The 144,179-nt window shown below is 38.7% G+C and overlaps 5 protein-coding genes and 1 long non-coding RNA gene across 6 annotated transcripts in view; all 6 read right to left on the reverse strand.

Annotated features, from left to right (window-relative positions):
- LOC128375668 (uncharacterized) overlaps window positions 1–3,171 on the reverse strand; it is a 10,601-nt gene extending 7,430 nt beyond the window's left edge. Inside the window, exon 1 of the long non-coding RNA XR_008323098.1 lies at window positions 3,135–3,171. This is a non-coding gene — a long non-coding RNA (uncharacterized LOC128375668). The remainder of the gene's footprint in view (window positions 1–3,134) is intronic.
- Window positions 3,172–15,102: 11,931 nt separating this feature from the next.
- LOC128381074 (B-cell receptor CD22-like) lies at window positions 15,103–24,749 on the reverse strand. The gene is made up of 7 exons (XM_053341028.1): window positions 24,731–24,749; window positions 22,058–22,111; window positions 18,313–18,582; window positions 17,818–18,078; window positions 17,058–17,327; window positions 15,826–16,079; window positions 15,103–15,198 (listed from the first exon to the last, which is right to left on the reverse strand). The coding sequence occupies exons 1-7, from the start codon at window positions 24,747–24,749 to the stop codon at window positions 15,103–15,105; spliced, it is 1,224 nt and encodes a 407-aa protein (XP_053197003.1).
- A 1,143-nt stretch (window positions 24,750–25,892) lies between these two features.
- LOC128381085 (B-cell receptor CD22-like) lies at window positions 25,893–45,411 on the reverse strand. Its single transcript, XM_053341040.1, has 7 exons — window positions 45,279–45,411; window positions 41,461–41,514; window positions 34,571–34,840; window positions 34,078–34,338; window positions 32,449–32,718; window positions 26,260–26,510; window positions 25,893–25,922 (listed from the first exon to the last, which is right to left on the reverse strand). Exons 1-7 carry the CDS (start codon window positions 45,409–45,411, stop codon window positions 25,893–25,895), a joined length of 1,269 nt encoding a protein of 422 aa, XP_053197015.1.
- Window positions 45,412–49,986: 4,575 nt separating this feature from the next.
- LOC128381096 (B-cell receptor CD22-like) lies at window positions 49,987–78,584 on the reverse strand. Its single transcript, XM_053341051.1, has 10 exons — window positions 78,555–78,584; window positions 78,114–78,456; window positions 58,764–58,985; window positions 54,038–54,307; window positions 53,133–53,393; window positions 51,556–51,825; window positions 50,721–50,981; window positions 50,519–50,606; window positions 50,353–50,410; window positions 49,987–50,082 (listed from the first exon to the last, which is right to left on the reverse strand). Exons 1-10 carry the CDS (start codon window positions 78,582–78,584, stop codon window positions 49,987–49,989), a joined length of 1,899 nt encoding a protein of 632 aa, XP_053197026.1.
- Window positions 78,585–81,618: 3,034 nt separating this feature from the next.
- On the reverse strand, window positions 81,619–95,189 carry LOC128381107 (carcinoembryonic antigen-related cell adhesion molecule 5-like). Its single transcript, XM_053341062.1, has 10 exons — window positions 95,154–95,189; window positions 93,481–93,823; window positions 93,137–93,358; window positions 87,423–87,692; window positions 84,355–84,615; window positions 83,597–83,866; window positions 82,443–82,703; window positions 82,134–82,212; window positions 81,950–82,007; window positions 81,619–81,714 (listed from the first exon to the last, which is right to left on the reverse strand). Exons 1-10 carry the CDS (start codon window positions 95,187–95,189, stop codon window positions 81,619–81,621), a joined length of 1,896 nt encoding a protein of 631 aa, XP_053197037.1.
- Window positions 95,190–97,134: 1,945 nt separating this feature from the next.
- LOC128381118 (B-cell receptor CD22-like) lies at window positions 97,135–113,012 on the reverse strand. Its single transcript, XM_053341073.1, has 12 exons — window positions 112,935–113,012; window positions 110,460–110,469; window positions 109,625–109,678; window positions 108,805–109,074; window positions 108,314–108,574; window positions 107,555–107,824; window positions 107,145–107,405; window positions 106,948–107,035; window positions 106,773–106,830; window positions 106,406–106,497; window positions 97,506–97,563; window positions 97,135–97,230 (listed from the first exon to the last, which is right to left on the reverse strand). Exons 1-12 carry the CDS (start codon window positions 113,010–113,012, stop codon window positions 97,135–97,137), a joined length of 1,596 nt encoding a protein of 531 aa, XP_053197048.1.
- Between the last annotated feature and the right edge of the window lie 31,167 nt (window positions 113,013–144,179).

A 144,179-nucleotide genomic window follows, 5' to 3' on the forward strand; every position in this document is an offset into this window, starting at 1 on the left:
ATCTAAAGAGAGAAGAGAAATAATGACACATTTTTATCATCTTCATCTTGTACATAAGGTTTTACATCTACAGTTGTAATAATAATAGTAATACATTTTATTTAAAAGGCGCCTTTCTTGGCACTCAGGGCACTGTACCGAGTTACAGAAATTAAAAACACATTAAAAAGGAGCAACAATACAAATAAAATATAGAAATAAAAACAATATAAAAGTGACAGAGCAATTGGCATCAGATATAATGGGCAGTTTTAAACAGATGTGTTTTGAGTTGTGATTTAAATGGGGTAATGAATCGATGTAAACTCACTCATTCACAATCACTCTGACTGTAACACAGAGCTCATCGGAAATCAGCTCTGCTTTGTAAATATGCAATGATGCCCTCTACAGTTCATCTCTTCGACCTGTGAACCATGATACAGTTTAAATTAATGGTGGGGGGGGGGGGGGGGGTGTACTGAGATGTCCTATATTCAAATAGGGGGGAAACATTAAAAATGACGTACCAACCATTTGAAATAAAAACCCAAATCTAACAACGTGACAGCAAAATAAATCCAAAACTACATACAGTGCTAGACACTGAAGGAAAGTGAGAAAAAACCTGAGACAGAGTAGGCTGCAGGATAAAGCTACTGTGTGACGTTACTCCTCCCGTATATCTGCTCTTTTCTTTTCTTACACAATAACAGGATGAAACTAACTGATATTAATAATATAAATAATGTCAGAGTAGGCTGCTGTATGAAGCTTTCTTCCTAGATCTTTTAATACTCTCAATAAACCGCATCGCTAACCTGACATGTATCACTGATGGTAGAGTAGAGGTTAGTTACTCAGATAACATCATTTATACATAGACTAAGTTACTCCTCCGCTTTGGCTTTGGCTTATTTGGTCTCAACACCTTTTTAAATACTGTCAGACTTATTATCAAACTTGCTACTAAAACACATGCTACCTGTACTATCAGCTTCCCAAACTGAAGCTAACTTACAGGACGGGAGCAGACGCTTCAGACTGCCGTTGCCATGACGATGCGCGTCCATGAATTTAGGAATTAGAGCACGGAGGAGCATGAAGGGAGCGGTAGGTTTTGTTTTGGTTTTCACTCAAATATCAACAACTTTTTCTCCTCCTTTTCTCCCACATCATCGCTTACTATACCTTTAAAGCAGACAGTGGAGGGAGACCTCAGTGATGAAGCCTGAATCTGCAACACTGAAGCTTCACCACTAGATGGCAGTGAAACATCAGCGATACTGAATCACAACCCTGAGACAACATTTTACCATCCATCGCTGATTGTTCACACACATTTAAAGTTACTTTCAGTACTTTTCACTTTTTATGATTGAGTTGCATCTTAATATGTTTACATTCGACATTAAATTCATTAATCATTACAGTTAGAGGTTCAGTTTCAGAAGCATTGATTGTTCACATTGGTGACCTTGTTGTACAGTAGTTGAACAAACTCTCACAGTCGAGGTGTCTAAGTATGAAAATGATTCAGTCAGTGATCTACAGCTGTCACTAACAAATATGAACTGTTTTACTGAAAAGGCTTCATACTCAGTAAACGGCCACATCTTCTGCTTCACTGAGTGACCCCAAAGAGTTTAAATGGACTTACAGACTTACAAACTGTGTCTGTGCATCTTCATTTTAGCAACATCCCAAAATCATAATGAAGTATGTTACTGTGACAAGTTTCCTCCTTAACTCGAGGAAAAGTAAGAAATAAATCAGCACAAAACAACAGATTTAAAGAAAATATTTAAATTGTATTAAAGCTCAAACTTTCTGCACACTGTCGCCCCCTGCAGCAGTGAGAGGGAACTGCAATCATGTTTCCAATTACAGAGATGTTGTGGAAGCTGGCTGTTTATTGTATATCAGCCACTGCAATACCTGGATAATGTGACATTCAGCAAAGTGTGATAGACCTGAGATTATGTTTGATGTGTGAAAATATACAGTAAACTGTACAAGAAGCCAATCAGGATTCCTCAAAAGTGATTAATTACAGTATATACACATGTAAAATAACAGTTTGCATTGCAGCTCTCTTCCTAAATATCTGTAATATAACTAAAAATAAGCTTGCATTAGTTCAGACAGAACACTCAGTAAATTATAAATCAGTTGAGTCACACACACCACCTGATATTCAACTGATCTAAACAATCAATCATGTTTGACACGTGGACATGATTCAGTTCAAGCTGCCATCAGCACATTCTTCTCAAAGCTTCTGCTACATGCTGTTACTGACTGTCTGTGCTGCTCACTTCTACCTGCTGCTGCTGCTGCTGAAAACTGAACATGAAAACGTCCACATGGTCCTCTGCAGCCTCTCTCTCTCTCCACTCTCATATTTCACTGTTGTAATACTTTCTGTTTCCATCAGGTGAGTCCAGCCTCTGGTTCAACTGCATCAGAACAAAATCACATGACATTTAGATGAGGTACATCTCATAACTGTAACTATGAATCTGATGTCAGCCTGCTTTTTACCTTTCAGGAGGCTCCAACCTGACTGGATTTTACTTCAGGTGTCTTAGATGCAGCAACTGATGGGAAGAGATGACAATGGGTCTCACTCATGAAATGTGCATATTGTTAGATTTTTGTTTTATATATTTGAATATGTGCTTACTTTAAGGTTTACTAGTTTCTACTTGGAAGGTTGTTCTTTAAAATTAAATAATCTTTACAATTTCATTTCAAGTTCTGTCAATAAGGTCTCTCTCTCACCTCTATAGTCTCTACAGGTTCATTCACTTCAGTGGTGGAGCTCAGAGTTTTCTTTTTCCTGGATTGAATCCAACAAAATCAAGAAATGTTTAATTTAATTAAATTAATGATGAATAAGAAAATTAATGACTTAACCTTGAAAATTCTGTAAGGAAATAAATGAAGGGATGTTTTCTTAATTGTTTTACCTCGTCCATAGAATCAAGAGAAGCAGAGGAATCAGCATCAGGACCGCCAGAATCAACCTGATGATGTTTAATATAAATAAAGATTTCCCTAAAAATTGAGACAGAGCAGATAAACATTTGACCTCTTATGCCTTGTGTGTGTATGTGTGTGTGTATGTGTGATTTTCAATGAGTAAAACTTACCTTTCACAACAGTCAGATGTAAGGTGGAGTTATGACGTCCTCTTCTGTTCTGGGCTTCACAGGAATAATTCCCACTGTGTTCAGGTCTGACATCAGTGATGGTGAAGATCTGTCCTGATGCTATTGGTGAGTCTTCATTCTCCTTGTACCAGGTGTAATTAGCTGGTGGGTTAGCATCACTGCTACAGTTTAGAGTCACTGAACTGCCCTCCACTATCTCAGCAGAGGGAATCACTGACACAGAGGGAAGCTTTGGAGCATCTGGAGGAGATATCTCAGTATGAATTAACAATAAAATGAGGACGGGTTGCATTAGTTCAACATCTTCAGCTCAGTGAACTACAGCAGAAAACTGAATGTGAAGCAGGCAGAGCTGAAGAAAGAAGACATGATCAGACAAATCTCTACCAGTTTTTGAAACAAGGCTGACAAGTCTAACAGCTGTATATTGCCTTTTAAATACACAGTTTCACTCACATTTCACATCAATAAAGATGTATTCAGATGTTCTTTTCCACAGCTGGTTCTCAGCTGTACAGTAATACTCTCCACAGTCAGAGGACTGGATGGAGCTGAAGACAAGCTGTGGTTCTTTGCTGAGAGGTTGAAGGTCTGGATTTACATTCTTCTTGTACCAGGTGTAATTAGCTGCTATGTTAGCATAACTGCTACAGGTCAGAGTCACTGAACTGCCCTCAGTGATTTCACCAGAGGGACTCACTGACACAGAGGGAAGCTTTGGAGCATCTGGAGGAGAAAACATAGTTGGTCAACAGTGGAATAACTGTAAGAACACATGTTTGACACAAAGTGAGGAGTGAAAATTGTTTCCTTTGTTGCTGCTCATATTAAAATCAACTGTCTGTTACCTTGGAAACAGTTTGACACTGTTTTAGTAACATAGTTAGGTAAACTCACACACTGAAGGAGAGCGGTAATCCTCATGTCCTTTCAAAGAACAGGAGATGTTGTCACCAGGATTAAACTGCCCTGAATAAAGAGTTTCCTCCTTCATCATTTTCTGTCCGTTCTTGAACCAGATGTAAGAAATACGACCTGCTGGACTGCAGCTGCTGAGACATTTCAGCTCTGCCTCCATATGAGACTGATGGACTGTTATTGTGTTCACCTGCACCTGGAGAGCTGCATATGTGAGGAAAGACCCAAAATGTCATTTGTTACCAGTAAAATACACAAACATACAGTCAAAATAACCTTTGTAGTTCTGCTGGGTGAAATAATTTGTGATCATCAATCAAAAGTGTAAATGGAGGAAAGTACTCAATATAATCAAATCAGTTTTATGTAAAACTCTTCAACAATAACTGTTCACCACTTTCACTCATCATCAGTTTGTGTTCATCAGTACCTGTTACAGTCAGAGTTGTTCCAGGTAAACTACTCCTCCATTCAAAGCTTCTTGTTTTGAATGTGAAGTGATACTGGGCTGAATCGCTCTCTCTCAGGTCAGAGATTCTCAGAGTGGAGCATCCTCTCTCTGTTTTAAGGAGCTGAACACGACCTGCATACTGGGAGTCTTTACTAAGGTCCTCAGGCTGTGAGGGATTCTGCCACTGATGACTACGATCAGGACTGAACCAGAATGATGATGTTATAGATTCATAGAATATTGTGTATGTGCAGGAAATGTCCACTGATGAGCCTCTGGAGGCACAGGTGCTTCTGTCAGTGTAAATCACTCTGTTGCAGGATTGACCACGGACACCTGAAAGATAAAATTAATTTAAACAGTACAATAATAATTGTTAAGTCACAGATGTGTTTGGGGAGAGAGTTCAGAGGGATGGGGCAGCTATGAAGAAAGATCTGTCACCACAGGTCTGATACTTGACTTGAATCTTTAATTAATTGAGAGAAGAAATACAGTATCTCAGTAACATAAATATTATAACTACCAACACATTAAATGTAGCATCAACATATTTTCCATACTGCAATATTTCAGAATGACAAAATTTTTACCTAATATTAAAGAATTTCAGGATGTTATATAACAACATACAATTGCTTTCCTTGAGGAAGTTTTGTGATCGTAAACATTTGCAACACATACAACAGATTCTCACATGCTTTCACATATTTTCTCTCCTATTTGTTTTAGTTTTACAGCAGCATGACAGACCATGTAGGTGAACAAAATGTAGTTTTTTGCTAAAAAAATAGTTTTGGTACAATTTGCATTGGAAAAACTAATTTAAGCAGTATCAACAATATTCCATTCACTTTCATTGTAGTAGTATAAAACTACATTAAACTGTCTGTTACTAATTGCATGTTTAGAAATGTAATGTTTTTTGTATTTTGAATGAACTGACTCTTTAAATGCACAGTAAGCTCTTTTTCACATTTATTTTGCAGTCAGCACAGTCAGTTATATATAAAAATGCAATATGTGTAAAATCTCATGGGGCTGTGGTTTGATTCTGATCATCTTTTACGCAAAAGTGCTTTTACACTACAAGTAAATATTACATTCACACATTTATCACTTCACGTCACTTCCAGCTGCTGACATCACCGGAGCTTCAAAAAGAGACGCATGAGGCTTATTTGCTCGCTTTGCTCTTCTGAACAGGATATACTCAGTCAGGGCACAGTTCACTTTTGAACCGCCAATGGCAGAGGGAAGAAGACGACGCGCGTGTGCTTTTCATATTCCCCTTTTTTTTTAGCTTCTTCCAGCTCGCCGGCCGAGAGGGAAAATTCTGCGTTGCCCCTGAACACATAATTTAAACGGATCCGAGAGATTGAGATCACAGACACATATCTAAAATTGCCTGCAGAATGGAGAGATACGTTACAAAACCAAGTAACAAGATCTCTCCATGTCGTGGACCGCGGGATAACTTCTGAGCCCCAGCCATTCATCTTTTCATCGACGGCTGATCTTTCAGCATCGCTTCAGTCAAGAACCAGGACAGTGCTCACTTGAGGACTGCATCGGACCTTTTCCATAACAGCTTTGACCACCACACAGCTCGCATATCAACACCGGTAGATCAAGGAATGGTAAAAGGGTTGTTCGTCTGGGCAGAGCTAAATAGTGTGTTATAATGCTCGTTAGCATTTTATGTCTTTGCTGCATAAGCTTGTGTTTTCGGGACCGTCATGTCCCCGTTTGATGACTCCAAAGAGTCTTATGGCACTTTTCCACTATACAGTTCTAGCACTTGGCTTGGTTCCAGGACAGACCTTTTCCATTACAAAAAAGTACCTACTCAACGTGGGCGGGGTCATCATAGCACGGCTGCGCAAAACTGCCTTAACTTCGTTTATAATGCGACACAAATACATAAACAACGGAGGACATGGAGGCGGCTGATGTTACAACTGGTGGACATTGGACAAACGCTCCTGAGTCACAGATGCCCCATGTATAGTGTAGTTTAGTACAATAGTTTAAAGGCTCCACTAGATGTGGTTATGTTAGTGGGAGACTGTGAATTGTACTCACACACTGAAGGAGCAGGATGATGCTCAAATCCTTGTACAGCACAGGAATAGCTGTCTGCATGATAAAAGTATCCTCCATAAATAGAAGATGTTTCGTGACTAATTTTCTGTCCATTCTTGTACCAGATGAAGGAAGAACGATCAGGTAGACGACAGCTGCTGTGACACTTCACCTCTGCCCAGGTAGAATACTGAGAGACTCTGCTCACCAACACTTGTAGATTTGGCTCTGCAAGGAAAAAAAGGACACACATCATTTGTACATCACAAATAGTGAAAACAGAGGCAGACAGTTAAAATGACAATTTATATATCTAGATCTATATAACTAAACTAGTGGATAACTTAAAAAAAAGATGGAATCATTCAGTGACAATTGATGATAAATCAAATTCATCAGCTTGTTTATATGTACTGTGTCAGTGTTTGTGTTCATCAGTACCTGTGACAGTCAGAGTTGTTCCAGGTAAACTACTCCTCCATTCAAAGCTTTGTGTTTTGAATTTGAAGTGATACTGGGCTGAGTCTCTCTCTCTCAGGTCAGAGATTCTCAGAGTGCAGTCGTTCTTATCACAGTGATACTGCACACGACCTGCGTACTCTGAATCTGTTCTCAGATCCACAGGTTCATTATTACTCAGTTTACTAAACCAGAATGTTTCCTTAACAGTGGTATAAGTGCTCTTTATCCTGGATGGGTATCTGTAGGTGCAGCGTATGTCCACTGTTGATCCTTTTAAGGCACAGATGTGAGTAGAAGTGTAAGTCACTCCCCAGCCATTCTGACCCTGTACCACTGTAACACAGAGCACATCAGAAACCACAATCAGATTTATAAGTTAGGAATCAGTTCATAAGACAAAGTGGATTATGGCAACAATATGATCTTCAGTTGTTGTCATTCAAAGCTCCTCATTGTGCATCAATTTAACTAGAACTGATTCTGCAAGATGTAAAATCTTGTTGTCCTTGTTTGTTGTAGTTTGGAAAAAGCTAAACTGAACACCTGAGGTGTGTTTTATATTCACTATTCATATCATTTTCCCTCATGTTAATTTTCAACACTTAAAGGTGTAGTAAGTGATAATAACCCAATACACTTTTGGTCAAAATCACTGTATCTCTCCTCACTACCCGCGTGCGCGCTGAAAAAAGTCCGGTCTCAATACACAGCCTGGCTCTGAGATTCAGCAGACAAATATGTGGCTCAGACCGAGCCACTACAACAATGCTCAAGCCAATCAGAGACAGGGAGCGTTCATGCGCATTCACGGTCCGACAGACAGATGGGGAGGTTACGTAGTGTATGCAGTCGGAGAGAGAAACGTCTGGTACAAACGTTGTGGATGCAGAGAGAGAGGTGACCAAGAAACATCCAGAGAGGTGAAAGTTAGAAGAACAAAACATATAAAAGAAGAACTTTGACCAGACAAGGACCCGCGGACACATCAGTGTGGTTTTCAAATGGCGGAGGGACCGACGGAGGACTGGAGATTGACGGCGGACGCTGATCTGCCTGACAGGTGAGTAACATCAGCTCTGCTTCACATATACTGTAACGTTACCAGCTGACATTCAGCCCACTGTCTAGTTAGTCAGGATATGTTGTTGTTGTGATGTTAGCTGTAAAGTAGCAGAGTTGTTACTACAGCTGTTTGACGCTCTGCACGTTAGCTTTGCAGCTAACGTTAGCAGCGTGCTTACATTACCAACAACGTAGCTGCTGTGTATCTGGTGTTTGTTCACTGCTTTCAAACTGTTTACAGTCATGGAGACATATAACCACAGGTTTGCTATCACAATAAGATTATTTGGAGTGATACGCAGGCCAACATGCTATGTTATTATTAGTTTCAACTCTTGTCACTGTAGTTGTGTAAAATCAACCTGAACAGCTAACTCCTGCTAGTTTTACTCCGTTGTGTTTTATTACATAAACAGATTGATACAGAGAAACAGATTTACTTTATTGATCAAATATTTGGAAAATCTTGATTAAAAGCAGCAGGTTATTCAGGCATTGCAGAAGAAAAGAAAACACAGTAAAATCAACACTAGACAATATGTCTGTAACAAAAGCAACAAACAATAGCTCAATACAAAAATACAATTTTGAAAAACTGCATGTTGTTATTTAGATGATGTTTAATATGATGTTTGTTTGATTCAGCTGAAAAAATCAAGGCCTGGTGATTTTCCAAAACCCATATTTGCTCCACACAGGTATTGCAATCAACTGTATATGAATGTTTTACGTTGCACATTACTGTAGTCATCACATCAGTCTTCTCAGTTATCCAGTAACAATGGCATCAGACTAATAATAGGTCTGTATTTATTCTTTTTAAAGACATCCCAGATACAGACATGATGTCAGCTCCAGAAACCTCCCAGCCTCTCATCCTGTAGCCCTGCTCCTCAGACCTGGACCCTGTTCTGCACTCCCCTGGATTCTTCTCTAGACCTGCTCGGCTCCAGCTCTGCTCCCACCAGCAGTTCCCTGGCACCAGCTCGTCTTCAGCCATTTACCCAGTTCAACATCCCATTTTTATTCCCCATAATAAATGTCTTTTTCTTCAGTCGTGCCTCCTCTCCTCTCTGTGTCACACTTACAGTAACTAGCTTCAACTAACAACTTAGTATTGAATTATGTAAGACTTTATTGGTGCTGCTCCTGGATTGGCAGACTGGGGTGGTGGTCCCTCTTTTTAAGAAGGGGGACGGGAGGGTGTGTTCCAACTACAGGGGATCACACTCCTCAGCCTCCCTGGTAAGGTCTATTCGGGGGTGCTGGAGAGGAGGGTCCGTCGGATAGTCGAACCTCGGATTCAGGAGGAGCAATGTGGTTTTCGTTCAGGCCGTGGAACTGTGGACCAGCTCTACACCCTCCACAGGATCCTTGAGGGTGCATGGGAGTTTGCCCAACCAGTCCATATGTGTGTTGTGGATTTGGAGAAGGCATTCGACCGTGTCCCTCAAGGAGTCCTGTGAGGGATTCTCCGGGAATACGGGGTACCGGACCCCCTGATACGGGCCGTCCGTTCCCTGTATGACCGGTGTCAGAGCTTGGTCCGCATTGCCGGTAATAAGTCGGACTTGTTTCTGGTGAGGGTTGGACTCCCCGAGGGTGCAGCCAGGGCGTTGAGAGGGTCCGGTTTGGTGACCTCAGGATTGGGTCACTACTTTTTGCGGATGATGTGGTCCTGTTGGCTTCATCAGAACGTGACCTCCAACTCTCACTGGAGCAGTTCGCAGCCGAGTGTGAAGCGGCCGGGATGAGAATCAGCACCTCCAAATCCGAGGCCATGGTCCTCAACCGGAAAAGGGTGGAGTGCACTCTCCGAGTCGGGGATGAGATCTTGCCCCAAGTGGAGGAGTTCAAGTACCTCGGGGTCTTCTTCACGAGTGAGGGAAGGATGGAGCGTGAGATCGACAGGCGAATCGGTGCGGCTTCCGCACAGATCTGTTGTGGTGAAGAGAGAGCTGAGCCGAAAGGCGAAGCTCTTGATTTACCAGTCGATCTTGGTTCCTACCCTCACCTATGGTCATGAGCTTTGGGTAGTGACCGAAAGAACAAGATTGCGGGTACAAGCGGCCGAAATGAGCTTCCTCCGTAGGGTGGCTGGACTCTCCCTTAGAGATAGGGTGAGAAGCTCAGTTATCTGGAGGGAGCTCGGAGTAGACCACGCTGGAGAGAGTATGTGGTGTTCTCCATATTTATTTTAAAAAATAAGTTGAAACCTACAATGTGAATAAGAAAAACGTATAAAATTAGGGAAATACAGTAAAATTGTCTGGGTGACAGATCGACACACACAGCAGCTTGGAATCACTACTCTTCTGTCTCAAAGTGCTTCATGTTGGAGGGAATCTAGCAGACCCTGGAGAGGGTGAGGTGTGGCTTCAGGGGATCTACAGGTGATGAAGACAATAGGCTGAACATCATGCTTGGGTCTCTCATCACAGTGCTGCAGCTGATGAGGCTGCTCAAGGTCCAGGTCCTGAAATGAGAAAATTTCAATAGTGTTCATAAGTAAGATTGTATTATGATCAGATGCAATTTTCATATTATATGTAGAGCCAGTGTCAATCCAGAGGTTGCTGTATGAAGCTTTCTTCCTAGATCTTTTAAAATAATCAATAAACCGCATCACTAATTATTAGTAATATGACATGCATCACTTCACGGTAGAATAGGGGTTAGTCACTGTGAAGCTATTAACATTAGCAACGATGCTAACGTTCATACATAGACTAAGTTACTTCTCTGCTTTGACTTTGGCTTTAATCATATTTGGTGTCAACACCTTGGTAAATACTGCCAGGCTTATTATCATACTAAACTACTAAAACACATGCTACTGTACTATCAGAGATATAAATGGTGCTATCAAACTGAAGCTCACTTACCGACGGAGTCTGAAGCAGACGCTTCAGACTCCGCCATGTTGGTCAGCTTGCGCAGTGGTTACGTCCGTTACCATGACAATGCGCGTCCATGAAATTCGGGGGTGGAGCCCAAGAAGGAGCGCGAAGGGTGGGGGGGTTACTTTTCACTCAAATATCAATAACTTTTCTCCTCGTTTTCTCCCACATCGATTACTTTTAATAATCCCCGTTTTGAATGAAGCCTGGGTGAACACAGGGATATGAAAGTCCAAACACAAACTGTATATTAGACTGTACTTTCGTTTTAGATGTTGTTTACAGTATGAATATTTGTGAATTTTATCTCAATTAGTTGTTTTATTTTATTGTTATTTTTATTTGCGTTTCCTGAGGAAACTACCTTTTTGGCTGTGATCACTTTCTGTACCTCCCGAGTTTCCGTAGGTCATCGCGTCAGCTCCTCACAGTGCTGTGTTGCATTGATGAGGTTAAGTTGTGTTAGGAGATGCTGCTGTGATTTTTAACTGTTTTCTTTAAAAAACGATCTATTTATGTTGATATTTTTGGCGCATATTATTTAATGTAAGCACCGCTAACATTACGTAGCTGTTTTACATAGTTTTAACCATTAATATACGTTTTATGGATGTTATTGTTTTCGCGCCTATTGTACTACGGCAGGCTGCTGCGTAATGTAAACCAGACAGCGCTTCAGAGCATTTTAGCACACATTTTCTCATTGTTATTTTACTTATTCAGGAGCAGAAAGTACAGAAAGAGTCCAGAAGACTGGTACATGTGTTTTTATGTCTTCTGCAAGTATATTTCCTTTGTTAAATGTAATTATTTTCGCAGTTTACCCCACATATACAGTGTTTTGTTTTGTCTACTAGGTGTTACTCTCATATTGGTTATTATGGTTTGAGATTTATTAGTTAAAAACAAAGTATTTTCCTGTCTGTTTTAATAGCTTTTATTTAGTAAAGTGTACGAGTACATTTCTATGCATTGTAAAAGAAAATCAATTAAATCAGACAGTGCTCTGTTGCATTGATGAGGGAGCAGAAAGTACAGAAAGAGTCCAGAAGACTGCTACATGTGTTTATGTCTTCTGCAGGAGCAAATAAATGCAGGCAAACAACCCCTGACTCATCATTATCCACACCTGATCCAAACCTGTTACACTGAGACAGAGTATGGTAAAGTCTAGGTGCAGTGAAGGAACAAGAATATATTGAAGCTGTGAACATGAATGTGGTTTTACTGAACAGGATGAGAAGAAGAAACTGAATCAGTAGAGAGCCTGTGCTTGTGGTTAGTTTCCTCTCTGTTAGTTATTTGGTCAAGTTTCTGCTCAGCTAAATGTGAAAACCACAAAGACATGCAGAGCATGACGTCATGGAAAGTTTTTGAAAGTGGCTAAACTAAAATAGGTGACAGTAAGTTTGCAGAGTGCAGAAATCGCCAAACATTAAAAACATCTTGATAAGATTAAATTCTCAGTGCATTGCTGTACCATCATAGAACTATGAATACATTCATATGCATGAATAAAAATATATGATTCTTTCAATCTATGGAGGGAGGGAGGACAAACCATATCAGCCAGGCCCCACCCCCACCACTCATGACGCAGACACAGCTCAACATCTTATTACACTGTTTTTACCATTTTGCCTTCATTCAAACCTAGAAAAGTGTTTATCTGGGATACTTTAAACTTTCTTAAAATGAATTCATGCTGCTCTGAGTAAGTGTGTTAAATGTCCTACAATGTAAATGTAGATATACAGTACCTGACACAGAGAGAAGGAAGACAACAAATCCACTCGCTGCTGCTGTTAAACTCATAGCTGCTCCTCTCATCTCTCTGTGAGGCTTCAGAGACAATAAAATACATCAAATAATGTAAACAACATGTAATAGTCATATCAGTAAACTGTTCTACTTACAGCAGAGAAGGACGTCTGTTAAGATGCTCGTCTTCTGTGATCTGTGAGCAGAAGTCAGATATCAGGATGTTAAATGGAGGTGCTATTCTTCCTGTTTGTTAGTGTTATGAATATGCATGAGGGGCCAAATGACAATATAGGCGTATGTGACAAGCAAGTTTCCTGTTTTCAGCGTCTATAGAAATACGTGACAGATGTGTGACATTTGGTTTGATGCAGCTCCTCACACGTCTAGTGCATGTTGAGACACTGAATACACCACAATGAGTTCAACATATGTAGTGCATCAGTATGAGAAGTAAGAAGTCACATGCTGAGCAGAATGATTATTGTAAGTAATAAGAAACAAATAAAAATTAAAGTATATCAGGAAATGATTCAGAGATGTGTGTTTAAATCAGATCACAAAATGTTTTATATCTACAGGTGTAAAGTCACTCATTCACAATCACTCTGACTGTAACACAGAGCTCATCAGAGATCAGTTCTTCTGCTGTGTAAAGATATACTGATGCTCTCTACAGTTCATCTCTTTGACCTTACCCTTATCAAGAAAAAAGGCTGAATATTGAAGACACAAACAAACATAAACATTAAAAATGATGTACCTACTTTTTGAAATAAACACCCAAATCTCACAATGTGACAGCAAAATGAATCCAAAACTATCTGTAGTGTTAGACACTGAAGGAACCTGCAAAAAACATTTTTTCCCCATTTAGGAGAACTGAGCCTTTAAAGCAGACAGTGGAGGGAGACCTCAGTGATGAAGCCTGAATCTGCAACACCAAAGCTTCACCACTAGATGGCAGTGAAACATCAGAGATACTGAATCACAACCCTGAGACAACATTTTACCATCCATCACTGATTGTTTACACACATTTAAAGTTACTTTCAGTACTTTTCACTTTTTATGATTGAGTTGCATCTTAATACGTTTACACTTGACATTAAATTAATTAATCATTACAGTTAGAGGTTCAGATTCAGAAGCATTGATTGTTCACATTGGTGACCTTGTTGTACAGTAGTTGAACAAACTCTCACAGTCGAGGTGTCTAAGTATGAAAATGATTCAGTCAGTGATCTACAGCTGTCACTAACAAATATGGACTGTTATACCGAAAAGGCTTCATACTCAGTAAACTGCCACATATTCTGCTTCACTGAGTGACGCCCTTCTTCAATACAAACTGTATGTGCATCTTCATTTTAGCAACATCCCAAAATCATAATAAAGTATGTTACTGTGACAAGTTTCCTCCTAAACTCGAGGAAATGTAAGAAATAAATCAGCACAAAAGAACAGATTCAAAGAAAATATTTAAATTTTATTTGTCTTCATATCTGGTAAATACATTCAGATCCTGAAAAGTAAACATAAAAACTATTTAAAGCTGAAACTTTCTGCACACTGTCGCCCTCTGCAGCAGTGAGAAGGAACTGCAATCATGTTTCCAACTACAGATATGTTGTGGAAGCTGGCTGTTTATTGTATATCAGCCACTGCAATACCTGGATAATGTGACATTCAGCAAAGTGTGATAGAACTGAGATTATGTTTGATGTGTGAAAATATACAGTAAACTGCACAAGAAGCCAATCAGGATTCCTCAAAAGTGATTAATTACAGTATGTACACACTTAAAATAACAGTTTGCATTGCAGCTCTAATCCTAAATATCTGTAATATAACTAAAAATAAGCTTGCATTAGTTCAGACAGAACACTCAGTAAATTATAAATCAGTTGAGTCACACACACCACCTGATACTCAACTGATCTAAACAATCAATCATGTTTGACACGTGGACATGATTCAGTTCAAGCTGCCATCAGCACATTCTTCTCAAAGCTTCTGCTACATGCTGTTACTGACTGTCTGTGCTGCTCACTTCTACCTGCTGCTGCTGCTGCTGAAAACTGAACATGAAAACATCCACATGGTCCTCTACAGCCTCTCTCTCTCTCCACTCTCATATTTCACTGTTGTACTACTTTCTGTTTCCATCAGGTGAGTCCAGCCTCTGGTTCAACTGCATCACAACAAAATCACATGACATTTAGATGAGGTACATCTAATAACTGTAACTATGAATCTGATGTCAGTCTGTTTTGTACCTTTCAGGAAGCTCCAACCTGACTGGATTTTACTTCAGGTTTTCGTAGATCTCTTCGTCATCTGTCTCTGCTCCAGTGTTGACCTTCAAGTCTGAGACGTTCTCATACACGGGACAAGAGTCCAGCTGATGGAGAGAGATGATAATATGAGACTCAACAAGCATCATTTGTGTAATCTGCATAATAAGAGATTTAAAAAAAAATGTTTTAATAATAATGCTTCAGACTTAATTCTGTGCTGAAATATTTACTGGTTTCTAACCAGAAAGCTATTTTTATAATTTAAATTAATGATTTCATGTTGATAACAAAATGTGTTCTAGTACGTTTACAAATCAAATAATTATAACTGTACTTTAGGGCAAGTTGTGTCAATAAGGTTTCTCTCTCTCACCTCTATAGTCTCTACAGGTTCATTCATTTCAGTGGTGGAGCTCAGAGTTTTCTTCTTCCTGCATTGAATCCAACAAAAATAATAAATCTTTAACTAAATTAAAATTATAAACTTAAAACTTTGAAAATGTTTGCATAAGAAGATAAATGAAAGGATGTTGTCTTTATTATTTTACCTCATCCACAGAATCAAGAGAAGCAGAGGAATCAGTATCAGGACCGCCAGAGTCAACCTGATGATGTTCATCATAAATACTGATTTCCCTAAAAAATGGGACAACAGAAAGAAGATAAACCTCTTCAATAAGATAGTGTGTGTGTGTGTGTGTAAAGATCAATGAGTATAACTTACTTTTCACAACAGTCAGATGCAAGGTGGAGTTATGGCGTCCTCTTCTGTTCTGGGCTTCACAGGAGTAATTCCCACTGTGTTCAGGTCTGACATCAGTGATGGTGAAGATCTGTCCTGATGCTTTTGGTGAGTCTTCATTCTCCTTGTACCAGGTGTAATTAGCTGCTGGGTTAGCATCACTGCTACAGGTCAGATTCACTGAACTGCCCTCAATGATTTCACCAGAGGGACTCATTGACACAGAGGGAAGCTTTGGAGCATCTAGAGGAAAAACATTTATGGAGATGCATCTCAATATTATATGTAATTTTAAAGTATTATTTCTATTCTGTGTATGTCTAGATTCCTTTAATGCCATTAAGCATCTTCCAAATGACTATGGTTTTGCATGTTTTATTTGAATATTCTGACAAATTGATGTCTGTCATTCTTTTGAACCGCCACCAGGAGGTGTCAAAGTTTTATATAACAAACTAATTTAGTCATTCCCTCTGGGATAATAATGATGCCAGTCTACTGCATGTTAAACCTGTAGCTTTCTCAAGGTTAAATGTTCTTGCCATCACACCATTAGTTAACCTGACTGTTGTTGCTGTGTATGGTCACATGACCAGCCTTGTCTTTGCTTTCCTAGCAAAAAATCGAGCAGTTGGTTGAATGTCCTCTTTGCTTCAAATTATGAAACTCGAAACAATTTGTGAATCCACCCTTGACCTAAAATATCTGTAGATATTTTGTACTTACAGTGGACATCAATGAATAGAAATGAAGAGTTGACCAGTCCATATTTGTTCTCAGACTTGCAGTAGTAGATCCCTGTGTCCTCAGAGCTGATGGAGGTAAAATGAAAATGTCCTTCTGACCTTTGAAGTAGTGTTTGGTTGTCCTTGTACCAGGTGTAATTAGCTGCTGGGTTAGCATCACTGCTACAAGTCAGAGTCACTGAACCGCCCTCCACTATCTCAGCAGATGGACTCACTGACACAGAGGGAAGTTTTGGAGCATCTGGAGGAGATATATCAGTATGAATTAACAATATAATTAGGAATAGTTGCATTAGTACAACATGATGAACTGAAGCTGCTCAGTGAACTACTGCAGCAGACTGAATGTGAAGCAGGCAGAGCTGAAGAAAGCAGACATGATCAAACTAATCAAATCAAATATGTTCCAGTTTTTAACAAGGTTGAGGAGATTAAACAGTTGTATGTTGCTTTCTAAATAGACTGTTTTACTCACATTTCACATCAATAAAGATGTATTCAGATGTCTTCTTCCCCAGCTGGTTCTCAGCTATACAGTAATACTCTCCAGAGTCAGAGGACTGGATGGAGCTGAAGATAAACTGTGGTTCTTTACTGAGAGGTTGAAGGTCTGGATTTACATTCTTCTTGTACCAGGTGTATTTAGCTGCTGGGTTAGCATCACTGCTACAGGTCAGAGTCACTGAACTGCCCTCCACTATCTCAGCAGAGGGACTCACTGACACAGAGGGAAGCTTTGGAGCATCTGGAAGAAAACATTTATGGAGATGCTTCTCATTAATATTATTATGTATAATATTAAAGAATTATTTCTGTTGTGTACATGTGTATATCCCTTTAATGTAATTACAGAATCTTCTAAATGATTATGGTTTTGAATGTTTTAGTTGAAATTTCTGACAAATTGAAGTCTGCAATTATTTGAACTGCCAGCAGGAGGTGTCAAAGTTTTATATAAAAAACTAATTTTAGTCATTCCCTCTGGGATAATAATGATGTCAGTCTACTGTATGTTGAACCTGTAGCTTTCTAAAGCTAAAATGTTCTTGCCATCACGCTGTTAATTAACCTGACTGTTTTTGCTGTGTATGGTCACATGACCAGCCTTGTCTTTGCTTTCCTAGAAAAAAAATCGAGCAGTTGGTTGAATGTCCTCTTTGCTTCAAATCATGAAACTCGAAACAATTTGTGAATCCACTCTTGAACTAAAATATCTGTAGATATTTTGTACTTACACTGGACATCAATGAATAGAAATGAAGAGTTGACCAGTCCATATTTATTTTCAGACTTGCAGTAGTAGATCCCTCTGTCCTCAGAGCTGATGGAGGTAAAATGAAAATGTCCTTCTGACCTTTGAAGCAGTGTTTGGTTCTCCTTGTACCAGGTGTAATTAGCTGCTGGGTTAGCATCACTGCTACAGGTCAGAGTCACTGAACCGCCCTCCACTATCTCAGCAGATGGACTCACTGACACAGAGGGAAGTTTTGGAGCATCTGGAGGAGATATATCAGTATGAATTAACAATATAATTAGGAATAGTTGCATTAGTACAACATGATGAACTGAAGCTGCTCAGTGAACTACTGCAGCAGACTGAATGTGAAGCAGGCAGAGCTGAAGAAAGCAGACATGATCAAACTAATCAAATCAAATATGTTCCAGTTTTTAACAAGGTTCAGGAGATTAAACAGTTGTATGTTGCTTTCTAAATAGACTGTTTTACTCACATTTCACATCAATAAAGATGTATTCAGATGTCTTCTTCCCCAGCTGGTTCTCAGCTATACAGTAATACTCTCCAGAGTCAGAGGACTGGATGGAGCTGAAGATAAACTGTGGTTCTTTACTGAGAGGTTGAAGGTCTGGATTTACATTCTTCTTGTACCAGGTGTATTTAGCTGCTGGGTTAGCATCACTGCTACAGGTCAGAGTCACTGAACTGCCCTCCACTATCTCAGCAGAGGGACTCACTGACACAGAGGGAAGCTTTGGAGCATCTGGAAGAAAACATTTATGGAGATGCTTCTCATTAATATTATTATGTATAATATTAAAGAATTATTTCTGTTGTGTACATGTGTATATCCCTTTAATGTAATTACAGAATCTTCTAAATGATTATGGTTTTGAATGTTTTAGTTGAAATTTCTGACAAATTGAAGTCTGCAATTATTTGAACTGCCAGCAGGAGGTGTCAAAGTTTTATATAAAAAACTAATTTTAGTCATTCCCTCTGGGATAATAATGATGTCAGTCTACTGTATGTTGAATCTGTAGCTTTCTAAAGCTAAAATGTTCTTGCCATCACGCTGTTAATTAACCTGACTGTTTTTGCTGTGTATGGTCACATGACCAGCTTTGTCTTTGCTTTCCTAGAAAAAAAATCGAGCAGTTGGTTGAATGTCCTCTTTGCTTCAAATCATGAAACTCGAAACAATTTGTGAATCCACCCTTGACCTAAAATATCTGTAGATATTTTGTACTTACACTGGACATCAATGAATAGAAATGAAGAGTTGACCAGTCCATATTTATTTTCAGACTTGCAGTAGTAGATCCCTCTGTCCTCAGAGCTGATGGAGGTAAAATGAAAATGTCCTTCTGACCTTTGAAGCAGTGTTTGGTTCTCCTTGTACCAGGTGTAATTAGCTGCTGGGTTAGCATCACTGCTACAAGTCAGAGTCACTGAACCGCCCTCCACTATCTCAGCAGATGGACTCACTGACACAGAAGGAAGTTTTGGAGCATCTGGAGGAGATATATCAGTATGAATTAACAATATAATTAGGAATAGTTGCATTAGTACAACATGATGAGCTGAAGCTGCTCAGTGAACTACTGCAGCAGACTGAATGTGAAGCAGGCAGAGCTGAAGAAAGCAGACATGATCAAACTAATCAAATCAAATATGTTCCAGTTTTTAACAAGGTTCAGGAGATTAAACAGTTGTATGTTGCTTTCTAAATAGACTGTTTTACTCACATTTCACATCAATAAAGATGTATTCAGATGTCTTCTTCCCCAGCTGGTTCTCAGCTATACAGTAATACTCTCCAGAGTCAGAGGACTGGATGGAGCTGAAGATAAACTGTGGTTCTTTACTGAGAGGTTGAAGGTCTGGATTTACATTCTTCTTGTACCAGGTGTATTTAGCTGCTGGGTTAGCATCACTGCTACAGGTTAGAGTCACTGAACTGCCCTCAATGATTTCACCAGAGGGACTCACTGACACAGAGGGAAGCTTTGGACCATCTGGAGGAGAAAACATAGTTGGTCAACAGTGGAATAACTGACACAATGTAAGAAGCAAATGTTTGACACAAAGTGAGGAGTGAAGGTTGATTCCCTCGTTGCTGCTCATATTAAAATCAACTGTCTATTACCTTGGAAACATTTTGACATTGTGTTAGTAACATAGTTAGGTAAACTCACACACAGAGTTAACAGAGTGTGAAATGTGTGATAAAGACAGCAGGGATCCCCCCATTTTTTAATTGTCACAGTGAGACTGAATGTATAATAGACTCTTGGTAAAAGACTATCTGTAACAGGAAGGATGAAACATTTCTAAACTGTTGAAACAACATATTTATTTGCACTAACACAGAGCAGGTTGTATTGTATTGATACTGACAACAGTAGAGCTCAATGAGAAAAACATGGTATCAATAACAAGTGAGGCAGTGGGGTCACTCATACTATAAATACATGAAGTCATTGTACAGTACTTTAGATAAAATGCTTCACAAGATGCTGTTATGTTAGTGGAAGACTGTGAAGAAAACTCACAAACTGAAGGAGAGGGGAAATCCTCATATCCTGTAACAGCACAGGAATAGCTGTCTGCATCATTGAAGTTGGTTGAATAAGAAGAAGATGTTTCTACACTAATTTTCTGTCCATTTTTGTACCAGATGAAGGAAGGATTGTCAGGTAGACGACAGCTGCTGTGACACTTCAGCTCTGCTGAGGAAGGATTGATTGTTGATGGGATCACCTCAACCTTGAGATCTGGAACTGTGTAAAAAGAACAGAAATGTCATTTATGTTCATACACAAACACACATTCACAGTGATATTTCCAAGATATAAACCATTTCAAATTCAAGTAAGATTTTCCATGAAAATATTACCTGTGACAGTCAAAGTGACTCCAGGGTAACCAGAATATTTCTCTCCTGGTTGGTTTGTTATGAACCTGAACTTGTACTCAGCTGAGTCTCTCTCGCTCAGGTCTGTGATTCTCAGAGTGCAGTCGTTCTTATCACAGTGATACTGCACACGACCTGCGTACTCTGAGTCTGTTTTCAGATCCACAGGTTCATTATTCCTCTCTTTAGTAAACCACAGTGTTTTATCAACTGCAGTATCACGGTCATTTATCCTGGATGGGTATCTGTAGGTGCAGTGTATGTCCACTGATGATCCTTTTAAGGCACAGATGTGAGTAGAAGTGAAAGTCACTCCCCAGCCATTCTGATCCTGTACCACTGTAACACAGAGCACATCAGAAACCATAATCAGATTTATAACAAGTTAAGAATCAGTGAATAAGACAAAATGGATCATGCCACCAATATGATTTTATCTTGAGTTGTTGTCATTCAAAGCTCCTCATCGTGCATCAATCTAACGAGAAATGAACTGGGTGAACACAGGCATAGAAAAAAACATCCAAATAAATGTATGAATAACATTAATTTAAAGTACAAAAACTATTTTAGATGCTGTTTACAGTTAATCTCTCTGCACTGAGACAGAGCATTGTACAATCTGAAGGTGCAGTGAAGGAACAAGAATATATTGAAGCTGTGAACATTGATGTGGTTTTACTGAACAGGATGAGAAGAAGAAACTGAATCATTAGAGAGTATGTGCTTGTCTTGTTTAGTTTCCTGTCTGTTTGTTCTTTGGTCAAGTTGCTGCTCAGCTAAATGTGACAATGAGAAAGAAATGTGGAACATGAAGTGTGGGAAACTACTGAGGGCAACTAAAATGAAATAGGTGTCAATGAATTTTCACAGAAAAGGGAAATTGTTATAGTTGTAACAGCTCTACAGTACAAAGTGCAGAAACCACCAAACTGATTAAAGCCACCGTGTGGAGATGACATTCTCAGTGCATTGCTGTACCATCATATAACTATGAATAGATGCATATGCATGTACGTGTGTGCGTATATGTGTGTGTGTATGTGTGTGCGTGTGTGTATTCCCCAAGAGTTTATCTATTAGGAAGGTTAAAATGAAGCTAAACTGCTAAAACAACATATTTTTCTGCAGTAACACAAAGCAGGTTGTATTGTATTGATACTGACAACAGTAGAGCTCAATGAGAAAAACTTGGTGCCAATAACAAGTGAGGCAGTGGGGCCACTCATACTAGAAATACATGAAGTCATTGTACAGTACTTTAGATAAAAGGCTTCACAAGATGCTGTTATGTTAGTGGAAGACTGTGAAGAAAACTCACAAACTGAACGAGAAGGGAAATCCTCATATCCTGTAACAGCACAGGAATAGTTGTCTGCATGATTGAAGTTGGTTGAATAAGAAGAAGATGTTTCTCCACTAATTTTCCGTCCATTCTTGTACCAGATGAAGGAAGAACGATAAGGTAGACGACAGCTGCTGTGACACTTCAGCTCTGCTGAGGAAGGATTGATTGTTGATGGGATCACCTTCACCTGGAGATCTGGAACTGTGAAGAAAGAACAGAAATGTCATTTATATTCATACACACACAAACATTCAAGACATTAACAGTTTCAAATTCAATTAAGATTTTCCATGAAAATGTTACCTGTGACAGTCAAAGTGACTCCAGGTGAACCAGTATATTTCCCTCCTGGTTGGTTTGTTATGAACCTGAACTTGTACTCAGCTGAATCTCTCTCTCTCAGGTCTGTGATTCTCATAATGCAGTAATTTTTATCACAGTGATACTGCACATGACCTGCGTACTCTGAGTCTGTTCTCAGATCCACAAAGTTTTTAGTAAACCAGAGTGTTTCATCAACTGTAGTATTAACATTATTTATCCTGGATGGGTATCTGTAGGTGCAGTGTATGTCCACTGTTGATCCTTTTAAGGCACAGATGTGAGTAGAAGTGTAAGTCACTCCCCAGTCATTCTGACCCTGTACCACTGTAACACAGAGCACATCAGAAACCACAATCAGATTTATAACAAGTTAAGAATCAGTGAATAAGACAAAGTGGATCATGGCACCAATATGATTTTATCTTCAGTGGTTGTCATTCAAAGCTCCTCATTGTGTATCAATCTAACGAGAAATGAACTGGGTGAACACAGGCATAGAAAAGTCCAAAGATATTTAAACATACTTTGAAATTGCAGTACAAAAAACTATTTTAAATGCAGTGTATAGTTAATCTCTCTGCAATGAGACAGAGCATGGTACAGTCTGAAGGTGCAGTGAAGGAACAAGAATATATTGAAGCTGTGAACATTAATGTGGTTTTACTGAACAGGATTAGAAGAAGAAACTGAATCATTAGAGAGTCTGTACTTGTCTTTAGTTTCCTCTCTGTTAGTTCTGTGGTCAAGTTGCTGCTCAGCTAAGTGTGAAAACCACATATAATGCAGAACATGACATGTGAGAAACTTCTGAGAAGCGCCAAAATAAAATAGGTGTCAAGAAGTTTTCACAGGGAGGGGCAACTGTCATAGTTGTAACAGCTAAAACAGTTGTCCAGCTCTACAGTACAGAGTGCAGAAATCACCAAACTGATTAAAAACATCATGGTCAAGATGATATTCTCAGTGCATTGCTGTACCATCATATAACTATGAATATATTCATATGCATGAATAAAAATATATGATTCTTACAATCTATGGAGGGAGGGAGGACAAACCATATCAGCCAGGTCCCACCCCCACCACTCATGACGCAGACACAGCTCAACATCTTAATATAACATTATTAGTGTTCAGCAATTAATACTAATACTACCTATAATGGTAAATTTATTCACCATTTTGTCTTAATTCAACACGCTACTCTGAATAAGTGTGCTAAATGTCCTACAATGTAAATGTAGATATACAGTACCTGACACAGAGAGAAGGAAGACAACAAATCCACTCGCTGCTGCTGTTAAACTCATAGCTGCTCCTCTCATCTCTCTGTGAGGCTTCAGAGACAATAAAATATATCAAATAATGTAAACAACATGTAATAGTCATATCAGTAAACTGTTCTACTTACAGCAGAGAAGGGCGTTGTCTGTTAAGATACTCGTCGTCTGTGATCTGTGAACAGAAGTCAAATATCAGGCTTAAGGTAAATGGGTACATTTCCTTCCTCTTTCTTATCACTATGAATATGCGTGAGGGGCCAAGTGACAGTATAGGCGTATGTGACACCCAAGTTTCCTGTTCTATAGACACTTGTCTTGTCTTTGTTATAGCGAGTAAGAGACCAGTCTTCTGGCCTGTTAGTAATGTAAGGAGAAAAGAGTAATAATGAGACATTTTTATTATCTTAATCTTTCAGTTTGTGCACAGTCTAAAGAAATCATGTGACAAAACTATCTGCAGGGCTAGACACCACAGAAGGAAAATGAGAAAATATGTTTTTTGTTATTTAGGTGAACTGAGCCTTTAAAGCAGACAGTGGAGGGAGACCTCAGTGATGAAGCCTGAATCTGCAACACTGAAGCGTCACCACTAGATGGCAGTGAAACATCAGAGATACTGAATCACAACCATGAGACAACATTTTACCATCCATCACTGATTGTTCACACACATTTAAATTTACTTTCAGTACTTTTCACTTTTTATGATTGAGTTGCATCTTAATATGTTTAAACTTGTAATTTAATTAATTAATCATTACAGTTAGAGGTTCAGTTTCAGAAGCATTGATTGTTCACATTGGTGACCTTGTTGTACAGTAGTTGAACAAACTCTCACAGTCGAGGTGTCTAAGTATGAAAATGATTCAGTCAGTGATCTACAGCTGTCACTAACAAATATGGACTGTTATACCGAAAAGGCTTCATACTCAGTAAACTGCCACATATTCTGCTTCACTGAGTGACCCCAAAGAGTTTAAATGCACTGAAAAGAAGATAAACAGCTAACATGACAATTAAGATCTTCTTCAATACAAACAGTGTCTGTAGATCTTCATTTTAGCAACATCCCAAAATCATAATAATGTATGTTACTGTGACAAGTTTCCTCAAAAACTTGAGGGAAAGTAAGAAATAAATCAGCACAAAAGAACAGATTTAAAGAAAATATTTAAATTTTATTTGTCTTCATATCTGGTAAATACATTCAGATCCTGAAAAATAAACATAAAAACTATTCAAAGCTGAAACTTTCTGCACACTGTCGCCCCCTGCAGCAGTGAGAGGGAACTGCAATCATGTTTCCAACTACAGAGATGTTGTGGAAGCTGGCTGTTTATTGTATATCAGCCACTGCAATACCTGGATAATGTGACATTCAGCAAAGTGTGATAGAACTGAGATTATGTTTGATGTGTGAAAATATAAAGAAAACTCCACAAGAAGCCAATCAGGATTCCTCAAAAGTGATTAATTACAGTATGTACACATTTAAAATAACAGTTTGCATTGCAGCTCTAATCCTAAATATCTGTAATATAACTAAAAATAAGCTTGCATTAGTTCAGACAGAACACTCAGTAAATTATAAATCAGTTGAGTCACACACACCACCTGATATTCAACTGATCTAAACAATCAATCATGTTTGACACGTGGACATGATTCAGTTCAAGCTGCCATCAGCACATTCTTCTCAAAGCTTCTGCTACATGCTGTTACTGACTGTCTGTGCTGCTCACTTCTACCTGCTGCTGCTGCTGCTGAAAACTGAACATGAAAACGTCCACATGGTCCTCTACAGCCTCTCTCTCTCTCCACTCTCATATTTCACTGTTGTAGTACTTTCTGTTTCCATCAGGTGAGTCCAGCCTCTGGTTCAACTGCATCAGAACAAAATCAAATGACATTTAGATGAGGTACATCTCATACACAGGACAAGAGACCAACTGATATGAGACTCAACAAGCATAATTTGTGTAATCTGCATAATAATAGAATTAAAAAATATATTTTAATAATAATGCTTCAGACTTAATTCTGTACTGAAATATTTACTTCAGTCTACTCAGAAAGCTGCTTTTCAAATATAAATCCACTTAATGATTTCATGTTGATAATATAATGTGTTGTAGTACATTTTTGTTCTGTCAATAAGGTCTCTCCTTTTCACCTTTATAGTCTCTATAGGTTGATTCAGATCAGTCGTGGAGCTCAGAGCTTTGTTCTTCCTGGATTGAATCCAACAAAAATCAGAAAAATAGAAATGAAAATTGATTTAAAAAATGTTTTAAGAAGATAAATGAAAAGGATGTTTGGATGTTGTTTTTATTATTTTACCTCATCCACAGAATCAAGAGAAGCAGAGGAATCAGTATCAGGACCGCCAGAGTCAACCCAATGATGATCATCATTAATACTGATTTCCCTAAAAAATGGGACAACAGAAAGAAGATAAACCTCTTCAACAAGATAGAGTGTCTGTGTGTGTGTGTGTGTGTGTGTGTGTGTGTGTGTGTGTGGTGTGTGGTGTGTGTGTGTGTGTGTGTGTAACTTACCTTTCACAACAGTCAGATGTAAGGTGGAGTTATGACGTCCTCTTCTGTTCTGGGCTTCACAGTAATAATTCCCACTGTGTTCAGGTCTGACATCAGTGATGGTGAAGATCTGTCCTGATGCTTTTGGTGAGTCTTCATTCTCCTTGTACCAGGTGTAATTAGCTGCTGGGTTAGCATCACTGCTACAGGTCAGATTCACTGAACTGCCCTCCACTATCTCAGCAGAGGGACTCACTGATACAGAGGGAAGCTTTGGAGCATCTGGAGGAGATATATTAATATGAATTGCTGCTCAGTGAACTACAGCAGCAGACTGAATGTGAAACAAGCAGAGCTGAAGAAAGCAGACATGATCAAACCAATCATCACCTTTTAACAAGGGTATTAATAGTGGTTAAACAAACTGTTTCACTCACATTTCACACCAATAAAGATATATTCAGATGTCCTCTTCCCCAGCTGGTTCTCAATTGTACAGTAATACTCTCCAAAGTCAACGGACTGGATGGAGCTGAAGACAAGCTGTGGTTCTTTATTGAGAGGTTGAAGGTCTGGATTTACATTCTTCTTGTACCAGGTGTATTTAGCTGCTGGGTTAGCGTCACTGCTACAGGTCAGAGTCACTGAACTGCCCTCAATGATTTCACCAGAGGGACTCACTGACACAGAGGGAAACTTTGGAGCATCTGGAGGAGAAAACATTTATGGAGATTTATCTCATTAATATTATTATGTATAATGTTAGAGGATTCTTTATGCTGTGTACATGTGTAGATGCCTTTCATGTGATTACAGTATCTACCAAATAGTTATAGTTTTGCATGTTTTTTTTGAAAACTCTGACAAATTGATGTCTGTCATTCTTTTGAACTGCCAGCAGGAAGTGTCAAAGTTTTATATAACAAACTAATTTTAGTCATTCCCTCTGGGATAATAAACAGTCTACTGCATGTTGAACCTGTAGCTTTCTAAGTCTAAAATGTTCTTGCCATCACGCCATTAGTAAACCTGACTATTGTTGCTGTGCATGGTCACATGACCAGCCTTGTCTTTGCTTTCCTAGAATCTGGCTATCATGAAACTCAAAACAACTTGTGAAATCACTCTTGGCCTAAAAGATGTGTAGATATTTTGTACTTACACTGGACATCAATGAATAGAAATGAAGAGTTAATCTGTCCATATTCATTCTCAGACTTGCAGTAGTAGATCCCTGTGTCCTCAGAGCTGATGAAGGTAAAATGAAAATGTCCCTCTGACATTTGAAGCAGTGTTTGGTTCTCCTTGTACCAGGTGTAATTAGCTGCTGGGTTAGCATCACTGCTACAGGTCAGATTCACTGAACTGCCCTCCACTATCTCAGCAGAGGGACTCACTGACACAGAGGGAAGCTTTGGAGCATCTGGAGGAGATATATTAATATGAATTAACAATAAAATGAGGAATGGTTGCATTAGTACAACATGAACTGAAGCTGCTCAGTGAACTACAGCAGCAGACTGAATGTGATGCAGGCAGAGCTGAAGAAAGAAAACCTGATCAAACCAATCAAATCAAATATTTACCAGTTTTTTAACAAGGTTGAGGAGATTAACAGCTGTATGTTGCTTTCTAAGTAGACTGTTTTACTCACATTTGACATCAATAAAGATGTATTCAGATGTCCTCTTCCCCAGCTGGTTCTCAGCTGTACAGTAATACTCTCCAGAGTCAGAGGACTGGATGGAGCTGAAGACAAGCTGTGGTTCTTTACTGAGAGGTTGATGGTCTGGATTTACATTCTTCTTGTACCAGGTGTAATTAGCTGCTCGGTTAGCATCACTGCTACAGGTCAGAGTCACTGAACTGCCCACCACTATCTCAGTAGAGGGACTCAGTGACACAGAGGGAAGCTTTGGACCATCTAGAGGAGAGATATTATGTATTAACAATAAAATGAGGAAGGGTTACATCAGTAAGTAAGCAGAAACGATCAGACAAATTTCTCCCAGTTTCTTTTAACAAGGTTCTGGATATTAACAGTTGTATGTTGATTTCTAAATAGTCTGTTTCACTCACATTTCACATCAATAAAAATGTATTCAGATGTCTTCTTCCCCAGCTGGTTCTCAGCTGTACAGTAATACTCTCCAGAGTCAGAGGGCTGGATGGAGCTGAAGATAAGCTGTGGTTCTTTATTGAGAGGTTGAAGGTCTGGATTTACATTCTTCTTGTACCAGGTGTATTTAGCTGCTGGGTTAGCATCACTGCTACAGGTCAGAGTCACTGAACTGGCCTCAATGATTTCACCAGAAGGACTCACTGACACAGAGGAAAACTTTGGAGCATCTGGAGGAGAAAACATTTATGAAGATTTATCTCATTAATTTTATTATGTATAATGTTAGAGGATTCTTTCTGTTGTGTACATGTGTAGATTCCTTTAATGTTATTAAGCATCTCCCAAATGATTATGGTTTTGCATGTTTTATTTGAATATTCTGACAAACTGATGTCTGTCATTCTTTTGAACGGCCAGCGGAAAGTGTCAAAATTTTATATAACACACTCATTTTAGTCATTCCCTCTGGGATAATAATGATGTCAGTCTACTGTATGTTAAACCTGTAGCTTTCTACAGCTTAAATGTTCTTGCCATCACACCGTTAGTAAACCTGACTGTTGTTTTGTACTTTGAAAAAAATTAGTCCACCCACTTGTTACTTGTAGACTTCATTATTGTAATTCATTATTATCAGGCTGCCCTAACAAGTCTCGAAAGACTCTCCAGCTGGACCAGCATACATCTTCACACGTACTGACAAATACTAGAAAGAGAGATCATATAACTCCCATTTTAGCTTCACTATGTTGGCTTCCTGTAAAATCCAGAACAGAATTTAAAATCCTTCTCCTCACTTTCAAAGCTCTTAATGGTCAGGCTCCATCATATCTTAAAGAGCTCATAGTACCTTATGAACCTACCAGAACACTTCGCTCCCAGTTCACAGCCTTACTTGTGGTTCCTAGTATCTCTAAAAGTAGAATGGGAGGCAGAGCCTTCAGTTGTCAGGCTCCTCTCCTGTGGAACCATCTTCCAGATTCGGTCTGGGGGACAGACACCCTCCCTACATTTAAGAGTAGGCTTAAAACTCTCCTTTTTGATAAAGCTTATAGTTAGGGCTAGTCAGGCTTGTCCTGGACCAACTCCTAGTTTATGCTGCTATAGGCTTAGACTGCCAGGGGACTCCCATTATGCACTCCTTTCTCCTCCTCCCTCTCTCTCTCTATCCATCCATGTATACCCATTTAGATTCAAGTACTAAAAATGCATTCACTTACACTTCTTCCCGGGAGTTCTCTTGGCTTTCTCATCTCACAGTTAGATTTTCAATGTGCTTCTCTCTCCTATCCTTTCTCTACCTTCTACCCCAACCAGTAAAGGCAGATGGCCGCCCACTTTGAGCCTGGTTCTGCCTGAGGTTTCTTCCTGGTAAAAGGGAGTTTTTCCTTGCCACTGTCGCCAAGTGCTTGCTGATGTGGGACTGTTGGGTCTCTTTAAATTAAACTTAAAGAGTGCGGATTAGACCTGCTCTATGTGTTAAGTGCCTTGAGATTACTTTTGTTGTGATTTGGTGCTATATATATATAAAGATTGATTGATTGATACTTACACTGGACATCAATGAATAGAAATGAAGATTTGATCAGTCCATATTCATTCTCAGACTTGCAGCAGTAGATCCCTCTGTCCTCAGAAGTGATGGAGGTGAAATGAAAATGTCCCTCTGACATTTGAAGCAGTGTTTGGTTCTCCTTGTACCAGGTGTAATTAGCTGCTGGGTTAGCATCACTGCTACAGGTCAGATTCACTGAACTGCCCTCGACTATCTCAGCAGAGGGACTAACTGACACAGAGGGAAGCTTTGGAGCATCTGGAGGAGATATATTAATATGAATTAACAATAAAATGAGGAATGGTTGCTTTAGTTCAACATGAACTGAAGCTGCTCAGTGAACTACTGCAGCAGACTGAATGTGACGCAGGCAGAGCTGAAGAAAGAAGACATGATCAAACCAATCAAATCAAATATTTACCAGTTTTTTAACAAGGTTGAGGAGATTAACAATGAATGTTGCTACCTAAATAGACTGTTTTACTCACATTTCACATCAATAAAGATGTATTCAGATGTCCTCTTCCCCAGCTGGTTCTCAGCTGTACAGTAATATTCTCCATAGTCAGAGGACTGGATGGAGCTGAAGACAAGCTGTGGTTCTTTACTGAAAAGTTGAAGGTCTGGATTTACATTCTTCTTGTACCAGGTGTAATTAGCTGCTGGGTTAGCATCACTGCTACAGTTCAGAGTCACTGAACTGCCCTCCACTATCTCAGCAGAAGGACTCACTGACACAGAGGGAAGCTTTGGACCATCTGGAGGAGATATATAATATGAATTAACAATAAAATGAGGAACGGTTATATTAGTATAAAAGCAGAAATGATCAAACAAATTTCTCCCAGTTTTGTTTTAACAAGGTTCAGGAGATTAACAGTTGTATGTTGCTTTCTAAATAAACTGTTTCACTCACATTTCACACCAATAAAGATGTATTCAGATGTCCTCTTCCCCAGCTGGTTCTCAGCTGTACAGTAATACTCTCCAAAGTCAGAGGGCTGGATGGAGCTGAAGATAAGCTGTGGTTCTTTAGTGAGAGGCTGAAGGTCTGGATTTACATTCTTCTTGTACCAGGTGTATTTAGCTGCTGGGTTAGCATCACTGCTACAGGTCAGAGTCACTGAACTGCCATCAATGATTTCACCAGAGGGACTCACTGACACAGAGGGAAGCTTTGGAGCATCTGGAGGATAAAACATTTATGGAGATTTATCTCATTAATATTATTATGTATAATGTTAGAGGATTCTTTCTGTTGTGTACATGTGTAGATGCCTTTCATGTGATTACAGTATCTACCAAATAATTATGGTTTAGCATGTTTTATTTGAAAACTCTGACAAATTGATGTCTGTCATTCTTTTGAACTGCCAGCAGGAAGTGTCAAGGTTTTGTATAACAAACTAATTTTAGTCATTCCCTCTGGGATAATAATCAGTCTACTGCATGTTGAACCTGTAGCTTTCTAAATCTAAAATGTTCTTGCCATCACGCCATTAGTAAACCTGACTGTTGTTGCTGTGCATGGTCACATGACCAGCCTTGTCTTTGCTTTCCTAGAATCTGGCTATCATGAAACTCAAAACAACTTGTGAATCCACTCTTGGCCTAAAAGATGTGTAGATATTTTGTACTTACACTGGACATCAATGAATAGAAATGAAGAGTTAATCTGTCCATATTCATTCTCAGACTTGCAGTAGTAGATCCCTGTGTCCTCAGAACTGATGGAGGTTAAATGAGAACGTCCTTCTGACCTTTGAAGCAGTGTTTGGTTCTCCTTGTACCAGGTGTATTTAGCTGCTGGGTTAGCATCACTGCTACAGGTCAGAGTCACTGAACTGCCCTCCACTATCTCAGCAGAGAAACTCACTGACACTGAGGGAAGCTTTGGAGCATCTGGAGGAGATATATTAATATCAATTAACAACAAATAGGAATGGTTGCATTAGTACAACACGATAAACTGAAGCTGCTCAGTGAACTACAGCAGCAGACTGAATGTGAAGATGGCAAAGCTGAAGAAAACAGACATGATCAAAACAATCAAATAAAATGTTTACCTTTTTTTTAACAAAGGTATTAACAGTGGTATGTTGCCTACTAAACAGACTGTTTTACTCACATTTCACATCAATAAAGATGTATTCAGATGTCCTCTTCCCCAGCGGATTGTCAGCTGTACAGTAATACTCTCCGGAGTCAGAGGACTGGATGGAGCTGAAGACAAGCTGTGGTTCTTTACTGAGAGGATGAAGGTCTGGATTTACATTCCCCTTGTACCAGGTGTAATTAGCTGCTGGGTTAGCATCACTGCTACATGTCAGAGTCACTGAACTGCCCTCAATGATTTCACCAGAGGGACTCACTGACACAGAGGGAAGCTTTGGACCATCTGGAGGAGAGATATTATGTATTAACAATAAAATGAGGAAGGATTACATTAGTAAGAAAGCAGAAACGATCTGACATTTTTTTTTTAACAAGGTTCTGGATATTAACAGTTATATGTTGATTTCTAAATAAACTGTTTTACTCACATTTCACATCAATAAAGATGTATTCAGATGTCCTCTTCCCCAGCTGGTTCTCAGCTGTACAGTAATACTCTCCAGAGTCAGAGGGCTGGATGGAGCTGAAGACAAGCTGTGGTTCTTTACTGAGAGCTTGAAGGTCTGGATTTACATTCTGCTTGTACCAGGTGTAATTAGCTGCTGGGTTAGCATCACTGCTACAGGTCAGAGTCACTGAACTGCCCTCAATGATTTCACCAGAGGGACTCACTGACACAGACGGAAGCTTTGGAGCATCTGGAGGAGAAAACATTTATGGAGATTTATCTCATTAATTTTATTATGTATAATGTTAGAGGATTCTTTCTGTTGTGTACATGTGTAGATTCCTTTAATGTTATTAAGCATCTTCCAAATGATTATGGTTTTGCATGTTTTAGTTGAATATTCTGACAAACTGATGTCTGTCATTCTTTTGAACCGCCAGAAGGAGGTGTCAAAGTTTTATATAACAAACAAATTTTAGTCATTCCCTCTGGGATAATAATGATGTCAGTCTTCTGTATGTTAAACCTGTAGCTTTCTAAAGCTTAAATGTTCTTGCCATAACACTGTTAGTAAACCTGACTGTTGTTTTGTACTTTGAAAAAAATTAGTCCATGCATTTGTTACTTGTAGACTGCATTATTGTAATTCATTATTATCAGGCTGCCCTAACAAGTCTTGAAAGACTCTCCAGCTGGACCAGCATACATCTTCACACGTACTGACAAAAACTAGAAAGAGAGATCATATAACTCCCATATTAGCTTCACTGTATTGGCTTCCTGTAAAATCCAGAATGGAATTTAAAATCCTCGTCACTTTCAAAGCTCTTAATGGTCAGGCCCCATCATATCTTAAAGAGCTCATAGCACCTTATGAACCTACCAGAACACTTCGCTCCCAGTTCACAGCCTTACTTGTGGTTCCTAGTATCTCTAAAAGTAGAATGGGAGGCAGAGCCTTCAGTTATCAGGCTCCTCTCCTGTGGAACCATCTTCCAGATTCGGTCCGGGGGGCAGACACCCTCTCTACGTTTAAGAGTAGGCTTAAAACTTTCCTTTTTGATAAAGCTTATAGTTAGGGCCGGCCAGGCTTGTCCTGGACCAGCTCCTAGTTTATGCTGCTATAGGCTTAGACTGCCGGGGGACTCCCATGATGCACTCCTTTCTCCTCATCTCTCTCTCTCTCTCTCTCTCTCTCTCTCTCTCTCTCTCTCTCTCTCTCTATCCATCCATGTATACCCATTTACATTCAAGTACAAGAAATGCATTCACTTAAACTGCATCCCGGGAGTTCTCTTGGCTTTCTCATCTCACAGGTAGATTTTCAAATGTGCTTCTCTCTCCTATCCTTTCTCTCTCTCCTCTCTACCCCAACCAGTAAAGGCAGATGGCCGCCCACTTTGAGCCTGGTTCTGCCTGAGGTTTCTTCCTGGTAAAAGGGAGTTTTTCCTTGCCACTGTCGCCAAGTGCTTGCTGATGTGGAAATGTTGGGTCTCTTTAAATTAAACTTAGAGTATGGTTTAGACCTGCTCTATGTGTTAAGTGACTTGAGATTACTTTTGTTATGATTTGGCACTATATATATAAAGATTGATTGATTGATACTCACACTGGACATCAATGAATAGAAATGAAGATTTGATCAGTCCATATTCATTCTCAGACTTGCAGCAGTAGATCCCTCTGTCCTCAGAACTGATGGAGGTGAAATGAAAATGTCCGTCTGACCTTTGAAGCAGTGTTTGGTTCTCCTTGTACCAGGTGTAATTAGCTGCTGGGTTAGCATCACTGCTACAGGTCAGATTCACTGAACTGCCTTCCACTATTTCAGCAGATGGACTCACTGACAAAGAGGGAAGCTTTGGAGCATCTGGAGGAGATATATTAATATGAATTAACAATAAAATGAGGAATGGTTGCATTAATTCAACATGAACTGAAGCTGCTTAGTGAACTACTGCAGCAGACTGAATGTGACGCAGGCAAAGTTGAAGAAAGAAGACCTGATCAAACCAATCAAATCAAATATTTACCAGTTTTTTAACAAGGTTGAGGAGATTAACATCTCTATGTTGCCTACTTAAACAAACTCTTTTACTCACATTTCACATCAATAAAGATGTATTCAGATGTCCTCTTCCCCAGCTGGTTCTCAGCTGTACAGTAATACTCTCCAGAGTCAGAGGACTGGATGGAGCTGAAGACAAGCTGTGGTTCTTTACTGAGAGGTTGAAGGTCTGGATTTACATTCTTCTTGTACCAGGTGTATTTAGCTGCTGGGTTAGCATCACTGCTACAGGTCAGAGTCACTGAACTGCCCTCCACTATCTCAGCAGAGGGACTCAGTGACACAGAGGGAAGCTTTGGACCATCTTTAGGAGAGATATTATGTATTAACAATAAAATGAGGAAGGGTTACATCAGTAAGTAAGCAGAAACGATCAGACAAATGTCTCCCTGTTTTCTTTTAACAAGGTTCTGGATATTAACGGTTGTATGTTGATTTCTAAATAGTCTGTTTCACTCACATTTCACATCAATAAAGATGTATTCAGATGTCTTCTTCCCGAGCTGGTTTTCAGCAGTACAGTAATATTCTCCATAGTCAGAGGACTGGATGGAGCTGAAGACAAGCTGTGGTTCTTTACTGAGAGGTTGAAGGTCTGGATTTACATTCTTCTTGTACCAGGTGTATTTAGCTGCTGGGTTAGCATCACTGCTACAGGTCAGAGTCACTGAACTGCCCTCCACTATCTCAGCAGAGTGACTCACTGACACAGAGGGAAGCTTTGGAGCATCTGAAGGGGAAATGTTTGACAGAAAGTGAGAACTGAAAGTTGATTCCCTCGTTGCTGCTCATATTAAAATCAACTGTCTGTTACCTTGGAAATATTTTGACATTGTGTTAGTGACATAGTTACCATACAGAACGGTGAAATGTATTATAAAGAGAGCCGTAAACCCCCCCATGTGTTCATTCTCACAGTGATACTGAAGATATTATAAATCAAGGATGGATAAAATATGTCTAAACTGTTAAAACTACATATTTCTCTGCAGTAACAGAGCAGGTTGTATTGTATTGATACTGACAACAGTAGAGCTCAATAAGAAAAACATGGTGCCAATAACAAGTAAGCAGTGGGGCCACTCCTACTAGAAATACATGAAGTCATTGTACAGTACTTTAGATAAAAGGCTTCACAAGATGCTGTTATGTTAGTGGAAGACTGTGAAGAAAACTCACAAACTGAAGGAGAGGGGAAATCCTCATATCCTGTAACAGCACAGGAATAGCTGTCTGCATGATTGACATTGGTTGTATAAGAAGAAGATATTTCTCCACTAATAGTCTGTCCATTGTTGTACCAGATGAAGGAAGAATCATCAGGTAGACAACTGCTGCTGTGACACTTCAGCTCTGCTGAAGAAGGATTGATTGTTGATGGAATCACCTGGAGATCTGGATATGTGAAGAAAGAACAGAAATGTAATTTAAGTTCATACACAAACAAACATTCACAGTGACACTTCAAAGATATTAACCATTTCAATAAAGTAAGACGTTCCATAAAAATGTTACCTGTGACAGTCAAAGTGACTCCAGGTACACCAGTATATTTCCCTCCTGGTTGGTTTGTCATGAACCTGAACTTGTACTCAGCTGAGTCTTTCTCTCTCAGGTCTGTGATTCTCAGAGTGCAGTTTTTCTTATCACAGTGATACTGCACACGACCTGCGTACTCTGAGTCTGTACTCAGATCCACATGTTCATTATTACTACCTTTAAACCAGAATGTTTCATCAACTGTAGTATCAACATTTTTTAACCTGGATGGGTAACTGTAGGTGCAGTTTATGTCCACTGTTGATCCTTTTAAGGCACAGATGTGAGTAGAAGTGTAAGTCACTCCCCAGTCATCCAGAGGCTGTACCACTGTAACACAGAGCACATCAGAAACCACAATTAGATTTATGAATAAAGCTGCAAGCAGCTATAAACGGGCCCTCACTCCCCCACCCCGCCCCAAAACAGCGAAATGTGCTGTATGTGCATGTTGGTGCATGCCGCAGTCGCAGGGCAGACACAACAGGCACATAGACGTCTTGGCACCCGCGCTTTTATTGAGTATTGTATGATGGGGCTAACTTATACTGTCTGTGTCCACTATGTGGTGCTAGAGATCACCCACCAATTATATGTCATGTTGTAGTGTGTGATGTGGAGAACACACTCTGCAAATGTCATATAAATCGGCTAATGTTTGTCATATGAGGCTGACTTCCTGTGTCCAGTAGGTGGCGCTATGGATATGACACAGTATTGATGCATATATATGTTAAGGGCGGGACCCCTCATCATGTGTGATCAATTTGGGGTAGATCAGACAATGTCTGTAGGAGTTATAAGGACTTCCTGTTTTATGGCGAAGCATCGAAATTGTCCGTGCTGCCACGTCCAGCAGGAATAAGTAATCAAAAAGATTTTGATAACTTTTCATCTCCAATGTCTCAAGACGTTCCTGAGTGAATTTGAAGTCGGTCTGATTAAATCTCTAGGAGTTCATTTTAGTACGAGGCGTGGAAATGGGGAAAAATCGCCACTGTGAATCAAAATGGCAGACTTCCTGTTTGACGTAGGGTATGGGTCCAAGAGACTTTTTTGTGTATCTTGACATGTTATATATGTGTACCAAATTTGTCTAGGTCAATCTGGGGTAAGGGGTTCAATTTGCTTTTCATGTGCCTACGGGGGCTGTAGAGCCATTTTGCAATGCACATTTTTATGAACCATGCAATATAACATTTTTCATTGAGTGAAAAGCGTGTAAAGTTTCATGAGTTTTGGTGTATGTTTAGGCTGCAAAAATGCGTTTGTTTAGTGCAAATACTAAAAATAATTCCAACAAGTTTAATAGGGCCTTCACACTGTAGTGCTCGGGCCAAAACAAGTTCAGAATCAGTGAGTAAAACAAAGTGGATCATGGCACCAATATGATTTTATCTGCAGTAATGTCATTCAAAGCTCCTCGTTGTGCATCAATCTAACTAGAACCGACCTGGATGAACACAGGCATAGAAAAGTCCAAAGATGTTTATGAATAATTTGAATTTTCTGTACAAAAACTATTTCAGATGGTGTTTACAGTTAATCTCTCTGCACTGAGACAGAATATCATCCAGTCTGAAGGTGCAGTGAAGGAACAAGAATGTATTGAAGCTGTGAACATTAATGTGGTTTTACTGAACAGGATTAGAAGAAGAAACTGAATCATTAGAGAGTCTGTGCTTGTCTTGTTTAGTTTCCTGTCTGTTTGTTATTTGGTCAAGTTGCTGCTCAGCTAAATGTGAAAACGAGAAAGAAATGCAGAACATGACGTATGTGAAACTACTGAGGGCAGCTGAAATAAAATAGGATTCATTTTCACAGAAAAGGGAAACTGCTATAGTTGTAACAGCTAAAAAAGTTGTCCAGTGTGCAGAAATTAATTAATGGGTTTTAAACATCATGATAAGATGAAATTCTCATTACATTGTTGTACCATCATAGAACTATGAATATATTCAAATCCATGTATAGAAATTAGGGCTGTCAAATTTAACGCATTAATAACGCAAATTCATTTTAACGCTTTTATTTTCTTAACGCACGTTCTGTTTGACACTTGTCCTGACCTGTAGTTTGGAAATAAGGAAGCCATGTAGCAGTAACGTTAGGGTCTTATGAACGGCAAATTCAGCAAATTCTAGTTATTTACATTACGGAGTATATCGAGTCCCAAATACCAGTTACTGGCCAACCAGCTGAGACAGAGCCCTCCTCTTGCTCAACAAGGGTGTGTGTGTGTGTGTGTGTGTTTGTGTGTGTCCATGGGTGAGATAGAGAGAGACTGATTGTTTTAGTTTTGTTTAGTAATGAAATAGTAGAAATGTAAATGATTATATTTTACAGATATTATGTTCAGATGTCTTCTTCCCCAGCTGGTTCTCAGCTGTACAGTAATACTCTCCAGAGTCAGAGGGCTGGATGGAGTTGAAGACAAGCTGTGGTTCTTTATTGAGAGGTTGAAGGTCTGGATTTACATTCTCCTTGTACCAGGTGTATTTAGCTGCTGGGTTAGCATCACTGCTACAGGTCAGAGTCACTGAACTGCCCTCCACTATCTCAGCAGAGGGACTCACTGACACAGAGGGAAGCTTTGGAGCATCTGGAGGAGAAAACATAGTTGGTCAACAGTGGAATAACTGACACAATGTAAGAAGCAAATGTTTGACAGAAAGTGAGGAGTGAAAGTTGATTCCCTCGTTGCTGCTCATATTAAAATCAACTGTCTGTTACCTTGGATACATTTCGACATTGTGTTAGTGACATAGTTAACATACAGAGTGTGAAATGCATGATAAAGACAGCAGTGATCTCCCCGATTGTTTAATTTTCACAGTGAGACTGAAAATATTACAAATCAAGTTGTTAAGCACCTGGTAAAAGAGTTTCTCTAATAAGATGGATAAAATATGTCTGAAAGTGAACTGTTAAAACTACATACAGTATCTCACAGAAGTGAGTACACCCCTCACATTTTTGCAAATATTTCATTATATCTTTTCATGGGGCAACACTATAGAAATGAAACTTTGATACAATTTAACAGTAAATCCATAAGCTATACAAGCTGTACATGCATATCAAAGTTTCATTTCTATAGTGTTGTCCCATGAAAAGATATAATAAAATATTTGCAAAAAAGTGAAGGGTGTACTCACTTTTGTGAGATACTGTATTTCTCTGCAGTAACACAGAGCAGGTTGTATTGTATTGATACTGACAACAGTAGAGCTCAATAAGAAAAACATGATGCCAATAACAAGTGAGCAGTGGGGCCACTCCTACTAGAAATACATGAAGTCATTGTACAGTACTTTAGATAAAAGGCTTCACAAGATGCTGTTATGTTAGTGGAAGACTGTGAAGAAAACTCACAAACTGAAGGAGAGGGGAAATCCTCATATCCTGTAACAGCACAGGAATAGTTGTCTCCATGATTGACATTGGTTGTATAAGAAGAAGATGTTTCTCCACTAATTTTCTGTCCATTGTTGTACCAGATGAAGGAAGAATCATCAGGTAGACAACTGCTGCTGTGACACTTCAGCTCTGCTGAGGAAGGATTGATTGTTGATGGGATCACCTTCACCTGGAGATCTGGATATGTGAAGAAAGAACAGAAATGTAATTTATGTTCATACACACGCAAACATTCACAGTGACACTTCAAAGATATTAACCATTTCAAATTAAAGTAAGACGTTCCATGAAAATGTTACCTGTGACAGTCAAAGTGACTCCAGGTGAACCAGAATATTTCCCTCCTGGTTGGTTTGTTGTGAACCTGAACTTGTACTCAGCTGAGTCTCTCTCTCTCAGGTCTGTGATTGTCAGAGTGCAGTTCTTCTTATCACAGTGATACTGCACACGATCTGCGTACTCTGAGTCTGTTCTCAGATCCACAGGTACATCATTACTGCCTTTAGTAAACCAGAGTGTTTCATCAACTGCAGTATCAACATTATTTATCCTGGATGGGTATCTGTAGGTGCAGTTTATGTCCACTGTTGATCCTTTTAAGGCACAGATCTTAGTAGAAGTGTAAGTCACTCCCCAGTCATCCTGAACCTGTACCACTGTAACACAGAGCACATCAGAAACCACAATCAGATTTATAACAAGTTAAGAATCAGTGAATAAGACAAAGTGGATCATGGCACCAATATGATCTTCAGTTGTTGTCATTCAAAGCTCTTCATTGTGCATCAATTTATAATAGGTGTCAATGCATCTTCAGAGAAAAGGGAAACTGAGTAATTGTTTAGAACAGCTAAAACAGTTGACCAACTCCAAAGTAGAGTGGGTTTTAAACATCATGATAAGATGAAATTCTCATTACATTGTTGAACCATCATAGAACTATGAATATATTCAAATCCATGTATAGAAATTAGGGCTATCAAATTTAACGTATTAATAACGCAAATTCATTTTGACACTTTTATTTTCTTAACGCACTTTCTGTTTGACACTTGTCCTGGCCTGTAGTTTGGAAATAAGGAAGCCATGTAGCAGTAACGTTAGGGTCTTATGAACGACAAATTCAGCTCCAAGGCCCTGCCAGATGTTCTATCCACAAGACCAAAGTTATTTACATCATGTTTTGTTTAGTAATGAAATAGTAGAAATATAATAATTATATTTTACAGATGTTATGTTCAGGTGTCCTCTTCCCCAGCTGGTTCTCAGCTGTACAGTAATACTCTCCAGAGTCAGAGGGCTGGATGGAGCTGAAGACAAGCTGTGGTTCTTTACTGAGAGGTTGAAGGTCTGGATTTACATTCTTCTTGTACCAGGTGTAATTAGCTGCTGGGTTAGCATCACTGCTACAGGTCAGAGTCACTGAACTGCCCTCAATGATTTCAGCAGAGGGACTCACTGACACAGAGGGAAGCTTTGGAGCATCTGGAGGAGAAAACATAAAGTGAGGAGTGAAAGTTGATTCCCTCGTTGCTGCTCATATTAAAATCAACTGTCTGTTACCTTGGATACATTTTGACATTGTGTTAGTGACATAGTTAACATACAGAGTGTGAAATGCATTATAAAAGACAGCAGTGATCCCCCCGATTGTTTAATTTTCACAGTGAGACTGAAAATATTACAAATCAAGTTGTTAAGCACCTGGTAAAAGAGTTTCTCAAATAGGATGGATAAAATATGTCTAAACTGTTAAAACAACATATTTCTCTGCAGTAACACAGAGCAGGTTGTATTGTATTGATATTGACAACAGTAGAGCTCAATGAGAAAAACATGGTGCCAATAACAAGTGAGGCAGTGGGGTCACTCGTACTAGAAATACATGAAGTCATTGTACAGTACTTTAGATAAAAGGCTTCACAAGATGCTGTTATGTAGTGGAAGACTGTGAAGAAAACTCACAAACTGAAGGAGAGGGGAAATCCTCATATCCTGTAACAGCACAGGAATAGCTGTCTGTATGATTGACATTGGTTGTATAAGAAGAAGATGTTTCTCCACTAATATTCTGTCCATTCTTGTACCAGATGAAGGAAGAACCGTCAGGTAGACGACAGCTGCTGTGACACTTCAGCTCTGCTGAGGAAGGATTGATTGTTGATGGGATCACCTGAACCTGGAGATCTGGATCTGTAAAGAAAGAACAGAAATGTAATTTCACTGATTATTGAGAGTCGGGACAAAACATGTCCCACATAGAAAAGTCTTATTTATATCAAAAATAAAGAAAATAATAATGATTGACATGCTCACAAAGTTAGATCTAAAGGAATTATGAATACTGATGTTATGTTTTAGCATAGATAATAACTTTTTGGGGGGATATTTGATTAAATATATACATATATAGCACACATGCTCTGGTAAGTTTGACATTATTTGATATTTTAGATAAACAATGTCAATTTTCCTATGGTCACAGCTGGAGCATGTCAACACCGTATCTCCGTTATGATACTTTTTTTAAACCATAGTGGATTCAATGAAAGTATTTTATTGAGATTATGGAGACAGCTAGCAATAGCCAAAAAACTAGCTAGCTAGCTGCATTGGGGGTTTTTTTTAGGGAAAAAACATGCCATTTCGTCAACTCCGTCAGAGTCAACTCCGTCAGGTTTTATGTCTGACGGAGTTGACAAATCCACCTATAACCACTTAATGTGCTAATATTACACTATTTTCAAACATAGTAAAGGAATAGAATGTTATTTTAGGGTTTTATCTGCACATTAATGTACATATATAGCATGCAATTACATTATTTTACAATATACTTATGATTTGTAGAGCATGGGCAGGCTGTGGTCTAATAATTTTCTTTTATCTGCTTGCCTACATGATTGATTGATTGATCGGATTGATTTAAAATCTTAAAGGTGCAGTGTGTAGTTTTCACTCTTGAAAATATACACACTGGCTTCTTATAGAGCGGGGAAGAAGTTCAATTTTGCTTTATCAAATCCGGTTTACTTGGACCATCAGACCAAAGTGTATATTAGGTGTATATATGATACATAGGCTATGTGTCCAGAAAGGTACACATGTGAATTTGTTAAAAATGTTATTTAACCTCCAGCCTGCACTTTTACATGATTGCTTAAATAGCACATATCTTTATCTACATGAATATATAACTCTAATCAATATAGTGTAAATTTTCAAAAAAAGTTTTTCAGAAAGTGTTTTGTCCCGACTCTCAAGAATCAGTGATTTATGTTCATACACAAACAAACATTCACAGTGACACTTCAAAGATATAAACCATTTAAGATTCAAGTACGACTTTCCATGAAAATGTTACCTGTGACAGTCAAAGTGACTCCAGGTGAACCAGAATATTTCCCTCCTGGTTGGTTTGTTATGAACCTGAACTTGTACACAGCTGAGTCTCTCTCTCTCAGGTCTGTGATTGTCAGAGTGCAGTTCTTCTTATCACAGTGATACTGCACACGATCTGCGTACTCTGAGTCTGTTCTCAGATCCACAGCTTCATTATTACTCCCTTTAAACCAGAGTGTTTTATCAACTGCAGTATCAACATTATTTATCCTGGATGGGTATCTGTAGGTGCAGTGCATGTCCACTGTTGATCCTTTTAAGGCACAGATCTTAGTAGAAGTGTAAGTCACTCCCCAGTCATTCTGACCCTGTACCACTGTAACACAGAGCACATCAGAAACCACAATCAGATTTATAACAAGTTAAGAATCAGTGAATAAGACAAAGTGGATCATGGCACCAATATGATCTTCAGTTGTTGTCATTCAAAGCTCCTCATCGTGCATCAATCTATAATAGGTGTCAATGCATTTTCACAGAAAAGGCAAACTGAGTAATTGTTTAGAGCATCTGTCTCTGCACTGAGACAGAACACTATACAGTCTGAAATTGCAGTGAAGGAACAAGAATATATTGAAGCTGTGAACATTAATGTGGTTTTACTAAACACGACGAGAAGAAGAAACTGAATCATTAGAGAGTTTGTGTTTGTCTTGTTTAGTTTCCTGTCTCTTTGTTCTGTGGTCAAGTTGCTGCTCAGCAAAATGTGAAAACGAGAACTAAATGCCAAACATGACCCTAACCCTACTGAGAGTGACTGAAATAAAATAGGATTCATTTTCACAGAAAAGGGAAACAGTTATCGTAGTAACAACTAAAACAGATGTCAGGCTCCACAGTACAATGTGCAGAAATAAATGAATGGGTTTTAAACATCACAGAAACTAGGGCTGTCAAATTTAACGCATCAATAATGCAAATTAATTTTAACGATGTTAATTTTTTTTAATCACACGTTCTGTTTGACACTGTCCTGGCCTGTAGTTTAGAGATAGGGAAGCCAGGCAGCAGTAAAGTTAGGGTCTTATGAACAGCAAATTCAGCTCCAAGGCCCTGCCAGATGTTTTATCCACAAGACCAAAGTTATTTACCACTTTGGTCTTGTGTATTTATCACGTTTTGTTTAGTGTTCAGCAGTGAATACTGATTATTTAAGTGTTCAGCATTGAATGCTGATTTTACTGATATTCCAGTCAACAGCTATAGTTTACAGTACACAGGTATAAACAGAAGCAAATGTTTGGTGTTGTAACGTTCAACAGTTATTCATCATATGGCATCACACATACATCAACCCTAAATCCCCTACAATGTAAATGTAGATATACAGTACCTGACACAGAGAGAAGGAAGACAACAAATCCACTCGCTGCTGCTGTTAAACTCATAGCTGCTCCTCTCATCTCTCTGTGAGGCTTTAGAGACAATAAAATACATCAAATAATATACGCAACATGTAATAATTGTTAGGGAATTTTCCATCATTTACGTCAATCATTGGCATGTCATTGGCAAATTAATCTTTGCCCTGGAGGACAGAAACTTCAGAATTGAAGGGAGCCTCAGAACATAACATGTACTGATAATTCATTCACTTCTCCTTGATCAAGTAAATACACCTTTTCAACGTAAGACATCCCGGAGTCTACTCTCTGACATATGGGTTGCATATTTAAAAATCACTGACAGTAGTAATATCAGTAAATTGTTCTACTTACAGCAGAGAAGGAAGTTGTCTGTTAAGATGCTCGTCTTATGTGATCTGTGAGCAGAAGTCAGATATCAGGATGTTAAATGAGTTCATTTCCTTCCTCTTTCCTATTATTATGAACATGCATGAGGAACTAAATGCCTAGGCGTATGTGACAATCACGTTTTCCTCTACAGTCGGTAAAAAATATTTTATTCCAACTTTATGGGCAACTGTGTATTTATGACATTGAGAAAAAACCCATATTTTAACATTTGAGAGCAAAATTATGAAGGGAGAGACACCACAGGAAGTAAGCAAGAAAATATTTGTTGTTATTCAGGTGAACTGAGCATTTAAAGCAAACAGTAATGAAGCCTGAATCTGCAACACTGAAGTTTCACCACTAGAGGACAGTGAAACATCTAACAAACATTTCAATGTACGTTTAGTACTTTTCAATTAATGAGTTACAGATAAAAGTAATGTGATTACAGTACAGACACCCAACACTGGAGACATGTTCAGAAAGAACTCCTTAACAGTCTGGCTGATACCTTGCAGAAATGTTGACTTTTTCTGTTCTTTTTTCTTTCACTCAGTAACTTGTAACTTAAACCAAACTGGTGAATCTGATGAATAAGCCATTATTTCTTTAGCATCTTGCCTGATAATGCCAGTTGTACATTACCTGTTTTGTTGCCAGTGGTTCGTCTTCGTGACACATGAGGTTGTTTATTCATTTTGAGTTCCTGCCAGAGAACATTGTGGAAAAGAAGAGCCTTCTCGATGTTAGGGTTCCTAAGTTGGCTTCCTGATGTCATCTGCTCAATTAATGTCCGTAGAGTCTATTTTTGGTTTATCTCATTTTAGCCTTCTTTTTTCAGAACGTTTGCTTTCTCAATCATTTTCACTGTTTTGTTCATTTCTAAGTTTTTTTCTAAGATTTTATTTCCCTTGAATGCCTTTTCCTAGTTTTTCTTCTCTACATCTCACTTGCAAGAGTACGTCTGCTTGTATATGCCTCTTCTATACTCTGGTCTCTTGGAGTATTTTGGGGGGGGTCTAGTTGCTGCATTGCATTCTGCACACCCCCGGCCTGTCTTGATAAATGGTGAATGGACTGTACTTATATAGCTCCTTTGTAATATTTTTGACCACTCAAAGCACTTTTACACTACATGTCACATTCACTCATTCACACACTTTCATACACTGATGACACAGGCTAGCACACAGGGTGCCAACCTGCTCATCAGGAGGAGACTAACCATTCACACACATACACTGTTGGTGTAGCCATTGAGAGCAATTTGGGATAAAGTATCTTGCCCACAGGCACATCAACATGCTGACTGGAGGAATCAAACCTCCGATATTCCGATTGGTGGACGACCGCTCTACCTCCTGAGTGACATCTGCCTTGATCTTTTCTGAGCATCCCTCCAATGTTTTTTGCGATGTCTCTGTTAGGCGCGGCGACCCCCGTCGTTGGCTTCCAGAGGGGTGCCGTCTCAGGTTCTGCCCATGGTTCTGCCTCGACCTCCAGCCTCTTGAAGGGTTTTCAGTTCAGTCGCTGTTCGTGTCTTAGGTGTCCATTTTCTCCTGTTTTAATATGCCTCTGTGTAGAGTTGCCCCTGTGTTGGTCAGAATAAAGCACCTTTTCCTGTCAGCAACAAGAGCAAGGAGAGGAAAGGGGGTCCTGAAGGTTATAAATGACATTTATTCAGAATTATTAAAAAATATTGATATAAAGTGAGGACACAACATTGATTTTTTTAATGGAAATAAAATGTACAGTTCACTTTATGTATTATATTATATTGTCCAATTATATTATATTGTCATTTTTCATTATTTAATTTGTAGCATTAATTATATTATATTGTCAATTTTCATTATTTAATTTGTAGCATTCTCACATTTTATACACTTTTAGAGGTTTGACATTGTGACCTCTTGCTGAGGACAGGCCAATTTACAGTGCCCGTTTTTTAACAAATTCAAGTGAAATTATATAAACATATGTGAAATCAATTTTATGACTATACACAGGTCTTACAAATTAAACTTTAAAATACTTCAGTGATTTACAAATTATCATTTGATTGTAATATTATTTAAACAAAATAACACTTCCATTCTTCCTTTAACATCTTGTTTTTCCAATCATTAAAACATTAGAAATTAATGAGACAATTTCAAAATTACACACTGGTTATATCAATTTAGCTTCAGTTCACAAAATATCATGTTAATCACGGTAGCCTATAACTAATAAAACGTTTAACACGCATACAAACTGATATCTGTAAACACACACTACCTCAGCTGCCAGCTTAACAGTCAGCCTTGTAACCACAAAGCCAGGAAATCAACATCATTACACAGCTCAAATGTTTTTTCTTTTTTTTTTAAATCACTACAGTTTTTCTATATTTACAAATTATCAATTGATTGTAATGTTATTTTAACATTAATTTAACTAAACAAAATAAAAAAGATGTCCATAACATCTTGTCATATAACATTAAAAATCAATGAGACAATTACACACAGGTTATATAAATGTAGACATTGACGCATTTCAAGCAGTTCACACCCATATCTGTTATTTCTCATGCTGAGAGGTGATGGATCCCACCGCACAGAAACTAATATATACAAAAATGAACAGCGAGGCGTTCTTAGCTGTCCCGAGTTAGCGACCTACCAGCCAATCAGAAAATACTATTTCTTGTTGCTGGGTAGATTCGGAAAATAAGTTTAACTGTCAGTCTGTCATTAATGTTAGCAGCACCAACAGTTACCAACAGTCACTAACGTTAGCGGTTGCTAAAGGCTGCTAACTGTTGCTAACGGTAGCGTAGCTACATGTCCTAAAAATGTACCTTCCTATAATTAAGTTATATATTTTTACATCTAATTTATTCATCTATGGTCAGTGTTTTGGTAACGGTAGGTACAGGTTTCTTTTATACAGTCTATGCTGCAGGTTCAGCTCTTTCGTCATATAACGGTCCACTACAACACCCCCATCAGTGTTGATGTTAACACCAATCTTCCTGTCAATCTCACATCTAAACATGAGAAAGTGTAGGCTATAGAATTGCCAGTTTAGTCGGTCAGTGTGCGATTTATAGATGTACAAGATGGTTGATGTGTTTACTGTGTATTGACACTTCCAAACATGTCAAGTAGAGTTCTGTTTACATGCTTTGTTTACCTACCACTTTCGAATCTCAGTGCCCTCCACCCTCCAATAAAGAAAATGGCCAAAAAAAGAGATGGATGCTGGAATAGATTTGACTGTCAGCAGAATACAGCTCTTTACCGCCATCTAGTGGCAAAACTGTCAAACTACAACTGGATTTAAAATGTATGTTTTCCAACGTTTTCTTTCTTTCTTTCTTTCTTTCTTTCTTTCTTTCTTTCTTTCTTTCTTTCTTTCTTTCTTTCTTTCTTTCTTTTTTTTTTATTAAAAACGATCTGTTATATAGCTTAGGTCATTGGCTTTTCACAAATTGTGAATTGTGTTTGTTAATTGATACAGTAAATTGCAAATTGATACATATTACACTGACAAGAGTCCAGATCTCAATCAAGTGCAGACTTTGTCTAGATGAGTCTGAGGAAATGGAACACCTGGGTTAGATGGTTAGATTGTGTAAGCAAAATGTCATTGGCATAAAAATTAGCTCATCAATAAAAAAGATGGATAATGGATATGTTTTCATTGCCCCAGATTCAGATATCAAATATTCTGTATTCTTCTTCCGTGTAGAGATTATGAAATAAAGTGTTTGTTGTATTCTACAAGGGACTACATTACCCGCAATGCAACCACACCATCAACAGTTCAGTTGGAGATTTGGGTACATTATGCTAGTAGCAGCTAATGTAAAGCTGGCCTCAAGTAGAGACGAGTTGTGGGCTACAGAGTAATGCACTTCTTCCTAGCTCTTCACTCACAGATTTTTTTTTTCTTTTTCGTTTTTTGATTTAAAAAAAAATAGAAAGAAACCCACCAAAATTGTACCATTTGATAAAAAAATGAATCCAAAACTATCTGCAGGACAAGCCACTGCAGGAAGTCAGAGAGAAAATATATGTTTTTGTTGTTCAGGTGAACTGAGCCTTTAAAGCAGACAGTGGAGGGAGACTTCAGTGATGAAGCTTCACCACTAGAGGACAGTGAAACATCAGAGACACTGAATCACAACACTGAGACAACATTTTACCAACAAACTCACAATTGAGGTGTCTAAGTGTAAAAATGATTCAGTCGGTGATCTACAGCTGTCACTAACAAATATGGACTGTTATACTGAAAAAGCCTCATACTCAGTAAATTGCCACATATTCTGCTTCACTGAGTGACCCCAAAGAGTTTAAATGCACTGAAATGATGATAAACAGCTAACATGACAATTAATGTCTTCTTCAATACAAACTGTGTCTGTGCATCTTCATTTTAGCAACATCCCAAAATCATAATAAAGTATGTTACTGTGACAAGTTTCCTCCTAAACTCGAAATAAATCAGCACAAAAGAACAGTTCTAAAGAAAAAATTCAAATTTTATTTGTCTTCATATCTGGTAAATACATTTAGATCCTGAAAAATAAACATAAAAACTATTTAAAGCTGAAACTTTCTGCACACTGTCGCCCTCTGCAGCAGTGAGAGGGAACTGAAATCATGTTTCCAACTACAGAGATGTTGTGGAAGCTGGCTGTTTATTGTACATCAGCCACTGCAATACCTGGATAATGTGACATTCAGCAAAGTGTGATAGAACTGAGATTATGTTTGATGTGTGAAAATATAAAGAAAACTGCACAAGAAGCCAATCAGGATTCCTCAAAAGTGATTAATTACAGTATGTACGCATTTAAAATAACAGTTTGCATTGCAGCTCTAATCCTAAATATCTGTAATATAACTAAAAATAAGCTTGCATTAGTTCAGACAGAACACTCAGTAAATTATAAATCAGTTGAGTCACACACACCACCTGATATTCAACTGATCTAAACAATCAATCATGTTTGACACGTGGACATGATTCAGTTCAAGCTGCCATCAGCACATTCTTCTCAAAGCTTCTGCTACATGCTGTTACTGACTGTCTGTGCTGCTCACTTCTACCTGCTGCTGCTGCTGAAAACTGAACATGAAAACGTCCACATGGTCCTCTACAGCCTCTCTCTCTCTCTCCACTCTCATATTTCACTGTTGTACTACTTTCTGTTTCCATCAGGTGAGTCCAGCCTCTGGTTCAACTGCATCAGAACAAAATCACATGACATTTAGATGAGGTACATCTAATAACTGTAACTATGAATCTGATGTCAGCCTGTTTTTTACCTTTCAGGAAGCTCCAACCTGACTCGATTTTACTTCAGATTTCCGTAGTCCTCTTCGTCATATGTCTCTGCTCCAGTGTTGACCTGCGAGTCTGAGACGTTCTCATACACAGGACAAGAGACCAACTGACGGGAAGAGATGACAATAGAGACTCAACACGCATAATTTGTGTAATCTGCATAATAATAGAATTAAAATATATTTTTAATAATAATGCTTCAGACTTAATTCTGTACTGAAATATTTACTTTAGTCTACTCAGAAAGCTGCTTTTCAAATTAAAATTCACTTAATGATTTCATGTTGATAATATAATGTGTTGTAGTACATTTATAGGTCAATAAGTATAACTGTACTTTTGGTTAAGTTCTGTCAATAAGGTCTCTCTTTTTCACCTTTATAGTCTCTATAGGTTGATTCAGATCAGTCATGGAGCTCAGAGCTTTCTTCTTCCTGGATTGAATCCAACAAAAATAAGAAAATTAGAAATGAAAATTGATTTAAAAAATGTTTTAAGAAGATAAATGAAAGGATGTTTGGATGTTGTTTTTATTATTTTACCTCATCCACATAATCAAGAGAAGCAGAGGAATCAGTATCAGGACCGCCAGAGTCAACACAATGATGATCATCATAAATACTGATTTCCCTAAAAAATGGGACAACAGAAAGAAGATAAACCTCTTCAACAAGATAGTGTGTGTGTGTGTGTGTGTGTGTGTGTGCGTGTGTGTGTGTGTGCGTGTGTGTGTGTGTAACTTACCTTTCATAACAGCCAGATGTAAGGTGGTGTTATGACTGCCTATTCTGTTCTGGGCTTCACAGGAATAATTCCCACTGTGTTCAGCTCTGACATTGGTGATGGTGAAGATCTGTCCTGATGCTTTTGGTGAGTCTTCATTCTCCTTGTACCAGGTGTAATTAGCTGCTGGGTTAGCATCACTGCTACAGGTCAGAGTCACTGAACTGCCCTCAATGATTTCATCAGAGGGACTCACTGACACAGAGGGAAGCTTTGGACCATCTGGAGGAGTTATATTAATATGAATTAACAATAAAATGAGGAAGAAAAGAAAGTAGAAACGATCAGACAAATGTCTCCCTGTTTTGTTTTAACAAGGTTCAGGAGATTAACAGTTGTATGTTGATTTCTAAATAGTCTGTTTTACTCACATTTCACATCAATAAAAATATATTCAGATGTCTTCTTCCCCAGCTGGTTCTCAGCTGTACAGTAATACTCTCCAGAGTCAGAGGACTGGATGGAGCTGAAGACACGCTGTGGATCTTTACTGAGAGGTTGAAGGTCTGGATTTACATTCTTCTTGTACCAGGTGTAATTAGCTGCTGGGTTAGCATCACAGCTACAGGTCAGAGTCACTGAACTGCCCTCAATGATTTCACCAGAGGGACTCACTGACACAGAGGGAAGCTTTGGACCATCTGGAGGAGAGATATTATGTATTAACAATAAAATGAGGAAGGATTACATTAGTAAGAAAGCAGAAACGATCAGAGAAATTTTTCCCAGTCTTTTTAAAGAAGGTTCTGGATATTGACAGTTGTATGTTGATTTCCAAATAGTCTGTTTTACTCACATTTCACATCAATAAAAATATATTCCGATGTCCTCTTCCCCAGCTGGTTCTCAGCTGTACAGTAATACTCTCCAGAGTCAGAGGACTGGATGGAGCTGAAGACAAGCTGTGGTTCTTTACTGAGAGGTTGAAGGTCTGGATTTGCATTCTTCTTGTACCAGGTGTAATTAGCTGCTGGGTTAGCATCACTGCTACAGGTCAGAGTCACTGAACTGCCCTCCACTATCTCAGCAGAGGGACTCACTGACACAGAGGGAAGCTTTGGACCATCTGGAGGAGAAAACATTTATGGAGATTTATCTCATTATTATTATTATGTATAATGTTAGAGGATTCTTTCTGTTGTGTACATGTGTAGATTCCTTTAAGGTTTAATGTTCCAAATGATTATGGTTTTGTGTGTTTTAGTTGAATATTCTGACAAACTGATGTCTGTCATTCTTTTGAACCGCCAGCAGGAGGTGTCAAAGTTTTATATAACACACTCATTTTAGTCATTCCCTCTGGGATAATAATGATGTCAGTCTTCTGTATGTTGAACCTGTAGCTTTCGACAGCTTAAATGTTCTTGCCATCACACCGTTAGTAAACCTGACTGTTGTTTTGTACTTTGAAAAAAATTAGTCCACGCATTTTTTACTTGTAGACTGCATTATTGTAATTCATTATTATCAGGCTGCCCTAACAAGTCTCGAAAGACTCTCCAGCTGGTCCAGAATGCATCTTCACGCGTACTGACAAAAACTAGAAAGAGAGATCATATAACTCCCATATTAGCTTCACTGTATTGGCTTCCTGTAAAATCCAGAATAGAATTTAAAATCCTTCTCCTCACTTTCAAAGATCTTAATGGTCAGGCACCATCATATCTTAAAGAGCTCATAGTACCTTATGAACCTACCAGAACACTTCGCTCCCAGTTCACAGCCTTACTTGTGGTTCCTAGTATCTCTAAAAGTAGAATGGGAGGCAGAGCCTTCAGTTATCAGGCTCCTCACCTGTGGAACCATCTTCCAGATTCGGTCCGGGGGGCAGACACGCTCTTTTGATAAAGCTTATAGTTAGGGCCGGCCAGGCTCGTCTTGGACCAATTCCTAGTTTATGCTGCTATAGGCTTAGACTGCCGGGTGATTCCCATGATACACTCCTTTCTCCTCCTCCCTCTCTCTCTCTATCCATCCATCTATACCCATTTACATTCAAGTACTATAAATGCATTCACTTAAACTTCTTCCCGGGAGTTCTCTTGGCTTTCTCATCTCACAGGTAGATTTTCAATGTGCTTCTCTCTCCTATCCTTCCTTTCTCTCTCCTATCCTTCCTTTCTCTCCTCTCTACCCCAACCGGTAAAAGCAGATGGCCGCCCAATTTGAGCTTGGTTCTGCCTGAGGTTTCTTCCTGGTAAAAGGGAGTTTTTTCCTTGCCACTGTCGCCAAGTGCTTGCTGATGTGGGAATGTTGGGTAATTAAATTAAACTTAGAGTACGGTTTAAAGCTGCTCTATGTGTTAAGTGCCTTGAGATTACTTTTGTTGTGATTTGGCACTATATAAATAAAGATTGAATGATTGATACTTACACTGGACATCAATGAATAGAAATGAAGAGTTGATAAGTCCATATTTATTCTCAGACTTGCAGTAGTAGATCCCTCTGTCCTCAGAGCTGATGGAGGTGAAATGAAAATGTCCCTCTGACATTTGAAGCAGTGTTTGGTTCTCCTTGTACCAAGTGTAATTAGCTGCTGGGTTAGCATCACTGCTACAGGTCAGGGTCACTGAACTGCCCTCCACTATCTCAGCAGAGGCACTCACTGACACAGAAGGAAGTTTTGGAGCATCTAAAGGAAATATATCAGTATGAATTAACAATAAAATGAGGAATGGTCGCATTAGTACAACATGATGAACTGAAGCTGCTCAGTGAACTACTGCAGCAGACTGAATGTGACGCATGCAGAGCTGAAGAAAGCAGACATGATCAAACCAATCATCACCTTTTTAAGAAGGGTATTAACAGTGGTATGTTGCCTACTAAACAGACTGTTTTACTCACATTTCACATCAATAAAGATGTATTCAGATGTCCTCTTCCCCAGCTGGTTCTCAGCTGTACAGTAATACTCTCCAGAGTCAGAAGACTGGATGGAGCTGAAGACAAGCTGTGGTTCTTTACTGAGAGGTTGAAGGTCTGGATTTACATTCTTCTTGTACCAGGTGTATTTAGCTGCTGGGTTAGCATCACTGCTACAGGTCAGATTCAATGAACTGCCCTCAATGATTTCACCAGAGGGACTCACTGACACAGAGGGAAGCTTTGGACCATCTGGAGGAGATATATTAATATGAATTAACAATAAAATGAGGAAGGATTACATTAGTTAGAAAGCAGAAACGATCAGACAAATTTCTCCCAGTTTTGTTTTAACAAGGTTTGGGAAATTAACAGTTGTATGTTGCTTCCTAAATAGACTGTTTTACTCACATTTCACATCAATAAAGATGTATTCAGATGTCCTCTTCCCCAGCTGGTTCTCAGCTGTACAGTAATACTCTCCAGAGTCAGAGGACTGGATGGAGCTGAAGACAAGCTGTGGTTCTTTACTGAGAGGTTGAAGGTCTGGATTTACATTCTTCTTGTACCAGATGTATTTAGCTGCTGGGTTAGCGTCACTGCTACAGGTCAGAGTCACTGAACTGCCCTCAATGATTTCACCAGAGGGACTCACTGACACAGAGGGAAGCTTTGGAGCATCTGAAGGGGAAATGTTTGACAGAAAATGAGAATTGAAAGTTGATTCCCTCGTTGCTGCTCATATTAAAATCAACTGTCTGTTATCTTGGATAAAATATTTCTAAAATGTTAAAACTACATATTTCTCTGCAGTAACACAGAGCAGGTTGTATTGTATTGATATTGACAACAGTAGAGCTCAATGAGAAAAACATGGTGCCAATAACAAGTGAGGCAGTGAGGTCACTCATACTAGAAATACATGAAGTCATTGTACAGTACTTTAGATAAAAGACTTCACAAGATGCTGTTATGTTAGTGGAAGACTGTGAAGGAAACTCACAAACTGAAGGAGAGGGGAAATCCTCATATCCTGTAACAGCACAGGAATAGTTGTCTCCATGATTGACATTGGTTGTATAAGAAGAAGATGTTTCTCCACTAATTTTCTGTTCATTGTTGTACCAGATGAAGGAAGAACCGTCAGGTAAACAATTGCTGCTGTGACACTTCAGCTCTGCTGAGGAAGGATTGATTGTTGATGGAATCACCTGGAGATCTGGATATGTGAAGAAAGAACAGAAATGTAATTTAAGTTCATACACAAACAAACATTCACAGTAACACTTCCAAGATATAAACCACTTCAAATTCAAGTAAGAATTTCCATGAAAATGTTACCTGTGACAGTCAAAGTGACTCCAGGTACACCAGAATGTTTCCCTACTGGTTGGTTTGTTATGAACCTGAACTTGTACTCAGCTGAGTCTTTCTCTCTCAGGTCTGTGATTCTCAGAGTGCAGTTCTTCTTATCACAGTGATACTGCACACGACCTGCATAATCTGAGTCTGTACTCAGATCCACAGGGTCATTATTACTCCCTTTGGTAAACCACAGTGTTTTATCAACTGTAGTATCAACATTATTTAACCTGGATGGATAACTGTAGGTGCAGTTTATGTCCACTGTTGATCCTTTTAAGGCACAGATGTGAGTAGAAGTGTAAGTCACTCCCCAGTCATCCAGAGGCTGTACCACTGTAACACAGAGCACATCAGAAACCACAATTAGATTTATAAATAAAGCTGCAAGCAGCGATGAACGGGCCCTCGCTCCCCCACCCCGCCCCAAAACAGCGAAATGTGCCATATGTGCATGTCGGTGCATGCCGCAGTCACAGGGCAGACACAACAGGCACATACACGTCTTGGCACCCGCGCTTTTATTGAGTATTGTGTGATGGGGCTAACTTATACTGTCTGTGTCCACTATGTGGTGCTAGAGATCACCCACCAATTATATGTCATGTTGTAGTGTGTGATGTGGAGAACACACTCTGCAAATGTCATATAAATCGGCTAATGTTTGTCATATGAGGCTGACTTCCTGTGTCCAGTAGGTGGCGCTATGGATATGACACAGTATTGATGCATATATATGTTAAGGGCGGGACCCCTCATCATGTGTGATCAATTTGGGGTAGATCAGACAATGTCTGTAGGAGTTATAAGGACTTCCTGTCTTATGGCGAAGCATTGAAATTGTCCGTGCTGCCACGTCCAGCAGGAATAAGTAATCAAAAAGATTTTGATAACTTTTCATCTCCAATGTCTCAAGACGTTCCTGAGTGAATTTGAAGTCGTTCTGATTAAATCTCTAGGAGTTCATTTTAGTACGAGGCGTGGAAATGGGGAAAAATCGCAACTGTGAATCAAAATGGCTGACTTCCTGTTTGACGTAGGGTATGGGTCCAAGAGACTTTTTTGTGTATCTTGACATGTTATATATGTGTACCAAATTTGTCTAGGTCAATCTGGGGTAAGAGGTTCAATTTGCTTTTCATGTGCCTAGGGGTGCTGTAGAGCCATTTTGCAATGCACATTTTTACGAACCATGCAATATAAAATTTTTCATTGAGTGAAAAGCGTGTAAAGTTTCATGAGTTTTGGTGTATGTTTAGGCTGCCAAAATGCATTTGTTTAGTGAAAATACTAAAAATAATTCCAACAAGTTCAATAGGGCCTTCACACTGTAGTGCTCGGGCCCAAACAAGATCAGAATCAGTGAGTAAAACAAAGTGGATCATGGCACCAATATGATTTTATCTGCAGTAATGTGATTCAAAGCTCCTCGTTGTGCATCAATCTAACTAGAACCGACCTGGATGAACACAGGCATAGAAAAGTCCAAAGATGTTTATGAATAATTAGGATTTTCTGTACAAAAACTATTTCAGATGGTGTTTACAGTTAACCTCTCTGCACTGAGACAGAATATCATACAGTCTGAAGGTGCAGTGAAGGAACAAGAATATATTGAAGTTGTGAACATTAATGTGGTTTCACTGAACAGGATTAGAAGAAGAAACTGAACCATTAGAGAGTATGTGCTTGTCTTGTTTAGTTTCCTGTCTGTTTGTTCTTTGGTCAAGTTATGTATAGAAATTAGGGCTGTCAAATTTAACGCATTAATAACGCAAATTCATTTTAACGCTTTTATTTTCTTAACGCACGTTTTCTTGGATACTTGTCCTGGCCTGTAGTTTGGAAATAAGGAAGCCATGTAGCAGTAACGTTAGGGTCTTATGAACAGCAAATTCAAGTTATTTACATTACGGAGTATATCGAGTCTCAAATACCAGTTACTGGCCAAGCAACTGATACAAAGACCTCCTCTTGCTCAACAAGGGTATGTGTGTGTGTGTGTGCATGGGTGAGCTAGAGAGAGACTGATTGTTTTAGTTTTGTTTAGTAATGAAATAGTAGAAATGTAAATGATTATATTTTACAGATGTTATGTTCAGATGTCCTCTTCCCCAGCTGGTTCTCAGCTGTACAGTAATACTCTCCAGAGTCAGAGGGCTGGATGGAGTTGAAGACAAGCTGTGGTTCTTTACTGAGAGGTTGAAGGTCTGGATTTACATTCTTCTTGTACCAGGTGTAATTAGCTGCTGGGTTAGCATCACTGCTACAGGTCAGAGTCACTGAACTGCCCTCAATGATTTCATCAGAGGGACTCACTGACACAGAGAGAAGCTTTGGACCATCTGGAGGAGAAAACATAGTTGGTCAACAGTGGAATAACTGACACAATGTAAGAAGCAAATGTTTGACAGAAAGTGAGGAGTGAAAGTTGATTCCCTCGTTGCTGCTCATATTAAAATCAACTGTCTGTTACCTCGGATACATTTTGACATTGTGTTAGTGACATAGTTAACATACAGAGTGTGAAATGTATTATAAAGACAGCAGTGATCCCCTGATTGTTTAATTTTCACAGTGAGACTGAAAATATTACAAATCAAGTTGTTAAGCACCTGGTAAAAGAGTTTCTCTAATGGGATAGATAAAATATGTCTAAACTGTTAAAACTACGTATTTGTCTGCACTAACACAGAGCAGGTTGTATTGTATTGATACTGACAAGACAAAAATAGAGCTCAATAAAAAAACATGGTGCCAATAACAAGTGAGGCAGTGGAGTCTAGAAATATATTAGAGCTGCTCGCTGCTTTCTAGGTGTTCATAAATTTGCTCCGATTTTGGCTGTTCAAGGTGACATGGGCTGGCTTCCTAGTTCTATAAGACGTAAATGTGAGATGATTAGATTATGGAATCGTTTACTCAATATGTCAGAAGACAGGGTCAATAAGAAAATATTTATTTGGAGTAAATTAAACGGCTCTCCGTGGGCTAAAGAAATATTAGCTTTATTTGAAGAGGTTGATTTACAGTTTATGTATAGTAATAATTTAACTTGTTCAATAGCCTCATTTAGTGAGAAACTATTTGCTTTATTTAAGATAAAATGGTTAAATGGTATTTCACTAAAGCCCAAATTACGAACATATATTCAAATCAAGCATAATTATGGCCCTGAACCTTATGTTAAAGCAAACTTATCAAGAAATCAAAGGTCTTTAGTAGCACAGCTGAGAACAGGAATCCTCCCTCTGAAGCTAGAAGTTGGTAGATTTAAAAACATTGTAGAAGATGAAAGGTTATGTGAGTTATGTGAACTCAATGAAATTGAAAACGAATCACACTTTCTTTTATACTGTCCCTTGTATGATGATTTGAGAACTCCTTTATTTACTGAAATGTTTGTTAAAAACCCTGAAATGTTTTGGGACTATGATGATATCAAAAAGGACTGGCTGTTTAATTGTAATGTTTTTAAGTTGGCTAAATATGTAAACGAAGCTTGGAAAAAGCGTCAGGACAATCTATATGTTTAGTTTCTATCATGCCTGTTCTCTTGTAATCTGGTTTTCTTTTGTTATTATTTGTGCTTTTCTTCTACTGTTTCAGTGTCTTGTAAGTCCATTTGGGCTGGGCACCCCAGGGTGCAAGACACGTAAATAAAAATCAAAAATCAAAAAAATAAATAAAATAAATTAAGTCATTGTACAGTACTTTAGATAAAAGGCTTCACAAGATGCTATTATGTTAGTGGAAGACTGTGAAGAAAACTTACAAACTGTAGGAGAGGGGAAATCCTCATATCCTGTAACAGCACAGGAATAGCTGTCTGTATGATTGACATTGGTTGTATAGGAAGAAGATGTTTCTCCACTAATATTCTGTCCATTGTTGTACCAAATGAATGAAGAATGATCAGGCAGACGACAGCTGCTGTGACACTTCAGCTCTGCTGAGGAAGGATTGATTGTTGATGGGATCACCTTCACCTGGAGATCTGGATATGTGAAGAAAGAACAGAAATGTCATTTATGTTCATACACATAAATATTCAGTGACACTTCCAAGATATTAAGCATTTAAATTTCAAGTAGGACTTTCCATGAAAATGTTACCTGTGACAGTCAAAGTGACTCCAGGCACAGCAGAATATTTCCCTCCTGGTTGGTTTGTTGTGAACCTGAACTTGTACTCAGCTGAGTCTCTCTCTCTCAGGTCTGTGATTGTCAGAGTACAGTTCTTCTTATCACAGTGATACTGCACACGACCTGCATAATCTGAGTCTGTTCTCAGATCCACAGGTTCATTATTACTCCCTTTGGTAAACCAGAGTGTTTTATCAACTGCAGTATTAACATTATTTATCCTGGATGGGTATCTGTAGGTGCAGTTTATGTCCACTGTTGATCCTTTTAAGGCACAGATGTGAGTAGAAGTGTAAGTCACTCCCCAGTCATCCTGAACCTGTACCACTGTAACACAGATTACATCAGAAACCACAATCAGATTTATAACAAGCTAAAAATCAGCAAATAAGACAAAGTGGATCATGGCACCAATATGATCTTCAGTTGTTGTCATTCAAAGCTCCTCATTGTGCATCAATCTATAATAGGTGTCAATGCATTTTCACAGAAAAGGGAAACTGAGTAATTGTTTAGAACAGCTAAAACAGTTGTCCAACTCCAAAGTAGAGTGAGTTTTAAACATCACGATAAGATGAAACTGTCATTACATTATTGTACCATTATAGAACTATGAATATATTCAAATGCATGTATAGAAATTAGGGCTATCAAATTTAATGTGTTGATAATGCAAATTCATTTTAACGCAGTTTTTTTTTCATGCACGCACTTTCTGTTTGACACTTGTCCTGGCCTGTAGTTTGGAAATAAGGAAGTCATGCAGCAGTAATGTTAGGGTCTTATGAAAGACAAATTCAACTCCAAAGCCCTGCCAGATGTTATATCCACAGACCAAAGTTATTTACATTACATTTTTTTTAGTAATTAAATAGTAGAAAAATAAATAATTATATTTTACAGATGTTATGTTCAGATGTCCTCTTCCCCAGCTGGTTCTCAGCTGTACAGTAATACTCTCCAGAGTCAGAGGACTGGATGGAGCTGAAGACAAGCTGTGGTTCTTTACTGAGAGGTTGAAGGTCTGGATTTACATTCTTCTTGTACCATGTGTAATTAGCTGCTGGGTTAGCATCACTGCTACAGGTCAGAGTCACTGAACTGCCCTCAATGATTTCATCAGAGGGACTCAGTGACACAGAGGGAAGCTTTGGAGCATCTGGAGGAGAAAACATAGTTGGTCAACAGTGGAATAACTGACAAAATGTAACAAGCAAATGTTTGACAGAAAGTGAGGAGTGAAAGTTGATTCCCTTGTTGCTGTTCATATTAAAATCAACTGTCTGTTACCTTGGATACATTTTGACATTGTGTTAGTGACATAATTAACATACAGAGTGTGAAATGCCTGATAAAGACAGCAGTGATCCCCCCGATTGTTTAATTTTCATAGTGAGACTGAAAATATTACAAATCAAGTTGTTAAGCACCTGGTAAAAGAGTTTCTCTAATAGGATGGATAAAATATGTCTAAACTGTTAAAACTACATATTTCTCTGCAGTATTGATACTGACAACAGTAGAGCTCAATGAGAAAAACATGGTGCCAATAACAAGTGAGGCAGTGGGGTCACTCATACTAGAAATACATGAAGTCATTGTACAGTACTTTAGATAAATAACTTCACAAGATGCTGTTATGTTAGTGGAAGACTGTGAAGAAAACTCACAAACTGTAGGAGAGGGGAAATCCTCATATCCTGTAACAGCACAGGAATAGCTGTCTGTATGATTGACATTGGCTGAATAAGAAGAAGATGTTTCTCCACTAATTTTCTGTCCATTCTTGTACCAGATGAAGGAAGAATCATCAGGTAGACGACAGCTGCTGTGACACTTCAGCTCTGCTGAGGAAGGATTGATTGTTGATGGAATCACCTGGAGATCTGGATATGTGAAGAAAGAACAGAAATGTAATTTAAGTTCATACACAAACAAACATTCACAGTGACACTTCCAAGATATAAACCATTTCAAATTCAAGTAAGAATTTCCATGAAAATGTTACCTGTGACAGTCAAAGTGATTCCAGGTACACCAGAATGTTTCCCTCCTGGTTGGTTTGTTATGAACCTGAACTTGTACTCAGCTGAGTCTCTCTCTCTCAGGTCTGTGATTCTCAGAGTACAGTTCTTCTTATCACAGTGATACTGCACACGACCTGCGTACTCTGAGTCTGTTCTCAGATCCACAGGTTTATTATTACTCCCTTTGGTAAACCACAGTGTTTTATCAACTGTAGTATCAACATTATTTAACCTGGATGGGTAACTGTAGGTGCAGTTTATGTCCACTGTTGATCCTTTTAAGGCACAGATGTGAGTAGAAGTGTAAGTCACTTCCCAGTCATCCAGAGGCTGTACCACTGTAACACAGAGCACATCAGAAACCACAATTAGATTTATAAATAAAGCTGCAAGCAGCGATGAACGGGCCCTCGCTCCCCCACCCCGCCGCTAAACAGCGAAATGTGCCGTATGTGCATGTCGGTGCATGCCGCAGTCACAGGGCAGACACAACAGCCACATACACGTCTTGGCACCCGCGCTTTTATTGAGTATTGTGTGATGGGGCTAACTTATACTGTCTGTGTCCACTATGTGGCGCTAGAGATCACCCACCAATTATATGTCATGCTGTAGTGTGTGATGTGGAGAACACACTCTGCAAATGTCATATAAATCGGCTAATGTTTGTCATATGAGGCTGACTATCTGTGTCCAGTAGGTGGCGCTATGGATATGACACAGTATTGATGCATAGATATCTTAAGGGCGGGACCCTCATCATGTGTGATCAATTTGGGGTAGATCAGACAATGTCTGTAGGAGTTATAAGGACTTCCTGTCTTATGGCGAAGCATCGAAATTGTCCGTGCTGCCACGTCCAGCAGGAATAAGTAATCAAAAAGATTTTGATAACCTTTCATCTCCAATGTCTCAGGACGTTCCTGAGTGAATTTGAAGTCGTTCTGATTAAATCTCTAGGAGTTAATTTAAGTACGAGGCGTGGAAATGGGGAAAAATCGCAACTGTGAATCAAAATGGCCGACTTCCTGTTTGACGTAGGGTATGGGTCCAAGAGACTTTTTTGTGTATCTTGACATGTCATATATGTGTACCAAATTTGTCTAGGTCAATCTGGGGTAAGGGGTTCAATTTTCTTCCCATGTACCTACGGGGTGCTGTAGAGCCATTTTGCAATGCACTTTTTTGCGAACCATGCAATATAAAATTTTTCATTGAGTGAAAAGCGTGTAAAGTTTCATGAGTTTTGGTGTATGTTTATGGTGCCAAAAATGCGTTTGTTTAGTGCAAATACTAATAATAATTCCAACAAGTTCAATAGGGCCTTCACACTGTAGTACTCGGGCCAAAACAATATCAGAATCAGTGAGTAAAACAAAGTGGATCATGGCACCAATATGATTTTATCTGCAGTAATGTGATTCAAAGCTCCTTGTTGTGCATCAATCTAACTAGAACCGACCTGGATGAACACAGGCATATCCTGTCTGTTTGTTCTTTGGTCAAGTTATGTATAGAAATTAGGGCTGTCAAATTTAACGCATTAATAACGCAAATTCATTTTAACGCTTTTATTTTCTTAACGCACGTTTTCTTGGATACTTGTCCTGGCCTTTAGTTTGGAAATAAGGAAGCCATGTAGCAGTAACGTTAGGGTCTTATGAACAGCAAATTCAAGTTATTTACATTACGGAGTATATCGAGTCTCAAATACCAGTTACTGTCCAAGCAGCTGATACAGAGACCTCTTCCTGCTCAACAAGGGTATGTGTGTGTCTGTGTGTGTGTGTGTGGGTGTGTGTATGTGTGAGATAGAGAGAGACTGATTGTTTTAGTTTTGTTTAGTAATGAAATAGTAGAAATGTAAATGATTATATTTTACAGATGCTATGTTCAGATGTCCTCTTCCCCAGCTGGTTCTCAGCTATACAGTAATACTCTTCAGAGTCAGAGGGCTGGATGGAGTTGAAGACAAGCTGTGGTTCTTTACTAAGAGGTTGATGGTCTGGATTTACATTCTTCTTGTACCAGGTGTAATTAGCTGCTGGGTTAGCATCACTGCTACAGGTCAGAGTCACTGAACTGCCCTCAATGATTTCACCAGAGGGACTCACTGACACAGAGGGAAGCTTTGGAGCATCTGGAGGAGAAAACATAGTTGGTCAACAGTGGAATAACTGACACAATGTAACAAGTAAATGTTTGACAGAAAGTGAGGAGTGAAAGTTGATTTCAGTGAGACTGAAAATACTACAAATCAAGCTGTTAAGCACCTGGTACAAGAGTTTCTCTAATAGGATGGATAAAATATTTCTAAACTGTTAAAACTACATATTTCTCTTCAGTAACACAGAACAGGTTGTATTGTATTGATACTGACAACAGTAGAGCTCAATGACAAAAACTTGGTGCCAATAAGAAGTGAGGCAGTGGGGTCACTCATACTAGAAATACATGAAGTCATTGTACAGTACTTTAGATAAAAGGCTTCACAAGATGCTGTTATGTTAGTGGAAGACTGTGAAGAAAACTCACAAACTGAAGGAGAGGGGAAATCCTCATATCCTGTAACAGCACAGGAATAGCTGTCTGTATGATTGACATTGGTTGTATAAGAAGAAGATGTTTCTCCACTAATAGTCTGTCCATTGTTGTACCAGATGACGGAAGAACCGTCAGGTAAACAATTGCTGCTGTGACACTTCAGCTCTGCTGAGGAAGGATTGATTGTTGATGGGATCACCTTCACCTGGAGATCTGGATATGTGAAGAAAGAACAGAAATGTATTTAATGTTCATACACAAACAAACATTCACAGTGACACTTCAAAGATATTAACCATTTCAAATTCAAGTAAGACCATGAAAATGTTACCTGTGACAGTCAAAGTGACTCCAGGCACAGCAGAATATTTCCCTCCTGGTTGGTTTGTTGTGAACCTGAACTTGTATTCAGCTGAGTCTCTCTCTCTCAGGTCTGTGATTCTCAGAGTACAGTTCTTCTTATCACAGTGATACTGCACACGACCTGCATAATCTGAGTCTGTTCTCAGATCCACAGGTGCATCATTACTCCCTTTAGTAAACCACAGTGTTTTATCAACTGTAGTATCAACATTATTTATCATGGAAGGGTAACTGTAGGTGCAGTTTATGTCCACTGTTGATCCTTTTAAGGCACAGATGTGAGTAGAAGTGTAAGTCACTCCCCAGTCATCCTGACCCTGTACCACTGTAACACAGAGCACATCAGAAACCACAATCAGATTTATAACAAGTTAAGAATCAGTGAATAAGACAAAGTGGACCATGGCACCAATATGATCTTCAGTTGTTGTCATTCAAAGCTCTTCATTGTGCATCAATCTATAATAGGTGTCAATGCATTTTCACAGAAAAGGGAAACTGAGTAATTGTTTAGAGCTTCTGTCTCTGCACTGAGACAGAACACTATACAGTCTGAAGGTGCAATGAATGAACAAGAATATATTGACGAGAAGAAGAAACTGAATCATTAGAAAGTCTGTGCTTGTCTTGTTTAGTTTCCTGTCTCTTTGTTCTGTGGTCAAGTTGCTGCTCAGCTAAATGTGAAAACGAGAGAGAAATGCAGAACATGAAGTGTGGGAAACTACTGAGAGTGACTGAAATGAAACAGGATTCATTTCCACAGAAAAGGGAAACGGTTATAGTTGTAACACCTAAAACAGATGTCTGGCTCCACAGTACAATGTACAGAAATAAATGAATGGGTTTTAAACATCACAGAAATTAGGGCTGTCAAATTTAACGCATCGATAATGCAAATGCATTTTAACGATGTTATTTTTTTTTATCGCACGTTCTGTTTGACACTGTCCTGGCCTGTAGTTTAGAGATAGGGAAGCCAGGCAGCAGTAAAGTTAGGGTCTTATGAACAGCAAATTCAGCTCCAAGGCCCTGCCAGATGTTCTATCCACAAGACCAAAGTTATTTACATTAAAGAGTACGTCAAGTCTCAAATAGCAGTCACTGGCCAAGCAGCTGATACAGAGAGACCTCCTCCTGCTCAACCAAGGTATGTGCGTGAACAGGTGAGTGAATGCAAGTAGTTCCTAATTGATATCATAACTGACAGCAGAGCATGCAGTATTTCATTTTTCTGGATTGTTTAATTAATAATAAACATTCATTTGCATTAAGCAAGCATATGTATTCACTCCCATGTTAATAGGAGTATTAAAAACTTGAAAAATATCCCTTTTAAAGTACATTCAGAAAAAAATTAAAAATGTTAACTCATGACAGCCCTAATAGAAATATATGATTCTTACAATGTTGAGGGACGGTGGACTAATAATATTAGACAGGCCCCACTCCCACTCCTCATGATGCAGGCACATATAAACATCTTAATGTAGTATTATTTAAGTGTTCAGCAGTGAATACTGATTATTTAAGTGTTCAGCAGTGAATACTGATTTTACTGATATTTTGCCTCCATTCAACAACTATAGTTTACAGTACACAGGTATAAACAGAAGCAAATGTTTGGTGTTGTAACGTTTAACAGTTATTCATCATATGGTATCACACATACATCAACCCTAAATCCCCTACAATGTAAATGTAGATATACAGTACCTGACAAAGAGAGAAGGAAGACAACAAATCCACTCGCTGCTGCTGTTAAACTCATAGCTGCTCCTCTCATCTCTCTGTGAGGCTTCAGAGACAATAAAATACATCAAATAATATACACAACATAGATAGATAGATAGATAGATAGATAGATAGATAGATAGTAACTTTATTGATCCCTTGGGGAGGTTCCCCTCAGGAAATTTAAGTTCCAGTGCAACACTACAATAAGTACAGGTTGAATAAAAACACACAAAGTAGTATAAAAACACACATCTTCCACAGTAAAAACACACATTATAAATACCGGGGAGAGTGCAAAACAGTGTGCAAATTGCAAGTATATGCATTGTAAATATATATATATATATATATGTATATGTACAGGAAAGTATATATGTATATGTACAGGAGGTTTTGGATAACTGAAGGATAAGTTACGATTGTAGTCAAGTGAGTATTACATTTTTAAGTATCCAGTAATAAATAATAAAAGAGAGAGTCTTTATGAGTTTCAGGTGCTACTCCTCTTATGTGTCCTCTTTCCTCCCCCTGCCACTGTGGAGTTGTACAGTTTGATGGCACGGGGGACAAATGAGTTTTTGAGTCTGTTAGTGTTGGTCCTGGGGAGCAGCAGCTAACATGTAATAGTTGTTAGGGAATTTTCCATCATTTACGTCAATCATTGGCATGTATTGGGTCAAACTAATCTTTGCCCTGGAGGACAGAAACTTCAGAAGTGAAGGGAGCCTCAGAACATAACGTACTGATAATTCATTCACTTCTCCTTGATCAAGTAAATACACCTTTTCAACGTAAGACATCCCGGACTCCTGTCTACTCTCTGACATATGGGTTGCATATTTAAAAATCACTGACAGTAGTAATATCAGTAAATTGTTCTACTTACAGCAGAGAAGGAAGTTGTCTGTTAAGATGCTCGTCTTATGTGATCTGTGAGCAGAAGTCAGATATCAGGATGTTAAATGGGTACATTTCCTTCCTCTTTCCTATTATTATGAACATGCATGAGGAACTAAATGCCTAGGCGTATGTGACAATCACGTTTTCCTCTACAGTCGGTAAAAAATATTTTATTCCAACTTTATGGGCAACTGTGTATTTATGACATTGAGAAAAAACCCATATTTTAACATTTGAGAGCAAAATTATGAAGGGAGAGATACCACAGGAAGTAAGCAAGAAAATATTTGTTGTTATTCAGGTGAACTGAGCATTTAAAGCAAACAGTAATGAAGCCTGAATCTGCAACACTGAAGTTTCACCACTAGAGGACAGTGAAACATCTAACAAACATTTCAATGTACGTTTAGTACTTTTCAATTAGTGAGTTACAGATAAAAGTAATGTGATTACAGTACAGACACCCAACACTGGAGACATGTTCAGAAAGAACTCCTTAACAGTCTGGCTGATACCTTGCAGAAATGTTGACTTTTTCTGTTCTTTTTTCTTTCACTCAGTAACTTGTAACTTAAACCAAACTGGTGAATCTGATGAATAAGCCATTATTTCTTTAGCATCTTGCCTGATAATGCCAGTTGTACATTACCTGTTTTGTTGCCAGTGGTTCGTCTTCGTGACACATGAGGTTGTTTATTCATTTTGAGTTCCTGCCAGAGAACATTGTGGAAAAGAAGAGCCTTCTCGATGTTAGGGTTCCTAAGTTGGGTTCCTGATGTCATCTGCTCAATTAATGTCCGTAGAGTCTATTTTTGGTTTATCTCATTTTAGCCTTCTTTTTTCAGAACGTTTGCTTTCTCAATCATTTTCACTGTTTTGTTCATTTCTAAGTTTTTTTCTAAGTTTTTATTTCCCTTGAATGCCTTTTCCTAGTTTTTCTTCTCTACATCTCACTTGCAAGAGTACGTCTGCTTGTATATGCCTCTTCTATACTCTGGTCTCTTGGAGTATTTGGGGGGGGGTCTATTTGCTGCATTGCATTCTGCACACCCCCGGCCTGTCTTGATAAATGGTGAATGGACTGTACTTATATAGCTCCTTTGTAATATTTTTGACCACTCAAAGCACTTTTACACTACATGTCACATTCACTCATTCACACACTTTCATACACTGATGACACAGGCTAGCACACAGGGTGCCAACCTGCTCATCAGGAGGAGACTAACCATTCACACACATACACTGTTGGTGTAGCCATCGAGAGAAATTTGGGATAAAGTATCTTGCCCACAGGCACATCAACATGCTGACTGGAGGAATCAAACCTCCGATATTCCAATTGGTGGACGACCGCTCTACCTCCTGAGTGACATCTGCCTTGATCTTTTCTGAGCATCCCTCCAATGTTTTTTGCGATGTCTCTGTTAGGCGCGGCGACCCCCGTCGTTGGCTTCCAGAGGGGTGCCGTCTCAGGTTCTGCCTCGACCTCCAGCCTCCTGAAGGGTTTTCAGTTCAGTCGCTGTTCGAGTCTTAGGTGTCCATTTTCTCCTGTTTTAATATGCCTCTGTGTAGAGTTGCCCCTGTGTTGGTCAGAATAAAGCACCTTTTCCTGTCAGCAACAAGAGCAAGGAGAGGAAAGGGGGTCCTGAAGGTTATAAATGACATTTATTCAGAATTATTAAAAAATATTGATATAAAGTGAGGACACAACATTGATTTTTTTAATGGAAATATAATGTACAGTTCACTTTATGTATTATATTATATTGTCCAATTATATTATATTGTCAATTTTCATTATTTAAATTGTAGCATTAATTATATTATATTGTCAACTTTCATTATTTAATTTGTAGCATTCTCACATTTTATACACTTTTAGCAGTTTGACATTGTGACCTCTTGCTGAGGACAGGCCAATTTACAGTGCCTGTTTTTTAACAAATTCAAGTGAAATTATATAAACATATGTGTAATCAATTTTATGACTATACACAGGTCTTACAAATTAAACTTTAAAATACTTCAGTGATTTACAAATTATCATTTGATTGTAATATTATTTAAACAAAATAACACTTCCATTCTTCCTTTAACATCTTGTTTTTTCAATCATTAAAACATTAGAAATTAATGAGACAATTTCAAAATTACACACTGGTTATATCAATTTAGCTTCAGTTCACAAAATATCATGTTAATCACGGTAGCCTATAACTAATAAAACGTTTAACTCGCATACAAACTGATTTCTGTAAACACACACTACCTCAGCTGCCAGCTTAACAGTCAGCCTTGTAACCACAAAGCCAGGAAATCAACATCATTACACAGCTCAAATGTTTTTTCTTTTTTTTTTAAAATCACTACAGTTTTTCTATATTTACAAATTATCAATTGATTGTAATGTTATTTTAACATTAATTTAACTAAACAAAATAAAAAAGATGTCCATAACATCTTGTCATATACCATTAAAAATCAATGAGACAATTACACACAGGTTATATAAATGTAGACATTGACGCATTTCAAGCAGTTCACACCCATATCTGTTATTTCTCATGCTGAGAGGTGATGGATCCCACCGCACAGAAACTAATATATACAAAAATGAACAGGGAGGCGTTCTTAGCTGTCCCGAGTTAGCGACCTACCAGCCAATCAGAAAATACTATTTCTTGTTGCTGGGTAGATTCGGAAAATAAGTTTAACTGTCAGTCTGTCATTAATGTTAGCAGCACCAACAGTTACCAACAGTCACTAACGTTAGCGGTTGCTAACGGCTGCTAACTGTTGCTAACGGTAGCGTAGCTACATGTCCTAAAAATGTACCTTCCTATAATTAAGTTATATATTTTTACATCTAATTTATTCATCTATGGTCAGTGTTTTGGTAACGGTAGGTGCAGGTTTCTTTTATACAGTCTATGCTTCAGGTTCAGCTCTTTCGTCATATAACGGTCCACTACAACACCCCCATCAGTGTTGATGTTAACACCAATCTGCCTGTCAATCTTACATCTAAACATGAGAAAGTGTAGGCTATAGAATTGCCAGTTTAGTCGGTCAGTGTACGATTTATAGATGTACAAGATGGCTGATGTGTTTACTGTGTATTGACACTTCCAAACATGTCAAGTAGAGTTCTGTTTACATGCTTTGTTTACCAACCACTTTCGAATCTCAGTCCCCTCCACCCTCCAATAAAGAAAATGGCCAAAAAAAGAGATGAGATGCTGGAGTAGATTTGACTGTCAGCAGAATACAGCTCTTTACCGCCATCTAGTGGCAAAACTGTCAAACTACAACTGGATTTAAAATGTATGTTTTCCAACGTTTTCTTTCTTTCTTTCTTTCTTTCTTTCTTTCTTTCTTTCTTTTTATTAAAAACGATCTGTTATATAGCTTAGGTCTTTGGCTTTTCACAAATTGTGAATTGTGTTTGTTAATTGATACAGTAAATTGCAAATTGATACATATTACACTGACAAGAGTCCAGATCTCAATCAAGTGCAGACTGTGTCTAGATGAGTCTGAGGAAATGGAACACCTGGGTTAGATGGTTAGATTGTGTAAGCAAAATGTCATTGGCATAAAAATTAGCTCATAAATAAAAAAGATAGATAACGGATATGTTTTCATTGCCTCAGATTCAGTACAAGTTTCCTCCTAAACTCGAAATAAATCAGCACAAAAGAACAGTTCTAAAGAAAAGATTAACATTTTTTATTGTCCTCATATCTGGTAAATACATTCAGATCCTGAAAAATAAACATAAAAACTATTTAAAGCTGTCGCCCTCTGCAGCAGTGAGAGGGAACTGAAATCATGTTTCCAACTACAGAGATGTTGTGGAAGCTGGCTGTTTATTGTATATCAGCCACTGCAATACCTGGGTAATGTGACATTCAGCAAAGTGTAATAGAACTGAGATTATGTTTGATGTGTGAAAATATACAGTAAACTGCACAAGAAGCCAATCAGGATTCCTCAAAAGTGATTAATTACAGTATGTACACATTTAAAATAACAGTTTGCATTGCAGCTCTAATCCTAAATATCTGTAATATAACTAAAAATAAGCTTGCATTAGTTCAGACAGAACACTCAGTAAATTATAAATCAGTTGAGTCACACACACCACCTGATATTCAACTGATCTAAACAATCAATCATGTTTGACACGTGGACATGATTCAGTTCAAGCTGCCATCAGCACATTCTTCTCAAAGCTTCTGCTACATGCTGTTACTGACTGTCTGTGCTGCTCACTTCTACCTGCTGCTGCTGCTGCTGAAAACTGAACATGAAAACGTCCACATGGTCCTCTACAGCCTCTCTCTCTCTCCACTCTCATATTTCACTGTTGTACTACTTTCTGTTTCCATCAGGTGAGTCCAGCCTCTGGTTCAACTGCATCACAACAAAATCACATGACATTTAGATGAGGTACATTTCATAACTGTAACTATGAATCTGATGTCAGCCTGTTTTGTACCTTTCAGGAGGCTCCAACCTGACTGGATTTTACTTCAGGTTTTCGTAGATCTCTTCGTCATCTGTCTCTGCTCCAGTGTTGACCTTCAAGTCTGAGACGTCCTCATACACGGGACAAGAGTCCAGCTGATGGAGAGAGATGATAATATGAGACTCAACAAGCATCATTTGTGTAATCTGCATAATAAGAGATTTAAAAAAAATGTTTTAATAATAATGCTTCAGACTTAATTCTGTGCTGAAATATTTACTGGTTTCTAACCAGAAAGCTGTTTTTATAATTAAAATTAATGATTTCATGTTGATAACAAAATGTGTTCTAGTACGTTTACAAATCAAATAATTATAACTGTACTTTAGGGCAAGTTGTGTCAATAAGGTTTCTCTCTCTCACCTCTATAGTCTCTACAGGTTCATTCAGTTCAGTGGTGGAGCTCAGAGCTTTCTTCTTCCTGCATTGAATCCAACAAAAATAATAAATCTTTAACTAAATTAAAATTATAAACTTAAAACTTTGAAAATGTTTGGATAAGAAGATAAATGAAAGGATGTTGTCTTTATTGTTTTACCTCATCCACAGAATCAAGAGAAGCAGAGGAATCAGTATCAGGACCGCCAGAGTCAACCTGATGATGTTCATCATTAATACTGATTTCCCTAAAAAATGGGACAACAGAAAGAAGATAAACCTCTTCAATAAGATAGTGTGTGTGTGTGTGTGTGTGTGTGTGTGTGTGTGTGTGTGTGTGTGTGTGTGTGTGTGTGTGTGTGTGTGTAAAGATCAATGAGTATAACTTACTTTTCACAACAGTCAGATGCAAGGTGGAGTTATGGCGTCCTCTTCTGTTCTGGGCTTCACAGGAATAATTCCCACTGTGTTCAGGTCTGACATCAGTGATGGTGAAGATCTGTCCTGATGCTTTTGGTGAGTCTTCATTCTTCTTGTACCAGGTGTAATTAGCTACTGGGTTAGCATCACTGCTACAGGTCAGATTCACTGAACTGCCCTCAATGATTTCACCAGAGGGACTCATTGACACAGAGGGAAGCTTTGGAGCATCTAGAGGAAAAACATTTATGGAGATGCATCTCAATATTATATGTAATTTTAAAGTATTATTTCTATTCTGTGTATGTCTAGATTCCTTTAATGCCATTAAGCATCTTCCAAATGACTATGGTTTTGCATGTTTTATTTGAATATTCTGACAAATTGATGTCTGCCATTCTTTTGAACCGCCAGCAGGAGGTGTCAAAGTTTTATATAACAAACTAATTTAGTCATTCCCTCTGGGATAATAATGATGTCAGTCTACTGCATGTTGAACCTGTAGCTTTCTCAAGCTTAAATGTTCTTGCCATCACACCGTTAGTTAACCTGACTGTTGTTGCTGTGTATGGTCACATGACCAGCCTTGTCTTTGCTTTCCTAGCAAAAAATCGAGCAGTTGGTTGAATGTCCTCTTTGCTTCAAATCATGAAACTCGAAACAATTTGTGAATCCACCCTTGACCTAAAATATCTGTAGATATTTTGTACTTACAGTGGACATCAATGAATAGAAATGAAGAGTTGACCAGTCCATATTTATTTTCAGACTTGCAGTAGTAGATCCCTCTGTCCTCAGAGCTGATGGAGGTAAAATGAAAATGTCCTTCTGACCTTTGAAGCAGTGTTTGGTTCTCCTTGTACCAGGTGTATTTAGCTGCTGGGTTAGCATCACTGCTACAGGTCAGATTCACTGAACCGCCCTCCACTATCTCAGCAGATGGACTCACTGACACAGAGGGAAGTTTTGGAGCATCTGGAGGAGATATATCAGTATGAATTAACAATATAATTAGGAATAGTTGCATTAGTACAACATGATGAACTGAAGCTGCTCAGTGAACTACTGCAGCAGACTGAATGTGAAGCAGGCAGAGCTGAAGAAAGAAGACATGATCAAACTAATCAAATCAAATATGTTCCAGTTTTTAACAAGGTTCAGGAGATTAAACAGTTGTATGTTGCTTTCTAAATAGACTGTTTTACTCACATTTCACATCAATAAAGATGTATTCAGATGACCTCTTCCCCAGCTGGTTGTCAGCTGTACAGTAATACTCTCCAGAGTCAGAGGACTGGATGGAGCTGAAGACAAGCTGTGGTTCTTTACTGAGAGGTTGAAGGTCTGGATTTACATTCTTGTACCAGGTGTATTTAGCTGCTGGGTTAGCATCACTGCTACAGGTCAGAGTCACTGAACTGCCCTCCACTATCTCAGCAGAGGGACTCACTGACACAGAGGGAAGCTTTGGAGCATCTGGAAGAAAACATTTATGGAGATGCTTCTCATTAATATTATTATGTATAATATTAAAGAATTATTTCTGTTGTGTACATGTGTATATCCCTTTAATGTAATTACAGAATCTTCTAAATGATTATGCTTTTGAATGTTTTAGTTGAAATTTCTGACAAATTGAAGTCTGCAATTATTTGAACTGCCAGCAGGAGGTGTCAAAGTTTTATATAAAAAACTAATTTTAGTCATTCCCTCTGGGATAATAATGATGTCAGTCTACTGTATGTTGAAACTGTAGCTTTCTAAAGCTAAAATGTTCTTGCCATCACGCTGTTAATTAACCTGACTGTTTTTGCTGTGTATGGTCACATGACCAGCCTTGTCTTTGCTTTCCTAGAAAAAAATCGAGCAGTTGGTTGAATGTCCTCTTTGCTTCAAATCATGAAACTCGAAACAATTTGTGAATCCACCCTTGACCTAAAATATCTGTAGATATTTTGTACTTACAGTGGACATCAATGAATAGAAATGAAGAGTTGACCAGTCCATATTTATTTTCAGACTTGCAGTAGTAGATCCCTCTGTCCTCAGAACTGATGGAGGTAAAATGAAAATGTCCTTCTGACCTTTGAAGCAGTGTTTGGTTCTCCTTGTACCAGGTGTATTTAGCTGCTGGGTTAGCATCACTGCTACAAGTCAGAGTCACTGAACCGCCCTCCACTATCTCAGCAGATGGACTCACTGACACAGAGGGAAGTTTTGGAGCATCTGGAGGAGATATATCAGTATGAATTAACAATATAATTAGGAATAGTTGCATTAGTACAACATGATGAGCTGAAGCTGCTCAGTGAACTACTGCAGCAGACTGAATGTGAAGCAGGCAGAGCTGAAGAAAGCAGACATGATCAAACTAATCAAATCAAATATGTTCCAGTTTTTAACAAGGTTCAGGAAATTAAACAGTTGTATGTTGCTTTCTAAATAGACTGTTTTACTCACATTTCACATCAATAAAGATGTATTCAGATGTCTTCTTCCCCAGCTGGTTCTCAGCTGTACAGTAATACTCTCCAGAGTCAGAGGACTGGATGGAGCTGAAGATAAACTGTGGTTCTTTACTGAGAGGTTGAAGGTCTGGATTTACATTCTTCTTGTACCAGGTGTATTTAGCTGCTGGGTTAGCATCACTGCTACAGGTCAGAGTCACTGAACTGCCCTCCACTATCTCAGCAGAGGGACTCACTGACACAGAGGGAAGCTTTGGAGCATCTGGAAGAAAACATTTATGGAGATGCTTCTCATTAATATTATTATGTATAATATTAAAGAATTATTTCTGTTGTGTACATGTGTATATCCCTTTAATGTAATTACAGAATCTTCTAAATGATTATGCTTTTGAATGTTTTAGTTGAAATTTCTGACAAATTGAAGTCTGCAATTATTTGAACTGCCAGCAGGAGGTGTCAAAGTTTTATATAAAAAACTAATTTTAGTCATTCCCTCTGGGATAATAATGATGTCAGTCTACTGTATGTTGAACCTGTAGCTTTCTAAAGCTAAAATGTTCTTGCCATCACGCTGTTAATTAACCTGACTGTTTTTGCTGTGTATGGTCACATGACCAGCCTTGTCTTTGCTTTCCTAGAAAAAAATCGAGCAGTTGGTTGAATGTCCTCTTTGCTTCAAATCATGAAACTCGAAACAATTTGTGAATCCACTCTTGACCTAAAATATCTGTAGATATTTTGTACTTACAGTGGACATCAATGAATAGAAATGAAGAGTTGACCAGTCCATATTTATTTTCAGACTTGCAGTAGTAGATCCCTCTGTCCTCAGAACTGATGGAGGTAAAATGAAAATGTCCTTCTGACCTTTGAAGCAGTGTTTGGTTCTCCTTGTACCAGGTGTATTTAGCTGCTGGGTTAGCATCACTGCTACAAGTCAGAGTCACTGAACCGCCCTCCACTATCTCAGCAGATGGACTCACTGACACAGAGGGAAGTTTTGGAGCATCTGGAGGAGATATATCAGTATGAATTAACAATATAATTAGGAATAGTTGCATTAGTACAACATGATGAGCTGAAGCTGCTCAGTGAACTACTGCAGCAGACTGAATGTGAAGCAGGCAGAGCTGAAGAAAGCAGACATGATCAAACTAATCAAATCAAATATGTTCCAGTTTTTAACAAGGTTCAGGAGATTAAACAGTTGTATGTTGCTTTCTAAATAGACTGTTTTACTCACATTTCACATCAATAAAGATGTATTCAGATGTCTTCTTCCCCAGCTGGTTCTCAGCTGTACAGTAATACTCTCCAGAGTCAGAGGACTGGATGGAGCTGAAGATAAACTGTGGTTCTTTACTGAGAGGTTGAAGGTCTGGATTTACATTCTTCTTGTACCAGGTGTATTTAGCTGCTGGGTTAGCATCACTGCTACAGGTCAGAGTCACTGAACTGCCCTCCACTATCTCAGCAGAGGGACTTACTGACACAGAGGGAAGCTTTGGAGCATCTGGAAGAAAACATTTATGGAGATGCTTCTCATTAATATTATTATGTATAATATTAAAGAATTATTTCTGTTGTGTACATGTGTATATCCCTTTAATGTAATTACAGAATCTTCTAAATGATTATGGTTTTGAATGTTTTAGTTGAAATTTCTGACAAATTGAAGTCTGCAATTATTTGAACTGCCAGCAGGAGGTGTCAAAGTTTTATATAAAAAACTAATTTTAGTCATTCCCTCTGGGATAATAATGATGTCAGTCTACTGTATGTTGAACCTGTAGCTTTCTAAAGCTAAAATGTTCTTGCCATCATGCTGTTAATTAACCTGACTGTTTTTGCTGTGTATGGTCACATGACCAGCCTTGTCTTTGCTTTCCTAGAAAAAAAATCGAGCAGTTGGTTGAATGTCCTCTTTGCTTCAAATCATGAAACTCGAAACAATTTGTGAATCCACCCTTGACCTAAAATATCTGTAGATATTTTGTACTTACAGTGGACATCAATGAATAGAAATGAAGAGTTGACCAGTCCATATTTATTTTCAGACTTGCAGTAGTAGATCCCTCTGTCCTCAGAACTGATGGAGGTAAAATGAAAATGTCCTTCTGACCTTTGAAGCAGTGTTTGGTTCTCCTTGTACCAGGTGTAATTAGCTGCTGGGTTAGCATCACTGCTACAGGTCAGAGTCACTGAACCGCCCTCCACTATCTCAGCAGATGGACTCACTGACACAGAGGGAAGTTTTGGAGCATCTGGAGGAGATATATTAATATGAATTAACAATAAAATGAGGAATGGTTGCATTAGTAAAACATGATGAACTGAAGCTGCTCAGTGAACTACAGCAGCAGACTGAATGTTAAACAGTCAGAGCTGAAAAAAGCAGACTTGATCAAATCAAATGTTTAACATGTTTAACAAGGTTGAGGAGATTAACAGCTGTATGTTGCTTTCTAAATAGACTATTTTACTCACATTTCACATCAATAATGTATTCAGATGTCTTCTTCCCCAGCTGGTTCTCAGCTGTACAGTAATACTCTCCAGAGTCAGAGGACTGGATGGAGCTGAAGACAAGCTGTGGTTCTTTACTGAGAGGTTGAAGGTCTGGATTTACATTCTTCTTGTACCAGGTGTATTTAGCTGCTGGGTTAGCATCACTGCTACAGGTCAGAGTCACTGAACTGCCCTCAATGATTTCACCAGAGGGACTCACTGACACAGAGGGAAGCTTTGGAGCATCTGGAGGAGAAAACATAGTTGGTCAACAGTGGAATAACTGACACAATGTAGGAAGCAAATGTGTGACACAAACTGAGGAGTGAAAGTTGATTCCCTCGTTGCTGCTCATGTTAAATTGTCTGTTACCTTGGAAAATTTTTGACATTGCGTTTGTGACATAGTTAACATACAGAGTGAAATGTATTATGAAGACAGCAGTGATCCCCCCATTCTTTAGTTGTCACAGTGAGACTGAATATATAATAGACTCCTGGTAAAAGAGTTTCTTTAACAGGAAGGATGAAACACTTCTAAACTGTTAAAACTCCATATTGCTCTGCAGTAACACAGAGCAGGTTGTATTGTATTGATACTGACAACAGTAGAGCTCAGTGAGAAAACATGGTGCCAATAACAAGTGAGGCAGTGGGGTCACTCATACTAGAAATACATGAAGTCATTGTACAGTACTTTAGATACATAAAAGGCTTTACAAGATGATGTTATGTTAGTGGAAGACTGAAGTAAACTCACAAACTGAAGGAGAGGCGAAATCCTCATATCCTGTAACAGCACAGGAGTAGCTGTCTGTATGATTGAAGTCGGTTGAATATGAAGAAGATGTTTCTCCACTAATTTTCTGTCCATTCTTGTACCAGATGAAGGAAGAACGATCAGGTAGATGACAGCTGCTTTGACACTTCAGCTCTGCTGAGGAAGGATTGATTGTTGATGGGATCACCTGCACCTGGAGATCTGGATATGTGAAGAAAGAACAGAAATATAATTTATGTTCATACACAAACACATTCACTGAACTATTTCCAAGATATTAACCATTTGAAACTAGATTAAATCTTCCAGTGAAAATGTTACCTCTGACAGTCAAAGTGACTCCAGGTACACCAGTATATTTCCCTCCTGGTTGGTTTGTTATGAACCTGAACTTGTACTCAGCTGAGTCTCTCTCTCTCAGGTCTGTGATTCTCAGAGTGCAGTCGTTCTTATCACAGTGATACTGCACACGACCTGCGTACTCTGAGTCTGTTTTCAGATCCACATGTTCATTAATCCTCTCTTTAGTAAACCAGAATGTTTCATCAACTGTAGTATTAACATTATTTATCCTGGATGGGTATCTGTAGGTGCAGTTTATGTCCACTGTTGATCCTTTTAAGGCACAGATGTGAGTAGAAGTGTAAGTCACTCCCCAGTCATTCTGACCCTGTACCACTGTAACAGAGAGCACATCAGAAACCACAATCAGATTTATAACAAGTTAAGAATAAATGAATAAGACAAAGTGGATCATGGCACCAATATGATTTTATCTGCAGTTGTTGTCATTCTAAGCTCCTCATTGTGCATCAGTCTAATTAGAACTGAACTGGGTGAACTCAGGCACAGAAAAGTCCAAAAATATTTATACATACTTTTGCAGTACAAAAAACTATTTTAAATGCAGTGTATAGTTAATCTCTCTGCAATGAGACAGAGCATGGTACAGTCTGAAGGTGCAGTGAAGGAACAAGAATATATTGAAGCTGTGAACATTAATGTGGTTTTACTGAACAGGATGAAAAGAACAAACATCATAGAGAGTCTGTTTGTCTTTAGTTTCCTCTTTGTTAGTTGTTTGGTCAAGTTGCTGCTCAGCTAAGTGTGAAAACGAGAAAGAAATGCAGAACATGACGTGTGAGAAACGTCTGTCAAGAAGTTTTCACAGGGAGGGGCAACTGTTATAGTTGTAATAGCTAAAACAGTTGTCCAGCTCTACAGCATGGAGTGCAGAAATCACCAAACTGATTAAAAACATCATGTTCAAGACGACATTCTGGTTTTACTGAACAAGATAGAAGAAGAAACTGAATCATTATAGTCTGTGCTTATCTTGTTTAGTTTCTTCTCTGTCAGTTGTTTGCTCAAGTTGCTGCTCAGTTAAGTGTGAAAACGAGAAAGAAATGCAGAACATGACATGTGAGAAACTTCTGAGAAGCGCCAAAATAAAATAGGTGTCAAGAAGTTTTCACAGGGAGGGGCAACTGTCATAGTTGTAACAGCTAAAACAGTTGTCCAGCTCTACAGTACAGAGTGCAGACATCACCAAACTGATTAAAAACATCATGGTCAAGATGATATTCTCAGTGCATTGCTGTACCATCATAGAACTATAAATATATTCATATGCATGAATAAAAATATATGATTCTTACAATCTATGGAGGGAGGGAGGACAAACCATATCAGCCAGGTCCCACCCCCACCACTCATGACGCAGACACAGCTCAACATCTTAATATAACATTATTAGTGTTCAGCAATTAATACTAATACTACCTATAATGGTAAATTTATTCACCATTTTGTCTTAATTCAACACGCTACTCTGAATAAGTATGTTAAATGTCCTACAATGTAAATGTAGATATACAGTACCTGACACAGAGAGAAGGAAGACAACAAATCCACCCGCTGCTGCCGTTAAACTCATAGCTGCTCCTCTCATCTCTCTGTGAGGCTTCAGAGACAATAAAATACATCAAATAATGTAAACAACATGTAATAGTCATATCAGTAAACTGTTCTACTTACAGCAGAGAAGGGCGTTGTCTGTTAAGATACTCGTCGTCTGTGATCTGTGAACAGAAGTCAAATATCAGGCTTAAGGTAAATGGGTACATTTCCTTCCTCTTTCTTATCACTATGAATATGCATGAGGGGCCAAGTGACAGTATAGGCGTATGTGACACCCAAGTTTCCTGTTCTATAGACACTTGTCTTGTCTTTAAGAGTAATAATGAGACATTTTTATTATCTTAATCTTTCAGTTTGTGCACAGTCTAAAGAAATCATGTGACAAAACTATCTGCAGGGCTAGACACCACAGAAGGAAAATGAGAAAATATGTTTTTTGTTGTTCCGGTGAACTGAGCCTTTAAAGCAGACAGTGGAGGGAGACCTCAGTGATGAAGCCTGAATCTGCAACACTGAAGCGTCACCACTAGATGGCAGTGAAACATCAGAGATACTGAATCACAACCCTGAGACAACATTTTACCATCCATCACTGATTGTTTACACACATTTAAAGTTACTTTCAGTACTTTTCACTTTTTATGATTGAGTTGCATCTTAATATGTTTACACTTGACATTAAATTCATTAATCATTACAGTTAGAGGTTCAGTTTCAGAAGCATTGATTGTTCACATTGGTGACCTTGTTGTACAGTAGTTGAACAAACTCTCACAGTCGAGGTGTCTAAGTATGAAAATGATTCAGTCAGTGATCTACAGCTGTCACTAACAAATATGGACTGTTATACTGAAAAGGCTTCATACTCTGTAAACTGCCACATATTCTGCTTCACTGAGTGACCCCAAAGAGTTTAAATGCACTGAAAAGAAGATAAACAGCTAACATGACAATTAAGGTCTTCTTCAATACAAACTGTGTCTGTGCATCTTCATTTTAGCAACATCCCAAATAAAATTTTAAAATAAAAGGGAAAGTGAGAAATAAATCAGCACAAAAGAACAGATTTAAAGAAAAGATTTAAATTTTATTTGTCTTCATATCTGGTAAATACATTCAGATCCTGAAAAATAAACATAAAAACTATTTAAAGCTGAAACTTTCTGCACACTGTCGCCCTCTGCAGCAGTGAGAGGGAACTGAAATCATGTTTCCAACTACAGAGATGTTGTGGAAGCTGGTTGTTTATTGTATATCAGCCACTGCAATACCTGGATAATGTGACATTCAGCAAAGTGTGATAGACCTGAGATTATGTTTGATGTGTGAAAATATACAGTAAACTGCACAAGAAGCCAATCAGGATTCCTCAAAAGTGATTAATTACAGTATGTACACATTGAAAATAACAGTTTGCATTGAAGCTCTAATCCTAAATATCTGTAATATAACTAAAAATAAGCTTGCATTAGTTCAGACAGAACACTCAGTAAATTATAAATCAGTTGAGTCACACACACCACCTGATATTCAACTGATCTAAACAATCAATCATGTTTGACACGTGGACATGATTCAGTTCAAGCTGCCATCAGCACATTCTTCTCAAAGCTTCTGCTATATGCTGTTACTGACTGTCTGTGCTGCTCACTTCTACCTGCTGCTGCTGCTGCTGAAAACTGAACATGAAAACGTCCACATGGTCCTCTACAGCCTCTCTCTCTCTCCACTCTCATATTTCACTGTTGTACTACTTTCTGTCTCCATCAGGTGAGTCCAGCCTCTGGTTCAACTGCATCAGAACAAAATCACATGACATTTAGATGAGGTACATCTAATAACTGTAACTATGAATCTAATGTCAGCCTGTTTTTTACCTTTCAGGAGGCTCCAACCTGACTGGATTTTACTTCAGGTTTTCGTAGACCTTTTCATTGTCTGTCTCTGCTGCAGTGTTGACCCGCCCGTCTGAGACGTTCTCATATACAGGACAAGAGTCCAGCTGATGGGGAGACATGACAATATGAGACTCAACAAGGATAATTTGTGTAATCTGCATAATAATAGAATTTTGAAAAATGTTTTAATAATAATACTTCAGACTTAATTCTGTGCTGAAATATTTACTGATTCATGATTTCATGTTGATAACAAAATGTGTTCTAGTACGTTTACAAATCAAATAATTATAACTGTACTTTAGGGCAAGTTGTGTCAATAGTGTCTCTCTCTCTCACCTCTATAGTCCATACAAGTTCATTCAGTTCAGTGGTGGAGCTCAGAGCTTTCTTCTTCCTGCATTGAATCCAACAAAAACAAGAAATCTTTAACAAAATTAAAATTATAAACTTAAAACTTTGAAAATGTTTGCATAAGAAGATAAATGAAAGGATGTTGTCTTTATTATTTTACCTCATCCACAGAATCAAGAGAAGCAGAGGAATCAGTATCAGGACCGCCAGAGTCAACCCAATGATGATCATCATTAATACTGATTTCCCTAAAAAATGGGACAACAGAAAGAAGATAAACCTCTTCAATAAGATAGTGTGTGTGTGTGTGTGTGTGTGTGTGTGTGTGTGTGTGTGTGTGTGTGTGTGTGTGTGTGTGTGTGTGTGTGTGTGTGTGTGTGTGTGTGTGCGTGTGTGTGTGTGTGTGTGTGTGTGCATGTGAGTGTGTGTGTGTCTGTGTGTGTGTGTGTGTGTGTGAAGCTCAATGAGTATAACTTACCTTTCACAACAATCAGATGTAAGGTGGAGTTATGACGACCTCTTCTGTTCTGGGCTTCACAGTAATAATTCCCACTGTGTTCAGGTCTGACATCAGTGATGGTGAAGATCTGTCCTGATGCTTTTGGTGAGTCTTCATTCTTCTTGAACCAGGTGTAATTAGCTGCTGGGTTAGCATCACTGCTACAAGTCAGATTCACTGAACTGCCCTCCACTATCTCAGCAGAGGGACTCACTGACACAGAGGGAAGCTTTGGAGCATCTGGAGGAGAAAACATTTATGGAGATGCATCTCAATATTATATGTATTGTTAAAGGATTATTTCTGTTGTGTACATGTGTAGATGTCTTTAATGTTATTAAGCATCTTCCAAATATTATGGTTTTGAATGTTTTATTTGAAAATTGTGACAAATTGATGTATGCCATTCTTTTGAACCGCCAGCAGGAGGTGTCAAAGTTTTATATAACAAACTAATTTTAGTCATTCCCTCTGGGATAATAATGATGCCAGTCTACTGCATGTTGAACCTGTAGCTTTCTAAAGCTTAAATGTTCTTGCCATCACACCGTTAGTTAACCTGACTGTTGTTGCTGTGTATGGTCACATGACCAGCCTTGTCTTTGCTTTCCTAGCAAAAAATCGAGCAGTTGGTTGAATGTCCTCTTTGCTTCAATCATGAAACTCGAAACAACTTGTGAACCCACCTGTGGCCTAAAATATTTATAGATATTTTGTACTTACACTGGACATCAGTGAATAGAAATGAAGAGTTGATCTGTCCATATTTGTTCTCAGACTTGCAGTAGTAGATCCCTGTGTCCTCAGAGCTGATGGAGGTAAAATGAAAACGTCCTTCTGACCTTTGAAGCAGTGTTTGGTTGTCCTTGTACCAGGTGTAATTAGCTGCTGGGTTAGCATCACTGCTACAGGTCAGATTCACCGAACTGCCCTCCACTATCTCAGCAGAGGGACTCACTGACACAGAGGGAAGTTTTGGAGCATCTGAAGGAAATATATTAATATGCATTAACAATAAAATGAAGAATGGTTGCATTAGTTTAACATGATGAACTGAAGCTGCTCAGTGAACTACAGCAGAGGACTGAATGTGAAGCAGGCAGAGCTGAAGAAAGCAGACATGTTTTACTCACATTTCACATCAATAAAGATGTATTCAGATGACCTCTTCCCCAGCTGGTTGTCAGCTGTACAGTAATACTCTCCAGAGTCAGAGGACTGGATGGAGCTGAAGATAAACTGTGGTTCTTTACTGAGAGGTTGAAGGTCTGGATTTACATTCTCCTTGTACCAGGTGTATTTAGCTGCTGGGTTAGCATCACTGCTACAGGTCAGAGTCACTGAACTGCCCTCAATGATTTCACCAGAGGGACTCACTGACACAGAGGGAAGCTTTGGAGCATCTGGAAGAGAAAACATAGTTGGTAAACAGTGGAATAACTGACACAATCTAAGAAGCAAATGTTTGACAGAAAGTGTGAAATGCATTATAAAGACAGCAGTGATCCCCCCATATTTTAATTTTCACAAATGACTGAAGATATTATAAATCAAGTTGTTAAGCACCTGGTAAAAGAGTTTATCTAATAGGAAGGATAAAATATTTCTAAACTGTTAAAACTACATATTTCTCTGCAGTAACAGAGCAGGTTCTATTGCATTGATACTGACAACAGTAGAGCTCAATAAGAAAAACATGGTGCCAATAACATTTATGGAGATGCATCTCAATATTATATGTAATGTTAAAAGATTATTTCTATTGTGTGCATGTCTAGATGCCTTTAATTATCGAGCAGCTGGTTGAATGTCCTCTTTGCTTCAATCATGAAACTCGAAACAACGTGAATCCACCTGTGGCCTAAAATATTTATAGATTTTTTGTACTTACACTTGACATCAATGAATAGAAATGAAGAGTTGATAAGTCCATATTTATTTTCAGACTTGCAGTAGTAGATCCCTTTGTCCTCAGAGCTGATGGAAGTGAAATGAAAATGTCCTTCTGACCTTTGAAGTAGTGTTTGGTTGTCCTTGTACCAGGTGTAATTAGCTGCTGGGTTAGCATCACTACTACAGGTCAGAGTCACTGAACTGCCCTCCACTATCTCAGCAGAGGGACTCACTGACACAGAGGGAAGCTTTGGAGCATCTGGAGGAGAAAACATTTATGGAGATGCATCTCAATATTATATGTATTGTTAAAGGATTATTTCTGTTGTGTACATGTGTAGATGCCTTTAATGTTATTAAGCATCTTCCAAATATTATGGTTTTGAATGTTTTATTTGAAAATTATGACAAATTGATGTCTGCCATTCTTTTGAACCGCCAGCAGGAGGTGTCAAAGTTTTATATAACAAACTAATTTTAGTCATTCCCTCTGGGATAATAATGATGTCAGTCTACTGCATGTTGAACCTGTAGCTTTCTAAAGCTTAAATGTTCTTGCCATCACACTGTTAGTTAACCTGACTGTTGTTGCTGTGTATGGTCACATGACCAGCCTTGTCTTTGCTTTCCTAGAAAAAAATCGAGCAGTTGGTTGAATGTCCTCTTTGCTTCAATCATGAAACTCGAAACAACTTGTGAATCCACCTGTGGCCTAAAATATTTATAGATATTTTGTACTTACACTGGACATCAGTGAATAGAAATGAAGAGTTGATCTGTCCATATTTGTTCTCAGATTTGCAGTAGTAGATCCCTGTGTCCTCAGAGCTGATGGAGGTGAAATGAAAATGTCCTTCTGACCTTTGAAGCAGTGTTTGGTTGTCCTTGTACCAGGTGTAATTAGCTGCTGGGTTAGCATCACTGCTACAGGTCAGATTCACCGAACTGCCCTCCATTATCTCAGCAGAGGGACTCACTGACACAGAGGGAAGCTTTGGAGCATCTGAAGGAAATATATTAATATGCATTAACAATAAAATGAAGAATGGTTGCATTAGTTTAACATGATGAACTGAAGCTGCTCAGTGAACTACAGCAGAGGACTGAATGTGAAGCAGGCAGAGCTGAAGAAAGCAGACATGTTTTACTCACATTTCACATCAATAAAGATGTATTCAGATGTCCTCTTCCCCAGCTGGTTCTCAGCTGTACAGTAATACTCTCCAGAGTCAGAGGACTGGATGGAGCTGAAGACAAGCTGTGGTTCTTTACTGAGAGGTTGAAGGTCTGGATTTACATTCTTCTTGTACCAGGTGTATTTAGCTGCTGGGTTAGCATCACTGCTACAGGTCAGAGTCACTGAACTGCCCTCAATGATTTCACCAGAGGGACTCACTGACACAGAGGGAAGCTTTGGAGCATCTGGAAGAGAAAACATAGTTGGTAAAGAGTGGAATAACTGACACAATCTAAGAAGCAAATGTTTGACAGAAAGTGTGAAATGCATTATAAAGACAGCAGTGATCCCCCCATATTTTAATTTTCACAAATGACTGAAGATATTATAAATCAAGTTGTTAAGCACCTGGTAAAAGAGTTTCTCTAATAGGAAGGATAAAATATTTCTAAACTGTTAAAACTACATATTTCTCTGCAGTAACAGAGCAGGTTCTATTGCATTGATACTGACAACAGTAGAGCTCAATAAGAAAAACATGGTGCCAATAACATTCATGGAGATGCATCTCAATATTATATGTAATGTTAAAAGATTATTTCTATTGTGTGCATGTCTAGATGCCTTTATTTATCGAGCAGCTGGTTGAATGTCCTCTTTGCTTCAATCATGAAACTCGAAACAACTTGTGAATCCACCTGTGGTCTAAAATATTTATAGATATTTTGTACTTACACTTGACATCAATGAATAGAAATGAAGAGTTGACCAGTCCATATTTATTTTCAGACTTGCAGTAGTAGATCCCTTTGTCCTCAGAGCTGATGGAAGTGAAATGAAAATGTCCCTCTGACCTTTGAAGTAGTGTTTGGTTCTCCTTGTACCAGGTGTATTTAGCTGCTGGGTTAGCATCACTGCTACAGGTCAGATTCACTGAACTGCCCTCCACTATCTCAGCAGAGGGACTCACTGACACAGAGGGAAGCTTTGGAGCATCTGGAGGAGAAAACATTTATGGAGATGCATCTCAATATTATATGTATTGTTAAAGGATTATTTCTGTTGTGTACATGTGTAGATGCCTTTAATGTTATTAAGCATCTTCCAAATATTATGGTTTTGAATGTTTTATTTGAAAATTATGACAAATTGATGTCTGCCATTCTTTTGAACCGCCAGCAGGAGGTGTCAAAGTTTTATATAACAAACTAATTTTAGTCATTCCCTGTGGGATAATAATGATGTCAGTCTACTGCATGTTGAACCTGTAGCTTTCTAAAGCTTAAATGTTCTTGCCATCACACTGTTAGTTAACCTGACTGTTGTTGCTGTGTATGGTCACATGACCAGCCTTGTCTTTGCTTTCCTAGCAAAAAATCGAGCAGTTGGTTGAATGTCCTCTTTGCTTCAATCATGAAACTCGAAACAACTTGTGAATCCACCTGTGGCCTAAAATATTTATAGATATTTTGTACTTACACTGGACATCAGTGAATAGAAATGAAGAGTTGATCTGTCCATATTTGTTCTCAGACTTGCAGTAGTAGATCCCTGTGTCCTCAGAGCTGATGGAGGTGAAATGAAAATGTCCTTCTGACCTTTGAAGCAGTGTTTGGTTGTCCTTGTACCAGGTGTAATTAGCTGCTGGGTTAGCATCACTACTACAGGTCAGATTCACCGAACTGCCCTCCACTATCTCAGCAGAGGGACTTACTGACACAGAGGGAAGCTTTGGAGCATCTGAAGGAAATATATTAATATGCATTAACAATAAAATGAAGAATGGTTGCATTAGTTTAACATGATGAACTGAAGCTGCTCAGTGAACTACAGCAGAGGACTGAATGTGAAGCAGGCAGAGCTGAAGAAAGCAGACATGTTTTACTCACATTTCACATCAATAAAGATGTATTCAGATGTCCTCTTCCCCAGCTGGTTCTCAGCTGTACAGTAATACTCTCCAGAGTCAGAGGACTGGATGGAGCTGAAGACAAGCTGTGGTTCTTTACTGAGAGGTTGAAGGTCTGGATTTACATTCTTCTTGTACCAGGTGTATTTAGCTGCTGGGTTAGCATCACTGCTACAGGTCAGAGTCACTGAACTGCCCTCAATGATTTCACCAGAGGGACTCACTGACACAGAGGGAAGCTTTGGAGCATCTGGAAGAGAAAACATAGTTGGTAAAGAGTGGAATAACTGACACAATCTAAGAAGCAAATGTTTGACAGAAAGTGTGAAATGCATTATAAAGACAGCAGTGATCCCCCCATATTTTAATTTTCACAAATGACTGAAGATATTATAAATCAAGTTGTTAAGCACCTGGTAAAAGAGTTTCTCTAATAGGAAGGATAACATATTTCTAAACTGTTAAAACTACATATTTCTCTGCAGTAACAGAGCAGGTTCTATTGCATTGATACTGACAACAGTAGAGCTCAATAAGAAAAACATGGTGCCAATAACATTTATGGAGATGCATCTCAATATTATATGTAATGTTAAAAGATTATTTCTATTGTGTGCATGTCTAGATGCCTTTATTCATCGAGCAGCTGGTTGAATGTCCTCTTTGCTTCAATCATGAAACTCGAAACAACGTGAATCCACCTGTGGCCTAAAATATTTATAGATATTTTGTACTTACACTTGACATCAATGAATAGAAATGAAGAGTTGATAAGTCCATATTTATTTTCAGACTTGCAGTAGTAGATCCCTGTGTCCTCAGAGCTGATGGAAGTGAAATGAAAATGTCCTTCTGACCTTTGAAGTAGTGTTTGGTTGTCCTTGTACCAGGTGTAATTAGCTGCTGGGTTAGCATCACTACTACAGGTCAGATTCACTGAACTGCCCTCCACTATCTCAGCAGAGGGACTCACTGACACAGAGGGAAGCTTTGGAGCATCTGGAGGAGATATATCAGTATGAATTAAAAGCAAGGTGAGGAAGGGTTGCATTATCATAACCAGAACTCCCTCTATTGAACACATCACTCCTGCCCTGCAGCAACTTCACTGGCTCCCTATCAAATCCTGCACTGACTTTAAGATTCTATTCCTCACGTTCAAGATCCTTCCCAACCTGGCATCATCATATCTCTCTGAACGTATTCACATCTACACACCTTCTCAAACTCTCCGATCCTCCTCTGCCAACCAGCTCTGCCAACTTATCCACCATGGGGTCAAGAGCTTTCAGCCAATCTGCCCCCCGCGTATGGAACCCTCTCCTACCAGACATTCTATGGAACTCTCTCCCACCAGACATTCTATGGAACTCTCTCCCACCAGACATTCTATGGAACTCTCTCCTACCGGACATTCTATGGAACTCTCTCGTACCAGACATTCTATGGAACTCTCTCCCACCAGACATTCTATGGAACTCTCTACTACCAGACACTCCACGGAACCCTCTCCCACCAGACATTCTATGGAACTCTCTCCTACCAGACACTCTATGGAACTCTCTCCTACCAGACATTCTATGGAACTCTCTCCCCTATGGAACTCTCTACCACCAGACATTCTATGGAACTCTCTCCCCTATGGAACTCTCTACCACCAGACATTCTATGGAACTCTCTCCCACCAGACATTCTATGGAACTCTCTCCCACCAGACATTCTATGGAATTCTCTCCTACCAGACATTCTATGGAACTCTCTCCCACCAGACATTCTATGGAACCCTCTCCCACCAGACATTCTATGGAACTCTCTCCCACCAGACATTCTATGGAACCCTCTCCTACCAGACATTCTATGGAACTCTCTCCCACCAGACATTCTATGGAACCCTCTCCTACCAGACATTCTATGGAACTCTCTCCCACCAGACATTCTATGGAGCTCTCTCCCACCAGACATTCACACTTCGGACTCTGTCTCCACCTTTAAATCCCGCCTGAAAACGCACTTATTCAGAGTGGCATACTCTGTCTCTCACTAACTATACAATCTTCATTCTTGTTTATTTATTGTACTAATGCACTTTGTAGTCACGTTCATATTTATTCTTTATCCTTGCACTAAATGTCACCTGATTTATATTGTTTGAAATACTGTTGTTGTGTTATATGTGCCTTGTAAGGTGACCTTGAGTGCTTTGAAAGGCGCCTTTAAATAAAATGCATTATTATCATTATTATCATTATTATTATTATTATTATTATTATTATTAGTTCAACATGATGAACTGAAGCTGCTCAGTGAACTACAGCAGCAGACTGAAAGTGAAGCAGGCAGAGCTGAAGAAAGCAGACATGTTCAAAACAATCAAATCAAATATTTTCCAGTCTTTAACAAGGTTCAGGAGATTAACAGTTGTATAGACTGTTTTACTCACATTTCACATCAATAAAGATGTATTCAGATGTCCTCTTCCACGGCTGGTTGTCAGCTGTACAGTAATACTCTCCAGAGTCAGATGACTGGATGGAGCTGAAGACAAGCTGTGGTTCTTTACTGAGAGGTTGAAAGTCTGGATTTACATTCTTCTTGTACCAGGTGTATTTAGCTGCTGGGTTAGTATCACTGCTACAGGTCAGAGTCACTGAACTGCCCTCAATGATTTCACCAGAGGGACTCACTGACACAGAGGGAAGCTTTGAAACATCTAGAGAAGAAAACATAGTTGGTCAACAGTGGAATAACTGACACAATATAAGAAGCAAATGTTTGACACAAAGTGAGGAGTGAAGGTTGATTCCCTCGTTGCTGCTCATATTAAAATAAACTGTCTGTTACCTTGGAAACATTTTGACATTGTGTTTGTGACATAGTTAGGTTAAACTCACACACAGAGTTAACAGAGTGTAAACATTTTTATAAAAACAGCAGTGATGCCCCCATTTTTTAATTTTCACAGTGAGACTGACGATATAATGAATCTAGTTGTTAAGCACCTGGTAAAAGAGTTTCTCTAATAGGAAGGATGAAACATTTCTACATTTTTTAAACTACATATTTCTCTGCAGTAACACAGATCATGTTGTATTGTATTGATACTGACAACAGTAGAACTTGAAGAGAAAAACCTGTTGCCAATAACAAGTGAGGCAGTGGGGTCACTCATACTAGAAATACATGAAGTCATTGTACAGTACTTTAGATAAAATGCTTCAAAAGATGCTGTTATGTTAGTGGAAGACTGTGAAGAAAACTCACAAACTGAAGGAGAGGGGAAATCCACATATCCTGTAACAGCACAGGAATAGCTGTCTGCATCATTGAAGTTGGTTGTATAAGAAGAAGATGCTTGTCTAGTAATTTTCTGTCCATTCTTGTACCAGATGAAGGAAGAACTGTCAGGTAGACGACAGCTGCTTTGACACTTCAGCTCTGCTGAGGAAGGATTGATTGTTGATGGGATCACCTTCACCTGGAGATCTGGAACTGTGCAGAAAGAACAGAAATGTAATTTATGTTCATACACACACAAACATTTACCAGTAATTTCCAAGATATTAAGCATTTGAAATTCAAATAGGACTTTCCAATGAAAATGTTACCTGTGACAGTCAAAGTGACTCCAGGTTTACCAGTATATTTCCCTCCTGGTTGGTTTGTTATGAATCTGAACTTGTACTCAGCTGAGTCTCTCTCTCTCAGGTCTGTGATTGTCAGAGTGCAGTTCTTCTTATCACAGTGATACTGCACACGACCTGCGTACTCTGAGTCTGTTCTCAGATCCACGTGATCATTATTACTCCTCTTAGTAAACCAGAATGTTTCATCAACTGCAGTATCAGCATTATTTATCCTGGATGGGTAACTGTAGGTGCAGTGTATGTCCACTGTCGATCCTTTTGTGGCACAGATGTGAGTAGAGGTGTAAATCACTCCCCAGTCATTCTGACCCTGTACCACTGTAACACAGAGCACATCAGAAACCACAATCAGATTTATAACAAGTTAAAGTCTGTGTAAAGTAAGAATAAATATGTTTTCTGAGTTTGGCGTACCACAGAAAAATGTGTTGTTGACCACCCTGCCAAATTTTTGAAATTAGGCTTCAAAGTTGTGTAAAACTCAGTCTCTTTCTCTGCTCCCAAACGTTGTGGGAGTGCCCACTGAGTTCACTGAAACCCCGTCCCCTACCAAGTGTCACCTGTCAATCAAAGTCACCACTTCTACCAGAAATATGGACGCTACGTCTGAGAGCTTTCTGCTGCTAGCTCGGCTGCTAACTGGGCTGCTAACTCAGCTGGTAGCGCGTCGGGTAACGTGTCGGCTAACTCGGTGGCTATCTCGGTGGCTAACTCAGCTAACTGGCTAACTGTAAAATGTAGTAGTAGTAGTAGTAGTGTGCACTGAATGTATTTATACCTCTATAGCAGCAGGGGCAGGTTTATGCTAATCACTGCCACGTTACGTAACGCGGCAGTGATTAGCATAAACCCACCCACTAAATTCTGAACACAGAAATCTTGAAACACAGTTTGTGAAGCCTAGCTCCGCAATTCAAATCTAAATGGTTGAAATGCTTTTTACACCTTTTTTAGAAATAGATTTATGACCTATTTAATGTGTTTAGAAGAAAATGTCTGAATTCACTTTACTTTGTCTTTAAGAATCATTGAATGAGACAAAGTGGATCATGGCACCAATATGATTTTATCAGCAATCGTTGCCATTCAAAGCTCCTCATTGTGCATCAATCTAACGAGAAATGAACTGGGTGAACACAGGGTTAAATAAATGTATGAATAATTTTAATTATAATTTGATGCTGTTTACAGTTAATCTCTCTGCACTTAGACAGAACATCGTACAGTCTAAAGGTGCAGTGAAGGAACAATAATGTATTGAAGCTCTGAACATTAATGTGGTTTTACTGAACATGACGAGAAGAAGAAACTGAATCATTAGAGGGTCTGTGCTTGTCTTGTTTAGTGTCCTGTCTGTTTCTTCTTTGTTGCTGCTCAGCTAAATGTGAAAACATGAAGTGTAGGAAACTACTGAGGGCAACTAAAATAAAATGGGTGTCAATGCGTTGTTACAGAAAAGGGAAACTGTTAAAGATGTAGAGGTAAACAGCTAAAACAGTTGTCCAGCTCTACAGTATAGAGTGCAGAAATCACCAAACTGATTAAGGACATCTTGTGGAGATGATACTCTAAGTGCATTGCTGTACCACCATAATAACTATGATTGTATAAAACTATATGATTCTTACAATTAATGGAGGGAGAGTGGACAAACCATATCAGCCAGGCCCTTAATTCAATATGTGTGTGTGTGTGTGTGTGTGTGTGTTTGTGTGTGTGTGTGTGTGTGTGTGTGTGTGTGTGTGTGTGTGTGTGTGCGTGCGTGCGTGCGTGCGTGCGTGCATGTGTTTTCCCCAAGAGTTTATCCATTAGGAAGGTTAAAATAAAGCTAAACTGTTAAAACTACATATTTCTCTGCAGTAACACAGAGCATGTTGTATTGTATTGATATTGACAACAGTAGAGCTCAATGAGAAAAACATGGTGCCAATAACAAGTGAGGCAGTGGGGTCACTCATACTAGAAATACATGCAGTCATTGTACAGTACTTTAGATAAAAGGCTCCACAAGATGCTGTTATGTTAGTGGAAGACTGTGAAGAAAACTCACAAACTGAACGAGAGGGGAAATCCTCATGTCCTGCAACAGCACAGGAATAGCTGTCTGTATGATTGAAGTTGGTTGTATAAGAAGAAGATGCTTGTCTATTAATTTTCTGTCCATTCTTGTACCAGATGAAGGAAGAACGATCAGGTAGACGACAACTGCTGTGACACTTCAGCTCTGCTAAGGAATGATTGATTGTTGATGGGATCACCTTCACCTGCAGATCTGGATCTGTGTAAAAAGAACAGAAATGTAATTTATATTCATACACACACAAACATTCACAGAACTATTTACAAGATATTAACCATTTGAGATTTGATTATATTTTTCAATGAAAATGTTACCTCTGACAGTCAAAGTGATTCCAGGGAAACCAGTATATTTCCCTCCTGGTTGGTTTGTTATGAACCTGAACTTGTACTCAGCTGAGTCTCTCTCTCTCAGGTCTGTGATTCTCAGAGTGCAGTCGTTCTTATCACAGTGATACTGCACACGACCTGCGTACTCTGAGACTGTTTTCAGATCCACATGTTCATTAATGCTCTCTTTAGTAAACCAGAATGTTTCATCAACTACAGTATCAACATTATTTATCCTGGATGGGTAACTGTAGGTGCAGTGTATGTACACTGTTGATCCTTTTAAGGCACAGATGTGAGTAGAAGTGTAAGTCACTCCCCAGCCATTCTGACCCTGTACCACTGTAACACAGAGCACATCAGAAACCACAATCAGATTTATAACAAGTTAAGAATAAATGAATAAGACAAAGTGGATCATGGCACCAATATGATTTTATCTGCAGTTGTTGTCATTCTAAGCTCCTCATCGTACAACAATCTAACTAGAACTGAACTGGGTGAACACAGGAATATAAAAGTCCAAAGACAATCTTATGAATAATTTTAATTTACAGTAAAACAGAATGAGAAGAAGAAACTGAATAATCAGAGAGTATGTGCTCGTCTTGTTTAATTTCCTGTCTGTTTGTTCTTTGGTCAAGTTGCTGCTCAGCTAAGTGTGAAAACGAGAAAGAAATGCAGAACATGAAGTGTGAGAAACTTCTGAGAGTCGCTGAGGCAAAATAGGTGTCATAAAGTTTTCACAGGGAGGGGCAACTGTTATAGTTGTAACAGCTAAAACAGTTGTCCAGCACTCCACAGAGTGCGGAAATCAACAAACTGATTAAAAACATCATGTTCGAGATGAAATTTTCAGTGCATTGCTGTACCATCATAGAACTATAAATATATTCATATGCATGAATAAAAATATATGATTCTTACAATCTATGGAGGGAGGGAGGACAAACCATATCAGCCAGGCCCCACGCCCACCACTTATGACGCAGACACAGCTCAACATCTTAATATAACATTATTAGTGTTCAGCAATTAATACTATTATTTTTTACCGTTTTGTCTTAATTCAACACGCTACTCTGAATAAGTGTTAAATGACCTACAATGTAAATGTAGATATACAGTACCTGACACAGAGAGAAGGAAGACAACAAATCCACTGGCTGCTGCTGTTAAACTCATAGCTGCTCCTCTCATCTCTCTGTGAGGCTTCAGAGACAATAAAATACATCAAATAATGTAAACAACATGTAATAATCATATCAGTAAACTGTTCTACTTACAGCAGAGAAGGGCGTTGTCTGTTAAGATGCTTGTCCTCTGTGATCTGTGAGCAGAACTCAGATATCAGGGTGTTAAATGGAGGTGCTATTCTTCCTGTTTGTTAGTGTTATGAATATGCATGAGGGGCCAAATGACAATGTAGGCGTATGTGACAAGCAAGTTTCCTGTTCTCTAGAAACTTGATGTGATCTTTGCTATAGAGAATAAGAGACCAGTCTTCTGGCCTTAATTAATTTAATTAGTAATATCAGGAGAAAAGAGAAATAATGAGACATTTATATTATTTTAATCTTTCAGTGTGTGGACAGTTCAGTGTCTAAAGAAAACACGTGACATATGTGTGACATTTGGTTTGATGCATCTTCTCACACCTCTAGTGCATGTTGAGACACTGAATACACCACCATGAGTTCAAAGAGATGTAGTGCATCAGTATGGGAAGTAAGAAGTCACATGGTCAGCAGTGTTTAGTGCAAGTGTTAACAAACAAGTAAAAAGCAAACTACATCAAAATATGATGCAGAGATCAATGTGTAAATCACAAAATGTTTTATATCTACAGATGTAAACTCACTCATTCACAATCATTCTGACTGTAACACAGAGCTCATCAGAAATCAGTTCTTCTGCTGTGTAAAGATGCACCGATGCCCTCTATAGTTTATCTCGTTTACCTATGAATCATGAAACAAATGAATGAACAGGAAAAAAACGCAGAATATTGAAAGAGATACAAATATTTTCTTGGTTCTGTCAGATACATTTTGTAATGAGATGTTATTTTTTTAAATAGGGAAAACATATTAAAAATGACATTGAAAAAACAGCCAAATGAATCCAAAACTATCTGCAGGGCTAGACACCACGGGTAAGTGAGAAAATGTGTGTATTGTTATTCAGGTGAACTGAGCTTTTAAAGCAGACAGTGGAGGGAGACCTCAGTGATGAAACCTGAATCTGCAACACTGAAGCTTCACCACTAGATGGCAGTGAAACATCAGAGATACTGAATCACAACCCTGAGACAACATTTTACCATGCATTACTGATTGTTTACACACATTTAAAGTTACTTTCAGTACTTCTCACTTTTTAGGTTTGAGTTGCATCTTAATATGTTTACACTTGACATTAAATTCATTAATCATTACAGTTAGAGGTTCAGTTTCAGAAGCATTGATTGTTCACATTGGTGACCTTGTTGTACAGTAGTTGAACAAACTCTCACAGTCGAGGTGTCTAAGTATGAAAATGGTTCAGTCAGTGATCTACAGCTGTCACTAACAAATATGGACTGTTATACTGAAAAGGCTTCATACTCTGTAAACTGCCACATATTCTGCTTCACTGAGTGACCCCAAAGAGTTTAAATGCACTGAAAAGAAGATAAACAACTCAAATGACATTTAATGTCTTCTTCAATACAAACTGTGTCTGTGCATCTTCATTTTAGCAAAATCCCAAAATCATAATAAACTTTTACACTGTGAAACTCGAGAGAAAGTAAGAAATAAATCAGCACAAAAGAACAGATTTAAAGAACAAATTTAAATTTTATTGTCTTCATATCTGGTAAATACATTCAGATTCTGAAAAATTAACATAAAAACTATTTAAAGCTGAAACTTTCTGCACACTGTCGCCCTCTGCAGCAGTGAGAGGGAACTCAAGTACAGAGATGTTGTGGAAGCTGGCTGTTTATTGTATATCAGCCACTGCAATACCTGGATAATGTGACATTCAGCAAAGTGTAATAGAACTGAGATTATGTTTGATGTGTGAAAATATACAGTAAACTGCACAAGAAGCCAATCAGGATTCCTCAAAAGTGATTAATTACAGTATGTACACATTTAAAATAACAGTTTGCATTGCAGCTCTAATCCTAAATATCTGTAATATAACTAAAAATAAGCTTGCATTAGTTCAGACAGAACACTCAGTAAATTATAAATCAGTTGAGTCACACACACCACCTGATATTCAACTGATCTAAACAAACAATCATGTTTGACACGTGGACATGATTCAGTTCAAGCTGCCATCAGCACATTCTTCTCAAAGCTTCTGCTACATGCTGTTACTGACTGTCTGTGCTGCTCACTTCTACCTGCTGCTGAAAACTGAACATGAAAACGTCCACATGGTCCTCTACAGCCTCTCTCTCTCTCTCCAATCCTATATTTCACTGTTGTACTACTTTCTGTTTCCATCAGGTGAGTCCAGCCTCTGGTTCAACTGCATCAGAACAAAATCACATGACATTTAGATGAGGTACATCTCATAACTGTAACTATGAATCTGAGGTCAGCCTGTTTTTTACCTTTCAGGAGGCTCCAACCTGACTGGATTTTACTTCAGGTTTTCGTAGATCTCTTCGTCATCTGTCTCTGCTCCAGTGTTGACCTGCAAGTCTGAGATGTTCTCATATACAGGACAAGAGTCCAGCTGATGGGGAGAGATGACAATATGAGACTCAACAAGCATCATTTGTGCAATCTGCATAATAAATAACAGAATTAAAAAATGTTTTAATAATAATCCTTCAGACTTAATTCTGTGCTGAAATATTTACTGAAGTCTAACTAGAAAGCTGTTTTTATAATTTAAATTCACTTCAGGATTTCATGTTGATAACAAAATGTGTTCTAGTAAGTTTACAAATAAAATAATTATAACTGTACTTTAGGGCAAGTTGTGTCAATAAGGTCTCTCTCTCTCACCTCTATAGTCTCCACAGGTTCATTCAGTTCAGTGGTGGAGCTCAGAGCTTTCTTCTTCCTGCATTGAATCCAACAAAAATAATAAATCTTTAACTAAATTAAAATTATAAACTTATAACTTTGAAAATGTTTGGAAAAATAGATAAATGAAAGGATGTTGTCTTTATTATTTTACCTCATCCACAGAATCAAGAGAAGCAGAGGAATCAGTATCAGGACCGCCAGAGTCAACCCAATGATGATCATCATTAATACTGATTTCCCTAAAAAATGAGACCAACAGAAATTAGATAAACCTCTTCAATAAGATAGTGTGTGTGTGTGTGTGTGTGTGTGTGTGTGTGTGTGTGTGTGTGTGTGTGTGTATTTGCATGTGCGTGTCTGTGTGTGTGTAACTTACCTTTCACAACAGTCAGGTGTAAGGTGGAGTTATGACGTCCTATTTTGTTCTGGGCTTCACAGGAATAATTCCCACTGTGTTCAGGTCTGACATCAGTGATGGTGAAGATCTGTCCTGATGCTTTTGGTGAGTCTTCATTCTCCTTGTACCAGGTGTAATTAGCTGCTGGGTTAGCATCACTGCTACAGGTCAGATTCACTGAACTGCCCTCCACTATCTCAGCAGAGGGACTCACTGACACAGAGGGAAGCTTTGGAGCATCTGGAGGAAAAACATTTATGGAGATGCATCTCAATATTATATGTAATTTTAAAGTATTATTTCTATTCTGTGTATGTCTAGATTCCTTTAATGCCATTAAGCATCTTCCAAATGACTATGGTTTTGCATGTTTTATTTGAATATTCTGACAAATTGATGTCTGCCATTCTTTTGAACCGCCAGCAGGAGGTGTCAAAGTTTTATATAACAAACTAATTTAGTCATTCCCTCTGGGATAATAATGATGCCAGTCTACTGCATGTTAAACCTGTAGCTTTCTCAAGCTTAAATGTTCTTGCCATCACACTGTTAGTTAACCTGACTGTTTTTGCTGTGTATGGTCACATGACCAGCCTTGTCTTTGCTTTCCTAGCAAAAAATCGAGCAGTTGGTTGAATGTCCACTTTGCTTCAAATCATGAAACTCGAAACAATTTGGGAATCCACCCTTGACCTAAAATATCTGTAGATATTTTGTACTTACAGTGGACATCAATGAATAGAAATGAAGAGTTGACCAGTCCATATTTATTTTCAGACTTGCAGTAGTAGATCCCTGTGTCCTCAGAACTGATGGAGGTAAAATGAAAATGTCCTTCTGACCTTTGAAGCAGTGTTTGGTTCTCCTTGTACCAGGTGTAATTAGCTGCTGGGTTAGCATCACTGCTACAAGTCAGATTCACTGAACTGCCCTCCATTACTTCAGCAGAGGGACTCACTGACACTGAGGGAAGCTTTGGAGCATCTGGAGGAGATATATCAGTATGAATTAACAATAAAATGAGGAATGGTCGCATTAGTACAACATGATGAACTGAAGCTGCTCAGTGAACTACAGCAGCAGACTGAATGTTAAACAGTCAGAGCTGAAAAAAGCAGACTTGATCAAATCAAATGTTTAACATGTTTAACAAGGTTGAGGAGATTAACATCTGTATGTTGCTTTCTAAATAGACTATTTTACTCACATTTCACATCAATAATGTATTCAGATGTCTTCTTCCCCAGCTGGTTCTCAGCTGTACAGTAATACTCTCCAGAGTCAGAGGACTGGATGGAGCTGAAGACAAGCTGTGGTTCTTTACTGAGAGGTTGAAGGTCTGGATTTACATTCTTCTTGTACCAGGTGTATTTAGCTGCTGGGTTAGCATCACTGCTACAGGTCAGAGTCACTGAACTGCCCTCAATGATTTCACCAGAGGGACTCACTGACACAGAGGGAAGCTTTGGAGCATCTGGAGGAGAAAACATAGTTGGTCAACAGTGGAATAACTGACACAATGTAGGAAGCAAATGTTTGACACAAACTGAGGAGTGAAAGTTGATTCCCTCGTTGCTGCTCATGTTAAATTGTCTGTTACCTTGGAAACTTTTTGACATTGCGTTTGTGACATAGTTAACATACAGAGTGAAATGTGTGATAAAGACAGCAGGGATCCCCCCATTTTTTAGTTGTCACAGTGAGACTGAATATATAATAGACTCCTGGTAAAAGAGTTTCTTTAACAGGAAGGATGAAACACTTCTAAACTGTTAAAACTCCATATTTCTCTGCAGTAACACAGAGCAGGTTGTATTGTATTGATACTGACAACAGTAGAGCTCAGTGAGAAAACATGGTGCCAATAACAAGTGAGGCAGTGGGGTCACTCATACTAGACATACATGAAGTCATTGTACAGTACTTTAGATACATAAAAGGCTTCACAAGATGATGTTATGTTAGTGGAAGACTGAAGTAAACTCACAAACTGAAGGAGAGGCGAAATCCTCATATCCTGTAACAGCACAGGAATAGCTGTCTGTATGATTGAAGTTGGTTGAATAAGAAGAAGATGTTTCTTCACTAATATTCTGTCCATTGTTGTACCAGATGAAGGAAGAACCGTCAGGTAGACGACAGCTGCTGTGACACTTCAGCTCTGCTGAGGAAGGATTGATTGTTGATGGGATCACCTTCACCTGGAGATCTGGATATGTGAAGAAAGAACAGAAATGTAATTTATGTTCATACACAAACATTCACAGAACTATTTACAAGATATTAACCATTTGAGATTTGATTATATTTTTCAATGAAAATGTTACCTCTGACAGTCAAAGTGATTCCAGGGAAACCAGTATATTTCCCTCCTGGTTGGTTTGTTATGAACCTGAACTTGTACTCAGCTGAGTCTCTCTCTCTCAGGTCTGTGATTCTCAGAGTGCAGTTGTTCTTATCACAGTGATACTGCACACGACCTGCGTACTCTGAGACTGTTTTCAGATCCACATGTTCATTAATGCTCTCTTTAGTAAACCAGAGTGTTTCATCAACTGTAGTATTAACATTATTTATCCTGGATGGGTATCTGTAGGTGCAGCGTATGTCCACTGTTGATCCTTTTAAGGCACAGATGTGATTAGAAGTGTAAGTCACTCCCCAGTCATTCTGACCCTGTACCACTGTAACACAGAGCACATCAGAAACCACAATCAGATTTATAACAAGTTAAGAATCAGTGAATAAGACAAAGTGGATCATGGCACCAATATGATTTTATCTGCAGTTGTTGTCATTCTAAGCTCCTCATCGTACAACAATCTAACTAGAACTGAACTGGGTGAACACAGGAATATAAAAGTCCAAAGACAATCTTATGAATAATTTTAATTTACAGTACAACAGAATGAGAAGAAGAAACTGAATAATCAGAGAGTATGTGCTCGTCTTGTTTAATTTCCTGTCTGTTTGTTCTTTGGTCAAGTTGCTGCTCAGCTAAGTGTGAAAACGAGAAAGAAATGCAGAACATGAAGTGTGAGAAACTTCTGAGAGTCGCTGAGGCAAAATAGGTGTCATAAAGTTTTCACAGGGAGGGGCAACTGTTATAGTTGTAACAGCTAAAACAGTTGTCCAGCACTCCACAGAGTGCGGAAATCAACAAACTGATTAAAAACATCATGTTCGAGATGAAATTTTCAGTGCATTGCTGTACCATCATAGAACTATAAATATATTCATATGCATGAATAAAAATATATGATTCTTACAATCTATGGAGGGAGGGAGGACGAAACCATATCAGCCAGGCCCCACCCCCACCACTTATGACGCAGACACAGCTCAACATTTTAATATAGCATTATTAGTGTTCAGCAATTAATACTATTATTTTTTACCGTTTTGTCTTAATTCAACACGCTACTCTGAATAAGTGTTAAATGACCTACAATGTAAATGTAGATATACAGTACCTGACACAGAGAGAAGGAAGACAACAAATCCACTCGCTGCTGCTGTTAAACTCATAGCTGCTCCTCTCATCTCTCTGTGAGGCTTCAGAGACAATAAAATACATCAAATAATGTAAACAACATGTAATAGTCATATCAGTAAACTGTTCTACTTACAGCAGAGAAGGGCGTTGTCTGTTAAGATGCTTGTCCTCTGTGATCTGTGAGCAGAACTCAGATATCAGGGTGTTAAATGGAGGTGCTATTCTTCCTGTTTGTTAGTGTTATGAATATGCATGAGGGGCCAAATGACAATATAGGCGTATGTGACAAGCAAGTTTCCTGTTCTCTAGAAACTTGATGTGATCTTTGCTATAGAGAATAAGAGACCAGTCTTCTGGCCTTAATTAATTTAATTAGTAATATCAGGAGAAAAGAGAAATAATGAGACATTTATATTATTTTAATCTTTCAGTGTGTGGACAGTTCAGTGTCTAAAGAAAACACGTGACATATGTGTGACATTTGGTTTGATGCATCTTCTCACACCTCTAGTGCATGTTGAGACACTGAATACACCACCATGAGTTCAAAGAGATGTAGTACATCAGTATGAGAAGTAAGAAGTCACATGGTCAGCAGTGTTTAGTGCAAGTGTTAACAAACAAGTAAAAAGCAAACTACATCAAAATATGATGCAGAGATCAATGTGTAAATCACAAAATGTTTTATATCTACAGGTGTAAACTCACTCATTCACAATCATTCTGACTGTAACACAGAGCTCATCAGAAATCAGTTCTTCTGCTGTGTAAAGATGCACCGATGCCCTCTATAGTTTATCTCGTTTACCTATGAATCATGAAACAAATGAATGAACAGGAAAAAAACGCAGAATATTGAAAGAGATACAAATATTTTCTTGGTTCTGTCAGATACATTTTGTAATGAGATGTTATTTTTTTAAATAGGGAAAACATATTAAAAATTACATTGAAAAAACAGCCAAATGAATCCAAACTATCTGCAGGGCTAGACACCACAGGTAAGTGAGAAAATGTGTGTATTGTTATTCAGGTGAACTGACCCTTTAAAGCAGACAGTGGAGGGAGACCTCAGTGATGGTGGCTGAATCTGCAACACTGAAGCTTCACCACTAGAGGGCAGTGAAACATCAGAGATACTGAATCACAACCCTGAGACAACATTTTACCATCCATCACTGATTGTTTGAATACATTTGAATTTACTTTGAGTACTTTCACTTTTTATGAAAGTTTGATCTTAATATGTTTACAGTCCACTTTCACTTGACATTTCGCTTCCTGCTTTGCTTGAATGCAGACGCTTTGCTCTTTGCTCTCCGCTTTACTTTCCTATCCTTTTGCTACAAAATTTATGGAAAGCGGGTCCTGGATACTTCTATATCACTGGGAGCTTAATTTATGAAAGTCTCTGAAGGCTACCACTATTATTTAAACTCTTTTTCTTCGTGAGTCTGGCATATCGGCAGCACAAGCTTGTACTATAGTGACTGGGATTGAGGAGCTAAGCTAAGCTAAGCTAATTAGCAGCAAGATGCCTTCCTTTTCCACGGATGATTACCACAAACTTCTCCAGAAAATAGCAGTACTGGAGACCAAAATTCAGCGACTCAAAGTCAATGTGGAGGTAAATGGACAATATGGGAATGAAACCACTCTACTGATGACCCAAATCAGTGGACAGGAGCAGGCTAACAGGCAGCTAATTAGCACCACCAAGAAGCAGGAGGCTGGTGGTTACGGCAGTAAATCAACCAGTAGTCCTCCCTGGAACTCTCTTGGTGCAAAGCCAAAGCATAAATCATGTACATATAAATCGCTTCCCTCAGATATGGGAAGACGGTTAACAGGCAGAACCCAGCACCCGGAGACTCGTGATAAAACTGGATGGCCTGCACTGCCATCGCACAGGAGGGTCTCTTCAACCCCAGTACCAAGGAGAAAACAGCCGTGGACTGTGGCAAAAACAAAAAGTAAGAGCAAACCGACCCAAGACACAGGGATTCTACTAGAGAACAGATTTGCTCCGCTTTTACAAGACCCTGACTCCCCAAAAGAAAGGTCATCTTCCAGCACCAGGGAAAGGTATGTGGCTAACTCAAATACTAAAAGGCTGCAGAAAGAGCTAAGCATTGGGCCTCAAACGCTGATAGTGGGTGACGGAGCTCTAAATAAGATAAAACACTTTTTCAACAAAAACACCAAAGTACTCTGTTTTACCAACGACATGGTGTCCGATATCTCAGAGAAAATTCTGGAAATCACTGCTGAGCATCCGACAGTGAAATCTCTCGTCATACACACAGGAGCACTTGATGTTGTCAAGCAACAATCAGAGGTATTGAAACAGGATTTTAATGATCTGCTGAACAAAGTTCGATGTCTGAATACTGAGGTGTTTATCAGTGGACCTCTACCGACAGTTCGGCGAGGAGACGAGAGATTCAGCAGGCTGATGATGCTCAACAGATGGATCAAAGATACGTGTGCCGCTCAATCAGTGAATTTCATTGACAATTTCAACATTTTTTGGGAACGCAGACGGTTCAGCTTTCTTCATATAATGGTCCACTACAACACCCTCATCAGTGTTGATGTTAACACTAATCCGCCTGTCAATCTCACATCTAAACATGAGACAGTAGAATTGCCATTTGAGTCATTCAGTGTGCGATTTATGGATGTACAAGATGGCTGATGTGTTTACTGTAAATATTGTCGTGTGTATTGACACTTCCAAACATGTCAAGTAGAGTTCTGTTTACATGCTTTGTTTACCTACCACCTCCGAATCTCTGTCCCCTCCAAAAAAGGAAATGGCCAAAAAAAAAGAGATGAAATGCTGGAGTAGATTTGACTTTCAGCAGAATACAGCTCTTTACCACCATGTGGTGGCAAAACGTTCAAACTACAACTCGATTTCAAATGTATGTTTTACAATGTTTTAAATGCTCTACATAGGTAATTCGCTTTTCTCACTTTACTGGATTTTGCAACTTTAATACTTTTTTCCAACCTGTACTATGCAATTCTATAACACAGTCTATCACCACTTTTAAATGCTGCCTCTTTTCCCTGCATAGTTGTCTTAGTTCAGCCGAAAACCATGGTTTCTCTTGCTGTATCTTACACAAGTTGTTGTAGGGACGAGGAACTCTTCACAGAAGGGAGTATGTGATGTCACAGTGTCTGTGTATTCATCCAAACTGTCAGTTGCCTCTTTAAAAATGGACCAACCTGTGCAGTCAAAGCAGGCTTGGAGCTGCTCAGTTACATCATCAGTCCATCGTTTCACTGTAGAAGTGACAGGCTTGATGGTTTTAAGTTTTTGCCTGTATGTTGTTATAAGATGACTAAGCCGGTGATCTGAGTGTGCTAGCTGCTTGTGGGACTGCATGATAACCACCTTTTACAGTAGTGTAGCAATGATCAAGGATACTCTTCTCTCTGGTAGCGTACATGCTATCCTATATTCAGGTAGTTCACTGGATAAGTTTGCTGTATTAAAGTCACCCAGGATTCACTAAAAGATTTTTTTTCTTTTTCATTACAGTTTATAAAAATAGAAAGAAACCCACCAAAATGTCACCATTTGACAACAAACTGCAGGAAGTCGGAGAGAAAATCTGTTTTTTTTGTTATTCATGTGAACTGAGGCTTTAAAGCAGACAGTGGAGGGAGACCTCAGTGATGAAGCCTGAATCTGCAACAGCTTCACTGAATCACAACCCTGAGACAACATTTTACCATCCATCACTGATTGTTTACACACGTTCAAAGTTACTTTTAGTACTTTTCATTTCTTATGATTGAGTTGCATCTTAATATGTTTACATTTGACATTAAATTAATTAATCATTACAGTTAGTGGTTCAGTTTCAGAAGCATTGATTGTTCACATTGGTGACCTTGTTGTACAGTAGTTGAAGAAACTCACAGTCGAGGTGTCTAAGTATGAAAATGATTCAGTCAGTGATCTACAGCTGTCACTAACAAATATGGACTGTTAGACTGAAAAAGCTTCATACTCAGTAAACTGCCACATATTCTGCTTCACTGAGTGACCCCAAAGAGTTTAAATGCACTTACAGGAGGACAAACAACTCGAGGGAAAGTAAGAAATAAATTAGCACAAAAGAACAGATTTAAAGAAAAGATTTAAATTTCATTGTCTTCTTAGCTGTTCAATACATTCAGATCCTGAAAAATAAACATAAAAACTATTTAAAGCTGAAACTTTCTGCACACTGTCGCCCTCTGCAGCAGTGAGAGGGAACTGAAATCATGTTTCCAACTACAGAGATGTTGTGGAAGCTGGCTGTTTATTGTATATCAGCCACTGCAATACCTGGATAATGTGACATTCAGCAAAGTGTGATAGAACTGAGATTATATTTGATGTGTGAAAATATACAGTAAACTGCACAAGAAGCCAATCAGGATTCCTCAAAAGTGATTAATTACAGTATGTACACACTTAAAATAACAGTTTGCATTGCAGCTCTAATCCTAAATATCTGTAATATAACTAAAAATAAGCTTGCATTAGTTCAGACAGAACACTCAGTAAATTATAAATCAGTTGAGTCACACACACCACCTGATATTCAACTGATCTAAACAATCAATCATGTTTGACACGTGGACATGATTCAGTTCAAGCTACCATCAGCACATTCTTCTCAAAGCTTCTGCTACATGCTGTTACTGACTGTGCTGCTCACTTCTACCTGCTGCTGCTGCTGCTGAAAACTGAACATGAAAACGTCCACATGGTCCTCTACAGCCTCTCTCTCTCTCCACTCTCATATTTCACTGTTGTACTACTTTCTGTTTCCATCAGGTGAGTCCAGCCTCTGGTTCAACTGCATCAGAACAAAATCACATGACATTTAGATGAGGTACATCTAATAACTGTAACTATGAATCTGATGTCAGCCTGTTTTTTACCTTTCAGGAGGCTCCAACCTGACTGGATTTTACTTCAGGTTTTCGTAGATCTCTTCGTCATCTGTCTCTGCTCCAGTGTTGACCTGCAAGTCTGAGACGTTCTCATACACGGGACAAGAGTCCAGCTGATGGGGAGAGATGACAATATGAGACTCAACAAGCATCATTTGTGCAATCTGCATAATAAATAACAGAATTAAAAAATGTTTTAATAATAATCTTTCAAACTTAATTCTGTGCTGAAATATTTACTGAAGTCTACTCAGAAAGCTGTTTTTATAATTTAAATTCACTTCAGGATTTCATGTTGATAACAAAATGTGTTCTAGTAAGTTTACAAATCAAATAATTATAACTGCACTTTAGGGCAAGTTGTGTCAATAAGGTTTCTCTCTCTCACCTCTATAGTCTCCACAGGTTCATTCAGTTCAGTGGTGGAGCTCAGAGCTTTCTTCTTCCTGCATTGAATCCAACAAAAACAAGAAATCTTTAACTAAATTAAAATTATAAACTTAAAACTTTGAAAATGTTTGGATAAGAAGATAAATGAAAGGATGTTATCTTTATTATTTTACCTCATCCGCAGAATCAAGAGAAGCAGAGGAATCAGTAGCAGGACCACCAGAATCAACCCAATGATGATCATCATTAATAGTGATTTCCCTAAAAAATGGCACAACAGAAAGCAGATAAACCTCTTGTGCTGTGTGTGTGTGTGTGTGTGTGTGTGTGTGTGTGTGTGTGTGTGTGTGTGTGTTTGTGTGTAACTTACCTTTCATAACAGTCAGATGTAAGGTGGAGTTATGACGTCCTCTTCTGTTCTGGGCTTCACAGTAATAATTCCCACTGTGTTCAGGTCTGACATCAGTGATGGTGAATATCTGTCCTGATGCTTTTGGTGAGTCTTCATTCTCCTTGTACCAGGTGTAATTAGCTGCTGGGTTAGCATCACTGCTACAGGTCAGATTCACTGAACTGCCCTCCACTATCTCAGCAGAGGGACTCATTGACACAGAGGGAAGCTTTGGACCATCTGGAGGAGATATATTAATATGAATTAACAATAAAATGAGGAATGGTTGCATTACTACAACATGATGAACTGAAGCTGCTCAGTGAACTACAGCAGCAGACTGAATGTGAAGCAGGCAGAGCTGAAGAAAGCAGACATGTTTTACTCACATTTCACATCAATAAAGATGTATTCAGATGTCCTCTTCCCCAGCTGGTTCTCAGCTGTACAGTAATACTCTCCAGAGTCAGAGGACTGGATGGAGCTGAAGATAAGCTGTGGTTCTTTACTGAGAGGTTGAAGGTCTGGATTTACATTCTTCTTGTACCAGGTGTAATTAGCTGCTGGGTTAGCATCACTGCTACAGGTTAGAGTCACTGAACTGCCCTCCACTATCTCAGCAGAGGGACTCACTGACACAGAGGGAAGCTTTGGGGCATCTGGAAGAAAACATTTATGGAGATGCTTCTCATTAATATTATTATGTATAATATTAAAGAATTATTTCTGTTGTGTACATGTGTATATCCCTTTAATGTAATTACAGAATCTTCTAAATGATTATGGTTTTGAATGTTTTAGTTGAAATTTCTGACAAATTGAAGTCTGCAATTATTTGAACTGCCAGCAGGAGGTGTCAAAGTTTTATATAAAAAACTAATTTTAGTCATTCCCTCTGGGATAATAATGATGTCAGTCTACTGTATGTTGAACCTGTAGCTTTCTAAAGCTTACATGTTCTTGCCATCACACTGTTAATTAACCTGACTGTTGTTGCTGTGTATGGTCACATGACCAGCCTTGACTTTGCTTTCCTAGAAAAAAATCGAGCAGTTGGTTGAATGTCCTCTTTGCTTCAAATCATGAAACTCGAAACAATTTGTGAATCCACCCTTGGCCTAAAATATCTGTAGATATTTTGTACTTACACTGGACATCAATGAATAGAAATGAAGAGTTGATCTTTCCATATTTATTCTCAGACTTGCAGTAGTAGAGCCCTCTGTCCTCAGAGCTGATGGAGGTGAAATGAAAATGTCCTTCTGACCTTTGAAGCAGTGTTTGGTTCTCCTTGTACCAGGTGTAATTAGCTGCTGGGTTAGCATCACTGCTACAGGTCAGATTCACTGAACTGCCTTCCACTATTTCAGCAGATGGACTCACTGACACAGAGGGAAGCTTTGGAGCATCTGGAGGAGATATATTAATATGAATTAACAATAAAATGAGGAATGGTTGCATTAGTTCAACATGAACTGAAGCTGCTCAGTGAACTACAGCAGCAGACTGAATGTGAAGCAGGCAGAGGTGAAGAAAGCAGACATGATCAAACTAATCAAATCAAATAGTTTCCAGTTTTTCAATGAGGTTCAGGAGATTAACAGCTGTATGTTGCTTTCTAAATAAAGTGTTTACTCACATTTCACATCAATAAAGATGTATTCAGATGTCTTCTTCCCCAGCTGGTTCTCAGCTGTACAGGAATACTCTCCAGAGTCAGAGGACTGGATGGAGCTGAAGACAAGCTGTGGTTCTTTACTGAGAGGTTGAAGGTCTGGATTTACATTCTCCTTGTACCAGGTGTATTTAGCTGCAGGGTTAGCATCACTGCTACAGGTCAGAGTCACTGAACTGCCCTCAATGATTTCACCAGAGGGACTCACTGACACAGAGGGAAGCTTTGGAGCATCTGGAGGAAAAAACATAGTTGGCCAACAGTGGAATAACTGACACAATGTAAGAAGCAAATGTTTGACACAAAGTGAGGAGTGAAAGTTGATTCCCTCATTGCTGCTCATATTAAAATCAACTGTCTGTCACCTTGGATACATTTTGACATTGTGTTTGTGACATAGTTTGGTAAACTCACACACTGAGTTAACAGGGTGTAAACATTTTTATGAAGACAGCAGTGATCCCCCCATTTTTTAATTTTCACAGTGAGACTGATGATATAATGAATCTAGTTGTTAACCGCCTGGTAAAAGAGTTTCTCTAATAGGAAGGATGAAACATTTCTACATTTTTTAATCTACATATTTCTCTGCAGTAACACGGATCATGTTGTATTGTATTGATACTGACAACAGTAGAACTTGAAGAGAAAAACCTGTTGCCAATAACAAGTGAGACAGTGGGGTCACTCATACTAGACATACATGAAGTCATTGTACAGTACTTTAGATAAAAGGCTTCATAAGATGCTGTTATGTTAGTGGAAGACTGTGAAGAAAACTCACAAACTGTAGGAGAGGGGAAATCCTCATATCCTGTAACAGCACAGGAATAGTTGTCTGCATCATTGAAGTTGGTTGTATAAGAAGAAAATGTTTCTCCACTAATATTCTGTCCATTGTTGTACCAGATGAAGGAAGAACGATCAGGTAGACGACAGCTGCTTTGACACTTCAGCTCTGCTGAGGAAGGATTGATTGTTGATGGGATCACCTGGAGATCTGGATATGTGAAGAAAGGACAGAAATGTAATTTATGTTCATACACAAACATTCACAGTGACATTTCCAAGATATTAACCATCCAAGATTCAAGCAAGACTTTCCATGAAAATGTTACCTGTGACAGTCAAAGTGACTCCAGGTTTACCAGTATATTTCCCTCCTGGTTGGTTTGTTATGAACCTGAACTTGTACTCAGCTGAGTCTCTCTCTCTCAGGTCTTTGATTCTCAGAGTGCAGTCGTTCTTATCACAGTGATACTGCACACGACCTGCGTACTCTGAGTCTGTTCTCAGATCCACAGGTTCTTTATTACTCAGTTTAATATACCAGAATGTTTCATCAACTGTAGTATTAACATTATTTATCCTGGATGGGTATCTGTAGGTGCAGCGTATGTCCACTGTTGATCCTTTTAAGGCACAGATGTGATTAGAAGTGTAAGTCACTCCCCAGTCATTCTGACCCTGTACCACTGTAACACAGAGCACATCAGAAACCACAATCAGATTTATAACAAGTTAAGAATCAGTGAATAAGACAAAGTGGATCATGGCACCAATATGATTTTATCTTCAGTTGTTGTCATTTAAAGCTCCTCATCGTGCATCAATCTAACGAGAAATGAACTAGGTGAACACAGGAATATAAAAGTCCAAAGACAATCTTATGAATAATTTTAATTTACAGTACAACAGAATGAGAAGAAGAAACTGAATAATCAGAGAGTATGTGCTCGTCTTGTTTAATTTCCTGTCTGTTTGTTCTTTGGTCAAGTTGCTGCTCAGCTAAGTGTGAAAACGAGAAAGAAATGCAGAACATGAAGTGTGAGAAACTTCTGAGAGTCGCTGAGGCAAAATAGGTGTCATAAAGTTTTCACAGGGAGGAGCAACTGTTATAGTTGTAACAGCTAAAACAGTTGTCCAGCACTCCACAGAGTGCGGAAATCAACAAACTGATTAAAAACATCATGTTCGAGATGAAATTTTCAGTGCATTGCTGTACCATCATAGAACTATAAATATATTCATATGCATGAATAAAAATATATGATTCTTACAATCTATGGAGGGAGGGAGGACGAAACCATATCAGCCAGGCCCCACCCCCACCACTTATGACGCAGACACAGCTCAACATCTTAATATAACATTATTAGTGTTCAGCAATTAATACTATTATTTTTTACCGTTTTGTCTTAATTCAACACGCTACTCTGAATAAGTGTTAAATGACCTACAATGTAAATGTAGATATACAGTACCTGACACAGAGAGAAGGAAGACAACAAATCCACTCGCTGCTGCTGTTAAACTCATAGCTGCTCCTCTCATCTCTCTGTGAGGCTTCAGAGACAATAAAATACATCAAATAATGTAAACAACATGTAATAATCATATCAGTAAACTGTTCTACTTACAGCAGAGAAGGGCGTTGTCTGTTAAAATGCTTGTCCTCTGTGATCTGTGAGCAGAACTCAGATATCAGGGTGTTAAATGGAGGTGCTATTCTTCCTGTTTGTTAGTGTTATGAATATGCATGAGGGGCCAAATGACAATATAGGCGTATGTGACAAGCAAGTTTCCTGTTCTCTAGAAACTTGATGTGATCTTTGCTATAGAGAATAAGAGACCAGTCTTCTGGCCTTAATTAATTTAATTAGTAATATCAGGAGAAAAGAGAAATAATGAGACATTTATATTATTTTAATCTTTCAGTGTGTGGACAGTTCAGTGTCTAAAGAGAACACGTGACATATGTGTGACATTTGGTTTGATGCATCTTCTCACACCTCTAGTGCATGTTGAGACACTGAATACACCACCATGAGTTCAAAGAGATGTAGTGCATCAGTATTGGAATTAAGAAGTCACATGGTCAGCAGTGTTTAGTGCAAGTGTTAACAAACAAGTAAAAAGCAAACTACATCAAAATATGATGCAGAGATCAATGTGTAAATCACAAAATGTTTTATATCTACAGGTGTAAACTCACTCATTCACAATCATTCTGACTGTAACACAGAGCTCCTCAGAAATCAGTTCTTCTGCTGTGTAAAGATGCACCGATGCCCTCTATAGTTTATCTCGTTTACCTATGAATCATGAAACAAATGAATGAACAGGAAAAAAACGCAGAATATTGAAAGAGATACAAATATTTTCTTGGTTCTGTCAGATACATTTTGTAATGAGATGTTATTTTTTTAAATAGGGAAAACATATTAAAAATTACATTGAAAAAACAGCCAAATTAATCCAAAACTATCTGCAGGGCTAGACATCACAGGTAAGTGAGAAAATGTGTGTATTGTTATTCAGGTGAACTGACCCTTTAAAGCAGACAGTGGAGGGAGACCTCAGTGATGAAGCCTGAATCTGCAACACTGAAGCTTCACCACTAGATGGCAGTGAAACATCAGAGATACTGAATCACAACCCTGAGACAACATTTTACCATCCATCACTGATTGTTTACACACATTTGATCAATACCTACAAATATTGTAGGTTTATTAGTGTGTGTATATAATACTAGTTTAGTAATATTTTGTATTGCTGCGTTTGCTTGTGCTTTGGGACCTCTTAGCCCTCACTTACTGGGAACTCTCATAGAGTCTTTGTTTACTGTTGTTGCCATAGAGATATGCTGAATTGTTTCTGTTAGCTTGTGTTAATTTGTTTGTAGAGGAATTAAGTAGCCCTGTGGAGTTGAGAGACAAGATGAAGTGGCTCGCTAATATCTACGGACAGATCAGCCACTTAATTTCCTGTACAATCACATCTCTATCTTTGTTGGCACGAGAGAAACAACAACTTTGTCGCTAGTATCAGGTAACACTTGTCCACTGCTTCCACTGTGCGCATGTTTATCTGTGTGCAAAGCTTGCCACTTTCTCTCTCTCCCTCTAACTAACCAAGCACACACTTACACATCCCTCATCACACAGCTGTTGGTGAGACAAGGCAGGCTAAGCTAAGCTACATGCTAAGTAGCCTCATCCTTAGCCACGTGTGTGTTGCTGAGCCGGTGTGTTTGGGAACTTTGACCATGAATCGGCACAATAGACTGTATAAAAGAAATGAATCGGTACCCTTACGCCATTTTGTCCAGCGGAAGCAGTCCCCGTATCTGCATCCTGTTCTTGTGTGACGAGACCGTAGTCCGCCATCTTGAACCCCACGCTCCTGAATACACCACTCTCTCTCACACCCACACCTGTTTATTTTTACAGTTCTCCATACACATCTGTTGTTGTTTGTCTATTAGTTATAGTGGTACTATAATGTGTAACTATTCATTGATTAACTTAATTAATGATTTGTTAATACATTTAGTTTTAAAAAGAAGCGTTTTGTGATCATTGTGCATAATGTTATTGTGATAAGTGGCTGATCAAAATAGTCAGAGCTCAGACTTCATTCCTTCACCTTTCCTATTTGATTCTTGATTGAGGCTATAACCATTGACAGTTTGGTTATTGTTCTGGTCTTCCCGGTGGTGCCCCATATTAATAATTAGAATAGATTATTCTTTATTTTCTTGTTAATAATTAATAATAATTTATGATAATTATTAGTCATTAGTTATAACCAAACACATCCCCTTCTGCTCTACCCAACACACTGATTACACCACCATGAGTTCATAGATGTGTAGTGCATCAGTATGGGAAGTAAGACGTCACATGCTGAGCACAGTGTTTATTGCAAGTATTAAGAAACTAATAAAGTACATCAAAAATTAAACAGATCTATGTATAAATCAGATCACAAAATGTTTTACACTCACTCATTCACAATCATTCTGACTGTAACACAAAGCACATTAGAAATCAGTTCTCCTGCTGTGTAAAGATGTGCTGATGGCCCCTATAGAAAATCTCTTTGACCTTTAAACTATGAAACAGTTTAATTGAACAAGAAAAAAAGCAAAATATCGAGACATATAAAAGATATTGTTTTGGTTCTGTCAGATACATTTTGGAATGAGATGTTATTTATATAACCACCACAGGAGGTCAGTGAGAAAATGTGTGTTTTCTTATTCAGGTGGACTGATCCTTTAAAGCAGACAGTGGAGGGAGACCTCAGTGATGAAGCCTGAATCTGAAGCTTCACCACTAGATGGCAGTGAAACATCAGAGATACTGAATCACAACCCTGAGACAACATTTTACCATCCATCACTGATTGTTTACACACATTTAAAGTTACTTTTAGTACTTTTCACTTCTTATGATTGAGTTGCATCTTAATATGTTTAAACTTGTAATTCAATTCATTAATCATTACAGTTAGTGGTTCAGTTTCAGAAGCATTGATTGTTCACATTGGTGACCTTGTTGTACAGTAGTTGAACAAACTGTCACAGTTGAGGTGTCTAAGTATGAAAATGAATCAGTCAGTGATCTACAGCTGTCACTAACAAATATGGACTGTTATACTGAAAAGGCTTCATACTCAGTAAACTGACACATATTCTGCTTCACTGAGTGACCCCAAAGAGTTTAAATGCACTGAAAAGAAGATAAACAGCTAACATGACAATTAATGTCTTCTTCAATACAAACAGTGTCTGTGCATCTTCATTTTATCGACATCCAAAAATCATAATAACGTGTGTGTTACTGTGACAAGTTTGCTCCTAAACTCGAGGGAAAGTAAGAAATAAATCAGCACAAAAGAACAGATTTAAAGAAAAGATTAACATTTTTTATTGTCCTCATATCTGGTAAATACATTCAGATCCTGAAAAATAAACATAAAAACTATTTAAAGCTGAAACTTTCTGCACACTGTCGCCCTCTGCAGCAGTGAGAGGGAACTGAAATCATGTTTCCAACTACAGAGATGTTGTGGAAGCTGGCTGTTTATTGTATATCAGCCACTGCAATACCTGGATAATGTGACATTCAGCAAAGTGTGATAGAACTGAGATTATGTTTGATGTGTGAAAATATACAGTAAACTGCACAAGAAGCCAATAAGGATTCCTCAAAAGTGATTAATTACAGTATGTACACATTTAAAATAACAGTTTGCATTGCAGCTCTAATCCTAAATATCTGTAATATAACTAAAAATAAGCTTGCATTAGTTCAGACAGAACACTGAACAGAACAGTGAATTATAAATCAGTTGAGTCACACACACCACCTGATATTCAACTGATCTAAACAATCAATCATGTATGATTCAGTTCTAGCTGCCATCAGCACATTCTTCTCAAAGCTTCTGCTATATGCTGTTACTGACTGTCTGTGCTGCTCACTTCTACCTGCTGCTGCTGCTGCTGAAAACTAAACATGAAAATGTCCATGTGGTCCTCTACAGCCTCTCTCTCTCTCCACTCTCATATTTCACTCTTGTACTACTTCCTGTTTCCATCAGGTGAGTCCAGCCTCTGGTTCAACTGCATCAGAACAAAATCACATGACATTTAGATGAGGTACATCTAATAACTGTAACTATGAATCTGAAGTCAGCCTGTTTTGTACCTTTCAGGAGGCTCCAACCTGACTGGATTTTACTCCACGTTTTCGTAGACCTCTTCATCGTCTGTCTCTGCTGCAGTGTTGACCCGCAAGTCAAAGACGTTCTCATACACAGGACAAGAGTCCAGCTGATGGGGAGAGATGACAATATGAGACTCAACAAGCATCATTTGTGTAATCTGCATAATAATAGAATAAAAAAAAAAAAATGCTTCAGACTTCATTCTGCGCTGAAATATTTACTGGTTTCTAACCAGAAAGCTGTTTTTATCATTTAAATTCACTTCATGATTTCATGTTGACAACAAAATGTGTTCTAGTACGTTTACAAATCAAATAATTATGACTGTACTTTACGGCAAGTTGTGTCAATAATTTCAGTGGTGGAGCTCAGAGCTTTCTTCTTCCTGAATTGAATCCAACAAAAACAAGAAATCTTTAACAAAATTAAAATTATAAACTTAAAACTTTGAAAATGTTTGGATAAGAAGATAAATGAAAGGAAGTTGTCTTTATTATTTTACCTCATCCACAGAATCAAGAGAAGCAGAGGAATCAGTATCAGGACTGCCAGAGTCAACCCAATGATGATCATCATTAATACTGATTTCCCTAAAAAATGGGACAACAGAAAGAAGATAAACTTCTTCAATAAGAGAGAGAGTGTGTGTGTGTGTGTGTGTGAAGCTCAATGAGTATCACTTACCTTTCACAACAGTCAGATGTAAGGTGGAGTTATGACGTCCTCTTCTGTTCTGGGCTTCACAGTAATAATTCCCACTGTGTTCAGGTCTGACATCAGTGATGGTGAAGATCTGTCCTGATGCTTTTGGTGACTCTTCATTCTCCTTGAACCAGGTGTAATTAGCTGCTGGGTTAGCATCACTGCTACAAGTCAGATTCACTGAACTGCCCTCTACTATCTCAGCAGAGGGACTCATTGACACAGAGGGAAGCTTTGGAGCATCTGGAGGAAAACATTTATGGAGATGCATCTCAATATTATATGTAATGTTAAAGGATTATTTCTGTTGTGTACATGTGTAGATGCCTTTAATGTTATTAAGCATCTTCCAAATGATTATGGTTTTGCACGTTTTATTTGAATATTCTGACAAACTGATGTCTGTCATTCTTTTGAACTGCCAGCAGGAGGTGTCAAAGTTTTATATAACACACTAATTTAGTCATTCCCTCTGGGATAATAATGATGTCAGTATACTGTATGTTAAACCTGTAGTTTTCTAAAGCTTAAATGTTCTTGCCATCACACCATTAGTTAACCTGACTGTTGTTGCTGTGTATGGTCACATGACCAGCCTTGTCTTTGCTTTCCTAGCAAAAAATCGAGCAGTTGGTTGAATGTCCTCTTTGCTTCAATCATGAAACTCGAAACAACTTGTGAATCCACCTGTGGCCTAAAATATTTATAGATATTTTGTACTTACACTGGACATCAATGAATAGAAATGAAGAGTTAATCTTTCCATATTTATTCTCAGAATTGCAGTAGTAGATCCCTCTGTCCTCAGAGCTGATGGAGGTTAAATGAAAATGTCCTTCTGACCTTTGAAGTAGTGTTTGGTTCTCCTTGTACCAGGTGTAATTAGCTGCTGGGTTAGCATCACTGCTACAGGTCAGATTCACTGAACTGCCCTCCACTATCTCAGCAGAGGGACTCACTGATACAGAGGGAAGCTTTGGTGCATCTGGAGGAAATATATCGGTATGAATTAACAATAAAATGAGGAATGGTTGCATTTGTATAACACAATGAACTGAAGCTGCTCAGTGAACTACAGCAGCAGACTGAATGTGAAGCAGGTAGAGCTGAAGAAAGCAGACTTGATCAAACCAATCATCACCTTTTTAAGAAGGGTATTAACAGTGGTATTGTCGTGGCCTTTCCTTCTGACTTTCAAAAGCCACATGAGAGTGTGAGGGGAGGTATTCGTACTGGAAAGAATTAGGCGTTGTCTTGTTTTCAAAAAAGGTTTACTTGTGAAAAATAAACAAACAATATACATCCATTTCTTCCTTTTACTTTCTGTTCTTTCCGTTCTTTCCGTTCTTTCCTTTCTTTCCTTTCTTTCCGTAGAAAAACTGTCTCCAGCTCGCCGCTCTCATCTAGACTGAGGCGGTCTGTGATGTCATCTACCTTATATTAACACTGTTGACCAGCAGGTGGCAGAATAACATACAGTCCTATAAATTAAATAAACTTAGAAATATAAATTACCCTCTAGGTTTTTAACTATGCATTATGGCTCCTACATATCCGGCCCCTAATGATTAAGCAGGAAGATTAAGCATTATCAAATTAACTCAAATACAGAGCCATAAACTGAAACAACCATGATATTACATTAAACTATATAAGTAATCAAACTTCAATAAAGCATTGTCTCAAACTCTTATGTATCAGTCCTTTTTCTTCACATTTTTTCATTATGTGATCTTCTTGTCTTCACATTGCTTCTTGCAGCAAACACAGTTTATTTATTGGTCTCTCCAGAGTGGTGTTCTTGGTGTGTACTTTCACTCGGCGAACTGTTCCACTGGCATCAGGCATGGTTTGGAGAATCCTTCCCATTATCCACGTGTTACGTGGAGCTGAACTGTCGACGAGTAACACCACATCTCCAGGTTTGAAGTTTCTCCTCAACTGCGACCACTTCTGGCGTTCTTGGAGGAGAGGCAGATATTCATGAGTCCACCTTGTCCAAAACAGGTCGGCAAGATATTGCACTTGCCTCCATCGTCTTCTGGCATACTGATCATCTTTGTTGAATGTTCCCAGTGGCATACTGGGCTGCACTTTCATCAGTAGCAAATGATTAGGTGTCAAGGGTTCAATATCATTTGGATCATCAGAAATGCTTGTGATCGGCCGATTATTTATGATATTTTCCACCTCACACATGAGGGTTTGAAGACTGTCATCTGTGAGAGTCTGTTCTTTCACCAAAGCAGCAAGGATTTTCCGTACAGTGCGGATTTGCCGCTCCCAAACTCCTCCTTGATGAGAGGCGGCAGGGCTGTTGAAGATCCATTTTATGCCCTTCTTCTGCATAGTCTTTTCAATGTTTGTCTGGTCCAAGTTTTTGATAGCTTCTCTTAGTTCCTTTTCTGCACCAACAAAATTTGTGCCGTTATCAGAGCGCATTATTTCAATCTGGCCTCTTCTACTTATGAAACGGCGCAAAGCGTTGATGCAAGAGCTGGTATCAAGACTGTCTGCTACTTCTATGTGTACTGCCCTAATGGTGAGGCATGTAAACATTACACCATAGCGTTTGACAGTTCCCCGGCCCCGTTTCACATCAAAAGGTCCGAAGTAATCAACGCCTACATTCGTGAAAGGCGGTTTGTCTGGCAAAAGACGATCCTTCGGGAGATTTGCCATTTTTTGCTCTCCAACTTGACCTCGTAGTCTCCTGCAGACTGTACACTCTGATATGAGTTTCCTGATGGCCGAGGATACTTGAGGTATCCAAAATCTTTGTCTTAGTTGTGACATCATATAATTGCGTCCACAATGACCAATTTTTCTGTGAACATCTTGCAGGATCAGAGTGGCAGCTCTGGAATGTTTTGAGAGAATAGCTGGATGTTTTGCTTCCTGTGGCATAGCAGAGCTGCTCAACCGGCCTCCTACTCTCAGGATGTTCTCATTCCAAACCAGGTCAAGCTTGTATAGCTGACTATTTCTCTTCACAGGCAACTTATTTTGAAGAGCATTGACTTCTTCAGGAAACCATTGGTTTTGACTGTGTCTGATGATTTTTGATTCTGCAGCCATCAGCTCATCCAAGGTTAATGTTTTCTTTTCCATGACAGATTTGTAATTGTTCATGTTTTGATGCACAAACAATTTCTGTTTCTCAGGATCCTTTTCTGTCTGCTGAATAGAGTGTTGCAACTCTTTTCTTTTCTCTTTCAGGTGTATCAATGTTCCTTTAACTCTCAGAAGCCATGTAACTGCTCTTTTCAGTCTGTCCCAGCTGGAATAATACTGGAGCAATTTGTTCACAGGATCAGACTTTTCTTCAGCACTGATGACATTCGCTGTGATGGTTTTCACTTCCGGATCATTTTGCAGGCTTTGACCTACATTGTCCAGTCTCTCTGGCCATTCACTCTCTGGCTGTAACAGAAACTGAGGCCCTTTTATCCATGTTTCTCCTTGGATCAAGCTCTTCACTTTCATTCCTCTTGTGGCCTGGTCAGCAGGATTTTCTGACGTTCTGATGTATCGCCACTGTTGTGGTTTGGTCGCTTCTCGTATGAGAGTAATCCTGTTTGCCACAAGGGTCTTGAAGTGAGCTGTTTCATTGTTGATGTATCTAAGGACCGTTGTACTGTCCGTCCAAAAAAGAGATGGCTGAAGTGGAATTTGCATTTCCTCTCGCAGCATCTTGTCCACTTTAACTGCGATGACCGCTGCAGTTAACTCGAGTCTTGGAATTGTGATTTGTTTAAGTGGTCCAACTCTAGACTTCCCAAACACAAAAGCACAATGGATTCTTCCCTGATGATTCACTAGCACAAGATAAGACACTACGCCATAGGCGATTTCACTTGCATCAGTGAAATGATGCAGCCGTGCTTCTGATGTTTCTCCAAAATCCAGGGGCTTAACACATCGGTGTATGCTGAAGTCTGAGAGGTGAGTGAGATCTTCCAACCACTTACACCACTGATCAACTTTCCATCCACTTACTACTTCATCCCATCCTTGCTTTTCTTTGCACAGATCTCTCAACAGAAGCTTAGCAGGAAGCACCACTGGCGCCAGGAAGCCAAGAGGGTCGTAGATGGAGTTTACGACGGACAGAATTCCTCTTCTGGTCATTGGCTTGTCCTGTAGCTGGATCCTGTAGGTGAATGAATCATCTTCTGTGCACCAATGTACACCGAGAGCTCTTTCAACGGGCAGAGCATCATGAGTGAGATCAAGATCTTTAAGCTCACTGGTTCGGTGTTCTTCAGGAATGGATGATAGAACCTTTCTGCTGTTGCTCACCCATTTTGTCAGGTTAAAACCTCCTTCTGCACACAGGTCTCGCAGGTTCTTTACCAAGGCAACAGCTTTTTCTTCTGATCTCACAGATGTTAAACAATCGTCCATATAAAAATTATGTTGAACTGTTTCAACAACTTCTGGAGCAGCTGTGTCTTTTCTATCTTCGGCTGTTCTACGCAGAGCATAACAAGCAACACTAGGGGAGGAGGTAGCACCGAACAGGTGGACCACCATGCGATACTCCTTCAATGGTGCTTGCAGGTTGCCATCCGGCCACCACAAAAATCTCAGCAGGTTGGCATCTGCTTCAGTAACTCTCACCTGATAGAACATTGATTCTATATCAGCCATCATCGCTATTGGCTCTTCACGGAATCTGACTAAGACACCAATTAGCGAGTTGGTGAGGTCAGGGCCTTGCAGTAATGCACCATTCAGAGATACTTCTTGATACGTGGCGGTGCAGTCAAAGACCACACGAATCTTCTTTTTCTTGGGGTGATAGACCCCATGGTGAGGGACATACCAGACTTTGTTGTCATTCTGGTTAAGCTGCTCCTGAGGGACTTCAACAGCATAGCCCTTGTCGAGTAGACTGTGCATGAACCCCTTGTAGTCTTCAAGAAAAACTTCATTTTTCTGTAGTTTTCTTTTTATACTAGCAGCTCGCTGTTCTGCCATACAGCGGTTGTTGGGCATTTTCACTGTGTCACACTTTAAAGGAAGACCCACACAGTAATGTCCATCTTCATATTTTGTTGTTCTTTGCACTGTCAGCATAAACTGTTTGTCCTCCTGAGACAACTCTTCCTTGTCGTCGTAGCAACGTTCAGGAAAGTCTGTGTTATATTGCTGGACCAGTAGCTGTTCTATTTCTGCCACGGAGACTCTGTTCACACTGTAGTGAGGTGTATTCTCCATGGATTTGCTCTCACTGTTTACAGGTCCACAAACCATCCAACCCAGAACTGTTTTAATGGCATATGGTCCATCATCTTGACTGTTAATTACATGCCATGGTTCCATTGCCTTAGAGTTGTTGGCTCCTATAAGCAGATCCACATTGGTATCAATGTGTGGCAAGTTCACTTCACTCAGATATGGCCATTTTTCCAGATGTTGTTGTCTGGGGATGTTTTCTCTCTGAACAGGAATGTTGTTATGTGTGAAAACCTTTGGAAAATGTAGATATTCTGTGTTTTCCAACCCACATACTTCCAGGTCTGAGAGCATGCAACTGCTCATCAGCTTTTGTCCATCCGGTTTGTCTTGACTCATCGTGCTCAACAGGATTTGAGTTGACTTTCCCTTTATGTTCAGTTTCCTTTGCAGCTCCTGTGTACAGAAAGTGGCGGTGCTGCCAGGGTCCATGAAGGCGTATGTCTCGATAGACTTTCCACCTGTCCGAGACCGCACTTTCACTGGAACAATAGACAACAAACAGTCAACTTCTCCGGCCCCAGTATAGCCAACTATTTCTTGAGCTGTAGACTTCTGAGCGCCTGAGATCTCGTCACTTGTAGTGTTATCATCTTTCGTTGACGTATTTGTACTCTCTTTGCCTTCTTTGTCCACATGAAGAATGTCTGGGTGTCTCTGTGAGCACTGCTTGCACACCATTCTTTTCTTGCAGGTCTTGCTAAGATGGCCTGGTGTCAAGCATCCAAAACACAACCCCTTCATCTTCAAAAAATCAACACGATCTTTGTGGGTTAGCTCTTTAAACTTTATGCAGAATTCAAACATGTGATTCTTGTGGCAGAAGAGACACAGTGTTTCAAAGGCATTTGCTGCTTTAAAGGAGGTGGTCGGTCTTACCATTGCATCTGTCTTTTTCTTCTCCACAGACATGTTAGTGGCAAAAGTACTTCCTTTCTGTCCACTTCTGGTAAAAGGTTTCTCCTTTTCTTTGTTTTTTCCTGAAGCGGATGTGCGACTGTCTTGGAGGTCTCCAAACAGTGGATCCATTGCTATTTTTGCTTGACGGTCGATGAACATAACCAAGTCAGCAAATCTTGCTCTGAATCCTCTCTTTTCCAGGATCTCATATGCCACGTTCCGCCATTTTTCTTTCATCTTATATGGCAGTTTGGATACCACTATTTTCATATTTGTCGGGTTATCCATCTCCTCCATAAACTCGACATCTTCCATTGTATTACGGCAACCAGTCAAAAACACAGCATATGCATTGAGTGATTTTCCGTCTTCAGATCGGATCTGTGGCCAGTTCAAAGCTTTGTTGATGTAAGCACTGGCTATCATTAGCTCATCACCGTAATGCTTCTGAAGCAGTCGCTTTGCTTCTGTGAATCCTCTGCGCGGTGGCATATGTTCGCAGCTTTGCACCAGCTCTTGTGGTTCTCCTGCAGTGTACTGTTGCAAATAATACAGCTTGTCTTGATCGTTATCAGTTCTCTGTTCAATAGCCTGTTCAAAGGCTCTAATAAACGATCTGTATGTAAGTGGATCACCTCTGAACACTGCAACATCTTTAATTGGTAGCTGAGCTTGTTTCTGTTGAGTAACCAACATCTCTGTGATCATATTCTGTTTCTGCATTACTTGGAGAATGCCATCACTGTTTTTGTCACGCTCTTGTCTGTCAGTGTTGTCCGTGTGTCTTGTCCTACCAACCTGTGGCTCCGTGTGAAACAGTCTGGAAGGAATCTTCATTTCAGCTGCAGGCTGGTTTGTGAGTGAAGATGGTCTCCTTTCACTTTTCTTTCGTTGGACTCCACTTGTTACATGTGAGCGGACATAGCTATTCATGCCATCTTCAGATCTCTCATACTCCTTTAAAACTTTTACTGTAGCTCGTTTCTCTGCAATAGCTGCTTCTAAATTCAATTTTTCCAGCTTGGCTCTGATGCGTGCTTCTTCCATCTCAAGCTCTTGCTTTTGACTCAAAACTGCAGCACGTTCTACAAGTCCAGCTAACTTTGCTTCTTCAGCAGCACGAGCTGATGATGTTCTGGAGGATGTGACAGATGTGCGTCCCAAAAGTGAACTCTTTTTCCCTGACGGTTTAACCGACACTTGTGATGCACTATCTTCAGGAGTCACGTCATCATTTGCATCAACAGCTGACAAATGTTCTTTTTCCTTTTTGCTTTTATGCACAGCATCCATCCATTTTTCAACATTTTTAGCAAACTCAGTGATTGTTTGCATCTTAGGGTCAACCCAACTGGTTTTATCTGCATTCTTCTCTTCCTCTGGCAGAAGATTCCATACTTGGTAAGTAACATCTTCAAACTCAGTGATCAGAGAACGAAAATCATTGTCCATGAACTTTTGAACTTTTTGCAGATTGTCATCATCACTCATCAAATTTTCAATTTCTCTTGTCTTACCAGTGATCTTGGCTAAAACAGCTCTTCTGAATCCAATGAGTCTGTGCAGCTTATCCTCTAGCGCCCTCTCCGTCAGCTTAATTGGTCTCTTTTTTTCCACTTCTGCCGCATCAATTAACTCCTTTTTCTCGGCCATTCTTCAGCAAAGCAGTGCATAAATTGTGTGCAAATGAGTAAAGAATGTCCACTTTACACATCCAAACGTGTGCAACACAACTTCTGAAAGATGCACAAACTTCAAAGGCTTTCATAAAAGACGAGTTATCCTAATTGCGTGCGGCGCATCCACTGCGAGGCGAGCTTCATTGACTGCAACTTCACCATCCATGTTCATTCAGATCCGACTTTAAAAGTCATGTTTTCATTCTTTTTCGGAGGTTTCATAGCATCAAGCACATACCATGATGTCGTGTTGCGTCTGGTCTCCAAGCCGTGCGTCGGGCGTCACCTGGATGTACTCCGATGGCGAGTTAACGAGCTCGTTGCGCACCCGCGGCTCCGTCTTGTTAGTCCTCACAGAGTAGTTTTTCTACTAATGTCGTGGCCTTTCCTTCTGACTTTCAAAAGCCACATGAGAGGGTGAGGGGAGGTATTCGTACTGGAAAGAATTAGGCGTTGTCTTGTTTTCAAAAAAGGTTTACTTGTGAAAAATAAACAAACAATATACATCCATTTCTTCCTTTTACTTTCTGTTCTTTCCGTTCTTTCCGTTCTTTCCTTTCTTTCCGTAGAAAAACTGTCTCCAGCTCGCCGCTCTCATCTAGACTGAGGCGGTCTGTGATGTCATCTACCTTATATTAACACTGTTGACCAGCAGGTGGCAGAATAACATGCAGTCCTATAAATTAAATAAACTTAGAAATATAAATTACCCTCTAGGTTTTTAACTATGCATTATGGCTCCTACAGGTATGTTGCCTACTAAACAGACTGTCTTACTCACATTTCACATCAATAAAGATGTATTCAGATGTCCTCTTCCATGGCTGGTTCTCAGCTGTACAGTAATACTCTCCAGAGTCAGAGGACTGGATGGAGCTGAGGACAAGCTGTGGTTCTTTACTGAGAGGTTGAAGGTCTGGATTTACATTCTTCTTGTACCAGGTGTATTTAGCTGCTGGGTTAGCATCACTGCTACACGTCAGATTCACTGAACTGCCCTCCACTATCTCAGCAGAGGGACTCACTGACACAGAGGGAAGCTTTGGAGTATCTGGAAGAGAACACATAGATGGTAGATGATAGAAGAAGCAAATGTTTGACAGAAAGTGAGGAGTGAAAGTTGATTCCCTCATTGCTGCTCATATTAAGATAAACTGTCTGTTACCTTGGATACATTTTGACATTGTGTTAGTGACATAGTTAGGTAAACTCACATACAGAGTTAACAGAGTGTAAACATTTTTATAAAAACAGCAGTGATGCCCCCATTTTTTAATTTTCACAGTGAGACTGACGATATAATGAATCTAGTTGTTAACCGCCTAGTAAAAGAGTTTCTCTAATAGGAAGGATGAAACATTTCTACATTTTTTAAACTACATATTTCTCTGCAGTAACAGGGATCATGTTGTATTGTATTGATACTGACAACAGTAGAACTTGAAGAAAAAAACCTGTTGCCAATAACAAGTGAGACAGTGGGGTCACTCCTACTAGAAATACATGAAGTCATTGTACAGTACTTTAGATAAAAGGCTTCACAAGATGCTGTTATGTTAGTGGAAGACTGTGAAGAAAACTCACAAACTGTAGGAGAGAGGAAATCCTCATATCCTGTAACAGCACAGGAATAGCTGTCTGCATAGTTGAAGTTGGTTGAATAAGAAGAAGATGTTTCTCCACTAATTTTCTGTCCATTCTTGTACCAGATGAAGGAAGAATGATCAGGCAGACAACTGCTGCTGTGACACTTCAGCTCAGCTGAGGAAGGATTGATCGTTGATGGGATCACCTTCACCTGGAGATCTGGAACTGTGAAGAAAGGACAGAAATGTAATTTATGTTCATACACACAAACATTCACGGTGACATTTCCAAGATATTAACCATCCAAGATTCAAGCAAGACTTTCCATGAAAATGTTACCTGTGACAGTCAAAGTGACTCCAGGTACACCAGAATATTTCCCTCCTGGTTGGTTTGTTATGAACCTGAACTTGTACTCAGCTGAGTCTCTCTCTCTCAGGTCTGTGATTCTCAGAGTGCAGTCGTTCTTATCACAGTGATACTGCACACGACCTGCGTACTCTGAGTCTGTTCTCAGATCTACATGTTCATTAATGCTCTCTTTAGTAAACCAGAATGTTTCATCAACTGCAGTATCAACATTATTTTTCCTGGATGGGTATCTGTAGGTGCAGCGTATGTCCACTGCTGATCCTTGTAAAGCACAGATGTGAATAGAAGTGTAAGTCACTCCCCAGTCATCCTGACCCTGTACCACTGTAACACAGAGCACATCAGAAACCACAATCAGATTTAAAAGAAGTTAAGAATCAGTGAATAAGACAGTGTGGATCATGGCACCAATATGATTTTATCTTCAGTCGTTCTCATCCAAACATCCTGTTATTTTCCTTGTTTGTTGTAGTTTTGAAAAAGCTTAATCAGAACACCTATGTGTCTTATATTCACCGTTCACATAGTTTTTCCTCATGTTTATTTTCAACACTTTATATTTGCCCCTTTGAATAAAGCCTGGGTGAACACAGGAATATAAAAGTCCAAAGACAAACTGTTTTCTTTGGATTTACTGTACAAAAAAACTGTTTTAGATGCTGTTTACAGTTAAGGCTGTTGAGGCTACAATCATTGCTGCAGGCGACCCCAGTTCGAATCCCGCACTGAGCAGTCCTATCCTGCATGTCATTGCCCCCTTCTCTGCCCCTCATTTCCTTTCTCTCTCTCTCTATTAACCTGTACAATAAAGGCAAAAAGCCCCAAAAATATACTTTAAAAAAAAATATCTGCACTGAGACAGAGCATGGTACAGTCTGAAGGTGCAGTGAAGGAACAAGAATATATTGAAGCTGTGAACATTAATGTGGTTTTACTGAACAGGATGAGAAGAAGAAACTGAATCATTAAAGAGTCTGTGCTTGTGGTTAGTTTCCTGTCTGTCAGTTCTGTGGTAAAGTTGCTACTCAGTTAAGTGTGAAAACCAAAAAGAAATGCAGAACATGACTTACTGGAAACTTCTGAAAGCCGCCAAAATAAAATAGGTGTCAACATGTTTTCACAGGGTGGTTGAAATGTCATAGTTGTAACAGCTAAAACAGTCGTCCAGCTCTACAGTACAGAGTGCAGAAATCACCAAACTGATTAAAAACATCATGATAAGATAAAATTCTCAGTGCATTGCTGTACCATCATATAACTATGAATATATTCATATGCATGAATAAAAATATGTGATTCTTACAATCTATGGAGGGAGGGAGGACAAACCATATCAGCCAGGCCCCACCCCCACCACTCATGACGCAGACACAGCTCAACATCTTATTACAGTGTTTTTACCATTTTGACTTCATTCAAACCTAGAAAAGTGCTGATCTGGGATGTTTTTGACTTTATTAAAATGACTTCATGCTATTATGAATAAGTGTGCTAAATGTCCTACAATGTAAATGTAGATATACAGTACCTGACACAGAGAGAAGGAAGACAACAAATCCACTCGATGCTGCTGTTAAACTCATAGCTGCTCCTCTCATCTCTCTGTGAGGCTTTAGAGACAATAAAATACATCAAATAATGTAAACAACATGTAATAGTCATATCAGTAAACTGTTCTACTTACAGCAGAGAAGGATGTTGTCTGTTAAGATGCTCGTCGTCTGTGATCTGTGAGCAGAAGTCAGATATCAGGATGTTAAATGACTTGATATCGTGGGAACAGTTCAGCGTGTAAAGAAATACGTGACATATGTGACCGATGTGTGACATTTGGTTTGAAGCATCTCCTCACACATCTAGTGCATGTTGAGACACTGAATACACCCCCATGAGTTCAAAGTATGTAGTGCATCAGTATGAGAAGTAAGAAGTCACATGCTGAGCAGATTGTTTATCGTAAGTAATAAGAAACAAATAAAAATTAAAGTATATCAGGAAATGATTCAGAGGTTTGTGTTTAAATCAGATAACAACATGTTTTACATTTACAATTGTAAACTCACTCATTCACAATCACTCTGACTGTAACACAGAGCTCATCAGAAATCAGTTCTTCTGCTGTGTAAAGATGTACTGATGCTCTCTACAGTTCATTTCTTTGACTTTACCCTTATCAAGAAAAAAGGCTGAATATTGAAGACACAAATAAACATAAACATTAAAAATGACGTACCTACTTTTTGAAATAAACACCCAAATCTCACAATGTGACTGCAAAATGAATCGAAAACTATCTGTAGTGTTAGACGCTGAAGGAACCTGCGAAAAACATTTTTTTCTTATTTAGGAGAACTGAGCCTTTAAAGCAGACAGTGGAGGGAGACCTCAGTGATGAAGCCTGAATCTGCAACACGGAAGCTTCACCACTAGATGGCAGTGAAACATCAGAGATACTGAATCACAACCCTGAGACAACATTTTACCATCCATCACTGATTGTTTACACACATTTTAATGTACTTTCAGTACTTTTCACTTTTTATGATTGAGTTGCATCTTAATATATTTACACTTGACATTAAATTCATTAATCATTACAGTTAGAGGTTCAGTTTCAGAAGCATTGATTGTTCACATTGGTGACCTTGTTGTACAGTAGTTGAACAAACTCTCACAGTCGAGGTGTCTAAGTATGAAAATGATTCAGTCAGTGATCTACAGCTGTCACTAACAAATATGGACTGTTATACTGAAAAGGCTTCATACTCAGTAAACTGTCACATATTCTGCTTCACTGAGTGACCCCAAAGAGTTTAAATGCACTGAAAAGAAGATAAACAGCTAACATGACAATTAAGATCTCCTTCAATACAAACTGTGTCTGTGCATCTTCATTTTAGCAACATCCCAAAATCATATTAAAGTATGTTACTGTGACAAGTTTCCTCCTTAACTCGAGGGAAAGTAAGAAATAAATTAGCACAAAAGAACAGATTTAAAGAAAATATTTAAATTTTAATTGTCTTCATATCTGGTAAATACATTCAGATCCTGAAAAATAAACATAAAAACTATTTAAAGCTGAAACTTAATGCACACTGTCGCCCTCTGCAGCAGTGAGAGGGAACTGAAATCATGTTTCCAACTACAGAGATGTTGTGGAAGCTGGATGTTTATTGTATATCAGCCACTGCAATACCTGGATAATGTGACATTCAGCAAAGTGTGATAGAACTGAGATTATGTTTGATGTGTGAAAATATACAGTAAACTGCACATGAAGCTAATCAGGATTCCTCAAAAGTGATTAATTACAGTATGTACACATTTAAAATAACAGTTTGCATTGCAGCTCTAATCCTAAATATCTGTAATATAACTAAAAATAAGCTTGCATTAGATCAGACAGAACACTCAGTAAATTATAAATCAGTTGAGTCACACACACCACCTGATATTCAACTGATCTAAACAATCAATCATGTTTGACACGTGGACATGATTCAGTTCAAGCTGCCATCAGCACATTCTTCTCAAAGCTTCTGCTACATGCTGTTACTGACTGTCTGTGCTGCTCACTTCTACCTTCTTTTATACAGTCTATGATAGTAAGCAGACCGTTTACACTGTAGTAAACTACACGATAACCCACAATGCATTTCGCTCCTACCCGAACTGAAATCAGCAGGCTGAAGCTGATTTCATTTTAGCTCTAACTCTGTAAATATACCACTTTATCCACATTTCTAACCTTTTTAGGTGGGAAAATAAAGTAGCCCTTTAGATCCACAATGTGACGCTAATTTGTCCAAATAGCACCTGTTTAAAGTTTTGTTCCTGCGATTTTGGAGTTAGCCGTAGCGAGTAACGCACTTCCGGCCATTTTCACAAAATAAAATACTCGTTACCTTTTATTATTAAGAAAACAATAACGATAGAATTGGTGCTTTTATTTTGAAAACAGGAAGCGAACATACCCTCGCTGGAGCTAATTTATTTTTTTTTCCCGCTGGAGCTAACTCTGTGACGTTTGTATTTTGGGTTTTTTTTTTCGGAAGTTGCGTTGCATCTTGGATATTTTGAGTGTGAGTACTCAGCTCTTGATGCATACTCTGTGTTTCTGGAGAATCTAGTAAACCATCCAGGAACTTTTCACATACTCTAAATCAAATACTACGCATTTGAAACACACTACTTACTTCAAATGACGTCAGTTAGTACGAGTAGTAGGAAAGTATGCGGTTTCGAACAGACCCATTGACTTACTTCTCCGTCCTTGTGTCCAGGAACCTTTGCTTGTCATACTGTCTGCCAGTGACCAGAGAGGATCTCCACCATCCAGCCATCTGTATCTGCACTGGATTCAATCACTGCCTGACTTCGCTTTACGAAGTTGTTTTCCCTGGTGACTGCCTGCACTTCCCTTGTCATCACACATTGCATCTTTGTAAATAAACTCTTCGATTATTTGCCTTGTCTTGGTGTCCTGCGCTTAGGTCCCTTAGTTTGCCGTAACAATTTCACAAACTAAACAGCACAAAACTTGAATCCTCTCAGATTTCTTCATCAAAATACCTATTTCTCGCCTATTTTCCACTATAACACTCAAGTAGGCAGGTGTTTCGGTCTAATCTCGACATCCACTGTCTTCCTAACCTGCAGCCAATTACCACCTGTGACACCAACTGATATCAAGCAGGTTGTTCCAATTCCTAAAACCTGCAATCTCTGCAATAGCCAGCAGGGGGCGAGTCTATTGGTTCAACATTTTCACAGGGAGTTTATGGTATCAATTGCTACCTTCAAGTCTCCAATACAGCGTGATGTTCATTTTGTAAATTATGGTTGCCATAAATCTAAATTTGATGATAAAGCCAGTCATCAGCACAGACTGAAAGTAGAAATTATTTTTTATAAACTCACAGGGAATACTTCTATACATATTTGACATGTCAGCCACTTTTAACATGAACACCTGACACTGACTGACTAAATACATGACTGAGAATAAGGAAAAACATAATTGCTCTCTTTAGATGAATATTCTAGCAGTACATGAAAAAATGAGTTGGAGCTTTTCTTTTTTCTTCTTCAGATTGCTGAAGTAATAAAAAAAATTAAAAACAAACAAATGTGAGATTGCTGATGTGTTCATGACATTTTGTTGACTGTGCTGTACAGTGCAGCTGGATCGTCCCCAGTTTGCTGACCTCTGGTTCTGAGAGGGGAAATTAAAACAATAAATCAGGTGAATCTGAAGATAATGTATTAAATTATACATCCATAATAATTAACGAAACAAGCAAATAAAATGAATAAAAAACTTAAGTAAAACTGTTGCTACTGTGTTCCTGTGTGAAGAGCTGCTCACCTCGGGGCATTACCAGCTCTGTTAAATTTGACAGCAGCGTACTCGGTAACCTCTTGTTCCTCCATGTGTCTGTGGAGCTGATCTGATCTGATGTTGGAGTAGAGAGGATCTGCCTGGTTGTTGGAGAACTGCACACTGGCATACAGAAGGTTATCTTGCTCTGGCTGTGTCTGGAGGGTGATAGAAATGAGGAAAGAAGGTTTCTGTGAAGAAGGATTGTTAAGAAACAACATGAAGAGCTTCACAGTCAGATTAGTTTTCTAGTGTCACTTTAAGATAGTGAGTGTGGATGTGTGAAACCAGGATAGAATAGTATAACTCTCCCTCCTCACCCTCTCTCTGTCGTCTGGTCTCTCCTCAGCCTCAGACGATTGATTGGAGACTCTCTTTTTCCTGGTGAAGAGAATTAATTAAAAACACAAATGACTGAGTTTTCAACAATTATTCAGGGAAACAGAACTGCTTACCTCATCCATAGGTAGACAGAGAGGATTATTATTGTTATTATCATTACTATTGTCAACATTATGATAGACAGGAGAACAGCAGTTGTTACTCCAGCAGTGATTGGTTGTCGTGTTCCTGGGTTATAGAGATCAATAAGAAAATACACACAGTTAATCAGCGTGTTACAGCATGTTTGGGTCCAATGTTTCGATATATGTATATTCAGCTCTCTTCACACACAACTACAATAAGTGCAAACATCTGGATTATGACAGCTGGATTGTAAATGTCTATGGCTCTGAAGGAAAAATAAACCTTTCACAACAATCAGATGTAAGGTGGAGTTATAATGTCCTCTTCTGTTCTGGGCTTCACAGTAATAATTCCCACTGTGTTCAGGTCTGACATCAGTGATGGTGAAGATCTGTCCTGATGCTTTTGGTGAGTCTTCATTCTCCTTGTACCAGGTGTAATTAGCTGCTGGGTTAGCATCGCTGCTACAGGTCAGAGTCACTGAACTGCCCTCAATGATTTCACCAGAGGGACTCACTGACACAGAGGGAAGCTTTGGACGATCTGAAGGAGAAAACATAGTTGGTCAACAGTGGAATAACTGACACAATGTAAGAAGCAAATGTTTGACACAAAATGAGGAGTGAAAGTTGATTCCCTTGTTGCTGCTCATATTAAAATCAACTGTCTGTTACCTTGGATACATTTTGACATTGTGTTAGTGACATAGTTAGGTAAACTCACACACTGAAGGAGAGCGGTAATCCTCATGTCCTTTCAAAGCACAGGAGATGTTGTCACCAGGATTAAACTGCCCTGAATAAAGAGAAGTTTCCTCCTTCATCATTTTCTGTCCGTTCTTGAACCAGATGTACGAAATACGACCTGCTGGACTGCAGCTGCTGAGACATTTCAGCTCTGGCTCCATATGAGACTGATGGACTGGTATTGTGATCACCTGCACCTGGAGAGCTGCATATGTGAGGAAGGACAATATTATCACCACTCGTTCTAAATAATCATAGATGAACATGCACATCAAGACATCAGTTACAATTACTAGAAGTAATATAGAGCTGTAACTGTATTCAAAATGTATGTTTGTAATGTGATGATTGTGACGATTGATCATTAGTAAAAACTTCAATGTTTTTAAAAGTACAAATGTTTGTGTATTTATGTCTGTTTGTGTTCATCAGTACCTGTGACAGTCAGAGTTGTTCCAGGTAAACTACTCCTCCATTCAAAGCTTCTTGTTTTGAATGTGAAGTGATACTGGACTGAATCGCTCTCTCTCAGGTCAGAGATTCTCAGAGTGGAGCATCCCCTCTCTGTTTTAAGGACCTGAACACGACCTGTATACTGGGAGTCTTTACTAAGGTCCTCAGGCTGTGAGGGATTCTGCCACTGATGACTACGATTAGGACTGAACCAGAATGATGTGACATCTCCATGGTATACTGTGTATGTGCAGGAAATGTCCACTGATGAGCCTCTGAAGGCACAGATGCTTCTGTCAGTGTAAATCACTCTGTTGCAGGATTGACCAAAGACACCTGAAAGATAAAATTAATTTAAAATAGCAGAGTTAGTCCTAAATACTTGTTGTGTGGATGTGTGTGTGTGTGTGTGTGTGTATGTGTGTGTGTGTGTGTGTGTGTGTGTGTGTGTGTGTGCGTGTATTCCCCAAGAGTTTATCTATTAGGAAGGCTAAAATATTTCTAAACTGTTAAAACTACATATTTCTGTGCAGTAAAACAGAGCAGGTTGTATTGTATTGATACTGACAACAGTAGAGCTCAATGAGAAAAACTTGTTGCCAATAACAAGTGAGCAGTGGGGTCACTCCTACTAGAAATACATGAAGTCATTGTACAGTACTTTAGATAAAATGCTTCATAAGATGCTGTTATGTTAGTGGAAGACTGAAGAAAACTCACAAACTGAAGGAGAGGGGAAATCCTCATATCCTGTAACAGCACAGGAATAGCTGTCTGTATGATAGAATTTGGCAGAATAAATAGAAAATGTTTCTCCACTAATTTTCTGCCCATTCTTGTACCAGATGAAGGAAGAGCCATCAGGTAGATAACAGCTGCTGTGACACTTCAGGTCTGCCCAGGAAGAACCGGTTGTTGTTCGGACCACCTGCACCTGGAGATCTGGAACTGTGAAGAAAGAACAGAAATGTAATTTATGTTCATACACACAAACATTTTCACTGAACTATTTACAAGATATTTACCAATTCAAACTGGATACAATATTCACATTGAAATGTTACCTGTGACAGTCAAAGTGACTCCAGGTACACCAATATATTTCCCTCCTGGTTGGTTTGTTGTGAACCTGAACTTGTACTCAGCTGAGTCTCTCTCTCTCAGGTCTTTGATTCTCAGAGTGCAGTCGTTCTTATCACAGTGATACTGCACACGACCTGCGTACTCTGAGTCTGTATTCAGATCCGCATCTGCTTTATTACTCTCTTTAAACCAGAATGTTTCATCAACTGCAGTATCAACATTATTCATCCTGGATGGGTAACTGTAGGTGCAGTTTATGTCCACTGTTGATCCTTTTAAGGCACAGATGTGAGTAGAAGTGTAAGTCACTCCCCAGCCATTCTGACCTTGTACCACTGTAACACAGAGCACATCAGAAACCACAATCAGTACAGTCTGAAGATGCAGTGAAGGAACAAGAATGTATTGAAGCTGTGAACATTAATGTGGTTTTACTGAACAGGATGAGAAGAAGAAACTAAATCTTTAAAGAGTTTGCGCTTGTGGTTAGTTTCCTCTCTGTTAGTTCTTTGTTCAAGTTGCTGCTCAGCTAAGTGTGAAAACCAAAAAGAAATTCAGAACATGACGTGTTGGATGGAAACTTCTGAAAGCCACGACCAGAAAAATAGGTGTTAATACGTTTTCACAGGGAGGAGCAACTGTCATAGTTGTAACAGCTAAAAGAGTTGTAACAGCTCTACAGTACAGAGTGCAGAAATATAATTACATAAAATTCTCAGTGCATTGCATTGAGTGTATACATATGCATGAATATAAATATATGATTCTTACAATCTATGGAGGGAGGGAGGACAAACCATATCAGCCAGGCCCCACCCCCACCAGTCATGACGCAGACACAGCTCAACATCTTCATATAATGTTAATAAAATTACTTTTTCTTTTTGTACCATTTGAACTGCATTCAACAGCTATAGTTTACACATGAATAATCAGAAGTGAATGTTTGTTGTTGTAGTATAAAAGTTATTCATCATACTGCATCACAAATACATCAAATCTGCTGATCTGCAATATTTTTTAATCAATAATTTGAATTAGTTAAAACCACTTCATGCTGCTCTGAATAAGTGTGCTAAATGTCCTACAATGTAAATGTAGATATACAGTACCTGACACAGAGAGAAGGAAGACAACAAATCCACTCGCTGCTGCTGTTAAACTCATAGCTGCTCCTCTCATCTCTCTGTGAGGCTTCAGAGACAATAAAATACATCAAATAATGTAAACAACATGTAATAGTCATATCAGTAAACTGTTCTACTTACAGCTGAGAAGGACGTTGTCTGTTAAGATGCTCGTCGTCTGTGATCTGTGAGCAGAAGTCAGATATCAGGATGTTAAATGACTTGATATCGTGGGAACAGTTCAGCGTCGATAGAAATACGTGACATATGTGACCGATGTGTGACATTTGGTTTGATGCAGCTCCTCACACTTCTAGTGCATGTTGAGACTCTGAATAATAGTTCCACATATGTAGTGCATCAGTATGAGAAGTAAGAAGTAACATGCTGAGCAGAGTGTTTATCTTAAGTAATAAGAAACAAATAAAAATTAAAGTATATCAGGAAATCATTCAGAGATCTATGTTTAAATCAGATCACAAACTGTTTTACATCTAGTTGTAAACTCACTCATTCACAATCACTCTGACTGTAACACAGAGCACATCAGACATCAGTTCTTCTGCTGTGTAAAGATTCACCGACCTGTGAACCATGATACAGTTTAAATTATCAAGAAAAAAGGCTGAATATAGAAGATACAAATAAAAATGATGTACCTACCTTTTGAAATAAACACCCAAATCTCACAGTGTGACAGCAAAATTATGTGAATCTGAAAGAACATGCAATTTTTTTTTCTTATTTAGGAGAACTGAGCCTTTAAAGCAGACAGTGGAGGGAGACCTCAGTGATGATGCCTGAATCTGCAACACTGAAGCTTCACCACTAGATGGCAGTGAAACATCAGAGATACTGAATCACAACCCTGAGACAACATTTTACCATCCATCACTGATTGTTTACACACATTTGATCAATACCTAGAAATATTGACTGATTTATTAGTGTGTGTATATAATACTAGTTTAGTATTATTTTGTAGCCTATTGCTGCGTTTGCTTGTGCTTTGGGACACTTACTGGGAACTCTCATAGAGTCTTTGTTTACTGTTGTTGCCATAGAGATATGCTGAACTGTTTCTGTTAGTTTGTGTTAATTTGTTTGTAGAGGAATTAAGTAGCCCTGTGGAGTTGAGAGACCAGATGAAGTGGCTCACGAATATCTACGGACAGATCAGCCACTTCATTTCCTGTACAATCACATCTCTATCTTTTTGGCAATTTAGCTTGCCTGTGGATTAACGCCATCTTAAACGAGAGAAACAACAACTTTGTCGGCTAATATCAGGTAACACTCGTCCACTGCTTCCGCTGTGCGCATGCTTATCTGTGTGCAAAGCTTGCCACTTTCTCTCTCTCCCTCTAACTAACCACGCACACACGTACACATGCCTCATCACCCATCTGTTGGTGAGACAAGGCAGGCTAAGCTAAGCTACATGCTAATTAGCCTTCTCCTTAGCCACGTGTGTGTTGCTGAGCCGGTGTGTTTGGGAACTTTGACCATGAATCGGCACCATAGACTGTATAAAAGAAATGAGTCGGCACCCTTACGCCATTTTGTCCAGCGGAAGCAGTCCCCTTTTTTTTTTTTTTTTTTTTTTTTTTTTTTCAATGATCTTTATTTAAACATTGTGCATAACAACTGATGTACACAAAACAGTTGTACAGATAATAACCTCTATGATAACAACACATGAAATATTAGACAGGTGCTCCAATATGTATCAAAAATAAATGAATTACAAAAAAATAAAGTTATTTAAATATTGTAAGAAAATACAAAATCAAGGAAAGGAAACTATAAAATAACACAAGGGGGGGGGGGGGGGAGAGAAAAAAAAATAAAAAAGGGGGGGGGGGTGTAAGCTTTATTCTTCCTTGAAAAATCTTTCGTAAATATCTATGGATGTGATACTTTGTTTAGTGTCAATTACTGTAAGGGATTTCATGTACTCTTTGAACTCGTGCAAGAAACTTCTAAAGTTGGGTGAGGTTTTGGAGTATTTGCATTTATGTATGTGGAATTTGCCATACAAAATGAATAAGTTCATCAAAAAGGTGATGTCCTTTTCTTTATGAACAAAAAACATAATCACACTTTTGCAGTCAATTACAATGTTTATCTTGATTTTACACACTATATATTGTTCAAGTTGAGTCCAAAAGTTGATAGATTGAGCACAGTGGTAGAATAAATGAGTTAAGGATTCTGGTTCCGTATTGCAAAAAATGCATTTATTTTCAATATCTAAAAATTTAGAGAAATATAAATTTGTTGGATATATAGTGTGTAAAATTTTGATGTGAACCTCTTTTATTTTATTGGAAATACAGAACTTATAAGGCAAGGTCCAGGCCTTCTTCCAGTCAGTGTCCATAAAGATGTTATCCCAAAAAGCTTTCCCTCGTGGAGTAATTTTCCTCTTTTCATAAAAAATATTACGTATATGCTTGTTGTTACATTTAGAATCCATTACATCAAGTCCATTTAACATCAGAAGAGGTTTTATTCTCAGTGTTTCTTGATACTGATAATGGCATCTCATAAGGAGAGACAGACCATTAGGGATTGCTTTAGTTACGTAATTAAATTCTTTACTTGTAACAGGAAAGGCTTTAAGACGAAGAAAACGTTCATAACTAAGCATTATCCCATGACAGTCGAAAAGGTCACATATAAAAATAATGTTCTTATCAATCCATTTCTGTTTAAATATGGACTTTTTCCTGACAGTAACATCTTCATTATTCCATATTATAGCTTTATGAGGAGAAAAGTTGTGGGAATAGCACAATTTCCAACGGAAGCAGTCCCCGTAACTGCATCCTGTTCTTGTGTGACGAGACTTGCAGCAGACCGTAGTCCGCCATCTTGAACGCCATCGCTCCTGAACACACCACTCTCTCTCACACACACCTGTTTATCTTTTACAGTTCTCCATACACATCTGTTGTTGTTCGTCTATTAGTTATGGTGGTAGTACAATTTGTAACTATTCATTGATTAACTTAATTAATCATTTGTTAATACATGTTTTAGTTTTATAGAGAAGCGTTTTGTGATCATTGTGCATATGTTGTTGTGATAAGTGGCTGATCAAAATAGTCAGAGCTCAGACTTCATTACTTCACCTTTCCTATTTGATTCTTGATTGAGGCTAAATTGACTTTTTTGTTTGGTTATTGTTCCGGTCTTCCCGGTGGTGCCCCAAATTAATAATTAGAATAGATTATTCTTTATTTTCTTGTTAATAATTAATCATGATTTCTGATAGGCTAATTATTAGTCATTATTAATAACCAAACACATTCCCTTCTACTCTAACCAACACACTGATTACACCACCATGAGTTCATAGATGTGTAGTGCATCAGTATGGGAAGTAAGAAGTCACATGCTGAGCACAGTGTTTATTGCAAGTATTAAGAAACTAATAAAGTACATCAAAAATTAAACAGATCTATGTATACATCAGATCACAAAATGTTTTACATTTACAGTTGTAAACTCACTCATTCACAATCATTCTGACTGTAACACAAAGCACATTAGAAATCTGTTCTCCTGCTGTGTAAAGATGTACTCATGGCCCCTATAGAAAATCTCTTTGACCTTTAAACTATGAAACAGTTTAACTGAACAAGAAAAAAAGCAAAACATCGAGACATATACAAAATATTGTTTTGGTTCTGTCAGATACATTTTGTAATGAGATGTTATTTATATAACTACCACAGGAGGTCAGTGAGAAAATGTGTGTTTTCTTATTCAGGTGAACTGATCCTTTAAAGCAGACAATGACGGGAGACCTCAGTGATGAAGCCTGAATCTGCAACACTGAAGCTTCACCACTAGAGGGCAGTGAAACATCAGAGATACTGAATCACAACACTGAGACAACATTTTACCATCCATCACTGATTGTTTACACACATTTAAAGTTACTTTCAGTACTTTTCACTTCTTATGATTGATTTGCATCTTAATATGTTTACACTTGACATTAAATTCATTAATCATTACAGTTAGAGGTTCAGTTTCAGAAGCATTGATTGTTCACATTGGTGACCTTGTTGTACAGTAGTTGAACAAACTCTCACAGTCGAGGTGTCTAAGTATGAAAATGATTCAGTCAGTGATCTACAGCTGTCACTAACAAATATGGACTGTTATACTGGAAAGGCTTCATACTCAGTAAACTGCCACATATTCTGCTTCACTGAGTGACCCCAAAGAGTTTAAATGGACTGAAAAGAAGATAAACAGCTAACATGACAATTAAGGTCTTCTTCAATACAAACTGTGTCTGTGTATCTTCATTTTAGCAACATCCCAAAATCATAATAAAGTATGTTACTGTGACAAGTTTCCTCCTAAACTCGAGGGAAAGTAAGAAACAAATTAGCAGAAAAGAACAGATTTAAAGAAAAGATTAACATTTTATTTGTCTTCATATCTGGTAAATACATTCAGATCCTGAAAAATAAAAATAAAAACTATTTAAAGCTGAAACTTTCTGCACACTGTCGCCCTCTGCAGCAGTGAGAGGGAACTGAAATCATGTTTCCAACTACAGAGATGTTGTGGAAGCTGGCTGTTTATTGTATATCAGCCACTGCAATACCTGGATAATGTGACATTCAGCAAAGTGTGATAGAACTGAGATTATGTTTGATGTGTGAAAATATACAGTAAACTGCACAAGAAGCCAATCAGGATTCCTCAAAAGTGATTAATTACAGTATGTACACATTTAAAATAACAGTTTGCATTGCAGCTCTAATCCTAAATATCTGTAATATAACTAAAAATAAGCTTGCATTAGTTCAGACAGAACACTCAGTAAATTATAAATCAGTTGAGTCACACACACCACCTGATATTCAACTGATCTAAACAATCAATCATGTTTGACACGTGGACATGATTCAGTTCAAGCTGCCATCAGCACATTCTTCTCAAAGCTTCTGCTACATGCTGTTACTGACTGTCTGTGCTGCTCACTTCTACCTACTGCTGCTGCTGCTGAAAACTGAACATGAAAACGTCCACATGGTCCTCTACAGCCTCTCTCTCTCCACTCTCATATTTCACTGTTGTACTACTTTCTGTTTCCATCAGGTGAGTCCAGCCTCTGGTTCAACTGCATCACAACAAAATCACATGACATTTAGATGAGGTACATCTAATAATCGTAACTATGAATCTGATGTCAGCCTGTTTTTTACCTTTCAGGAGGCTCCAACCTGACTGGATTTTACTCCAGGTCTTCCTGCTCCTCTGTGTCTTCTGTCTGTGCTGCAGTGACGGACCTGCAAGTCTGAGACGTCCTCATATACAGGATAAGAGTCCAACTGATAGACAGAGATGACAATATGAGCCTCAGTTAGCCTTATACATGCATACTGTCAGAATACAAATCAGAAAAAGACTTTAATAATAATGCTTCAGACTAAATTCTATTCTGAAATATTTACTGGTTTCTAATCAGTAAGCTGTTCCTTAAAATTAAATTCACTTAATGATTTCATATTGATAATAAAATGTCAGTAAGGTCTCTCTCTCACCTCTATAGTCTCTACAGGTTGATTTAGTTCAGTGGTGGAGCTCAGAGTTTTCTTCTTCCTGGATTGAATCCAACAAAAACAAAAAATATTTAATGACAAGAAAACTCATTATTCAAAATCTATGTTTGTGTTTTGAAAAGTAAAAGAAAAATAATTATTGTCTTCAATATTGTCTTACCTCATCCACAGAATCAAGAGAAGCAGAGGAATCAGCATCAGGACCGCCAGAATCAACCTGATGATGTTCATCATCAATACTGATTTCCCTAAAAAATTAGACCAACAGAAAGCAGATAAACCTCTTCTGACCTCTTGTGCAGTATACAGTCTGTAGTCATTGTGTGTGTGTGTGTGTGTGTGTGTGTGTGTGTGTGTGTGTGTGTGTGTGTGTGTGTGTGTGTGTGTGTGTGTGTGTGTGTCTGTCTGTGTGTGTGTGTGCATGTGCATGATTTACCTTTCACAACAGTATTGAGGGTCAATGAGACAACAGTCAGATGTAAGGTGGAGTTATGACTTCCTATTTTGTTCTGGGCTTCACAGTAATAATTCCCACTGTGTTCAGGTCTGACATCAGTGATGGTGAAGATCTGTCCTGATGCTTTTGGTGAGTCTTCATTCTCCTTGTACCAGGTGTAATTAGCTGCTGGGTTAGCATCACTGCTACAGGTCAGAGTCACTGTACTGCCCTCAATAATTTCACCAGAGGGACTCACTGACACAGAGGGAAGCTTTGGAGCATCTGGAGGAGAAAACATAGTTGGTCAACAGTGGAATAACTGACACAATGTAAGAAGCAAATGTTTGACTCAAAGTGAGGAGTGAAAGTTGATTCCCTCGTTGCTGCTCATATTAAAATCAACTGTCTATTACCTTGGATACATTTTGACATTGTGTTAGTAACATAGTTAGGTAAACTCACACACTGAAGGAGAGCGGTAATCCTCATGTCCTTTCAAAGCACAGGAGATGTTGTCACCAGGATTAAACTGCCCTGAATAAAGAGAAGTTTCCTCCTTCATCATTTTCTGTCCGTTCTTGAACCAGACGTTAGAAATACGACCTGCTGGACTGCAGCTGCTGAGACATTTCAGCTCTGCCTCCATATGCGACTGATGGACTGTTATTGTGATCACCTGCACCTGGAGAGCTGCATATGTGAGGAAGGACAATATTATCATCACTTGTTCTAAATAATCATAGATGAACATGCACATGAAGACATCAGTTACAATTCCTCGAAGTAGTGAAGAGCTGTAACTGTATTCAATATGTATGTTTGTAATGTGTTGACGATCGATCATTAGTAAAAACTTAGTTACTTACTTACCTACTAAAAGTACTAATGTTTGAGTATTTATGTCTGTTTGTGTTCATCAGTACCTATGACAGTCAGAGTTGTTCCAGGTAAACTACTCCTCCATTCAAAGCTTTGTGTTTTGAATGTGAAGTGATACTGGGCTGAATCGCTCTCTCTCAGGTCAGAGATTCTCAGAGTGGAGCGTCCTCTCTCTGTTTCAAGGAGCTGAACACGACCTGCATACTGGGAGTCTTTACTAAGGTCCTCAGGCTGTGAGGGATTCTGCCACTGATGACTACGATTAGGACTGAACCAGAATGATGTGACATCTCCATGGTATACTGTGTATGTGCAGGAAATGTCCACTGATGAGCCTCTGGAGGCACAGATGCTTCTGTCAGCGTACTTCAATCTGTTGCAGGATTGACCATAGACACCTGAAAGATAAAATTAAATTAAAGCAGCACAGTTAGTCCTAAATACTTAGTCGTGTGTGTCTGTGTGTGTGTGTGTGTGTGTGTTTGCGCGTGTGTGTATTCCCCAAGAGTTTATCTATTAGGAAGGCTAAAATATTTCTAATCTGTTAAAACAACATATTTCTCTGCAGTAACACAGAGCAGGTTGTATTGTATTGATACTGACAACAGTAGAGCTCAGTGAGAAAAACATGGTGCCAATAACAAGTGAGGCAGTGGGGTCACTCATACTAGAAATACATGATGTCATTGTACAGTACTTTAGATAAAAGGCTTCACAAGATGCTGTTATGTTAGTGGAAGACTGAGAAGAAAACTCACAAACTGAAGGAGAGGGGAAATCCTCATATCCTGTAACAGCACAGGAATAGCTGTCTGTATGATAAAATTTGGATACATGAGTAGAAGATGTTTCTCCACTAATTTTCTGTCCATTCTTGTACCAGATGAAGGAAGAACGATCAGGTAGACGACAGCTGCTGTGACACTTCAGCTCAGCTGAGGAAGGATTGATCGTTGATGGGATCACCTGAACCTGGAGATCTGGATCTATGAAGAAGGACAATATTATCATAACTTGTTCTAAATAATCATAGATGAACATGAATATCAAGACGTCAGTTATAATTACTAGAAGTAGTGTAGAGCTGTAACTGTATTCAACATGTATGTTTGTAATGTGATGACGATCGATCATTAGTAAAAATTTACTTACTTACTAAAAGTACTAATGTTTGAGTATTTATGTCTGTTTGTGTTCATCAGTACCTGTGACAGTCAGAGTTGTTCCAGGTAAACTACTCCTCCATTCAAAGCTTTGCGTTTTGAATGTGAAGTGATACTGGGCTGAATCGCTCTCTCTCAGGTCAGAGATTCTCAGAGTGGAGTGTCCTCTCTCTGTTTTAAGGACCTGAACACGACCTGCATACTGGGAGTCTTTAGTAAGGTCCTCAGGCTGTGAGGGATTCTGCCACTGATGACTACGATCAGGACTGAACCAGAATGATGATGTGACATCTCCATAGTATACTGTGTATTTGCAGGAAATGTCCACTGATGAGCCTCTGGAGGCACAGATGCTTCTGTCAGTGTAAATCACTCTGTTGCAGGATTGACCATCAACACCTGAAAGATAAAATTAATTTAAAACAGCAGAGTTAGTCCTAAATACTTTTTGTGTGTATGTCTGTGTATGTGTGTTTGTTTGCGCGTGTGTGTATTCCCCAAGAGTTTATCTATTAGGAAGGGTAAAATATTTCTAATCTGTTAAATCAACATATGTCTCTGCAGTAACACAGAGCAGGTTTTATTGTATTGATACTGACAACAGTAGAGCTCAATGAGACAAACATGGTGCCAATAACAAGTGAGGCAGTGGGGTCACTCCTACTAGAAATACATAAAGTCATTGTACAATACTTTAGATAAAAGGCTTCACAAGATGCTGTTATGTTAGTGGAAGACTGTGAAGAAAACTCACAAACTGAACGAGAGGGGGAATCCTCATATCCTGTAACAGCACAGGAATAGCTGTCTGCATGATTGAAGTTGGTTGAATAAGTAGAAGATGTTTCTCCACTAATATTCTTTCCATTGTTGTACCAGATGAAGGAAGAATCATCAGGTAGACAACTGCTGCTGTGACACTTCAGCTTTGCTGAGGAAAGATTGATTGTTGATGGGATCACCTGCACCTGGAGATCTGGATATGTGAAGAAAGAACAGAAATGTAA

This window comes from Scomber japonicus, chromosome 2 (assembly GCF_027409825.1).
Source record: "Scomber japonicus isolate fScoJap1 chromosome 2, fScoJap1.pri, whole genome shotgun sequence".
NCBI lineage: Eukaryota > Metazoa > Chordata > Actinopteri > Scombriformes > Scombridae > Scomber > Scomber japonicus.

What these genes read in the sequence shown, in the direction of transcription:
- LOC128381074 (XM_053341028.1), bottom strand. An exon ending in CATCTTTATTGATGTGAAAT is followed by an intron (nt 18,079 to 18,312) that starts GTGAGTAAAACA and finishes TATCTCCTCCAG; the next exon opens with ATGCTCCAAAACTTCCCTCT. An exon ending in CCACCTTGCATCTGACTGTT is followed by an intron (nt 15,199 to 15,825) that starts GTGAAAAGTAAG and finishes TCTCTCCATCAG; the next exon opens with CTGGACTCTTGTCCCGTGTA.
- LOC128381107 (XM_053341062.1), bottom strand. Translation starts at nt 95,189, where the DNA reads ATGGTGGTGTATTCAGTGTCTCAACATGCACTAGAG. An exon ending in TTTCCCCTCTCGTTCAGTTT is followed by an intron (nt 87,693 to 93,136) that starts GTGAGTTTTCTT and finishes TTTCTCTTCCAG; the next exon opens with ATGCTCCAAAGCTTCCCTCT. An exon ending in ACATCTGATTGTTGTGAAAG is followed by an intron (nt 82,213 to 82,442) that starts GTAAGTTATACT and finishes CCCATTTTTTAG; the next exon opens with GGAAATCAGTATTAATGATG.
- LOC128381085 (XM_053341040.1), bottom strand. Translation starts at nt 45,411, where the DNA reads ATGACATCAGGAAGCCAACTTAGGAACCCTAACATCGAGAAGGCTCTT. An exon ending in AACCACTGGCAACAAAACAG is followed by an intron (nt 41,515 to 45,278) that starts GTAATGTACAAC and finishes TCAATCATACAG; the next exon opens with ACAGCTATTCCTGTGCTGTT. An exon ending in CATCTTTATTGATGTGAAAT is followed by an intron (nt 34,339 to 34,570) that starts GTGAGTAAAAGA and finishes TATCTCCTCCAG; the next exon opens with ATGCTCCAAAGCTTCCCTCT.
- LOC128381118 (XM_053341073.1), bottom strand. Translation starts at nt 113,012, where the DNA reads ATGGCGGACTACGGTCTCGTCACACAAGAACAGGATGCAGATACGGGG. An exon ending in CATCTTTATTGATGTGAAAT is followed by an intron (nt 107,406 to 107,554) that starts GTGAGTAAAACA and finishes TATCTCCTCCAG; the next exon opens with ATGGTCCAAAGCTTCCCTCT. An exon ending in CTCTTGATTCTGCGGATGAG is followed by an intron (nt 106,831 to 106,947) that starts GTAAAATAATAA and finishes GATTCAATGCAG; the next exon opens with GAAGAAGAAAGCTCTGAGCT.
- LOC128381096 (XM_053341051.1), bottom strand. Translation starts at nt 78,584, where the DNA reads ATGACAACAACTGCAGATAAAATCATATTG. An exon ending in TATTTTTATTGATGTGAAAT is followed by an intron (nt 50,982 to 51,555) that starts GTGAGTAAAACA and finishes TAACTCCTCCAG; the next exon opens with ATGGTCCAAAGCTTCCCTCT. An exon ending in ACATCTGGCTGTTATGAAAG is followed by an intron (nt 50,607 to 50,720) that starts GTAAGTTACACA and finishes CCCATTTTTTAG; the next exon opens with GGAAATCAGTATTTATGATG.